This window comes from Asterias rubens, chromosome 7 (genome assembly GCF_902459465.1).
Source record: "Asterias rubens chromosome 7, eAstRub1.3, whole genome shotgun sequence".
In the NCBI taxonomy this organism is placed as follows: domain Eukaryota; kingdom Metazoa; phylum Echinodermata; class Asteroidea; order Forcipulatida; family Asteriidae; genus Asterias; species Asterias rubens.
This window is the reverse complement of record NC_047068.1, coordinates 21,123,935-21,268,113: the sequence shown is the minus strand read 5'-3', so window position 1 is coordinate 21,268,113 and position 144,179 is coordinate 21,123,935. Positions and strand designations below refer to the sequence as shown.

Here is a 144,179-nt window from a genome sequence, read left to right as displayed (position 1 = left end):
ACGTACACGATAAATTTAAACGTATGTAAATGTCCCTTCAAAACCCTCAAAAATCAACAAGTAGAAAAAAAAGAATTTCGGAAAAAATGCACAGTTTGTATAAGTCTAACAAGGAACGCAATGATGACTGCTCCTTTAAACTATGCTTGAAATTTAAAGTTAGTAGGCCTTAGTAGGTCTTGAAAAACTTTCAGAGAAACCTTCCACAATCTAGAGTTGTATCGTTGTACACAGTGACATCATCGGTGAATTGCCCAGCGGTGGTTTTGACCAGAAAGAAAAACTACACAAAACAAGAAAAACAACACTTAGTAAGTGTTTACTCATGGAGGAAAAAAAGTCTCATTTTTCCTCCGTGACTGACTCGATTGCCAGCTTTTATTGCAAGAAGGTCATACAACAAAAGCTGTCAAGTAAATCCCCATCCTCCCCAAATTCGCATGACATCACATGCTAAATATAGCAACAAGAAGTTACTGATAATGACGTCATCTTTTGTTGACAACCGGAGCGATGACTCTAAAGTCAGTCGGAGATTATGGCGAATTAACGAACGTTGCTCAGAGTTGTGCTTTGACGTTTCGTTCTAAATATAGCAACATGCTGTCATTATAGTGTGACGTCATCTTTTGTTAAGGGCCGGGGTCCGGGTTTCATGGATTGTTATGTTAGATAAATTTGTTTTGGTTTTCTGAGAGGGTCGGAACCAAAAATGACACTAATTTGTGAGGCAACCATAGAGGAAGACATCTAATTGTCTCCGTACTGATTGTGTTACCAAGAGGAAGTTTCAATTCTTTGCAATTCCTATACGGGCTATTAACGACGTAAATCTTACACCCATTTGCAATGACAGATTTGGGCTCCGTTTATGTCACTGTCTTCATCCAACATTAATCAGCTTTGCATGGGTCTATGTTTGGGTACGACACAGAGGTCCAGAATTAGTTTTCTTTTGTAAACGAAAACATGAGAGTAACGGAAAAAAAAACCAAGTGTTTTTCCAAAGGCTTACATAAGGGATGTTGAACCTCCCCTTTAGGCGTCTGTCTTTACACGCGGAGTGTTAAGCCCTACCTATTGTAGCTTAACTCGGACACAAATTTCCATGATGATACAACACTTAACATCATTGAGCCATGACTTTAAGAGCCATGCATGTTCAAATAAAGGTCAACCACAGTCAGATTAAGATATCTGGTCATTTCCACGAAAACTGAAAATAGCTGCCAAATTTGTTTCACCAATTTTTCCCAGTTTATTACTTTTTCATAGCATGATCGACTTTGTTGTCGGGTAAACACATTATGTTGTGTTTCGCAAATTTCATTGCGTTTTTGAGAGACTATGATAAGGTAGGTCTAGCAGCGTATGTAGTCCAGTTTGGCTCAAATCCAATGAGCAATCCAGGCACCAGACTCAATCCAGTCCAGAGATGAAAACATCTATTGTGGTTGGATGGGGCAGACATGCTAATTTGACATTTAAGCCGCGGTAGTGGGCGAGAAGTGAATCTGAAACAACCTGATTCAAAGTTAAAGGCACTGGACACTATTGGTAATTGTCAAAGACCAGTCTTCTCACTTGGTGTATCTCAACATACGCATGACACAACAAATTTGAACATTTAGACTCAATTGGTTATCGAATTCGCAAGAGAACATTGAAAGAAAAACACCCTTGTTGCATTACTCTATGTGTTCTCAGATGCATATGAAAGGCTTTAAACATTCTTCTTTTTCAAAAACTACGTTCAACTTCAAATAAAGGGAGCCGTTTCTCACAATATACGATCAACAGCTCTACGTTGCTCTTTACCAAGTAAGTTTTTATGCTAACAATTATTTCGAGTAATTACCAAAAGTGTTCATGCCTTTAATGATATAGAGTCTCTCCCGACACTAATATGCTGGATTTATTCGTTAAATTGTAGCTTTATTATCTGGGCACGAGGTATGTTGACTTGAACTCGATTTACAGCGTGCTAGGACTTTACGAAGGCTGCACGTGTGGGGGCGTCGAAGTTCAAAACATGGAGCAATATTGATAACATGTTCAGACGGTCAGATGTAGCCCTACTCCCAGGGGAATGGTTCAGAGCGAAGGTAGAAAGTTGTTTGAACTTTGAGTTATAACATTTAAAAACAGCGAATATCTTTGGTATTTGGAAACGTTTTGATTGTTTTAATCCTATTTATAGATGTATTCAACAGAATTAACATATCGACATTTAATTTAAAAAAGTGTTCGCGTTTCTGAGCGGTTATGGCCACGCAGGAAAAATAATCTCCAGTAGAAGAAAAACTTTGAGAAACGTTACCGCAGTGATGTTTCTCATTATTTAAATATTGGGGCATATCAACTGATATCCTTTTACATAGCCACACTACTTCGAAGTGATTTGTTTCTCAAAAATGCTTAATACTATCAAAAGCTGCTGTATTTTAACATAGGCTTCTGACTAAACAGTTTTTATTGTCGTTACTACCAAACGAATACATTCCCTTTACCATGCTTTAACATACAACGAAAAGGTGACGAAAGAAATGTTTTCTTCAATAAAAGTGGTGTTTAGAAGTCCCAACGGAGAAAGAAAGGGCGCGATTTGACAACCCCCCCCCCCCACTCAACTCAACTCACGCAATCAAAATGTGCACACGCAAACCTGGCAAAATGGCTTCAGAAACGAGAAAATTAAATAAAAAACAGGTCACCTTGGCGTGTTATGGTTGTTATTGTGCTAATGTTTATTTTCCCCAGATCCCCCCCACTCCCCACTGTTGTTGATTGCTTTGTTTTCGATCACAAAATAAAATTCAGTCTCAGGCGATTACTTTAATAAAGTCTAATACCTTTTTTTATTCCTTCATTATTGGTTTATTATTATTCAGAGATTTATTAAAACAGCACATTATACTTAGAATTTATGCATGTTTTTAAAGATCCCAAAAGGTCTAATGTTTGAAGAGTGTTAAGGGGGGGGGGTCAAAATTAGAAAGACCGAGGAATCAATTATCTTGACACCCGATGCGATCTAGTTCTACGCCGTGTCATGTCGCAACGCGTCGGCACAGCGCCCAAGGGAAAACGGGGCAAAAAGCTTTCCGGGAAATCCGAGCGGTAATTGCTACTACTCCTTTTTAATAACCATAAGCTCAAGTGCACCGTCTTTGTTGGATTTATTTGAAAAATAAATGTGAATAAACAAAAACAAACTGCATTTTCTGACTCCTGTGGGTACGTTTTCATGTAAGTGGTAGATCTAGGTCTTGTCACGACGATCAAAACATATTTTCCCCGGGGATGTTGAACAAAATAAAAAGCAATTGACAAAGTGACGTAAATCTAGCCGGAGGTGTATTTTGTTTTAATGAAGACTTCGGAGATGGACATAGCAGGAAACATAAATAACTTCATCGAGTCGGTTTGTCAATTTAATTTTATTAGATTTATTTTTAGGGGGAGGAGTGATTGTTTAACTTGAGGATAATTATTATCTATATTTGTTTGAGTCATTTCTCTGATTATTTTCATTTCGGGGGATTATTGGGGGGGGGGGGTTGATTGATAGGTAAAATTTGTTTAACTAATTTATTGTTTGTTAAAAAGAATTTTTTTCGTGTGGGTGTTTGTTTGGATTGGGCTAGTATTGACATTATTATTTATTTACTCATTTGTGTATTTACATATGTTATTATTTGTGTTGTCTTCCTTGTGTTTCCTTTGTTAGCATATAGGTGACCCAAGTTGAGTGTTCAGCCGAAGTGTTTTCGCTCGTGTAACTATCTTCACCACTCCTTGTCAATGCAACCAGTTGAATCATGAACTGGTAAGATTATAATAATCATCATGCATGAAATAAATGATGAGCATACGTGGGGGCGAATTGGTGGGGGCGAAATGTTCTTGGAACTATTGGCGAGTGATACATGATTGACCATATGGTTGGACCGTAAAGCCCCTTTCACACGAGTGCAATTTAGCAAGGGTTCCTTGCTAAAATGGTAGCAAGGTTGTGAAATATTATGTATCTTGTGTAGAGGAGAAATAGAATGTATCTTGTGTGAAAAGGCAGCAATTTTTGCAGTGTCCAAAGTCCCTAATAAAATCTTGTCCAGCATTGCTACATTTTGTTGGAGGTCCGGACCTACAACAAAATCTTAAAGGGGGAGGCATATTAAACAAAATCTAGTTGCTTTGCCCCTAAATTTAAATGTGAGAATCGTTACTACAGTAACTGCAGTAATGCTATGCTTCTCAGTTAGGTTTATTGTTTACGTCTTCATTTATATAGGCCTATGTTTTAAAAATGAATACAATGGTAAAAAATGATAGTCTGCCTTAACCACATTTTTAGCTCCACACTAAATGGCGCACCTTATTTGGTTTCGCTAGATGTATTTCCATAAAGATGGACACATTTCCCGGACACATTTGCATATGCAGTTGTGTCCGCCCCCTGCAAAACCGTCCTTGCAGTAAATTAAACGCCCTTGGTCGACGTGTATGGTCGACGGAACACAACACGTTCGCCATTTTTTTGGTACATGAATGACATGGGAAATGTTCGGCCGTCGGGTATTCGCTGCAATCATAAAATACGTGATTATCTAGCTGCATAAACGAAGGTTTAGTGCACGCACGCTCGCATACGCGCGCACATACGTGTACAGTCATGTACATGTCCACCGGACGGTTTTTGCATAGCCCCGGACACGATTGCATAATGCAAAAGTGTCCGGAGCAGACAGTATTGCATGGCGGACTTAATTGCATCTGACACCGGGATACACCAAGTGAGAATACTATAGTCTTTGACAATTACCAAATTTGTCCAGTGTCACAAATAGAAGAGGAACACAACTGCCATGATAATAACCATATTGTAAACAATGCCTGCTATCAGGCTATACAAAAGCTTGGATCATTTATAATGACATTGGATTCTCAATGCATCAGGCGAGGCGTGAAAAGCTGTGAAATACTCCGGGTCTCCAAGCAGCAATTACCGGGAAGATACGTGATGAAAAAACACGCTAAATATAGAAATGTTTCTCGGAGTTATACAAGCAGATTAGTTTTCGAGGCAAATGGATTATCAAGTGTGTTTTTATTATAATAAGATGAAATGGAATCATTGGAAAAGGAAATATTTGTATTCCAAAAAAGTGTCATCCCAGAAAATAACATAAGGAACACACAGTTTTCCTAAAACATTATAATGGTGAAATATTAAACTTAAAAAAAAGATTGGGTTTATTTGAAGCCAATGATAGCAATTTGTCACATTTTATTTAATTCATTGCTAAGGTCCTGATGATGTGGCATTTACGCAGAACGGGCTCCCCAACCCCAAGGCTTCTTGTAAAATCCCACCCCCCCCCCAAATGGGTTGCGGCTATAATTGTTTTTATATTTTTTTTGTTGGCAGCATTGTTATTGTGTAACTACAAAATGCTAAGTATGTAGTATACATGAACATCCAAAATGTTGCTATTTATGTAAATAATGATGTGGAATAGTTTTAGTTTTCAAAGCTGATTAGGTAGTACATTTAGAAAAACATATTCGATGTGAGGATTTCAACATGGAAGAGGACATTATTAGTGTCCCTTTAAATAATTGCCTTGCCGTCCTAACCAGCTCATGGTACAAGTTCCTGGGAGTGCAAGGTCGCTGAATTGCCTGAAAGTGATTTTGTGGTTTCCAAGTTTGACCTCAGTGAGGCTTTAACATGATTTAGGTTTTCTGGTGAGCGAGTTCAATTGTGGTGAGTAGGGTGGTTTAAATAGGATCATTGGAAAGTTATACTCCCATGTACCAGTCAGTGCATACACCAATCTGTTGCCAAGTGGTCGTGTAAAAGGGAAAACCTCTTAAAGGCACAGGACACTATTGGTAATTGTCAAAGACCAATATTCTCACTCGGTGTATCCCAACATATTATGCGTAAAATTACAAATCTGTGAAAATTTTGACTCATTTGTTATCGATGTAGAAAATGAATAATGACAGAAAAAAACATTTTTGTTGCATTACTTTGTGATTTCAGATGCGTCATAAAACGCTTCAAAGTGAGGAATTACTTCTTTCTCGAAAACTAAGTTACTTCAGAGGGAGGCATTTCTCACAATGTTGTATACCATGAGCAGCTCTCCGTTGCTCGTTACCAAGAAAGTCGTTATGCTACCATTTATTTTTAGTAATTTACCAAATAGTGTCCATGCCTTTATTCCATACTGGAATGGATGGGGCATGTACAAGTACGTCTGGCCTCTCAAGGAAGACCCCCCCCCCCTCGATGGTTAAATCTGCAATTTGGCGGTTTTCCGAGAAACCGCACTACGTACTCAACCGTCATTAACATGTGACTTTTCTCCAGTGCATGGAAAACAAGCTATCACGTGTGAATCGTGAATTTAAACCCTCGTAAAAGTTTAAAGGCATTGGACACTATTAGTAATGTACTCAAAATAAATACTAGCATTAAAAACTTACTTGGTTAACAGCAACCGAGTGCTGTCGATAGTGCTGAAGTATAGCGTTGAAGTATAGCGTTGTTTTTGTTAAAGAGGAAGCCTTTTTAAAGCATCTGTAAGTACACACATTCGTGCAACAAGGGTGGTTTTTTCAGTCATTATTCTCTGGCAACTCCGATGACCAATGAGTCAAAACTTTTACACATTATTTTGTTATTTTATGCATATACTGTCATACACCAAGTAAGACTAATGGTCTTTGAGAATACCAAAGGTGTCCAATGCCTTTAAACCCTCGTAAAAGTCAGGATTTATGTATGTCTGTCTCCTGTTTGCGCTATAAAAAAAAAACATCCATCCGTGTTGTCATACAATTCATGCAAGCATGCCAGAGGAAAATACATCCCATTTAAATTGTTAAATCTGTGTGTGAACGAAATAAACGAGAGATATAATGGTACATATCCTTCCTCTTGGAGGACATTGTGGTTACACGATTTAGTTTTGATTGTGTGGTATCATAGATCAGTCCCATTCCTTGGAAGTGATACAAGGTGAGGTGGCACATCATGATACTGACACCATATACCCGGGTAAACCCCTTCTCTTAACGGTAAAATGTACTGGGTTCGTTTTCGATCATTACACAACATACTGGACCGACGGTTTAACGTCCCATCTGAAGAACGACAAAAAAACGACGCCAAAGTTTCTCACAAGTGTCAATACAAGGACTCAAACTAACACTGCATGCTGATGAAATGAATAGAATGTGAGCTATTATAGAGACGTAGGACACAGATATGTGTGATACATATTATGTACTCGCATATTTGTACTAGCCCCCCCCCCCCCCCCAAAAAAAGAAAAAAAAAAGAAGCTTTTTTAGCTTGCTATTTATGAATGAAGGGATGAAGGGTCTACTTGATTTTGAAACTCCTTTCAAAAACCAAAGTCACTTCTATACAGATTGGACATTAACGTATCGTCTTGTCAATAACTACACAAACCGCCGCCATTGGCTTCACGTATACGTATCTATAGAGCCTTTCTAAGAATTGTACATTTTCACGGAGCGACTTTAACATCATTGGTATAACAACATTCCAAGCCAATTTAATATGATTTATGCTGATTTTAAATTACAAACAATATCTGAAATTTCCTATCAAGTTTTTTGGTTCAATTGTTTTTTTTTTAACTGAAAATCATTGCTTGAATATTTCGACTGCGGCCATAAAAATAAGCAACGACACAATTAATAAGAAGGCCTTCAAAATACAATTTTTTAGACTATGACAGCACTACATACAGTCCATGCTTTTAGATTGGAATTAGTCAATCCTCAAGTCTCAATTAAACCCTACTATAAAAATGTTGTCTTTAATCACGCCAATCCGATCGTGCGTTTACAAATTACAGCAACTTCATCAACAATCCCGGAAGCACAATTTTCATCCAAGGAAAAACGTGTTAATTAGACCCTGCTGACTCCCATGAAGAGGTCATCCAGTCTGGAAGGCCACTTTAAATAGTGTCCAGCAATTTCAGCTGTCTTAAAGGCACTGGATGGACACAATTGGTAATTACTCAAAATAATTGTTAATAATAACCAATTCTTATAAAGCGCATTTCACAATAACCGTATCAACATCCCTTTTTTTAATGTTAGCATAAAAACGTACTTGGTAACGAGCAATGGTACGGAAGCGTATTGCCGCAACATGAATAATTTTTCTACTCTCTCTTATCTTCTACATACACGATAACTTATCGTGTACGCACACTATAAATCCCAACTTATCGTGTACATACACAAAAATCCAAACTTATCATTTGGATTTATTGTGTACGTAGGCCTACATGATAATGTAAATTATCCGTAATTCCTTTTTTCTACTTGGTTGTAAGACACTTATATGATGGACTTTAGCGTGTACGTACACAATAATTTAACGTGTACGTACATGATAATTTATCGTGATGGACTTATCGTGTACGTACATGATAAGTAATCGTGTACATACACGAACATTTATCGTGTACGTACATATCGTACATAATAAGTTATCGTGTACGTACACGAAAATTTATTGTGTACGTACATGATAATTTATCGTGTACGTACTTGATAATTTATCGTGTACGTACATGATAATTTATCGTGTACGTACATGATAATTTATCGTGTATGTACACGATAAGTTTGGACTTATCGGGTACGTACATAATAATTGTGGATTTATCGTGTAAGTACATGATAAGTTATTTAGAGAGAATGTATCATGTACATACACGATAAATTATCGTGTACTTACACGATAAGAGAGAATTGTTTTATTCATATGGCGGCAACACGCTTCCGTACAATGGAGAGCTGTTGATAATTTTGTGAGAAACAGCTCCCTCTGAAAAACGTAGATTTTGAGAAAGAGGTAATTTCTCACCAAAATGGTTAAAGGACTTCAGGCCTTAAGCCTTTTATTAGGCGTCTGGCCTGAACACAAATCAAGTGCCACAATTGTGTTTTTCTTTCATTATTCTCTTGCAACTTCGATGACCAATTGAGTCAAAATATTCACAGGTTTGTTATTATGCATATGTTGGGATACACCAAGAGGGAATAAAGTTTTTACCAAAGGTGTCCAGCCGTCGATTTCACCAAACTCTTTTTTAACTTAGGATAAGTCTTAGGACTTAGGATGAGTTCAGTTCCGAAACCATAGACGTAAGGACGCATTGAACCCATCCTAAGTTGGAACCTAACTCGAGATAGGTTTAATCCTAGCCTTTCGTAAAGTCGGCTGCAGTGCCTTTAACTTTATAATTGGTCTATCCCCTTGAAATACACCTGACTCTAATTGAAGATAGCAGTTCCCCTTGGCTGACACCATAGCGCGGTGGGATCGTGCTTGTACGTGAATCATGCCATGGGCTGCCACGGGCTCACGGTCAAGTATGTTTTATTTCCAGGAACGGACGTCTTTGTGTTTGTCCCGCTGAGAGCTTGTGCAGACAGGGTAGCAATCAATAATAATACGGCTTAACAGTTTAAAGATAAACATGTGCACCTTTAAAGGTATTAAGCAAACGTTGTAGCAGCCTAAAGGGTTGTTGTTATTCTACGAAAAACACGCATGTTTTGAATGTCATGGGGTTTTAACCTGACCCGGGTCAGACTCAAGTTTGGGTCAGCTTTTCCGTATTACGAGAATTTTGGTAAAGACTGCCCTTGACTCGAATTCTTACCGGGGTGTGGGGGGGGGGGGGGTGGCAATACATTCTAAAGATACTTAAGTTGACAAAAGTTACTTGAAATGAAGTCACATTTTGGGCTATCATTTCGTAAAATTGGGGCCTATCATAAAGCGACAATGGTGTTATGATAATCTGCTCCAATAGCTGGTTCTATATCTCACACAGCTCTAAAGACTCACATTAAGTTGATGCATATTGTCAGTATCGCCATCGATGACATATTGTGACATTACACTGTGCTTATCATTTAAGATTGGTCAATATTTTAAAGTCAATATCTTAGCGAAATCGACGTGGTCGTTTGTTGTGCAGGAGCTATACTTTTATGCTTGGCTCACTCGATTTAATTAGAAGACTGATTTTGTTACTCTTCCCACAATTCCCCGTGAGGCAAATTACGTGTAACATTATTTCGGGTAACTTCAATCACTGTAAAAAAAAAAAAAAGAGGCTGACAGGGAACCAGTCATAATATTATGTAATGTTGGTTCAATCCAACGAAGAATACACGAATAAAAGCCTAAAATTGTGAAATAGAATAGCCTAGCAGAGTACAATACCGATGCTGCACCAGGTATCATAATCATTTTCTCAAAATTGTGGAACCTCCCTATTTCAGGAAAATACAACCTCAGAACAAGGATATAACTTCACATTACCTGAGCTGTGAAGCTCAGCGACTTTTACAGTAACAAGTGTCACTGCCGGTGCGGGGGGGGGGGGGGGCTCCCTCCACTTGTTTAGCAAAATGATTTACTCCATAAGAGTGTGTAGTTTTTCAATTAAAAAGCTCCAAAGGCATAATGTGTTTGTGTTTGTATAACATGTCCTATTTCGGCCTCTTTTTACACTAATGTATCCCTGCCTGTACTTGTTTTTCTCAAAATGTTTTAATTACGCTGTTCCAGGCATGGAATTACAATTCTTTAGGGCAAAGCCACTCTGCCCTTGAATTCCCTTGAAGAATGAATGCCAAACTGTTAAGGGCACCACGGCTAGGGCACCAAGGCCATCAATGTTAAAGTAGAAAAGGCAGAAGGTAACGAGTTGTACCCAAAATAAAGCCATAGTGTATGCCTTTTTCTATATTAAAAATAAAACGTCTCTATATCTTTATTAAACATGTTATGATACCGTTTTGGCTATGCTTCTTCTGCCTGAAATCAACGTGGTGTTCCCTTTTAGTATGTCGAGTGAAGAAGCATTTGGTTCAACGGTGTTTGTATTAGGTTGCACACATGATCCAAACACAATAACGGAAACCCGATCAGACAAACACAGGGTCGTTTTTCGCAGAAATGTTTTTGAAAACACCATGGTACGAATCGATTTGAAAACACCATGGTACGAATCGATGAGTTACAGAATACGCACTTTCCTGCAACATTGACGATAACTAATGTACATTATTTTTGTAAATTATATTGGTGTTTTTTTTGTAAAGTTAAATATATTAAATAGCCTTTGTTTAAATCTTGCTATTATGTTTATGCCACCTAAAGGGTTGTTCCATGCGGCTTTCTGTGGTAGAATCTGATGAAGTTCGAATAAATAGAGTCGTATAAATCCACATCAAAATAAAATAAAATAATTTGGGCTTGATAGTTGATTTTGTATAACTTGGTACGTTATTCCTGAGTCATTGGTTCATGTGCCGCTGGCCAGTCTTTTTTTCCCTGTACCCTGTAGTAAGTTAAATCTGACAATAGTAATAATATTTGAGTGTGCCGTCTGAAATGCCGTCCTAGAACTAACCTGCGGAAACGCCACAAGTACTTCAAGGCAAATCATATACCTATGTTTTTGAAATCATTTGATTGAATCGCATATAATTTGATAGTATACCATTAAACAGACCTGTGAAAATTTCATTTCGAAAAGGGTTAAGGTTTTTGAGATAATTGCCGAAAATCTGGAGCGGCAATGTCCACGCACGAATATCCGTGAAAACCATCCCTTTAAAAGGCACATTTAAAACAATACACAACCAGTTGTGCGCGCAAGCAACGCCCCCTCCCACCCTTGCTCAGAAACCTACCACATAAATCCATATAAACTTGTGGGCGTGACCCCCCTTCATCACAGCCACCGAGAAAACAACTCAATATTTTGACGTGGGCATACGTTGGTGGCGGTAAACCACATCATGTACAGTCAGACAACCCATTTATTTTTCATTGCCAGTGTTTTAGTTAATTGTGTACAGTTTTCGCGAGAATCTGGAATTCCGGGCACTTTGAATAGTGCTCAATGGATGGTCTTCACTCAGGACAAAATATATGGGAAACGGTTAACAGAAAGGACAAAGGAAAGAACACAGCAATTCGAGCTCTTTGTTACCGCGGTAAAGCTCTTTAATTTCAAATTTATTGGGATAAAAAGTGTTATATTTTTTCATAATCTTAGTGCTTCGAAGTGAGATGTTTCTATGAAAGAAAAAACATTTACATACCCAAAGCTGCTGTAATTTCGTAAAGTCATTAGTTGTCAGTGACATTACCGAACGTGCCATTACACTTTTTAGAGCCAACACTCACCATAAGAGATTTACACGTACCCGCAGTTTACTATTTACTGTTTATTTATAGTTTCTTCTTATTACCCTTTCAAGTTGCACCTGCGTTAATCTCCCAAAGCTAGTGGCTCTATTACCACAGTTTGGTCACGAGATGAGAAAGTACACGGTATATATATTGTGTTCTGCAAAACAATTTGAACTATGAGGGCGGTACAACACATTAGCGACAGCCGAAATCGTCAAATTATTACCATCATTCATGCTATGCCAACAACAACGAACAATAACATTTTCTGAAGAAATATTGCGTTATTAAAAAAAAAAAATGCTCTCTTAATGTAAAAGAGTGAAAAACCATTGTCCGGCATAGAGTCAGTCTTGCAAAGAGTCACATGACGGACAAATCTTTTATGAGTTATGTTCATCCCAATTTCATTCAAACAGAGTGAAAGCGTGAAACCGACACCACTCGGACAAGAAAGTGAAATGTTCAATCTTTATATTAGGCCGGTTGTATTGCCTTTGTCATGATGATGATGATACATTATTTGTGTTTTTACGTCATTGTCAAGAAAGTTGAACTCTATGAAAGGGAGGTGGTAATAGATCTCAGGCTGGCTGCCATGCTATAAAGCATACGGTTGAACTGTACACCAAATTTGAAAGAATGGGCAGCCAAGACATTGTATCTTCGACTTAAACTAATGTATGTACCTAATTATATGATTAAATTATACACTTTTCACTTTTTGTTCGGTTGATTATTGTTTAATAATCGTCGTTAATGAGGAGTCGAAATCGGGGATCCATCAGTTCGCGCGAGAGCAGTGAGTTCGCGCGAGAGCAGTGTTGTCGGGGGAGCACTATCTCAGCGCGTGGGGCCGATTTAACGACTTGTCCACAAGTCTACTATTTGTTGTGCATTAAAGGCAGTGGACACTACTGGTAATTGTCAAGACTAGCCTTCACAAGTGCTGTATCTCAACATATGCATAAAATAACAAACCTGTGAAAATTTGAGCTCAATCGGTCATCAAGTTGCGAGATAATAATGAAAGAAGAAAACACCCTTGTCACACGAAGTTGTGTGCGTTTAGAAGGTTGATTTCGAGACCTCAAGTTCTAAACTTGAGGTCTCGAAATCAAATTCGTGGAAAATTACTTCTTTCTCCAAAACTATGGCACTTCAGAGGGAGCTGTTTCTCACAATGTTTTATACCACCAACCTCTCCCCATTACTCGTCACCAAGAAAGGTTTTATGCTAATAATTATTTTGAGTAATTACCCAAAGTGTCCACTGCCTTTAACTTGGTTGATATTGATTTATTTAGTTTTAGTTGTTCATTAATTATGTAATCTTTATTTATTTGGTGGTCAATCATGTCTATACAATTTTTTTTTTTGGGGGGGGGGGGTGGAGGTAGGCCCACTTTGAGTTAACCTCAGCTTATAGAACACCATAAAATAACAGCAAGTCAAGCTTCACACCGATTTGGTAAACTAAATTGGTTCGCTTTTTATTAGATTTGAACAAACGATAGGCGAATTTCTGTTTCCATTTATAATAAGTAAGCATTTTAATATAACACGACAATGTCGTTATAGAACTATTATGTGACTTTATACACGTCAGCATTGTTTATCTGTTACATTATTATTATTATTATTATTATTATTATTATTATTATTATTATTATTATTATTATTATTATTATTATTATTATTATTATTATTATTATTATTATTATTATTATTATTATTATTATTATTATTATTATAAGTATGCATGTACATGAACATTTTTCTTAAGCTTTCTATGTTGTATACATTTTGAAAGGGGAAGATGATATTAACACTATACAGTTATTAAACATGACTACTTTCAAGACTTTAATGACGAGCACAGGAAAATGTGACCTGAAAAATGCCACGATTTAATAACAACCAAATGAGAGACGGGACGGTACAGTTAATATATAATAATGACGTAACAACCGATGCCAGAGTCAAAGCAAAAACCAGAGCAAAAACTGTAGCCAAAGCCAGGGCCAAAACCAAAGCCTAAATGAAGCCAGAACCTGAGCCAAAAAGCACCTAGGCAAAACATGAGCTGCTACGAGAAGCGAGACCCGAAGCCTCAGTCAGCGCTAAGACTTGGTGCCCAGAAAGAGCCGATATACACAAGGCAGCAGCCTAAGACGAGACCCGCAGCCACAGAATGACCCGGGACCTAGAGCCGCAGCCAGAGCTGGAATCAATGCTGAGACCGGAGCCGCAGCCGTAGCAAGACCCAGAGCGGCAGCACAAGATGAGACCCAGTGCCTAAGCCAGACCTGAAACCCAGAGTCGCAGCCTGAGCTGAGACCTGAAGACGTAGTAGCTGAGAACTATAGCTGCAGCCATAGCTAAGACCTGGAGCCACAGCCAAAGATGATACACAGAGCCGCAGCCAGAGCTGAGACTAGAAGCTGCAGCCAAAAATGAAACCCAGAGCTGCAAACAAAGCTGAGACCCAAAGCCACAGTCAGACCTGAGGCCAGGAGCCGCAGCCACATGAGACCAGAAGCTGCAGCAAAAAATGAAACCCAGAGCTGCAACCAAAGCTGAGACCCAAAGCCACAGCCAGAGCTGAGACCAAGAACCACAAAAAACCAGAGCCTCCAATAATACCGATACTTTGCCAAAAGATAATTATGACGTCAAAATCTACACGGATATGTTTAGCATCAACTTCTTCGATTACTTGTGAAATTGAAAGCTCTCATTCATTTTATGATCTCAGATCAAATAAATATCAGTACAATACATAAAATTGTGACAAATGGAATAAATAATCATGTTTATATATTCATGTCAAAGTAGAACTTGACAAGCGAATGCAAATCACGTCATACAGCTAACCGAATTATACAAAGCTCAAAATACCAAACAAAATGAGGAGTTTGGGTAAAACAATCGAATTTGTAACATAAGATTTAAAAAGTAAGATTTAAGTTGCGTAACCGGGCAAGCGCTCTGAGCACATAGAAGCTGTCGATGTAAAACTGTTTGAGAAACATTTCACTTGAAAAGATGAAAAGTTGAATCTGAGAAGCATTACTGTAGTTACGCCTCTCATATTCCCATTAGGGGTACGTACTACGGGAAAATGAACATTTAAAAAGGTTGGCCGAAAGAAGTTATCAAAAATAAAAATAAAACATTTTCGTAGGATTTGTATACCACTGAGCATCCATCTCATTTATTACTGTTGGGGGTAGATAACTAAATTATTGTATTTTCGATTGTTCATAATCGATAAACATCAAAATACTGCAACGGCAACTGGCATAATGATGGATACAAAATGTCAGTAAGCACCTTTAATAACATGCAAGATCGTGTATAAACTTGTTTCTTATGTAATTGTGCTTTTTCTCAGACATTTTGACTAAAATTAACAATTTGTTGCAAACTTAAAACTCATCTTTAAGGGCAGTGGACACCTTTGGTAATTGTCAAAGAACAATATTCATACTTGGTGTTTCTCAACAATTGCATCCAATTGCAAATTTGGGCTCAATTGGTCATCAAAGTTGCAAGAGACTAATGGAAGAAAAAACACCCTTGATGCACAAGTTTGTGTGCTTTTAGATGCCTGAGAAAGGCTTCAGGTCTCAAGTCTTTCTCAGATTTTAATATTTTTATGAGAAATTACCTCTCTCTCATGAGAAAGCCGTTTTATTACAGTGTTTTAAACTATGAACAGCTCTCCATCGCTTGTTACTGCAAGTTAGTTTGTAGGCTAATGTAAGTTTTTAGTAATTAAAAAACGTGGTCAGTGCCTAACAAAGAACTCGAAACCTAATCAGTGCTGTCTCTTTTGTTTTTAAATAAATAATATTTTATAATATATCAGTCAATCATAACAAATGCATGTAATAATGTACTCCTTCATTGATTATTTTATAACCAAGTCATGTATACCGAAGTAAGGTTATTCTGCTCTGTTCTATAAAGTCATTGATTAAAATTTCTATATCAGCAATAACCAAAAGGGTGAAACCAAAATCAATCTTCCTTCATCAATAAATTCTTTTCACAGAAATTTCAAAATATGCACAGTCCATGTGGAAACCAGGTTCAAACTAATGACCTTGTGGAATTCGGAATAATGCTCATCGTCTACTCATTACTAGTATTATATAGTTTCATTAAACGCAATCTCACTCGTAATGATAAAAAAGTCATTCAATGAAAAATTCGTACAATATTTGAAGATTTTTTTTATTTTATTTTTTATTTTTCTGAAACAAACACATGTGCTATTAAGACCACTCTTGCTCCATTTACCAGGAGCGCCGAACTATATGCAATTGAGCATTTCTTTGAACTCCACGAATTGCACTAATGACCCTAGAGTCCTGAGCAGAAATAACCGATTCGGTAAATGTCTAATTCCAATAATTAATAACAAAATATGATAGAGAAGAAAGCAAAGATGGGTTTCAGACTTCATAACTTCAATAATAACTTTTCTTTCCGAAAAATGTAAATACATAGGCACCTCGATCACTTGTTAGATACGTGCGATATAAGAGATCGGTATAGTATTATTATTATGTATATATAGACGATGTGACCTGCGACATCAGGGTTTTGGGTTGAACACTGAAACAATGGTCCAAACCTAAAAATAAAACTTAAAAATTCCCGACAAAGTTCTCAAATTATATCTATTTAAATACTGATTTTAACAGTAGAATATAAGTCCATGTAATGCAAAATGCATTAATTTATTTTATCATATCAATATCGTATTTAAATCTTGGTTCAAAGAAGACGTTTTGAAGATAAATGTTTTAATGTCGCGGAGCAATGCAGTGCATCAAAATGCTTGGCTACTTTGGACCGGTTGGTAAAACCAAAGACGAGAATATCTCCTAATTAGTTTTCATAAAGGTTTGTATTGGAGGGGGCAACATTGGATGAATAGTTAGTTAACATGTTGAACATTATACACTAAACGGTCGAACACTGTTATACCTTTTCATTTAAAGGCAGTGGACACTATTGGTAATTACTCAAAATAATTATTAGCATAAAACCTTTCTTGGTGACAAGTATAATGGGGAGAGGTTGATGGTATAAAACATTGTGAGAAACGGCTCCCTCTTAAGTGCCATAGTTTTCGAGAAAGAAGTAATTTTCCATGAATTTGATTTTGAGACCTCAGATTTAGAACTTGAGGTCTCGAAATCAACCATCTAAATGCACGCATCTTTGTGTGACAAGGGTGCTTTTTCGTTCATTAATAGCTCGCAAGTTCGATGACCGATTGAGCTCAAATGTTCACAGGCTTGTTATTTTATGCATATGTTGAGATACACCCACTGTGAAGGCTAGTCTTTGACAATTACCAATAGTGTCCACTTAAGTGTTCAACAATCATTTTCAAACAAATTCAATCAACAATACCTTCGGACCGGCTTTTAAAACGACAGCAAAAAGTCTTCTTCGAAAATTGTCATGAAGGTGGGTGTTGATGGACTCCAAAATTGTACAAATTGTTACAAACATGTTGAACATCGTACACTGAACGTTCAAACACTGTACTGTTGAAACAAAAACTTTCAAACAATTTCAACCGACATTACCTTATTACTATACCAAAAATGTTTTATAGCACGCAGGAAGATTACGTTTGGAAAATTTATTGTCATGCAGAATATAACACGAGATTAATGGTTGGAGAATATATTATTATTCACGATGATAAATTCGGTGTACTGACAAAAACACTTAGTGCCTAACTGTCATCATAAGCCCTATACTACAACATTAGTTGTGTTGAAATATTATTTTAAAGTTGTTGTACATTCCACGACAAACTGAGAAATATATATTATCTAGATTCATCTACTCGCGACAAAAACAGTAATTTCATTCATACATTTTCATTATAGATTTGGTACAGTTAGGACAAATTCTAGTCCGAGTTTTATAATTTCATAATTATATATCAACTGTAAATTGTTTTTAGTGACAATGAATGCAGTATGTGGTTATTTTAGTTGAATAATTTAAAATATAAATTGTTTCTTTTTTAGACACTCCCAAAGGTTCTCTGTGGGTGTATGGATTTAATTTTAACAATATTATTTTTTCTCACAAAAACGATATACATGTAGATAGAGTGACTCCAGAAGACGACTGGAGCATACTGATCGAAACGTCGAGTTGAAACCAACGGTTCTTCTTTAGAGATAATCTTTACATGGTGCTACAGCAATCCTTGCTAATTTGAGACTTGATGCGGCAAGACTGATATTTGTTGGTTCTTTCTTAGAAGCCACGCATCTCAAACAAGGACGGCCTTGTCCAAAATATCCCTTGGAAGTAGGCGACAAAAATAATAAAGACAGTCTACATTTCTGGAAGGCATGCGTGTTTCACGTTTTAAGTTCGCGTTTTTGTTTTTTAGTTTTTTACTGTGTTTTCGACACAAATGTTAAAATAATTGTAACAATGCTTTACAAATCATGCATTTTAAAATAACTTAATACTTGCAATTGCAAATTAAAAAACGAAAACACAACATAATATCCCTGCGCTTTTAAATGTTTTTCTAATAAGGCAAATCGTGTAAAAGCGAAATCTTCGTAATAGCGTTTAAACTGTTTTGTTTAAACCCATTCTTTGAGTTGCATCACAAAGCAACTAGGCTCCTTGTGTTAGTCATTTCCCGCCAAATGTGACAAAACACTCTTGTTATAGTTGTAACGGTGTCATTACAACAGCGTTACACACGTGTGTTGTTGTACTGAGTGACAATTGTCACAGTGACATTTGTAACGGCATTGTTACTATACGGTGTTATAAATGTTGCTAGAGTTGCAACAGCAATGTTACCGCACTATCGTTTGTTTTTGTAACAAGTTAAATTATAATTCGTAGTGTTACACCTTTAAAGCCACTGGACACTATTGGTAAATTTCAAGGACCAGTTTTCTCACCTGGGATGTACCCCCAACATATGCATATAGATTCGATTGGTCATCGAAGTTGCAAGAGAACTATAATGAAAGAACAAATACCCAGTACGTTGCACAAACTATCAACAGCTCTGCGTTTCTCGTTAGCAAATAAGTTTTTATGCTAATGTTGAGTTATTATCAATATAGTGTACAGTGCCTTTAAACAATCTTCAGGGTGTTATGTCAAACATGATATTAAATAACATTTTGATTCATCTTGTCCTACAAACAACTCATTTTTTCCTTTTCGTTACAGGCAACCCCTCTTCTCCTCCCTCTTGTTTGCCTTCCTTGGTGGGCTCCTTGAAGAAACCCTTCATGGACGTGCACTCCCGGACAGTCACAGTGACGTCTTGAGATGTTACATCCGTCACCAAAACCTCAGATGCGGGAAGATGGGATGGTTTCCAAGGCGATCTCTTCAACGTCTGCTGCTGGTACTTTCTGATGTTGGGCAAAATATCTTCTTTTTTAATGTGGACAACCACAGACTGTTGAGCCGAAGAAGTACCCTGGGGAATTGTCACTGATGGGGGAGATGGTGATGGGGTACTAACATTTACCACATCCACATCATCAGAGGGCGAAGATGGTTCCTCTAATTTTGATGCTTTGTCTGCGTCAAGAGAGGGTGTATCTGACTTGTTCGACGATTTCGCTTTCTTCTTCTTCTTGGGAGTTGGAGGAGCTGACGTGGTGACCGGTGACTTGACCTTGGCCTTTGGTGAGGTCACCGTGGTGACAGCGGGGATGGTGAGCAAACCATCCCGTATTAGACCGGGGCTCTTTTTGCCTCCACCTCCCCCCACTTTTCGTAACGAGTCCGGTGTATCACTCTTCCGTCTCACCTTGGTCTTTTTCTCTTTTGCTAATTTGGTCTCTAGTAAACCTTGAGGTTTCTCACCCAAGCTCACTTTTGTATTGAAGTTCTCATCAATTTCACCTTGGACCATACCATCCTTGTTTCCAGTTGCTGCTGATTTGCAAGCACGCCTGTTATCAACGCGTTCCTCGGGTGACTCCCGTTTGAGCTGCTTGGCTTGGCGGGGCGGAGGCTCTCCCAATTCAAGTTCAGATTTTCGTTTTAAGACGGACCCAGGTGCCGACTGTTGGAGGACAGAAAACCAACATATTACCCTCAACAACCATAAAACCTAAAACACTGAACACGACATCGCTTATTCAGAAACATAGAAAATGTATGCAAATCGCGCACTCGAATTTCAAGAAAAATCACTGGCTTACCTTCCTCCGTCCCCTTGGAGCGGGTTTTCGCCCACGGTGTCCCGGTGTGGAAGCCCCGGCCACGCCACCGCTCTGCCTGTAAGGTTGGAATAAACAACGGACAAAAATACAGGAAGTTTAGTAAACTGGCTGATAAGATATGATCAACAACATTTAATGGAATTTACGCAATCAAAACTTAGCTATTGGTGACATGAAAATGATGGAAAGAATGGAGTTACCTCTGGCTGATGAACATTTCGACAAGGCGTCGGTCTATAATGTTGTCTTCTGGCTCCCAAGTATTGTACCTGGTGAAATAAAATGTAGAACAAAACAATTTATTAAGGCATACTGTTGATATATCTATCGAGAATCAAGAATCAATTTCATACATTATTTCATTGAGGAAGATTATCATACACTCGATTTAAAACGTGTAAACTAAGAAATTCAAAACTCACTTGTTCGACCAGCCTTTCCATTTTACAAGATATTCCGGCTTGCCCTGGTGCGAGTAGAGAAAGAGAAAATGATTAGACTACACCGAGAAAAGGGGTGTGTATTTTAAGTAGACATAATGGTTATAAGAAAAATGTATCAAGACATTACCTTTCGTATTCGGCGTTCTTTAAGCTCTTCGGCAGCATAAACCTGCTCTCCCAGGTCTTTCAACTCCATGGTTTTGTGTACGGTGTTGTGTTTCGGAGATAGACTGTGTACTCTCTTGACGCTGCTCTGCACGGTGGGGTTACGTTGAAACTCGCCCGGCCCCTCAGCCTTTAACTACGAGTTTCGTGGTCAGTTACAAAGGCCAGTAAAACCAATAGTACATATGGATTATCACAATTCATGATGGAATATATCCATTCAACCAAAACAAACACAGTTAGCTACGGCGTATTAGTCTTCAACAGTATTGTCTCTCATGCGCTGCATGAGAACGTAGGCTACATAGCACCATGTACGAACCCGATGTATATGTACACATACATTCTTACTTCTGACCCCTCTGATTTTACACACAGTGAGGGTTACTATACAGTGTGTTGCATCCAGCCAGGCAGGCCTATCTCCATGTTCGTCAGGCTACCCAACCTACATACAGCCAACTAACACTTACTGATTACATCCCATAATAAACTACCATCAATGACGTGAAACTTCAGCTCGAGCAATGGCGACCAGCTGCTGCAATAACTAGCCGTGTGTGTGTACTGTATGGCGGTGTGTATGAATAAAGACTTACGGAAGCCCGCACAGACCATTGTCTGTGTGGTGTTGTTCTTTTTTATTATCACTGGCTATAATTTGTAATTATTTTCACTACGCTGGACGTTATTTTTAAAGACTTGCTGGTCGGTGAAGAACAGGTGACGTTGAAACTTGAAACTATGCACGAGTTGTGAATTTCAAGGGAAGATAGTCACTAATATGACCGTTTCAATAAACCTAACGGAGCCCACGGTCAGGTACTTACTTAGGGACCAGGAATATGATTCGTGCTTAAACAAAATCCGAGTTTAGTAGCGTATTATTATAGTGGACCATTAATCGAAAATAGTCCGCAGCCATATACCCGACTTTTGCGATAGGTTGTTAGTTCTTTTTGCCAACTGTAAGCCCCAACATTCGAGATGTCGTCGTTTCGGTATAAAATCATTTGTAAATAAAAGGTAAAACAAATTTTTCCTTTTAAAGGTTATTTTAACAATGAGAACCGATTCATAAGTTTATTGAACATTGTCTCTACAGTATTTGGTATAGTTTCGAAATCATAAAAACGAAACTTTATTCGGAACGAACTTTTGCTTTTGAGTTTTGAAGTCACTTAAAATCTGAAATTTGAAACTTTAGTTGAACAGGTAGGTCTGTATAAAATAAAATAAAATGTTGGTCCGTCAAAACATAAATGGTTGGAATTTTTTTTGAGAGCTGAGAGCGAAAAAGACAAACACGTAGAAGTTAGAAATATCAAATTATTGTTAACTCACTATACAAGTGAGTTTTATACAGTCCTGAAAGACCCGTCCGGCGATTCACTTAATTTGTTTATGCTGTACTCTTCATTCACTCATTTCATTCATTGGTGGACCATTACAAATATTCCATGACAGCCAAATGCTACTTAATTGCGAATGTTTTTTTTTTTTTACATCAAGCCAAAAGAAATAAAGGAAATCTAGTAACAAATGCAGGAAAAAAGTGCACAAGGCACACATTGAAGACAGACAATTTAAAAATGCTTTAATATAGTAAAAGTACACACATTACATAGCAATAAAAAATAATATGCAAAGTTCTTTGAACATGGCTGATTGACACAACTGGGATCCCCACAACTTGGTGTAAAAAGTTTTAAAGAACCACGGCTCATCTGATACGGCGAATTGTGGTGCACTACCATAATTATACATGAACGATATATAAATAGCTTTCTCATAAAACGAATAATTATCTCAATTTCCGGATAAACATCCAAAAATCGAATCGAACAATCTTAGTTAAAGTCGTGCGCTATACATTTTTTGCAGAGATCATAATGTATTCTTTTTATTTCGTCTTAAAATAATGGGCCTTAGTATCAAAAAATCTTCTAATACGGGAAATGACATACAGCGCGTAACTTGGTTTAATATAGCCGCGTGTGTATCGGTTACGTTTAGACGGCATACACGTACCGTGATCTTCGTATTGCGTTACGTTATTTTTTTTGTACGTGACACAATTTCAATTGACGTTATTCTAATGAACCTACGTGTTCACACCGTCGTACACTGTAAACACAGTGTTTAGAGTTATAAACACAATTCAATGTTTAAACATGTACCTGTCCACAAGGTTTGTTTAAGCACACACAAGAATCTTATAGCATGTTTTAGGACATTTTATTTTGTTTGGGGGGAATGGTGCAAAATTTATATTTGTTGGAATTCCTCACACTGTGGGATACAGTGAGATAAAAAAGTGAGCCGATATTGGTATGCCTACTCTAAAATAAATTTATTGTATCATACAATCTTCACATGGTTGTTAACTATAGTGCATCTGTTATTTTTAATGGAGTCCTAGAATGTTCTATGGGTATTGTATTGACACGATCTCAAGTGACATTTTTCTAACTCTGTTTGTTTACTGTTCACATGAATAGTGGAATAAAGAAGTAGGCCTAAAGGCTTATATTGTTGGTACATTTAAATAATTTTGTTGTACCATGAAATCTTCACACGGTGATTAACTACGAAGTGCCTATTACTGTTATTTATAGTAGAGTCACTCTAGATGGCAGAGCGTATTGATATAGCACTATTGTAATGACTGTTGCCACATCACGATTGTGTGCAACGTTGTAGGCATATTCAGCTTATAGCCGGATGACCTTTATTATGCACATGGCATTACTAGCCCTGCGTATTAACGCCCGCCTTATTATAATCACGTAGTCATACACACGGGTGTGTACTAACTACTGCTGTGTGTACAATGTATAGTCGTGGGTAGCATGACTCTAGTTAGTACATGGAGCAATAGTACAACCACGACCACTACAGAAAAAGATGGCCGCACGTGTACCAGCTCGCAGCTTTACAAATGTTGATTCTGAAGAAAATAGTGTTGGACGAGGGAGTGGGGACATGCAGAAGCAACCGGGTTCTAGTCGTGAACTTCAAGGGGCGTCATCGACCAGCTATCAGAAACGCGAACGCTCCCAGAATTGGGATCATTCGGATAAATGCCTGCTGGTGAAACTCGTGCAGAAACGACTGGCCGTCATCGAGAACAAGGCGGGGGACACCGTGTCCGTTCGCCAGCGCAAGCAGGCGTGGAAGGAGGTGTACAATGAGTTCTCGATTAAAGTCGGGGGCGTTCCGCGAGAGCTGCAACGCATCCGCGAACAATGGAGGAGGATCAAGCACTGGGCAAGACAGGAGATGAACTACTACCACGAATCAGAGGAGCAGGATTTGAATAAAGGGGGTGCTACTCCTACGACCAGGAAACCCAACGAGCTCGCCAAACACATCTGCGAGCTGATGAGCGGTTTCGAACACACGTACGCCCCCGGTGGTAGTACCGGCTTTGACAACGAACTCCAAGAAGTGCCGGCTTCATACCGCACCGCTGACGGAGAACAACTTCACCCACAATTCATTTCGTATCCGCTCATGGGCTCCTCGCAGCAAAGCGCTTCCGGTGCCCCACCCTCTAGTGTTTTATCTGATGATGACGCCATCCCAGTCACCTTGGAAACTGTTGTTGAAGTGAAACAGGAGCCAGTGAGCGTGGACCTGGTTGGTGATGAGGACCAGAGTGACTTTGAGTTGGTACCAGCAGCAGCGGGCACGTCAGGAGGAGGAGGGGGCACCCTCATGGTTACGGCTGCTACAACGATGGGCTCGGCCTCGTTGTCGGCGACTCAAATTCGTCGGAAACGTACTGGTGAAAATCTCCCGAGGTATCTGGCCCAGATTGATTGAAAGGGGTGTTTTTGTTAATCACTGGCGGGGGGGGGGGGGGGGCGGGGGAGGGCTAGTTCGGATCGGGTCGTACTTTTTTTCTGCACATGAGAATTGCCATCCTCATAAGTTTTCCAGATGTTTGTTTGTTTAGGATTCCATTTTTAACGAAATTTTTATCGATTTATAAAGAAAAAGAAATTATCCTTTGAACATACGACGGTGGCATTGTCGTAGAGGAGCAAACAAAAAACGCGATCGGATCCGTGCACCCCCGATGTGTGTTAAGTTTCCCAACAGGGCTGAAGAAAGTTCAATCAAAAGAGGGCGCTATGCAGACGGTACTTCAACATAAATCGTTGTATTGGGGAAAGGGTACATCAGCATCTCAACCTAGGCAATTTAAATTGGCGCTATAAAATATACCACAATAATATTGCAGTAAAGCATAATAACCGTTATCAAGAGAAATAGACGGATATAGATTCAGAACCTTTCAAAATACACATTTAAAATGTTGCTTGGAGACTTGACAGTTCGGTAAGATCATGTTCTCTCCCAAAACAGACATTGGCGAATTAGAGAGGGTGGGGTGGGGTTTGAATTTCCACCCCTTTTTGTTAAAGATCCCCCCCCCCCCCACCACCACCACCAGATATGATGGCGGCTCTGATACAAAATTATGACAGTTGCACTGCCGTTCGCCATTAACCAACACTCGTATACACACACACCAGAAGATTGCTGTGTAAAATATATTTCAAACACTGCATGATGCCATCACTCATCACTTTTTCAAGGAATAATTTCTTGACTTCACCTGCCAAGAGTCCCATTGTATTGTGCCGTACAAAATGCTCAACCTACTTTTACTTTTCACGATTATTATTATTCATCATTTTACTTTTGTTTTTATACAGCTGGACTAAGGACTTCCCAGGAATAATAGGCGAAGGGACAGCCCAACAACAACAACAACAGCGTCCCCGCGACGATGACGACGACGTCGATGACAACGACTCGGACTTCCTTGATGAAGATGACTCCGATGATGACATCGGGTCGTTGTCCGACTGGGGACAGGACAACCCCGTGGGTCTCAACCACACCTATGACGGCGGCCGTTCGTCCACAACCACACGGCATCGTCATCGAGGGACCAGGGAATCTGACGCCAAATTCGAGCGGCAGCGACTGGTGTTTGCTCGCCGGGAATTCAAACGGCGGATGCAGATGATGGAGTCACAGCATGCCCGCAAGATGCAGATCTTGGAATTAAAGAGGGAGACCGAACTGCTTAAAAAGAAGATTGTTTTCCGACAGTTGAAGCAGCACAGAGTAGTACCTCAGGCGAATACTTCTAACTCGTTTCATGGTAGACATGGAAACAGTCACAGATGAGGAAGGAACTGTGATGGGCTGTAATGACGTGGGATGCTTTTTTATATACAACTATTTCCATGGATAAGTTAATCTGGACGTTTAGAATGTCATCTTTTATTCATGATGAGCCAGTTATGACATGGTGTAGGCGTTTTCGATATTGTTTTGCACAGTGAAATTTTAAAGTGTGTTTTATAGAACGGAATACTAGTGACGTGGGATTTTTATTTACAACCTTTTTCCAGAAAGAGTTTGCCTGGACGTTTAGAAATGTTATCTTTCATTAAGATTGATCGTAACTGCGAATCAATCATAGTTGCTTAGTAAAGTGTGATGTCACAATACAAATCACCATGGTGATACTGACAATTTGTCTTTTATACAGTGGATTTTATTGCTTTTTGAAATTGAGCTTAGATGTGGGAATTTTTTGGTATTACGGTTTGCACAGTGTTTCGGATGTATTTAGAATGTATTAAATAAATTAATCCAGAAAGAAAAGGAAAAAATTGGAAATTAAAAGTGTCAATAATGGAAGCGAGTACTCTAATGACGTGGAATGTTCTACAACCCTTTCTAGGGATGGACGTTTACAATATCATCTTTCATTCATGATGGTCCATGACATGTTGTGGGAATTGTTGGTATGGTTTTTGCAGTGTTTCAGACGGTATAAAAACTATCAAATATAAACCACCGGGTAAACTGACCGGATAAAATAGTATTTAATGATTTGGGGTTGACAATTATAACAATTGACTTGAGGGGGGATTTGAACCAACGACCTCCGGATTAACAGGTTTTTTTTTTCTATGTTGTCATTACTCTTTGTTCGGGGTGCCCAGTCAGACGATAAAAACAGTAATTTTTGTTCTGCTCATCTCGCTAAGTTGAATTCCTGTGTTCTTTTTATGCCTCATTGTTTTAATGACAAACCCAATTTTGATATTGTCTGTAATTTTATTGTTTTATCTGTACATTTTGTAAATACAATGTTTTTTTGCCTGTGGCAACTAATTTGAATGTTTTTAATAAAGCATGAATAATAATAACAAAAAAAGTCAACAAATCAAAAAACAAGGAAATAAATAAATCCAAAATAAAAAGAGTAACACTGGAGTTAAAAGTATGGGTGATGAATCTAATTACTTCATAATTCGACATGTACGTGTTTGTAAGCAGCTGATCAATTATTATAATAAACGTGTTATAGATTAACAACGGCAACATTATTACAAACCCCATTTTGTTTCTGTATCACTTTTAGCTGGTCCATTCTCTTGCACTTGCCTTCCGTCCTTTTTTGTCGTAAATTCTGTTTATTTTCTGTATTATTCGCACCCAACGTTCGCCACCTATTTGCCTCTGTCGTTTCAGTTTTGAGTAGATTATTGCATAGAGACAAAAGCGGTCGTTACGTCAACAGAAAGATATGGAATGCGTGAATAAGATCATTAATGTTTATGCAAATAAAACAGAGGGTAATATGTAAATACATTTTTGCATTAAATGTCCGAACCGATTGCGTTGTTTGTTGAGGTATTTCCCGTATTGTGTTTGTCTTTTTATTTAAACATTTAGAGCCTTAAATTCAAAGCAGTTTAGGTCAATAAACATTAATCACAGGGCGCCATCCTGTGACATGACTTAAACGAACGAGAATGCGCAGTTTGAGCCAATACATAACTATTTGGGCTAAAAGACTCGCACATTACGAACAGAAAAGTCTCCTCTAGTACGGTAGATAAAAGCCAAATCACAAAGCGAGTAGGCTAATTGGCAGTGAATTACATTTTGAATTGAAGAAACTCGGGCATAAAGTTACACTTCAAAGGATATGACCTTGTTGCACGAGTCCACAAGAACGATGACCCCAAAACATTATATTTATTTTTAATTCACTCTATGAATGAGGAAAGTAATACTATGGGCCTCATAAAAGAGTTCAATAATAACAGCAACAGCACCAAAAATGACTAGTGATCAACGCAGTTTACCAATTGTACTTCACTTTTAAATCTCCCGGGTCAAATTTGACCCGGATCAATTTCCCTAGGGCCTGACAAATATCAGGGTCAGTTTGACCCGGAAATGGGTCAGTTAGACCCGGAATCCTTGTCAAGACAACAACCAAATTAATGGGTTAAACTGTCGTAGAATCCGAGTTGGAATTCAAACATTTAACCATTTTCTGGGTCAGCCTGCCCGTAAATATGTCAGGCCCATGGGACTTGGAATCTCGGTCAAGTCTGACCCGGGAGAGTTGAGAGTGTACTCGTGCAATGCAATCATACTGTAATCGTGAATTGATTGAACGTTAGGATTGTAGTGTGGTTTCGAGTATACAGTGCTTACACACATCGATGTAATATTCTTTATCCCCGATGCAATTTAACCTTTCTTATGTTATGTTGTGGTTTTTGCTGTACTACCGTTTTTAGGTTTACATAATAGACATATAGGCCAATACATAAAAAAAGAAATTAGGCCTTCCTCCCGGTCACAGCTATTCTGTTCATTTATTTGATTTAATGTCACTGGACATTATAATTAAAAAATTACTTGGTAGCATTACTAACGAGAAATGGAGAGCTGTTGAAAGTATCAAACATAGTCACGGGTGAGAAACGGCTCCCTCTGAAGTAACGTATACAGTATTGAGAAAGAGGTAATTTCTCTCTCTCTCTCAAAAAGACTTCAAGCATGAAGCCCCTTTATATATAGGCATTTGAAAGCACGCATTGTGCAACAAGGGTGTTTTTCGGTCACTGTTCTCTTGACTCTTCGATGACCAATTGAGTCCATAATGTTCACAGATTTGTTATTTTATGCATGTTGTTGGGATACACGAAGTGAGAAACTGGTCTTTGGTAACAATATTACCCAACAGGTCCAGTTCCTTTAGCAGATTGATAATTAATCATGCAATATTCTAAAGAAGGCCTCAAACCTGGAATAATTATTGAGTATTTGCACTGTATACGGTTGTTATTACGTTCCTATCTGTGTGAACCCTTTTTACCATTCAGTTCAAAGACCTGTTTGCATGCTCCAGTTACTCGTGATCTGACACTCTCGCCAAAAGCCAACCCGATAGGGTGCTTCTCAGCATTTGGCGCCTAGTTTGAAACGGGTTTTCCGATTGGTCGATCGTGGTTTGACGTCACTAATTATTACTCAGAAGGGGAATCCCCTGTAAGTTCCCACCGAGCTAGGGTCATGTTCGAGGTCAGCGTGACGTCAGGTGTCCATTCAACGTTATATACAATCCATTCATACTATTTTCTACATTACGTTGGGGAAAACCATTAAATGCTGTGTGCTCTTTACTGCGTCGCATCCATTGTAAAATTGGCGCTCTATTTGGCTCAAGTGGACAAAATTTGGGGAAAATTTCAGAAGACATGAAGATCAAAACGTACATGTAGGTTTTTTGCCCCAACAGTGTGAACGTGGAGTGTGAACAGGGATAGCAAGGCAGCCTGGAGATCCCCACCCGCATTTCGTTGAAACACTTTCTGCACAGTGGTTAAGGTGTGTTGTTTGCCCCCAAACACCATTTTAGTTGACTAGTTTCGTTTGTTTGTCTCCGTGGAGTTGAACCAGAACGACGATAAGGTCAGCATTTATTACATTTCATTTTTCATTTCGTATTTTCTTTTTGTTTCGTGTTTTGTTTTTTACCTTTAGGCTAAACGCACTGGACATAGTAGTTGTAATCACTCAAAATAATTATTAACACAAAAACTAACATGGTAACGAGCATTGTTGGTAGTATAGAAAACAATGTGAGAAACGGCTCCCTCTGAAGTTTTGTCATTTCTGTTGACATTATTTAAAACAAAAAAGGCTTCAGGCCTACATCCCCTCATTTTACATGTGAAAGCCCACAAGTTTGTTCAACGAAGATGTTTTTTCGTTCATTATGCTTGTGTTGGAATATTTGACAATTAATAACCAAAGTGTCCAGTGTCTTTAACGACAGGTTTCATCATACCGAACAGTTAATTTATGACTATCATCTAGTTTCTAATAAACACAAATCCAGAAATACCTGTAGAAATCAAAGTAGAACTACACAGGGTCACATTTCCAAGAAAACACCGAAGATGTTTCATGAGTTGTCGCATTTTTTTGTGCGCAGTTCACGCGGCTTTGTAATCGAATTTAGACAATGGTTATACTGCATCCTCAATTACTAATCTATTGTCTAAGACATTTTTTCAGACGGACTATTTTTCTCTAAATAATCAAAAAGCATTAACCTTTTCGCTACATTTCCCCCCCCCCTCCCTCATTTTATAAAAACTCTTAATCATCAACTATCAGACTGTGATATTTGCCTTCATGTGATCTTTCATTTTACAAACGAGTGGTCACAGATTGTAGAATGATTGCGGCAGTGGTTCATAGTCAAACGATTTTCACGGGGTCAAAAATATGCATGTGTTTTCCATTATTTTGCTTTATTTCTACAACGATAACCACAAAATGTCAGTGAATGATCTGCAGTGTGTCACCCCCCCCCCTCCCCACGTCCCATACTTGTTGCCATCAACACCTGACATTAATAACAATAATCCTATTTTTATCCATTCCCCTTTTTTTATTCAGGCACAGCCCTTATCTCCTTCTTTGTCTACCTTTTAATAAATTGAACTGATTATAGAAACCATAAATAACGTGAATGAATAATGCACAATTTTATAAATATTTTGTGTTGTTGTTTGTTGTGTTGTTTGTTATTAGTTTTTTTAAAACCTAAAAAACATTTCACTAAAAATAAAACAGGGGAAGCTCCCCAGCGACTTATTAGTTAACATTATTCATATAGAATTTTTGTTGTAGCATTCAATATTAATTTATGCTAATTGCTTTGTACTTTTATTGGACAAAGTATTCAGATTCATGTTTTTGTAAACTTTACGCTGATACTAAGGCACAATTAAAAAATAACAGTTATCTCTGAAAGTTTTATCTGAATACAGCAGCACAACTGTTGATGTAACAGCGGGAACCAACCTCATCTCTGCATGGCCGCAACATTTGCGAACGAACACCACGGAAATTTGAATTTTTAGTCGACCCATAATTAATCTGAAAAACGACTCTGCGTGAATTGTTTCTCAGATTTAAAAGTTTTGGCGTAGGTTAAAAAAAATATCCGACCAATACTACCTCGAACTGACTCCCTTTTAGGAGATATTAGGTTAATCTTGACCAACAGCTGAAGTACTGACTCCTTCGTAGGAGATATTAGTTTAATATTGACCAACAACTGAAATACTGACTCCTTCGTAGGAGATATTAGTTTAATCTTGACCAACAACTGAAATACTGACTCCTTCGTAGGAGATATTAGTTTAATCTTGACCAACAACTGAAATACTGACTCCTTCGTAGGAGATATTAGTTTAATCTTGACCAACAACTGAAGTACCGACTCCTTCGTAGGAGATATTAGTTTAATCTTGACCAACAACTGAAGTACTGACTCCTTCGTAGGAGATATTAGTTTAATCTTGACCAACAACTGAAGTACTGACTCCTTCGTAGGAGATATTAGTTTAATCTTGACCAACAACTGAAATACTGACTCCTTCGTAGGAGATATTAGTTTAATCTTGACCAACAACTGAAGTACTGACTCCTTCGTAGGAGATATTAGTTTAATCTTGACCAACAACTGAAATACTGACTCCTTCGTAGGAGATATTAGTTTAATCTTGACCAACAACTGAAGTACTGACTCCTTCGTAGGAGATATTAGTTTAATCTTGACCAACAACTGAAATACTGACTCCTTCGTAGGAGATATTAGTTTAATCTTGACCAACAACTGAAGTACTGACTCCTTCGTAGGAGATATTAGTTTAATCTTGACCAACAACTGAAATACTGACTCCTTCGTAGGAGATATTAGTTTAATCTTGACCAACAACTGAAGTACTGACTCCTTCGTAGGAGATATTAGTTTAATCTTGACCAACAACTGAAATACTGACTCCTTCGTAGGAGATATTAGTTTAATCTTGACCAACAACTGAAATACTGACTCCTTCGTAGGAGATATTAGTTTAATCTTGACCAACAACTGAAGTACTGACTCCTTCGTAGGAGATATTAGTTTAATCTTGACCAACAACTGAAATACTGACTCCTTCGTAGGAGATATTAATTTAATCTTGACCAACAACTGAAATACTGACTCCTTCGTAGGAGATATTAGTTTAATCTTGACCAACAACTGAAGTACCGACTCCTTCGTAGGAGATATTAGTTTAATCTTGACCAACAACTGAAGTACTGACTCCTTCGTAGGAGATATTAGTTTAATCTTGACCAACAACTGAAGTACTGACTCCTTCGTAGGAGATATTAGTTTAATCTTGACCAACAACTCAAGTACTGACTCCTTTGTAGGAGATATTAGTTTAATCTTGACCAACAACTGAAATACTGACTCCTTCGTAGGAGATATTAGTTTAATCTTGACCAACAACTGAAGTACTGACTCCTTCGTAGGAGATATTAGTTTAATCTTGACCAACAACTGAAATACTGACTCCTTCGTAGGAGATATTAGTTTAATCTTGACCAACAACTGAAGTACTGACTCCTTCGTAGGAGATATTAGTTTAATCTTGACCAACAACTGAAATACTGACTCCTTCGTAGGAGATATTAGTTTAATCTTGACCAACAACTGAAATACTGACTCCTTCGTAGGAGATATTAGTTTAATCTTGACCAACAACTGAAATACTGACTCCTTCGTAGGAGATATTAGTTTAATCTTGACCAACAACTGAAGTACTGACTCCTTCGTAGGAGATATTAGTTTAATCTTGACCAACAACTGAAATACTGACTCCTTCGTAGGAGATATTAGTTTAATCTTGACCAACAACTGAAATACTGACTCCTTCGTAGGAGATATTAGTTTAATCTTGACCAACAACTGAAATACTGACTCCTTCGTAGGAGATATTAGTTTAATCTTGACCAACAACTGAAATACTGACTCCTTCGTAGGAGATATTAGTTTAATCTTGACCAACAACTGAAATACTGACTCCTTCGTAGGAGATATTAGTTTAATCTTGACCAACAACTGAAATACTGACTCCTTCGTAGGAGATATTAGTTTAATCTTGACCAACAACTGAAGTGCTTCCTACCAAGTTGTTATGAACATTAACTTGTTTTTAGTATTTACGAAGCTATACTGAACAAAATTATTACTCCCACAAATTATTCTTTCTTTATCTGTATGGGAATGGTGCACCAATGACTTACAAAACATGTTCTGTTCATGTTTGCTGTTCTGTCGTTTAGCCTTCGCAAAAGACTCTGCTAGTCGAAATGGCAGGCCATTAACTATTTATTTGCATAAGTTAACAATGTTACCAGATCATTGGATTTTTGATGATGAGTAGATTGAGTTCGTTCTTTCTTTTAAATAAACACACCATCCTAATTTAGACTCAATTGGTCATCGAAGTTGCAACATGATAATGAAAGAAACATCGCATTATGTGCAACAAGTGCGATTTTTCAGATGCTTAATCAAAGGATTCAGGCCTGAAGTATTTTTATTTGAATGAGAAATTATACTTCTTTCTCAAAAAACTAAGTTAATTCAGAGGGATCCGTTTCTCACAAAGTTTATTGACAGCTCTCCATTGCTCGGTACCAAGTATTTGTTAAAACGCTTAAAGGAACGTTACAGACTTGGTAAGAAACAAAAATCGTGAAGATCACAGATTTACATAAAACTTACACGGTCTAATGATGATGATAGTAGAAAACATCCCTTGAAATATTTCTGTCTGAAATGTCATATTTATTTTGGCATCGATGCAATTCAAAATTTGTAATCGGTTTTCACTATTCCCTCGTGACTCAGATGGCCGATCGATCTCAAACTTCTACAGGTTTGTCAGTTTATGTATATGGTGGATTACATAAAGTGCTTACACTGCCAGCAACTGTTTTGTTAGCAAACCCAATTCTGCAATGTTCCTTTAAAGCATTGGACCCTTTCGGTTCAGAAAAAAAAAGTTCACAGATTTACAAATAACTTACAGGGTTTACAGAAGGCAATGGTGAAAGACTTCTCTTGAAATATTATTCCATGAAATGCTTTACTTTTTGAGAAAACAGCAAAACAATATAAATTCTCGTTAACGAGAATTACGGTTTTATTTTAAACACATGTCATGACACGGCGAAACGCGCGGAAACAAGGGTGGGTTTTTCCGTTGTTTTCTCCCGACTCCGATGACCGATTGAGCCTAAATTTTCACAGGTTTGTTATTTGATATAGAAGTTGTGGTACACAAAGTGTGGGCCTTGGACAACACTGTTTACCGAAAGGGTCCAATGGCTTTAACAATTGTTTTGAGTAATTACCAATAATGTCCGGTGCATTTTATAAGCTAATTGGTTTTACTCATCATCTGACGTCCCTTTGTCGTCATAACGACGTCAGTTGAAAATCCCTTAAAAACCAATTATTTTCAAAAGAGTACATACACAAAAATGGTTTCGTGGCGACATGGTACTAATTGAATAAATTATGATACGTGTATCCCTGCAATGGAGATCATTGTTTTTTACTATTGACAATCTAATGTAAATCAAGTTGGTTATATCAGCAGACATAATTGATGAGTGGGTTTTCCATCATTTATTTTCCTTCTTTGAGCTGAGGATAAATTTCAAAACTAAATAGCTCAAAGATAAAAACAAATTTAACGTGGCACCATTAACAATAATTATTATACGTGTCCTTGTAATGGAGATCATTATTTGTACCAAAGAAAATCTAATTTGTATCAAGTTGATGTTCTATAGGCAGACATATTTGATGGGTGGGCTTTTTATTACTTATTTGTCACTTTTTAGCTGATGTTTCATTTCCAAATGAAACGGCTCTAAGATTACAAAGATGCACAAATATAATAGAGATCATTTTGTAATTTTTAAAATCCAATTTATATCAAGTTGATGATACAAGCAGAACGTTGATGAGCGGGCTTCTTATGATTTGTTTTCTTCTTTTAGCTGAGGTTTCAATTCGAAATGAAACCATGCACTTATAGTAAAAGTAGCATTATTTTGAAGAGACTGTTTATGATAAAATTCATTCAAATAATAATCCTGGTCTACATTGATAGCATTACTGTAAAGAGAGGTTTGCGGTAACACTCTGTGAACATTTCTTTTGAGTAGTGTTGATTCTGAACAGAAACGGTGGTTAAGTAACGTCCGGTTCTTTTCAGAGCCACCACTACCCCAACACAAAAATTCACATGTGTTACCGCAAACCTGTCCTAGTTATACTTCTACCATGCAAAGTTTCAAACTATACTGATATCACTACTGTGTATAGCGGGTCTTGGGTTAAAAACTCAAAATGACTGCGGGTTTGCAAAAAAATATATATATATATTTCCTCGACATGGAATCATTAAAGCATTTTGCAGAAAGCCCTTTGTATGTTTTACTCATTGATACAGCCAGACTGGTGTTTTTTAACATAGAATTTACTTGCATCGGTTGCAATTGATTATGGTTTACTTATAGCTATTACTAAATTCAACAGCAATGGTCTAAACTCTGTACATGCAGTTGCTGTCAGGCTTTTAAATTAATGGTTATTGCATAAATAGAAATAAATTAGCGGCTTAATGGAATTGAGAGCTTACAAACCCTAAACTTGAATCTAACAAACCCGTACAAATTGGGGTTCAATCTGTTTAATGTATATATAATTAAGCCAGGAGAAATTAGTGAAAAACCATGCACAAATTTGTCCTGAATTTGGTTGTAACAGCCAAAATTCAGTTGTTGCTATTTGTTGTTGTTAGGATTTTAGATACAAATTTTCTCGACAATGACTCCATTTTAGAGAGAAATGTTTCACAGCAAAAGTGGTTCGTAGTATGAACTTCAAAATCAGTAAGCTTTCAGACTAAAATTGGGAAAAAAATATTTCCTTACCTATTCTGTATATTTTACCTTTAAAGCAACATAAATGTTACGAGTTTTATTTTAACAATTGTGGCTGTAACAGCCATAAATCAGCTGTTGCTGCTTGTTGATTTTAGATACAAAAATTTTCGACAATAACTCCATTTTAGAGAGAATTATTTCACAGCAAATATGGTTCTTTATATAGTATGAACTTCAAAATCAGTAGGCCTAAGCTTTATTTTTAAAGACAGTGGACACTATTGGTAATTGTCAAAGACTAGCCTTCACAGTTGCTGTATCTGATCATATGCATGAAATAACATACCTGTGAAAATTTGAGCTCAATCGGTCATCGAAGTGGCGAGATAATAATGAAAGAAAAATAACCATTGTCACACGAAGTTGTGTGCGTTTAGATGGTTGATTTCGAGACCTTAAGTTCTAAAACTGAGGTCTCGAAATCAAATTCGTGGAAAAGTACTTCTTTCTCGAAAACTACGTCACTTCAGAGGGAGCTGTTTCCCACAAAGTTTTATACCATCAACCTCTCCCCATTACTCGTCACGAAGAAAGGTTTTATGCCAATAATTATTTTGAGTAATTACCAATAGTGTCCAACACTACCTTTGTAGAACAAAATTTTTACCAGCTATATTTTCACAATTTGTTTTTTAACAAAATAGTAAATACTAAAAAATACCCCCAAATCCAGGCCATAAGCTACGCCGATCGTAAATTGTTGATATCAATATACTTGATTTACGAGGTGCCTTGACAAAAAAGCCACCTGGAAGTCTCCGGTTCATGGGGCGCAACGGTGCGTTATCCCCGACCAGCATGCAGTTCCGGTACGGTCCCAGATACCGGACACCTCGTACCCGTCGCGTTCATTTCACTCACCAAAAGCTCAGGGGATCGCTCTTCAATCATGTTATTTTGTCTGATCTGATTGAAATTTGTGTCCTTTGATAAAGGCCATACCTGAGAGTTATAATTTGTTTTAAATATAATTTGTTTAGACAAATGAGTACATGTGACAGACACAATACTATTCCTTTTGTTTCAAGTTTAATACTCTGCTCAGCAAAGACGCCCGAAGCACTGTATATAATCGATGGTAAAGTTTAAACACAATTTTAACCACAATCGGATTTATTTTTAATTTGAACATTAGTTCTCACAATATTGGTAACCATTGTTTAGCTTCCAATCACACACAGATTTGTGTCCGTCCTTTTTGCTTTTTGTGAATCTCTTGTGGAATTGTGATTTCACGTTGTATTAACAAATAATTTTTTCCCTCGACGTTATAAATTGGATGAAATCGCAAAGTGTTTAGTATTTTATATAAGGTGTTCTTATTAAAGCACTTGTAACTTCACATTTATGTATATAAAGTAATTTACTTGATCTAATCTAGTATACAGTGTTACGGTTTCAGTGAGAGTAACTTGCGCTCCCTTGCCTGGAGGTTGATTTATTTTGGGCCTAGACGTTTGGTCTGCGCACGCCCGGATGATCACACGATCACGTGGTCATATTTTTTCCATGTGCGCTGTCCTTCCTCATGTTTGAGCACATGGTGTGGATTCAAGCATCCGCTAACTTCTAGTGAAGAGAACTTTCCTCTTAAAGTCTTATCACCCTCGGATATATGGACATATCTCTCTTTGTATGAATACGGTAATACTTAGCCCACATCAGGAAATATTGGTAAGTTGGTTCATTTAATGCTAAAAATATAGGCTGATGATAAGCAGGTTGTTCATTAATGATCAGGGTTGGCTGCATGACTTGTATCGATACATAAAATCAGCTCATGTTTCTTCAATCATCGTTTTCTTTTGACGAAAACTGGGGAGGAAACGTTTGGTCTATGAGCAACGGTCTGTTTCCATAATTTTTCCTCAAAAGTGGAAAGAAGAAATCTGGTAAACCGCGAAAATGATAAGCCAAAACCTGGTTTAGAGACATCTTTACAAAGACGGGGTTGCACGAGCAAACCGCCAACACCACGGTGCGTCTAAACACCATCCGTGGTTCGACAAGACTAGTACCGGGTATTTTGGACACATTTCCCGGTAGGCTGTGGCAGCACGCATGCATTGCAGGTCTCATTTCACATTGTCCTCGTGCATGCATAAAAATAAATGGTTTACGATGCGATATTTTTAAATGTGTCTTTTGTGTCAAACCAATGGAACGAAAACATTTACCGATGAAAAGGAATCATGATGGCTATGTCTATTTGGAATGAAACATTATTATTGTGGTGGCTGCAGTAGTTATTTCATGGAAAGTGCATGCATTTAGGAATGTCGGTAAATCAAGCTGGATCCTGTGTAGGTCTTACGGTAGCACTGTCCCCTTATCGAACACGAGCATTATGGTTAAAATGTATCAGCAGTTACCCCATTACTTAACATCAAGGGAATGTTGATATTGATCAGTCAAAATAAAACATATAAACCCAGTAAATGGACGTGAAGTACAAATCCTCGATGGAACATGTTTTTGTTGTTTTCTCTTATATCACAAAAATTAATTTGTCACAGTTTGATTTGATTGAGAACTAGTTTTCAGAAAAAAAACAGAGTTTCTGGGATATAACGAATCGCTTAAAAATAAAAAAAATAAAAAGTGTTTTATTGGAAGGGAATGAGATACAACATTCAGACAGGGACACGCGGCATAATCATGTGAATCGAAATGTACAACTTTTGTAGGGGAACCATCACAAATGTCTAAGAACAATGTTTGCACTTTGTGTAACCTGTGTTACCAAATGATGAAATAACAAACATGTAAAAAATATAGGACCAATCGCTGATTGGAGTCAAGGGAAAGAATTAATTTAAAAATCTATTATGCCTAATTTTTGTTTAGTAATATATTTTAAAACATCAAGTTTTGTATCGCAAAATCAAAACTAACTGTTTTGATAATTTCTAAAAAAATTTCAAAATTAACTGTTTTTATAATTTCTCAAAAACTGAGAAGTTCAGGCTAGAACTATTTCAAGAAATTTTCCATTATGACCATATAGTTTATGTAAAAATGTGTGCACTCATACCAGTGTTGTGCACACTGATCATCACCTAGTTTAGTTATTGTTTTTCTTTTAAGAATTATTTAAAAAAAAATTGATAACATCGGTTCATCACACTTTGGCTGGAATCAATTTACTTCAACCAAAACCAATATTGTATAATCCCTCTACACTGGATTTGGTCAGGATAATGACCCAATTATAATCGCAAAACAAAGAGTGTGTTTCGAATTTCACAAACCGGTATGAGTAACCACAAGTATACTCAATTTCATACAGCTGCTTTTCACTGATTACTTTTTCGTGTCTGCCCCCCCCCAAAAAAAAAAAGAAATTGAAATAAATTCAATTCTTTGTGCACTATAGAGGAAGTAATAATTGCTGTTTGTCTTTTGTTTTTACTCCTTGACAGAGTAAGATTAACAACATTTGTATTTAAAAACAAAAATTATTGTCAGTGTTGGATTTATTATTTATTTATTTTAAATCTTCAGACATACACAATAGTTACACATTGTACAGGGGCTGTCAAGGTTAAAACAAAAGTATAAAAACTGTAATCAAAAGATGTGTAAAACCAGACCCCTGCCAACGATAAAAATGTAGAGTTCGGTTTGGGGCAACTGTCAGTATCTTGGCTTGCACTAAATATTATTGTGTCAGTTCGGTGTTTCATGCTTTTTTAATTTAATGTAGTGTGATGTGCCATAAAAATTTTTCATCTGAATTATTTTGTGTATACTCATTGTTTAATTTTCTACATGTTGTATACATTTACATGATGCCATTTGTTGGCAGGGTCATCTGGGAGGGCACATCACTTTGATAACGTTTTTTTTACCTTGGCCTTACCCTGAAGAACACTTACAATATTTGTAATTCATATTTTAGGGTTTTGTTGATTTTGTTATTAGTAGTAAAATTGATTGTTGTTGCTTATGTGTTTTGCCTGCTAAACAATTGTATTTTATTGTGTGTGACACTTTGTTTTAACAAAGTACCGGTCACACAATATCCAACACGGTATAATGGTTTAGACTTGTTTGCACTGAGCAATCTATATTCTGTGCGAAGAAAAGTTGTGTCATGACCACCTCTTTAAGACACCACCAAGTGTCACAATACGTAGATGTTCAGTGCCTGCTGCGTATCTAAGAATTAAAATATTTCTTTTGGCCTATTCATTTTAAGGATCAAAAATAGACACAATCAATCTTGGGAAAGTTATTTGGTCAAACCATACGGCGCAAACAATACCAGAAACTGCTAAAAAAAAACACTAAAAGCAGTGTTTACAGGTACTATGCTGACACGTTTGTTTATTGTCAAAGACCATTATTCTGAATTGGTGTATTCCAAACCTGTGAAAATTTTGGCTCAACTAGACATCAAATTCGTAAGAGAAAAATGAAAACAAAATCCTTATTGCACAATTTTGTGCACAAAGGCTTCAGCTGAAGTTTTGTTTATTAATTGAGTGAGAAATTACCTCTTTCTCAAAAACTACTTTAGAGGGATCTGTTTCTCACAATGTGTTACACTATTCAGCTCTCCATTGCTCGTTACCAAGCTTTGACACTAACGGTTATTTTGAGTAATTACCAATAGTGTCCACTGCCTTAAAGGGTTTTTCGTCCCTGGGAAGGGTTATTAAGGTAAACTGATCATTCCGGCTTTTTAAGAAAACTGTATTTTCAGTTTCTAACCAACTAAGAGAAACAGGAAAAAACAAATCTATCTTTGGACTCTTCCTAAGAAATGTTTGTACGCAACATGGAGTCCCTTAAGCAGAAATGTTTGTACGCAACATGGAGTCCCTTAAGCAGAATCTTCTAAGACGGTTCATCCAAGAACATAGGTCCAAAAGACGTCAACATTTAAAGGCACTGGACACTATTGGTAATTGTCAAGGACCAGTATTCTCACTTGGTGTATCCCAACATATGTATAAAATAACATACCTGTGGTCATTTTAACCCAGTTGGTAGTCGAAGTTGCAAACGAAATAATGAACAAGAAAAAGACCACCCTTGTGGCACAAGTTCGCGCAGATTCCCGAGAAATGGCTTCAGCTTAAGTCTTTAAATATTTGAGTGAGAATCAACTCCACAGAAACTACGTTACTTTAGAAGGAGCCATTTCTTAAAATGTTTTTCAACAGCTCTCCATTGCTTGTTATACCAAGTAAGTTTTAATGCTTACAATAGTTTTGAGTAATTACCAATAGTGCCTTTAACAATGAGTTTTGATAAAAGAGCATACTCCTTTCTGTATTATTTTTTCCCGCCGCTTAATTTTACATGTGACCCCATTTACTAAAAAGATGGAGAAGAATTGATTTTACACCTGCTTATAAAAGTTCTGTCACAGTATCATACGTGTAGGCCTATCAATCTTACACAAAAATATTTCAATCCGAGATAATCATCCGAATCACCATTGCCCATTGACTATTTCTATTAATCACAATCGAAAAGTCGTTAATGAACGTGTACAATATGATTCAAGTATTAAGTTTGCGATAAAACCAGGTTACATGTAAATATATTTGTACATGCTAAAAACTCCCAAGTCAGCATTGACTTATTCGAGGTCCCCCGTGGGGCTTGACCCAGTACTGAGTCAGTATAACCAGGAATCGGTGTCAAAATGACCAACAATGGGTCAACTGACAAAGATATGATATATTTTGCCACCGTCACATAACTTTGAAGTGAAACGTTTCTCAACAAGCTATATACTATCGGAAGCTGCTGTAGGCTTCTAACTCCGGAGTGGGTGTCCACGCAGGGAGAATAATCCACCCAGGAATACACAATTTCAGAAGGTTACAGCGGTAACAGGCTCCTTGTGTAGGGGGTGTAAAAAGTGGTATCTTTTTCCATAGCCGTTAAAGTGAAGTGTTTATCAAAATGCAATCTATATCCACAGCTGCAGCTGTGTTTTTTACCGAATATGCCCAAGTTTTTAGAGCGATGACCAAACGTATTACAGACTCTTTAAAGACAGTGGACACTATTGGTAATTGTCAAAGACTAGTCTTCACAGTTTGTGTATCTCAACATGTGCATAAAATAACAAACCTGTGAAAATTTAGCTCAATCGGTCGTCCAATTTGCGACATATTAATGAAAGAAAAAAAACACCCTTGTCACATGAAATTGTGTGCTTTCTGATGCTTGATTTCGAGACCGCAAATTCTAAACTTGAGGTCTCGAAATCAAATTCGTGGAAAATTACTTCTTTCTCCAAAACTATGGCACTTCAGAGGGAGCTGTTTATCACAATGTTTTATACCATCAACCTCTCCCCATTACTTGTAATCAAGAAAGGTTTTATGATGATAAATGTTTTGAGCTATACCAATAGTGTACACTGCCTTTAAACTGCACAGCTACTGCACCCATGCATATTATCAATCCATGATACCAGGCATGGCGCGGGCGGGAACGAGAACCAATCAACAAATCCCGGTTATTTCCCGTCATGTAATGAGACATATAACATTTCGCGGAAAGGTTATATTTTGGGAACTGGCCAGTGGCCAACAAGAATTGGGGACTTTCCGCGTTAATGTTGAACATTGTACAATTGGGGTGAACAATTAACATACCGAATGGCTCGTTCGTTGTCACGATTGACTGTGGTAAATTGAGTGTTGAGGTTGCGAGTTCATCTTCAGTTCCTGCACTGTATCGATCAGTGGGACTCTAGTATGTACAAATATTATCAACTGTTTTGAGAACCGAAAATGGGACTGTTCCTGATGTATTGGCATTAGACTAATGGACTTCTATAAGCTAGGAGGGCTAGCTTTTGAACAACGCGGTGTGGTTTTTTTTGGAATATTGTTTTGCACCACTGTGTTACTTAATAAACACACGGAGAATAAGGTAAGATTAAATTAGTTGCATTTCACATTAGTGGCCTAGTTGGTATGACACTGCTGTGGAGTTACGTCGTGGGTTCAAATCCCACCCGAGATAGACCTGGGTTTTTTTCTCCACATAACAGTGCCAAGTAATACTGTGCTAACTGCCAAGTATGCGGTGCTAACACACATCGGTGTATATGGGTGAAACCACCATTTCCTCTTTGTTGCACAGAAGCTACCCCCCCCCCCACATACTCTATATTCGGAGGCTCAACACACACAAAAAGGAATACACAATGGAAAAGAGTACCATCATACCCCTACTACCTAATTTATTCCTCCATGCTACTACCAATCACCAAATGTCTGATTTAAGTCATAAAGAAAAGATAATACCAACGTGTGAAGTCTTGTTAAAGGCATTTGAAGTAACAAGAGAATTCTTCAGGCTTCAGCTGAAGTCTTTTGTTATTTGAGTGAGAAATTACCTCTTCTCAAAAACTACATTACTTCAGAGGGAGCTGTTTCTCCCAACGTTTGATACTAATAGCTCTCATTGCTTGTTGCCAAGTACGTGTATACACTAACAATTACTTTGAGTAATTACCAAGAGTGTCCAGTGACTTTAACCTTTGTGGCCTGAACTTTATACCGTACAATCAGAATGTCTTAATCAGACCCATGAACAAATACAATGAAATAATGGAGGGAAACATACCATTGCGTTGTTCCAAGTGAACGTGGCTTTGGGATTACGTCACTTTCAGTTTCGCTGTACACGTCGTGTTGGAACGAATGTGGCGTCATGTACTGTGATAAGCCGATCGTGATTTGTCAAGACCGGAGCGGGCATGCGCAAATATCTCAGATGCAATTTGTTCTTGGAAAATGTTTATTATTAATTGTAGAGTCAATAACACCTTTTGTTTTCGTTTTGAGGCGGCTTTTTCGTTGACAAAAAAATTATAGCTTATTTGTAAGTTTAGTCGATTTTAAAACACCATATGAAAAATGAAAACTGAAGAAGAATGTACGTGATGCTCGAATTTGCAAAAAAGGGTTACAAGCGCGAAACGCACATGTCATGAACTTACATCCTACAAAAGGTGGACTCAAACAGTTGCAAGCTAACACTTTTGTCTCAAGCCTTTGTGATTTTGGCCAATGGGTTATTTTCTCGGTAATTGTTTTAAATCATGATCAAAAAAATTACTTTAGATTTTTTTACTACGTATAATGTTATCCCAGTCTAGAAAGGTAGGACTACAAAAGGAAGATATCTTTTGCGCTTTGACGCCCATCACGAAAAAAACAACAGCTTCCTGCATTGAGTGACAAATTGGTCACAAATACTTGGGATTATTACATTTTTTCTATTAACATTTATCCATTATTCATGCTTTTGAAATCCAATACCATTTTATAGCTACTTATGCAGAGAGGAAAGTGATCGTGTTCCCCCGGTACGCCCTGGTACACGATGTTACACCGGATGTTAACGGATAGCGGATACCACCTTCAAGCAGTGTGTGGTGTTTAAACATGGGCTATGCTTGGTTTTTCCCGACGATAGAAATGATTTTGTGTATGTTTAAAGTATTGGCTGTGGCGATTAAAGCGATTGTTTCAATTGTGGTTTTATGTGAAAGGATCAGATATAATTAACACTTTTGACACAACAAATATTCTATTTAGCCCTTCCAGCCTCGGACTCAAATCGAAGTTGCAAGAGAAAATAAAGAAAACACGTCCTTGTTGCACAACTTTATAGGCCTTCAGATGCATGTAAAAGGCTTCAAGGCTTCAGTGAGAAATTACCACTTTCTCAAAAACTACGTTACTTGAGAGGGAGCCGTTTCTCACAATGATTTAAAATAATTATTTACAACTCTCCATTGCTCACTGCAAAAACTGGGGTGTTAACGTGATTATTTGTGTAACTAGTGCCTATAAATTATGTGACAGCACCGAGAGGGTGTTAATTTCAACAACGATATAGTAATGATATTTATTTGGTTTGCGGTAACACCATGGGGACCATGTTGGTGTCGTCAAAAATAGGCCTAAATATACCAGGGAGAATCAATTTAACACGGGCCAAGTTTTTGCAGCATAAGTTTTATGCTAACACTTATTTTGAGTAATTACCAAAAGTTTCCAGTGCCTTTAACCCTCTAGTCCCTGCACCGCCCGAGTTTGCTGAAAACTAATACTTCAAGATTCTTGCAGTTAATTACTGGAATCGTAGTTCAAATTTTAAAAGATAGCCACAGCTTAATTTGTATGCACAATTTGAACCTTGATATTTGTATAAAAGCACAAGTTCGCATGAGAACAATAAATGTCTCTCGTTAAACGGCTATGGTAATTTTTATGGCGAATATTATTTGTTTGTAAGGATAAAATGGACACAATAGCTTTTCAAGGCTTTTATCATACTGATTAAATGCGAAGGCGTGAGTTTTCGACAATATTATCATGAATGATGAATAAATACAGTTTCCTTTGTGTTTACTAATGAGCGTCTTGTTGGGGTAAGAGCTAAATTATTTCACCATCATTAGCTTCATTAGCTTAATAATGACTATCGAGGATTCTTTTGATGTTCCTTTTTTTCTACAAACACAAGCTAGCAAGGTTTCCTCCTACCACATACAGTATATTGATAGGCGGCTGGGCGGTCCAGTGGCTAAATGGTTAAACAAAAATTTGTATTTTTAATCTACAACTTAATGTTTTTTCCCCGCTATAGTTACAGAAGGACAATGCACGAGGAACAAGCACGTGGTTATATCCAACGTCATGGAGGGCGCCATATTTCGGCCTAATGAGCACATTATTTGAGTCTGGCTCGGGTCGAGGGTTGTTCTGTGCCAGTATGTTGAATTACATAATGGAATCATACTGGCCAGCACAATCCCAGACCCTGGTACAGAGTATATCGTCACCACCAATGTGGAAAGGGCCAACAGGGAGGGGTGCCTAAGACATAATTTCTGTAAAAAATAAATATATGTTTTACTCCCAAAGATGGCCGACCGTGTTAGTTCGCAAAGTAAAAGGAAAACCACGCAATTTCGAGGCAAATTTGTGTGGATCATTGTATTCTACTTTTAAAACATCTTTCTAACCATAATATGCATTTTATAACAAACGGTTACAAACGCTTTTTTATAGAAAAGCTCGTCCGATCCAAGGCAACGTGTTCCTTTAAGGATTGTCTTTAATGATAGTTGTGAGACGACGTCTTTAATTAACTGCATTGCTCATGAGTTCGATATCCTAGGGGTTATAGTCCAGTGAACTATACCCCACATATTTTGGAACAGGGATCGAAGATCACCCTTCAGTGCTGACAGGCTGTATGTGTTTGTTATGTGAAATTGACTTTTCCACGAGTATGAGAGACATCTCTGCATAGCATTAAGACATAAACAAGAAGGCATACGGTCAATTAAGGGATCGATTCCATCGGCTGGGTGCCAGGTTGGCCCAAAATGACATCTTGCAGTTATGTTATCAATCATTGATACCGAGTATTTAAATTGTTAACATAACATACATTCGGTCAATTTCACAGCAGAATAGGAAGAAATAACACCACTCTCGCATCCAAACTTGTATAAAGGCTAGTACTATTGTATTGCGCATCAGAACTTATTTTTTGGAAACTTGCACATAATAAAATGAATATATTTTGAAATTCAAGACGGCCGCCATCTGTAACACTTCGGTTGTACCCTTTACTTGTTAATTTATTATAGTAAACGTAATTTTAGCCACAGATTTCAGGGTTACAACATTAACAGCCAAAGTTGTAGTAAAAATGCAACTTAAATGCCGGTCATTTTAAACCAAGATGACCGCCATCTGACACACTTTAAATGTTGCCAACATGTATTTTCTTGTTCCTAAGGTTCTAAAACAGGTATCTAGCCGTCAATCAACCTGCTCGACTAGCTGTCGATTGTCCTGGTATGTTAGTGGAGTTGGGATTTTATCGGGCTCATTACGATGGGTCTGAACTGTCACGTAATGCCCTGTGAAATCCCAAACTTGCCCTAACACAAATCTACATGAGAAAATGCCAACCCATCGGTCCTGTTCAGAACAAACACTGCTGCAAAGAGATTTGCGGAAACCTCACCAAACAAATCTACAAAATTACAAAAGGAGCTGCCATGGTAGCAACATACATGTACCGAGAGATCAAATTTGCAAATTTACAAGCAATTGTTTTTATTTTATTTTATTTTTTATAAATCAGACAGGTTTGGAGACTTAGTACAGGATTCATACATTTAGGTGTTCATGCAATGTGCACTAACACCTCTTTTTAATGTCTCGTTATTAACTTTAAAGAGAACTGTTAAACAATTTCCACTCAAGTTTGAAACCTATACCTTTACTAATAAGTACCGGGTTTCAGTGCTCAAGCAATATGTGCACAAACACCGGTTTTAATGGTTTATTGTTAACTTAAAAGAGAACTGGGGCCAATTTCATAGAGCTGCTTAGACAAAATATCTCGCTTATTTTACACAGGTTACTGGCACAAATTTCATGCCATATACATTACTTGTGACTGGTATTTAGCTGTTGTTTGCTTAGCATAACAATTCAGTTGAGTCTTGGCCGGTAGTCTGATTTTACCAAGCAAGGAATTTTTTTGCTTAAGTAAAATGTTGTGCTTAAGCAACTCTATTAAATTGGGCCCAGCTTTTAAGCAATTTCCACTCAAGTTTTAAACCTATACCTCTGGTATAGTAAAAGTCAAATTGTTCCACTTTTATTGTAGATTCTCTGTATATAACAAGCAGTTGATCATCACTGGTTCTCTATTTAATAGATGCCACTTTCGCAACTGAAGGCATGTATGATTCTTTCGGATAAGAAAAACTAATCTGATGAAACAATTTTAATCTCGATGTTTAAGCTATTTATACCTTTTTGTAAACGTGATAAAAGCATCAATTCTCCCGATGAATATTTCCAACTGAAGTACAACCACGTGCGCGGAACACGTTTCCTTAATTGGACATGCAAAATATGAATAACCACAAAAAGAAAACCGTTATCCAATGTTTTCACACAAAGTGACCACCAATTTGTATGAGGCCTTGGACACCCTTGGTATTTGTTAAAGACCAGTGTTCCCACTTGTATCCCAACATATACCTAAAATAACAAATCTGTAAAACTTTTGACACAATCGGTTATGATGCTTCAAGAGAAACAGTGAATTATTGTATTGTCCAAACAAGGTAAAACAAATGAATAACAAATAATAAATAAAAGAAGGATGCTCATTGACCAATCATTTGCACTGCGCGTACAAGTCAATACGCGTCCAATAAGTTCCATTGTTGGTTTAAATCCAATATGGCGCCTGATGACGTCAATGCATCAGATAGTTTTGCTCTCCCCAAAAAGTCCATGAATGCATTAAGGTAATTTGTACGCAATTCAGATTTGTGATTTAATCTCGCCGTAAGCCACATTTTCCAACCCTTTAGGCCGGCTCAAATGATGACAGTGTTAACTGACGGGTTAATAATTCTTGACGTAAGCACTATCGTATCAATAACATATCGATTATATCGAGACACGATAACGTTACTTCGCTGGTTTAAACGAACACCGAAATACTGAACTTGTTTATAACATAAATCTACGTTAAATGGCGCTCATCTGTGTATACTTTACCCCCTTTTAGACTGTACAGGGTAATTTGGCAATACAAAATATAAAACATGTCAAACAATATTCTGTGTTTCACACATTCCCGTTAAAAACAGTGTCTCGGGAAAGTCATTATATACACTATACAGCAGTATTTTGTTTCGTTTTAACTGTATGGAACAAGGCCTGCAGTGGTAACATTTTGGCAAAAAGTTAGTAGTCACCAACACACATCATATCGTGCACTATAGACAGGCATGATATTTGTTTCTTAGAAAAAGTAGGGAACATTTTCTCGAGTATAAAGACTGACCTACGTGTATACATATGGACTTGATTTCATAGCCTGAAATGTCTATTAAAATAGACATTTCAGGCTATGAAATCACAATTTTTCAGATTTTTCCAAGACCAACAAATTTGAAATCAGACTAAAGTAGGACAAATATCTTGGACAAAGACTCCTATAATGACCAACGGGAATGACTTTAGTGTTGATGACGTCAACTGAATTGAGTCAATGCATACACAAGGCCTGGATACGTGTCCTAGTTTGTTACGAACTTTACGGACAGTATTACAGGATTGGTATGTAAGGAAGGTTAGGAGTCTAAGAGAGCCATTCGATTATATAGGCTAATTCAAACCACTACCAATCCTCCAGAGAAATAACATCATCGAGAAAAAAAGTATTACAAAAAATAAGCAATCATTCATTACTTTTGTAACAGCACCCGAAATAAGCCTTTTGTGGGCGACTTTCCCGACTTAACACAACCCATTTTCATAAAATTCTTCTAGCCCGTTTAAAATCGATTTTGACCCTAGGCCTAATCTTCTTTGAATAAGTCTGTCTTTTTTATGCAAGTCATAACTACTTCTCAAACTTTTCGAAATGTCAAGCGTTTGATAATATATTAAAAAAGTCGATGAAGAATGGAAACAGGTATTGCATTGGTCACGCGAGAAGATTTAAAATTTTAAAGTCTAATTTTGATGACCACGGGCAAATTTTCACTTTTTGTGAAGGATGTTTGATTATCCTATTTTGTGTGATTTAAATGTCTTAAATTCTTTTAACAGCAATGTTTTGAATGTTTTTGAATAAACCATAAACCATAAACCAAGATTCTGAAACCGATGCTAAAGGCCACAACCCCTTCTCTGGCTATATCTCTCTGTTACTTCTACACATGGGGACGACACGAAATGCTTTCACAAAAATCTTAATTTATGCACTCTCTAGTGTTTACTGCTAGTAAATTCTAGGAAACATGTAGCTTTCAATAATTATTGTCTTTTCCAATAATTTGGTTTTACCACACACCACTATGTACAGTGTGCATCAAGCACTGTACACTAATGCTTTCCCAAGTCCTTCAGACATGCACACTGCTCGGGCGGGATTGGAACCCAAGGGCCCGCATTCTTCAACAACAACCACTACTAGACTGATGAGCATTCTGGTGACTAGAGGCAGTTCTTTGTTTTAATCACTTTGTTATACTATAAATTGGTGTAACTATTCTGATTCAATTTTAGATCATAACTTTATGATCCATTGGTTAGGATTTAGTTACAGGCATGATTTATTTGTTCCTAGGAAATATTAAAGTAGAACAGTTTTGAAGGGCTGACCAACATGTAATCTGTATTTGGAGAAAAACACAACATGTATTGTTTGCCAACACTGTACAAAAAAGTCTGAACGTCTCATTCCTGTATTTTAGACACCCGTTAGTTATTTGTTGTTTCTTCTAAGAAGACAAAGATGGTGGTCATAAAAAAGCTACATTCAAATTTCCAGGACCAAATTATAACTGGGTTTTTTATATTATAAATCGTTGCTGTCTTCTACTCCACCATTTAATTTCGAGCAGAGAACTTCACTATGACACCAGTGGTGGATTTCAAAAGAGAGTTAAGACTAGTCTTATCTCGAGTTAGGACAGGTTACTCGTCCTAACTAAGGACTAGCCTAAATCCTGAAGAGTCCTAGGACTAGTCCTAAGTTAGGACTATCTCAGTGAAATTGTCTTCCACTTCTAGGACGCTGGTTCGAATCCCGCCAGGGGCACTATGTTGATTGGGTTTCTGTCCCTACTTGACTGCGTAGGTTTTCCCTGAAATAATTTGTTAACCAGTTTTCAAGACACATCCTTGCTATTATTTGGCTTTGATGCAATGTATGTGTAGTTTTATGTTAAGGAACTTGAAGAACATGTGGTTGTTTTTTAGTCTGATTTGCAGAATGGTTGCCTTCTGAAGTGATTAAAAAAGACTACCAACTTGTTGGCTCATCAAATAACTTCTTTCCATCTTTCATTTCAGTTCCTGCAAATATATGTGAGAAAGAGAGTTTCTTGTTAAATAGGAATCAATTGGTTGGTTCATTGCTATAAGTTTGTAAATCCATATTCATAATACGTGTAAAATGAAAATTGTCGAAAAATTTGAAAAAAATTAATCAAAATCCACAAATTAATGACTTCCTTAGTTTTTCTCAACATGACCTTTAGATGCAATAATAAGTCAAGAAACGATTATATTTTGACATCAAAGAACCCAAGCTATCAACCTAAACCCCTAGCATAATCCTGACGTCTCCTAGTCTAAAGGTGCCCTGACTCAATCACGCAGTCTCCAACGATGACTAAAGCAGGCTAGTTGAAAGTTGAGACCCAACTATACAAGGGATGGTTCTAGTGAATGATTTAGCTGGGTGTGATACATAAATTATTTGATAGCACAGACTGTATACTCCCAACGGAGCCGAGATGGTTCAAGGAAGGAAATATATGGCCCAGTGACCACTTTCATAGAGCTGTTTAGGTAGAGAAAGTTGCTAAGCGCGACAACATTTTGCTTACAAGAACAAGGTTACCAGCCAAACTACTATGTCACATGTATAATTAGTGACTGGTATCCTGCTCATTCCTGCTTAAAAATTGTTAAGCAATATTTTTTGAACCAAACCCACACTCTGCTGAGTAGAACACCAGAGCTTGAGTTCGGTGCTCTTATCCGCTCGGCCATGAGCCTCTCCTCCCACACTGACCCTATGCCTGGTCCTACAAAAGATATTCCCATTCCACTTTGCCTCCCTTTTCCAAATTGACTATAGAAGGGTGTCGTGGCCGAGCAGATAAGAGCACCGAACTCAAGCTTTGTTGATTCTATTCAGCAGAGTGTGGGTTCGAATCCCGGTTGTGACACTTGTGTCCCCGAGCAAGACACTTCACTATAATTGCTTCTCTCCACCCAGGGGTAAATTGGTACCTGTGGGGGCAGAGATGTTTCTTGTGATTTAGCCGAGTAGCACATATTAATGTTGCACAGGCTGTATACTCACCAGGGAGCTGAGATGGTTTAAGGAATGAATAAAGGCCAGTGACCAGGCAGAAATAATGTTGAAAGCGCTTTCAGACACTGTTCGGGTGTGAAAAGCGCTTTATAAAAACTGGTGTTTATTATTCTTAGCTATAGCTACTGCAGCTCTGTATTTCATACCTGCTGAGTCTTTGTCAGCTTCTAGAGATTTGATTGTCTGTTGGTCGGCTTCTTTGACTGTCTGTGGACTGGTGCTTGACACTTCTACAGGAGAGACACTCCTACGTGAAACAAACACTGGAGCGCTGCAGGTGGGTAAAAGGAAGGTACAAATGGTAATCAATCTTAAAATTATTGGCATTCAAAAACTTATGTTTAGACGTACAGCAGCCTGATTCATGTGGTTGCTTAAAAATACATAAGTTTTTAAAACCAAAAATTTGAATTTCAGAAGCGTTACTGCAGTTTCATACTGTGTATTTCTATTTCCATTTTGCTATGAATTTTCGACGATAACCCAAAAATGCGGCAGCCTTTTGATTTGAAAATTTCACAGGTAAGTTTTATTGTATAGGCCAACATCTACATATATAAAGGATTAATACAAATTTTCATTAAACTTTAAAGCCATTATACACTTGCGGAACAGAAAAAAAAAAAAAGTTCACAGATTTACTAACAACTTACAGGGTTTACAGAAGGTAATGGTGAAAGACTTCTCTTGAAATATTATTCCATGAAATGCTTTACTTTTTGGGAAAAAACTAAAACAATTATCAAATCTCGATAACGAGAACTACGGATTTATTTTAAACACATGTTTAAAAAGGTTTCTTATTTTATATATAAGTTGTGATACACGAAGTATGGCCTTTGGACAATACTATTTACCGAAAGTGTCCAATGGCTTTAAATTTTAATGTTTGGGTGACCAAGTCAAATATAAATTAAACATTTCAATTAATGTACATCAACAGTTGTAAATTGAATAAAAACACTTGGTCAATAACATTTTCATTTTAACAATCAACAAACAACATGAAATCATTAATAAAATGAATATTTATTCTAGGAATAACAAAAACATGAGTATCTATGGAATAATTAACACATTTAAAAACAACAATGCAAGAAAAAAATATATATATATTATAGTATTTCTTGTTGCAAGAACTCTTCTAAAATCAAAACCTTTAAACATTTTTGTGGTTTCACCTTTGGCGCCAAAGAAAGGTTCAACACAAGATCAACCCGGAAATAATCCCACGGTGCACAAAGAAGTAGAGGGTAGTTATTATATTTAAAGGCATTGGACACCTTTAGTAATCGTCAAAGACCAGTAATTGCACTTGGTGTATCACAACATATGCATACAATATTAACAAACCAGTGAAAATTTTAGCTCAATTGGTCATCGAAGTTGCGAGAGAATAATGGAAGAAAAAACACCCTTGTCGCACAAGTTGTGTGCTTTCAGATACTTGAATTCGAGACCTCAGCTGAGGTGTCGAGTTCAATTCAAATATTTTAATGGGAAATTACTTTACTTCATCAAAGGGAGCCGTTTCTCACAATGTTTTATACAATCAACAGCTCTTCATTGGTCGTTATCAAGTTAGTTTTTATGCTAACAATTATTTTTAGTAATTGCCAATAGTGTCCATTCCGTGTATAACAATGCTGTGATGGAGCATTATGCATGTCCCAATGAACTTTACAAACAAGAAGAACTATTAGTCCATGTGAAATCGACTGATATAGATTTTGAGGAGAGCGCTTCAGAGTTTTAGCGGCCTGGATAATTTGAGGTTGGGAAGTAAGGACAGTGTGGGCACCTGATCCATGAGAAAAGAGAAGGAAATTGAATTGGAGGATGGGGATTGGACTCAGACATGGGGAGGGGTTTGTGAGATGGGGAGATGTTTGGACGTGGAGTGGGGGAAGGGAATGGGAGATGGTGGATGGATTGTTTCTATATCACTTTATCACACCAAAGGGCATCTCGGTTTTTCCACATGGTACGCAGAGCTAAGTTTGAAATGTAGGACCAATTATGTAAGACCAATTATACATTAAAAACTTCCACAACATTCCTTGTTTTAAACAACTAATGTGTAAGTATAATAAACTGTTTATGAGACAACATGGAGCTCCAAGAGACTCCCAAATAAACTCACTTTGGATCCATGGACTTTTGTTTCTTTGCTGCAGCTGCTGTGAGTTCAGCGACCTCAGGGTCATGACCTCTGACCTCTGATGAGTCGTGTGTTCGCTTTAACCCCCGCGGTGTCCGAAACGGGGCTGCCTCGCTGGGTGTGACTACTCCAGTATCGCTCGTGCTTGGCTGTGCAGCTACCATCGGTGATGAATCAGGTGTTGCATTGTGCAGTGATCTTCGGTAGTCTTTGTAGGTTTGCACTCTGTGGTCAGGACCTTGTTCAATGTTTTTCATAACTGGTGGAAGAAAAAAAACCCAATAATACCATTACTTTACTTGTAAGAGCTCTAATTTCTACACTTGACCGCAGTTCCAAGACCAGCAGTTTTAGTGTCGGCCAGTAAACTTTTGATCATACCTATGTTTTACAATTAAATAACAATACCTCAGTGTTTAATATCTTAGATATTGAAACAAGCTGTCTGTTTAATAATAATAATAATAATTCTTGGGTTTTTTCTGTACAATAATCTGAAAACATGGAGAAATGTTACTGCTCCCAGATTCAAAATTTTGGGGATAAAAACTGATTTATTCAAATATTGGTATAACATTTAATATTGGTATATACATGTAAGCAAACAAAATGACCAGCAGCAGGAGGTGAAAGGGTTAAAGTACATCTAATAATATCGACAACCAATATATTAAAAGGCAATATAGTGTAAAAAGTACAAATATTATTTTTACATAACCACCCCACTCCAAGTGAAATCTTACTCAAAATGCTTTATACTATCGAAAGCAGCTGCAGACTTCTAACCAAAGATTCTTATTACCATTTATTTTGAAAATGATTACAAAAATGAAAACATTCCATTTAACAAATACCTTCTACAATACAAGATGAACTATATGCCTACTTGGCAAGACGCCAAGTAAGAAAAAATGCCAATATGCAAATTAGCAGGTGCATGCCACTTGGCTTTACATATGACAATGGGATTGGGAACAGACAGGGGAATCCCAACTTCCATGTTTGTTCAGCGGTGACTTGTGTATGTAAATATAAGCTGCACAAATAGTCTGCGGAGAAGGTACAGTACAAATTGTTTGGTTACTATCAGAACATGTGCAACTTTCAGCACGTAAACGAATCGAGACAATGTGTTGAGAACAAGGCTCAACATAGAGACTGTAAGGACAAAAACTTGTTAAACACAGAAAAGTATTGCTTATCTGAAACAGGTTACCAGCCAAAATAATGGTAAGTTTACCATGATGTGACTGGTACCCCACTCAACTATGCTTAGCAAAGAAATTTGTCAAGCAATATTTTATGCTTGAAACAGCTTTATAAAACTGGGCCCAGGGATAGTAGCTTGATTAATGAATGAAATCCATGGCAAATTCATTGGCACTCAAAAAACACTTTACTTTATAAACATAAAGTTCAGGGTTCTCTCCTCAGGTTTTTGTCAATGCTGTGGGGCCTTCTGGACCAAGTTAGTTGATGTTTGGCTCAAACATGCCGAGTTGAAACAAGTTTTCTACTTGCAGTCTATCTTGTATTCATAAATACCTTTGAGACAGTTTCGCTATTCCTATTGGTGAAAAGCACGTCATGTGGGGGGTGTTTAAACCTTTGATATTGAGCAGTAAAAGTGTTGGAACATGGGCGTGACATGCGACTTGCAACTGTGCTTATAGGACAGTTTCTTCATTCCTATTGGTCGAGAGCAATGGTTGGGACAGTTGAGTCACATCGCGCAATACGCGCGGCGCGCACAGCAATCTCTTTATAAGGAGTTGTTTACCCAAGGGCCTTACCATTTCATAGCTGAAAAGGTATTAATGAAAGGGAATCAAAGTGTGTTGAATAGGTTTTCAACTAGTGGTTTAAACCCGCCAAGGCCTGGTTCTTGATAATTTACCTTGACTTCATCTCGGTAAAATTATCAAGAACCAGGCCTCGGCGGGTTTAAACCACTAGTTGAAAACCTCTTCAACACACATTGATTCCCTTATTTAAAACCCCTGCTGTACAACTAGGAGAATTGTATGTGGGTTTTTTTGTGAAGGAAACCTTAAAAATGTAAGTGTAGTTTGACACAGGTTAGGTCTGTGTTCTCAGTTTTTAAACTACATGTATGTAGATAGTGGTATAAAGTGACCAGAAAAAACAGCGTAACTATTAGTTCAGTAATGAAGTCAGCACTAGGTTTTCACAAGGGGTGTTTCCCCACAAAAATACATATTAAGGTTTGCATGATACCATTAATTATCGAGCGACAAAAGTCAAGTACACTATGTTTGTGCACATGTATAGAATCACCAGATCGTTATCTTGTGCTCGACTCCAAAGAGTTTCCAGGAAGAAAAAAAAAAGGGATTCAGAAGGGGAATTTTTGGACTATTGTCTAATCAGCTTTCAATAGAGGAATAGAAAAGGACCGAATTAGATAACGATTGTGAATTGTATATCCTAATATCTTGATACTTGGTGCAAAGTCTGTACTGCTGTCAATGGTCATCCTGAGAAATACCTATGATCTTATTTCAATTTCCGGATGATAAAGTGAATTAAAATTAAAAAAATTAACAAGGAAAGGGTATAATAGAATGTTCTTCAGTATCCCATGTGCACATCTCTTTTGAATTAGATGCACTGCCTTCGATTTCACCAAACTCTTCCTAACTTAGGATTAATCTTAGGACTTAGGACGAGTTCAATCCGTATCCGAAGACGTTGGGATGAATTGAACCCATCTTAAGTTAGGACGGGTTACTCGTCCTAACTCGAGAAATCGACTGCAGGACACCTTTGATAATTGTCAAAGACCAGTATTCACACTTGGTGTATCTCAACATGCAAAAATTACAAACCTGTGAAAATTTGGATTCAATTGCTTATCAAAGTTGCACGAAAATAATGAAAGAAAAAAACATTGTGGCAAAAGTTAGTGTGCTTTCAGATGCCCAATAAAAGCCTCCAGGCCTGAGTGTTTTAATATTTGAGTGAGAAATTACCTCTTTCTCAAAAACTTGCTATCAACAGCTCTCCATTGCTTGTTACCAAGTACGATGTTATACTAACAATTATTTTGAGTAGTTACCAATAGTGTCCAGTGCCTTTAAGTTGAATTTAAATGAAGGTGAACTTCATTTATGTACATTTCTAAAAAACTACAAGGATTAAAATTCACTTACAAAAGTAATGAGGTACCATCTTTAAAATGAATGTGTTGAAGGGAAGGTACTATTCTTTTATCACTCTTAAAACTAATGGTTAGAAGCCTATAGTGAGCTTCTAGTAATATAAAGCATTTTGAGAAACATTTCTTTTCAAGGGGCAAAATAGGAAAGGGGGAAGCTGGGAAGGGAGAATTGAGAATGGGCAAACTGGGAAGGGAATAGATGGGAATTGGAGAACTGGCAATGGGCAAACTGGGAAGGGGCAAATAGGGAAGGGGAAAACTGGGATGGGGAACTTAAAGCTGGGATGGGGAGAATTGGCAATGGGCAAACTGGGAAGGGGCAAAATAGGAAAGGGGGAAGCTGGGAAGGGAGAATTGAGAATGGGCAAACTGGGAAGGGAATAGATGGGAATTGGAGAACTGGCAATGGGCAAACTGGGAAGGGGCAAATAGGGAAGGGGAAAACTGGGATGGGGAACTTAAAGCTGCGAAGGGGAGAATTGGCAATTGGCAAACTGGGAATGAGCGAATAGAAGGGAGAAGCTTGAATGGGAGAATTGAGAATGGGCACTGGGAAGGGAAAAGCTGGGAAGGGGAAAATTGGCAATGGGCAAACTGGGAAGGGGCAAATAAGGAAGGGGAAAACTGGGAACCGGGAAAACCAGGAAGGGGCAATTTTGTCATGAGGGGGGAGGGGTGGATGCCTTTCTTTCCCCCCTGAAGCATCATCACTGTCAGTATTTATTATTGCAGACAGGGGTGAGGACAAAGATGTAAACAGCATGATAGCAAGTTTGATTGTGGCTGGTCTTCCTACTCACTCAGTTTGGATTCATCCCTGTTGTTCAGACACACAAAAGCTGATGAGTTGTCAATCCAGTTGATAAACACAGTGCTGAATGGTGCAAAGAGATTCTGAATGTCATGCGTACGCCATTCTGATGGGAATGTTATGTGGAAAACGTGGTCTCTTGATGGAGTCACTGAGAAAGCAAACACCAAGACATTGTATCAATCAAAGCAAATGTAACTTCAACATGCACAATTCTTTTTTTCCAGGATGTATTTGTCATGTGCAAAAGGAAATTTTTATCTCAGAGTTTTAATTTTTTTTTCTTCATACCATTATTGTAAACTTTTTATTGTATTGTTATCACAGCCCCGCAAAAGAAAGATCCCAACTTCGTGCGACAAGGTTGATTTTTTCTTTCAATAATTTCGCGCAACTTCGACGACCAATTGAGCTCAAACTTTCACAGGTTTGTTATCTTATTTATATGTTGAGATACACCAAGTGGGAAGACTTGTCTTTGACAATTACCAAACGTGTCCAGTGTCTTTAAAGCGTAATTTTACAATAACGTATCTATGCGCTTTGCATTAGTAGTGCCCCGGTCAATGGGCCAATAGTAATCTTTATCAGCTTCTAAGGGAGTATACAGTCCGAGCTGCCGTGGCACTCGGAAGGCTTTGCATACACAATATCAACCTCTACCCTTGCAGGTACCCATTTATACCCCTGGGTGAAGAGAAGCAATCATAGTAAAGTATCTTGCTCAAGGACACAAGTGTCATGACCGAGATTCGAACCCACACTCAGATGACTTACCAACCAGAACTTGAATTTGATGCTCTAAACCACTCAGCCATGACATCCTATGTTCACATGCTGTAGGCTTTAAAGCCATTGGACACATTCGGTTAACAGTATTGTCCAAAGGCCCACACTTCGTGTATCACAACTGATTTCAAAAATAACAAACCTGTGAAAATTTAGGCTCAATCGGTCATCGGAGTCGGAGAAAATAACGGGGAAAACCCACCCTTGTTTCCGCACGTTTCGCCGTGTCATGACATGTGTTTAAAATAAATACGTAATTCTCGACAACAAGAATTGATAATTGTTTTAATGTTTTCTCGAAAAGTAAAGCATTTAATTGAATAATTTTTCAAGAGAAGTCTTTCACCATTACCTTCTGTAAACCCTGTAAGTTATTTGTAAATCTGTGAACTTTTTTTTTTTTTCTGTGCCGAAAGCGGCTAATGGATTTAATAGACTTTTCAGGCTATTTAATCTGATTTTTCTCAAGGGCAAATAAATCGGAAGTCAGACTAAATTAGAAAGAATATCCAGCCAATTATATTTAAAACACAGACTGTTGTACTTACAGTCAGGGCCAGTTAGGTTGATATATGGGAGATCCTGAACCCGGAACAAACTCATTCTAGGTAGAAAATGAAAAAGAAAACAGATCATGGTGGTGATTAGATCGTAGTTTTTTCCTAATCAGTACCCAAATTCATAGAGCTGCTTAAAAACACTGGACACCTTTGGTAATTGTCAAAGACCATTCCTCTCACTTGTTGTAACTTAACATATGCATAAAACAACAATCCTGCAAATTTGAACTCAATTGGCCATCGAAGTTGTGAGATAATAATGGAAGAAAAAAATATCTTTGTCGCACAAGTTGTGTGCTTTCAGCTGAGGCCCCGAAATCAATTCAATAATTTCAGTGAGAAATCTTTTCTTTCTCCAAAAATATGTTACTTCAGAGGGAGCCATTTCTCACAATGTTTAATACTATCAACAGCTCTCCCTTACTCATTACCAAGGAAGTTTTCATGCAAACAATTAGTTTGAGTAATTAACAATACTGTCCAGCGCCTTTAAGCAGAAAAACAAATTGGGACCAGTCTAAAATTGTACTCGTGACAAAGTCATTCTCTGGAAACCAACTCATGGACACAGGAGACGAGGAAGATCAAAAATGTCTTACATCGGGGTGCTGCAAAAGGACACCGGTGTAGAATCAACAGAGGAACTTGCCAACTTCTTTACGCAAGGCACAATTTCTTGGAAAAGCTATACACAAGCCCGCCTGTGGGCAACCCAGTGAGTGATTGGGTGAATGACATCCGGCTGGTAACATGTATTCTGGTAAGCACAATTTTGTTGTGCTTAGCTACTAGCTTTATGAAATTGAAAACAACTTTCATTTTTGTTGTACGCCCCAAAACAGGGCTAAAAACATCTCCTGGTAATGGGCTACAAGGTGAGGTTTGCAGTAGCACCATGACCATATCTCTTTTGAGTAGTGTTGGTTCTGAAAAGAATCAGTGGTTGACAACCCAATGTTTCAATAGGTATGCTGCGGTTCATCTTCAGGAGAATCCTGATCTATGTTGCTAGATGCTTCCAAAGTACTGCCTGGGAGATTAACTGGGGGTTGGGCTTGGCTCGATGGTTCATCTCCAAGGCAGTACTGCTAGCAACAGAGTCCAGCATTCTCCTGAAGACGATCAGAGTATACTGATCGAAATGTTGAGTTGTCAACCACCCATTCTTCACAGAACCAACACTACTCAAAAGAGATTTACACATGGTGTTACATGTACCACAAACCCCACCTAATGTAAAAGGAGTAGGTCTCATAATTCAAAGAAAAATACTGTATTAAAGCGCCTTGAGCATCACTGATTGACGGATACGCGTGCTTTATAAGAAGCCACTAATATTATTATTTACTATACTCAATTTTAACTAATAACCAATAACTAATTAAGTTTTAAATCCCACTCACTTGTTATGAAACGGCTCGATAAGGTTACACGTTGGCGTCACTCTACCCCTGGGTGGGTCCAGGAATGTACCCAGGTAGTTAGCCATGGTAGCAAAGCACGTTCCTGTGATGAACGCATCGTATCCAGCTTCATGTGATTTATCAGTCTCCGAGCTGTAGGTAGGGTAGCCAGGTGCGGTAACTGACAAACACCAGAAGAACAATTTAATACATGTTTAATGGACATCGGAAATAAAGAATATTCATTTTTGGTTTTACCAACATATACATGTAGATGGGTTGCAATACGCGTCATTGACCGCTGTATTTTACTCGTGAAAGTGCACGAGAGTCAAACGCAGCGTGAACACGCGTGCACTTTTAACGTGTACATCAAAAATGGTGGTCAATGATGCGTATTGCAACCCATCTATACATGTACATCGATTTAAGGCATTCCGTTTATAAGCTTCGGCTTCCTGGGTAATGCCTACACGTATTAGTTTTATTGTATCTATTGTTTTGTTTTCTTATTAAGTGATTACCCTTTGTGGAAATAAATGTTCGTTGAATTGAAAAAAATTGAATTGATGAGTGTTGTCTCGGGCAATTTAAGTGGTCTAGTTGGTAAGACACTGCTCACGAATTGCAAAGGTCGTGGGTTCGAATCACACCCGAGTAATATGCCTGTGGGTTGTTTTTTTGCAGAGCTCGGGAAAGTACCAAGTACACATTGGTGTATAATTGTTGTTTCGGATATGGGAATGGCCAATAACTTTTGTATTGTTTTTTTTTCAAAAGACATCAAACGAAAACAGTTCAGATTGATGGCAGAATTTTTATAGAATTGTATTCCTCTGATATTGGAACAGCCAATAATGACAAAGAATATTATGAAGTTCTCTGTTTGACAATCATCAATTAGATGAACATACTGAAATTACTTAGAGGATCTGAGAATGAATTTATGAATAACAGAAGTAAACAACTGTAATTTGACATTGATGCCAAAAGACACTCCTGGCTTATGGAAGATGCAAACATGTTTATGGAATCACAGGTTGTAATGGTAAAAGATGCAAAATTACACAAATAAATGAGCTTTCAAAAGAGTTTTGAATCTGATAAATGTTGTGTAGTATATTAAGAAAAGTGAAGGGTTTGTTCTTACCACATTCAGGCTGGGTGAATGGCGCACATTTAAGGGTTCGCTCAAGTTCACACAGGCCGGTAAATGGGATTTGATCCTACAAATACAATTTTAAAACAAACAATTAAGTAACTCCTAAGGGTATGCAGAGTATTCTAATCGAAAAAATCGAAACAACATTGGCTCTTTTCAGAGCTAACACTCATCCCAAAAGAGATACATGGATGTTCACATAGTTGTTTTGCTAATTATAATTAGTTCAATATTACCAGGCCATACAAAGCTTCAAACATCACTTAACGAGTAACCACAAATTACTGGGAAAGACCTTTTAATCTATAAATTGTATACTCAAACTTCATTGGTAAACAACAATCATTTCAATCAAATTTAACAGCCCTGGAATTTCATATTTGATAGGGCAATGACCTAGAAACTTTTGAAGGGGCACCAAGGCCAAGACCAGGGGCAACAGAGCTCAATGCCTCTGTAGCCTTTGTATTAGTCCAGGCCTGATTTAATGTGCATTCAATCCATTTTGGTAAATTTGAATTGCATACATGAAGCCTATGTGTACAGATTCATCAAAATCAACTACATGTGGGCATTTAATTAAAAACAGGTGAAATATGGCAACATGTGTAACAAATAGAAAAAGGTGAATGAAGCAAAGTAATTCATGCTATCCCTAGGAAAGACAAAAGGTAAGACACAACCTTGTTCCCCCGGGTTGATATGATCTCGCCAAGCCATTAACCTATGGATATGAGGATGCATTACTACGCGCATGAATGCGTATCCAAAAACTGTCTAATAAAAATGCACCACACGTACCGAGCTCAGACGTCAGAAAACAGAGAAGTTGATACAGAGTTTCCTACTTTATCATGCCTATTAACCAAAATGGCATTTATGAATGGGAATAAAAGAGTAGTGACTCGTTCTTAAACTACCGATTAAGACCTGGTTGCTATCCTTTTATTCCCTTATTTAAACATATCGGCACTTAATTTTTCTACACATTCAAATCAAACAGGTATTGTTAAATTTACAAAAACAATTTAGTCAGAATTCTAAGACCCTACCTTAAATTGTTCCGGAACCAAGTACCCCAAGAGGCAGCGTGTTTTCTGAATAACAGTAATAGATTTAATTTGATGTAGAAATTGCAGACTCAACATTCACCTACCTTAAATGGTTGTGTTCCAGCCATGACCTTGGTGTCAAGAAGTTTAGGAAAGACACAAGAGACCAGCTCCTTGAATTCACTTAATGTCTGAGAAAAGAATTCAAACACATAATAGTATGGAATGAAAAACCTTTGGATAATTAAAATTGTTTCTTTATTATTTCGAGAAAAAAAAAGGAAAAAAATCAATCTGAGAAAGTTACAGGGAAAGGCAGGACAAAAAGCCTTTACAAGCTTTGTACATTTGTGAATTACAGACCGGCACAGTTGCCATAGGAATGTAAAGAAACCACAGCACTCCTAAACATACTTTGTAACAGACAATTGATAGCAGCAATAACACAATCAAAGGGAGTTAGGTTTGTACTACACTTTATCTATCCCAGGTATGTAAAATCAACTCTAATAAGGAACAAAAGTACTTGGTGCTGTGGGATAAAAAGACACATTGTTTTCATTGGTAATGAGCTTGTAATTTCACATGGTCCTCAGATATACAAGCATTTTACAAGCAAAATGCTGCTGATCTTTCAAGCCTTGGGCTCCATTTCACAAAAAGCCAAGATAGATCTTAATACTGCAACTCAATCTTAAAAACAATATAAGTTATCACACAAGCGCGAGGGGATACGGAAAAATATAGCGCGTCTGCATCCCATATCTTAGAGGCCAAAGGCCGAGTTGGATATGGGACGCAGACGCGCTATATTTTCCGTATTTCCACAAGCGCGCATGTGATAACGTATTTATCTTCAAGCAAACTTGGCGCGTGACATAGAACACACAATACGCATGGTAGTGATATTAGCCGTGCAATATAGGTTTGATCACCACTCCAATCTGATTGGAGGATTAGCGCGTACTTGAAGATAAATTCTTATATAGCGCATTTCACAATAACCGTATCAATGCACTTTACATTAGTGCCCTGGTCATAGGGCCATTGACATCCCTTTAATGTTTCTCAGCTCCCTGGGGAGTATACCCAGCATCTTTAGATGGATACCGGCGCATTATAAATGCCCATTATTGTTATTTTACAGCCCGAGCTGCCTTGGCGATTTCATACACAATATCAACCTCTACCCTCGCAGGTACCCAGTTTTCCCCCTAGGTGAACAGAATCAATTATATTTAAGTATCTTGCTCAAGGACCAAGTGTCACGACCGGGTTTCTAACCCATACTCCGGTGACTTACATGTAGCACCAGAACTTGGATTCGATGCTCTTAAAGGCAGTGGATACTATTGGTAATTACTCAAAATAATTATTAGCATAAAACCTTACTTGGTAACCAGGTAATGGGGAGAGGTTGGTAGTATAAAAAAATTGTGATAAATGGCTCCCTCTGAGGTAACATAGTTTATGAGAAAGAAGTAATTTTCCACGAATTTGATTGATCAGATTTAGAACTTGAGGTCTCGAAATCAAGCATCTGAAAGCACACAACTCTGTGTGACAAGGGTGTTTTTTCTTTCATTATTATCTCGCAACTTCGATGACCAATTGAGCTCTAAAATATTTGCACAGGTTTGATATTTTATGCATATGTTGAGATACAGCAAGTGGGAAGACTGTTCTTTGACAATTACCAATAGTGTCCAGTATCTTTAATCGCAAATGAAAGTGTGATGTCCCAATACAACATTTTGTTGGTAATAATGAGAAGAAAGACTGCTTAAGAGAATTGGAAAATAGTTGTTACCTCTGGCAGTTGACAGCTGAACTGATGTAAGACGTGCATGACATCTAACATGATGTTATGACCAACCACCGGTTTACCAGTGCTGCTGATAAGGTCAATGACCTTTGAAAAGCCTGCGGCATCTTCCACGTCATCCTGAGGTCAAGGGTCAAAGCATAAACACAAACTATTACGTTGGTCACAAAACATTAAGGCCCAATTCATGGCTCTGCTTCAGAAACAAAGAATCAGCGCTTACATAGGCAGGGAATTCCACACTTACGTCAAGCGTATTTCATGGTTAGCAAGGAATTTTTTACTAGACATTCTTTACTTACACAACTAGCGCAAAAGTTGGCGCCTGCACAATAAGCAGATAGTGGTGATCGTAAGCGAAGGGTTCAGCTAGAAGCAGAGCCATGAAATTGGGCTCAGGTATGATTTTAAGTTACAGAACTGCATTATGTGTAAACGTTGATCACAGAAAAAAGGAACAAGCAGACAGCACAAATCATCACATACAAGTAATGGTTTGCAGAGGACCAGTCACAAACAGTGTACATTACATCTATTCGTGTACGGTAACCCGTCTCTGCAAAATCAGTCTTTGCTGAGCATATTTCTGTGATGAACAAATTTAAAAATGCACACCCTTTGAAGTTAAAAAATGAATCTTACCAAATCTGACTCTAACTTTTTCTTCAACATGTTTCTCTTGTCTTCGTCTGTTGCCTTGGCAACTTCGATGTATCGGTCGCCCTATCGATAAATGAAACTTGGTAAATTGTAAAGAGCATGAGTGATTCACGAAAATACTACGTACATTTTTTTAGGGCCAAGACTATTTTTATTTAGCAAAGGACAATTTCATTGTAAAATCTTAAAGTCTATGGGAATCTATTGTAGGGGCACCAAGGCCAAGACAAGGGCAACAGAGGGCATGGCGTCCGTGTAATTCTAGGCCTGGTAATTAATAGTAATTCTAGGCCTGGTAGAATAACCACGCAAATAGTTATATCAGAAACATGAATGAATGAATGAATTAACATGAAGGTAACAAAATAAGCCTGAGTAGTGATGGGAGACATTTCTAGGACCAAACGTCCCCCAACCCCGTTTTAAACTAAAATTATTTGTTATATTTAATTTATTAATAAAAACCCTCACAGGCATTGGTAAAGCTCGAGTCAACTACTACCCTAACTCTACAGCTACATTTAATCTACCCCTTGCAATGTCTGGAGACATTTAATTCAGTTCAGTTCAATAATGCGTTCATTCCATACTCTTGTTGGAGAAAAAGAACAATTTTTGAGAATTAAACAGTACATACAAATGTCACAAAATCAAAGCGCATAAAATTGTACAAAAACAAGACACTGAAGTCAATCCTGGTCCTGTTCAGGACCCCTGTAGATGAAACATTATCAATATGCATTCAGATAATACAATATATAATATAGATTTTGGTTGTAAATAACAGTTATCACAATAGAAAATATGGTCAACAATGATATCAATATTGAAGACAATTGAATTTTAACTGAAATTCCTCATCCAAAAAAAATCAACACATATAAATATCAATGCATTCAAAATACAATATCAGCACAATATCAATACATTCAGAATTCAAAATTCAAAAGTGTTAGCACATTAAAGTATCACTATCAATGCATTCAAAATACAATACACAAAATATCAGCACATATATCAGCACATACATCATTACAATCAAAATTCAAAATTCAAAAGTGTCACCACATTAAAGTATCAATGCATTCAAAATTCAATATGCAAAAATATCAATTCAACACATTCAAAAATATCAATATATTTGAAATTCAATATACACAAATATCAACACATTCAAAATATCAATATCACATACAAAAATATTAATACCGTCCATACTATACAGTAAATTGTATATATTGACTGGAATGAAATATATTAGTAAGGGCGAATGGAGATACATGTACTCCAGCCCTTATCAATAAACAAAATAACACATGAGTGGGGAGGGGGGAGATTGGCAAAATAAATATCACATGAAAGAGATTTGTGTACTCATTCAAACGATATACATTTTTCTGGGGTATGCTTTTTTGCAAAGTAGTAAATAATGACAGTTCAATAAATTGTAATGGCAATCAAATAAGCTTAAGAAGCGTTTATGTATTGCGAGTTTGGTTTACACAATTATCGTGGTCAAGTGACAGGGCCTTGTCACAAGAGGCAACTTACAGGCAACCAGTTCCAGGCAATATTTAAGAAGAAAGGGCATTCACACTTGAATATTCACATATTATTCTTGGGTTTAAAGTTACTCATTTTCTAGCAAAGCGATCCTGTAGCATGCACTACAGTTGGTTGCTGCAAAATTTGCCTCAGGTGACAAGGACCTAGCCTACCTTGTTTTCACCGGCTTTGGTAGTCAACATTAAACCAGATGCATGCCTATAAATACAAAAAAACAAAAACAGCAACAATAACATCAATATTCACAGTGTCACTAAATTGCAGGGATGGAATTAATTTTGGGTTGGACAAAAACAATCAGATGTCCTGATTTTATACACAAAAAAATTTCTTGCTGTAGGTGTTTTAGTTTTTTTAAGATTTTCATAATTTTCAAAAGATTGCATAGTAGTAACCCAATGTTTACTTATCAACAATGGAAAGAATCGGCGCTAAAGGAAGCAGGGAATTCCGTGCTTACGTCAAGCATATTTAACTGGTTAGCAGGAAATTTGTGCTTGTGCGTGTAGATACATTGTACTCCAAATTACTAGGAATTCTTCACTTACAGAGCTAGCAATTCGGCGGTAAGCAGAGCCATGAAATTGGGTCCTGAAACCTGTTCTTTCCAATCATTGTAAACTTGGATATTGAACAATGAACTAGGACAAAGGTACTGCTTTATAATAAACACCAGTTGTGTTTTTGTGCTGGTTTGGGTGCTTTTCTGATTTTCAAAAGGCAGACATAAAAATGTCTGAATTCAGATAAAATTTCTCATCCCTGGTTTATGGAATGTGTTTGTAGGGTGAATTTAATGTGCTGTTAGGAACTCACCTTGCCTTCACTGACTGGAATGTTAACTTCCTCTGGAATCTGAATGTAAGCGGACAATACAGAAAACCAAATTAAATTAAAAAATACAAACAACTTTATTCATGCCCTCCAAATTCCTCTGAAGTGTCCCCATCAATTAGTAATCAGTAAAAGTCATCTCTTTTAACATCCAGAGATTCAAATTTCTGTTGTGTTGATTTGTGAATGCTGCGGCCAGAGAGGCGGTTGGCACCCACTATACTGTCACTATTTTCTTGATGAAAAAAACATGACAGCTTTATGATGTTTGCTTAGCAAGTAGAAACTTTATTTAGCTGACTTTTAGTATATCTTTCTTGATAATTTGGCATAATACATTTGTAAATCAGCATTGCGTTGAAAAAAAAATTCCCTCAAAGAAATCTGCTTTGCCCTGTCACTAACGAAATTCAAGGCCAGCATGTAATGTAAACTCACCCTGTGCATGGCTCTAGTTTCAAAGTTGCCTCCTCAGAGTTATTTACAAAGTCATCAACTTTCTTACTGTAAAAGAAATCACATAAAATAACAGTTATCTTCAAAACACCAGGCTTTTCTTTTTAGTCAATTAGGAGTGAATGTATGTAAAGAACTAAACTTATCAGGGCTACATTCCATTAAGCCGTCAAGCAGAAAATACTAATTAGCAAATTTCTTTGCTTAGCAAAAGATGAGTACTTAGCAACAATGTGCACTTTATTGGATGTTGGCAAGGTAACCAGTTTCTGTTTTAAAGCAAGATTTGTCTGTGCTCAGCATGTTGTTATGCTTACAGGCTTTATGAAATCAAGCCCTGCATTAAGTAGGCCTACATGTAAGTGCCTTATTTCTGAGCTAGTTGTAGTAACATGAAGAACGCACCCGCTAATAAATATGTTAACTGCGGATTTTCCTGTTTTGGTAAGCACCATTTCTTGTCGTTACAGTAAACAGAGACATGAAAGTGTTCCTTGGTATTAGACACCTACATTTATGTCTTGCTGTTAAAGATATTACACAGTGAGTTATTATTATTCAACTGAAAAACACAAGACTGTCATGACTTGTCAGGTCACCAGTTTGCTAGCCCAAGGCTATAATCGCTAAGCTTCGGGCCTGCGGTTCAGTGTCAAATTGGAGCCCTGTTCATCTGTTCAATTCAAGTCAACATTTATTTTACTGCTCTTCTCAAGATAATGTATACAAAATATTAGATCTATAGATAAGCAAAATAATGAGCACAGAGGATGGAGGGAAAATAGTTAGTCCATGTAAACCAAAATAAATAGAGTATGAGGCTTGTCACATTAAGCCAAGGCTTGTAGAAGACAGCATAGACAGACAAACTACAAACAAGGAGATAAATCAAACAGGTAGCAAGAAAACATTTAATAGATGGAAATTTTCATCAGGGATAAAGAATTTAACCCAACTACACTGATGTGCGTTAGCACTGTAACCCCCCCCCATGTATTATCAGTACCTACCCCAGCTCTGTGAACAAAATCACAGGTATATTGCAAAGGTCATGGGTTCGAATTCCACCCGAATAATATGCCTTACTGTAGTGCTAACACACATCGTTGTAATGGGTTAAACCAACATTAAGAAAACCCTTGCAAAAAACAGGCTGGGTTGCTTTGAGAGAAATATGTCTTAAAGACACTGGACACATATGCACAAAATAACAAACCAGTGAAAATTTGAACTCAATTGGTTGTCGAGAGAATAACGGAAAAAAAAACACCCTTGTCGCACAAAATCAAATTTTTAGGTCTCAAAACCATTCAAATATTTAATTGAGAAAATAACTTCTTTTTCGAAACCGAGAGAAATATGTAATAATCTATTGTTTTATTTCTCACCAGACAGCATCGATAAAGTCTTTCTGCTCAGCAGGGATCTCAACGGGCTTCTTTGCCATTGGAGATATGAATCCTGGGCTCTGCTCCGAATTCATGGCTTGTTGCTCAAAGAGGACGTGCTTCTCACGGACGTGTTCTTTCATGGATTCCTTCTCGGCGTGAGTAAGATAAGGAATTCCTAGAATGATAAATAAAGACAATAAGACATCAAAACAAATGCAGCCTTCGAAATAACCCAATGCACACAAAGCAATTGCATGATGCCCTTGTGCGCATGCATACTCTACGTTACTAGACATTCTGTGCTTCGGCGCTTGCACAGAAGCGAAAAATGGTAATAGTAAGCGCAGAATTTGGCGTTAAACAGAGCCATGAAATCGGTCCGCCAGGCTGAAAATCCAATCCGCATGCATGGTCCAGTCTGAGGGTGTGATTTGAACCAGGGTCCACAAAGATGAAAGGCAAAGAACGAAACCACTCAGCCAAACTTAACCCCCCTGCACATTTGTGCTTGTTGTCAAAAAAGATTGCTCTACATCTATAACCATGCAGAGAAGCAGCTTGTACATTGTATAATGCCAAATGCCAAAAATACCCAGACAATTTAATCTTCTTAAATCTGAAGGGCGGAGAATTCGTTGACAATTTTGTTGTAGAGGTGCTGGTCACTTATTCATTCTTGCCACTCACTGTTTGGTATTTAATAGGCCTACAATTTTGAATTTTTTGTTTTTTCAGTCACAGTCCCAGTGTGTAACAAAATAAACAATAAGTAAGATAACTTACCATCTCTAAAAACTTTGTTGAAATCAAAGTTGAAAGACGTCAGGAAGTCAATGCTTGAGCTCTTTAAAGAAAAAGTAGATGGAAAAGAGAATAATAGAACAGACGATTTCAAGTGTTTGGAATTTGTTGAGCACTAGAATGATAAATAGGTCAGCCCTCTGAGAAAAATACTTTAAAACTACTCTATTCAAAATAAAAGTATTTGGGATTGAGCAAAGAAAAATTTGCTAGAGCGGGATTTGAACCAATAACCTCTAAATTAACGTGCAGGTGCATTTACCAACTGAACTATCTAGCACTATGTTGGCGGCCTGCCTATTTTGCCAATAGCTTTTTTTGGAGGGTGCCAGTCAGAAGCCAAAATAAAAGGAACAACATGCCCCTTCAAACTGGCTTGTAATTTGGTGGGGGTGTTAGGTTCGTATCCATTACTCTGGCAACATTACCCTGGATGCCCAATATTTTTGACCGCGCGAGTGCGCTCTCAATCACTTCGGGGGTATATTTATTCATACCCAAAACAATTGTTAAAGACTGGAACGCATAACCATCACAGACATCTAATCCATCACGGACAACCCACCTCTAAAGCAACTTAAAACTACGGCACAACAAAAGGGACAGATTGCCTATTAAAACTGTGCAGGACGAATTGCGTATACCCCCAGAAGTAATAAAAATACTTTTGAGAACGCCTTCACGTGATCAAAAAGACGGCGCATTTGTTTACTTTTGCCATACTTATTGCTGTCTGACTTATTATCACTTTTAATGAAATTGGAAACTCCTTCATCGACCCTCATTACACTTCACAAGTGTTTCATCATACCTGGCATAGAAACCTGTGATCTGGCTTTCTATTGCTCACCGGGTGCGGGAACACGTAAAAGTTGAATGGATGAACAACATACCTACGGATTAAATAAGAAATGAAAAATTAATAAATGATAAAATGAAAGAAATATTATCCAATTACATCTAGGTAATCAAGTATAGTCTTCAGATACAACTTCAGATGCTATTGTGTTTTACAATGGCACAGATCTTAAAGAAGGGAAAACAATGATTAAATCATCTCAACAAATATGGCGAACAATTTCACTGTTTATCTTTTCAAGAAAACAATGTCTTCTATTCTACACACTGAATTATTTATTTTGAAAAGTGGTTTTGGAGTACATTGTACATGTTCTGCAATTCTAAAATGACAACATTTATTAAAATTCAATGCAATTGAGCAATTTCAAATGACTCCAATACTACAATTATTGTGCCATTTTTGGAAGTCAATTGTCTGTAAAGGCAAAGTCCCACTGCAGCGATAACGAAAACGATAACGATAAAGATGAAAGAAAACGCATTCTATTGGTCGAATTGCTCCACGCATAATACGCACACGCTCATTCAACTATTGAATTGTTTTCTTTGCGTGTTATCGTTATCGTTATCGTTATCGCTGCAGTGGGACCGGGCCTTTAGTGTTACACGATGAGTGCAGATTTTAGGTGACTTGTTGGTTTCATGGCCAAGTGGTTGAGAGCATCAAATTCAAGTTCTAGTGGTTAGGTCATCGAAGTGTGTCGCATCCCGGTCATGACACTTGTGTCCTAGAGCAAAATACTTTACTATAATTTCTTCTCTTCACCCAGGGGTATAAATGGGTACCTGCGAGGGTACAGGTTGATATTGTGTATGAAAAAGCCACTGGAGAGCCACAGCAGCCTGGGGCTGTACTACACAGGGAGCTGAGACTGACCCAATTACTAGCACTAATGTAAAGCGCATTGATTTGGTTATGTAAAATGTGCTAATCACTTGTAACTATTAGTCACTCCATACAAGGGAAATCATCCACTGAAGTTGCGCGCATCGAGTTTTGTTCGATGGGAGGTCGACATAATGCTAACTGCACTTTCAGGTCACAGGTCTGGGCATTGGCTGCAAGAATGCAGCAGCTTGGAAACAGCTGCCTAGTTGCCATTGCCGATGTCTCATACAGATGAGCCCACTTGGGTTAAAACTGACTTGTTGTTATTCAACAAGTTTCAGCATTATTTTGACCAAAAGTGCCAGCTGATCACAAACGCAACAAAAAACGAGGACGATGTAAGATTCAAAGAGCTTCAGAACGCGTTAGAGGCACAACAACTGACAAAACAAGGAAACATATATTGTAGCACATTTTTCTTTCTGCGGACAGTTGGAAAAATTTCAAAGTAGCGATCCTACAGAAAGATGATAAGCAAAAAGCTATCAACCAAGAAATGGAAGATTTGTTCACACTAACAAAGCAAACAATTCAAATCACAAACACAAGCAAATCCGGTTGGATAACCATCCAACATCTCGAGCAAGGTGAGAAAACCAGCCTTTCCTCAGACGACAGAAAGAAGGTTGCAGCAGCAGAGGAGGCATCCAAGAAAGAAATAGAGCTCAGAAAGAAGCAGAAACGAGCAGCAACAGACCATAGACACCAAGTTGATCTTTTTCGAGTCAATGTTTAAGCGGTCAAGGCAGCCGCAACCCGTGCTTTGAATATTACATACTTAGGGAATCAAATTGATGTCGGGAGATAGAGTAAAACTATTTTTTCATGCGTATAAGCAAGCGAAGGAGCATGAAGTTTACATTCTCTCATTGTCACTTGTATTGAATACTATTTTTTCTTCTTTAAATATTCAAGAATATGAGGGGATTACCTTGACTTTTGCTTCTCATACTTGAAGACACACATACCAAACTGCATCAGCAAGAAATCCATTGAGCCCTGGATATTGTTGAGGAGCAAGAAAGCACAAAGACAGAATAATTATAACAGTAATAATAGTGCTCAAACAATGTCCTTCTTCTTCCTATACGAGTAAGCCTCACATGTGAGTAATATCGTACTATGAAGTGCAAAAGTAAGCAGGCCGCGGGAACATGTCGGTAACAAAAATCACGGAAATACGTGAAATAAGGTGTATTTATACAGATGCAGGTGGGCTGCTACTGTAGTGCAAGTAAAAGAAAAACTGGTGGCTTAACGGAGCCGCAGGGTGGACAGCCGGCTCCGGCACTGGTCCAGTGATGGAGCTGTCACAATGTGTCCTCACTTAGTGACACTCAAGGCTCTTTAAGGTTCAATGTTTTCCTGCACAGTACTGTGGAGCTATGTTTTTGAAGTACATATCAGACCAATTCCTTAACATAAAGCACCATGTAGTGGTTTACAAGGTGATGTGGCACAATATGCAGCCAATCAAACCAGGAACACCAGGACAAACCCCTTAAGTGCACCCTTGGTCTATTTTAGGTGCATTACCCAACACATCGTTGGATTAACTGCTTTACATCCAATCTGAAGGATGCAGCAAAAAGTGTCGTACTTTTAAAAGGACACTGTAAGTGTCACGACCGGGACTCAAACGAACCCACTCTGCTAAACAAAACTGATGCAAAGGAACATACAACAAAATATTTAGGGCCATTTATCTTCAAACTGTACATTTTTGGAGCAGTATGTATTAAGCACGCGGTGGAAAAACAGACAGTGCCTGGAGCCGGTCAAAGCCCGAGGCCGAGGTTTAAGAAAGGGCCCTGGCTGGATGAGAAGAACCCTTAGGACTTACCTTTCTGAGTTTGTCATATCTCTCTTCAGGTGTATCATAAGGAGAGGGTCTGACTTCATGATGCAATCCTGTGAACTCCCCATCAATGGCAATAAACGAAGCACCGTTAAGAATGCTAGGAAGTTTCTTCAATACCTCCTTGAAATCTGTGGATAAATATATTAATAGTAATAATAATAATAATGGTTTGTTATATGTAGTGCTAAGACACACCCGAACATGCCGAAGTGCATCTCAAAGCGCTTCCAACATTATTACTACTGGTCACTGGGCCATTTAAATAATTCCTTAAATCACGTCAGCACCCCGGGGAGTACTTGGATAACTTTCCGTATAGCGCCACCACTTGTTCCCTCATTCTTACAAACAGGGATATCTCATTGAGGTTAATTAGGTACTGTATTTTCTTATCGAATGAAAAAGTGGTGGCGCCATACGGAAACTTTTCCGAGTACTTCACCCTTGAATTTATAGAAGTACCCAGGAAGTATACAGCCTGTGTGCAACAATGCACTTAGTACTATGGTACTAAGGAAAATCAGACACAAGAACCACTCTGCCATTGCAGGTACCTATGTATATTTACCCCTGCCCTGGGACCCTGGTTGGAGAGAAGCAATTATGCTCAGGAGGGACACAAGTGTCATGACCGGGACTAGAATACACACTCTGCTGAACAGAAACACCAGAGCTTGAGTTCCGTGCCCGATCCGTTCGACCACACCACACTTACTGTTTTTAGTTGCTTAGGGTGAGACTGTTTAAGGATACTATTTTGAAATGATATGTATTGTATGGCCTATCACCTAACACTTGAATTTACAGAAAAAGACCCTTGCCTTTAGTGCTACAAAAGTGTAATGGAAAAGGAAGGATTTAAATTAATAATTTGGATAACTTTCCGTATGGCGCCACCACTTGTTCACTTATTTTTACAAAAAGGGATATTTCAATCATGTAAATAAGTTCCTATATTATTTCACATCGAATGAAAAAGTGGTGGCGCCATACGGAAACTTTTCCAATAATTTCTTAACATCATGAACAGAGTAGCTTCATTATTATTTTTTTTTTTTACCACAATTTTTTTTATTAATGTTTCCTGCTGGGAATTGGATGAACAAAATCCCAGGACCCAAAAATAATAAAACCGTTTGCAGTGGGGAAAATGCTTGTTGTAGAAGTACAAAGATCTTTTTTTATATGAGGGTTCAGGCCTGTATGCTTCGTTTTTGAAAGGGCAAGGGCACCAAGGCATTTTCTTCTTGGTAAAGGGCACCCTATGATGAAATTGCAAATTTGTACTGTGAGCATTTCAAGGGCACCAAGGCAATGACCAGGGGACACGGAGGCAATCGCCTTCGTTGCCTCCGTGAAGTATCAGGCCTGAGGGTTTAGGAATTCAAACTTAGAAAGCCCCGCCCGCCCCCATCTCACTCCAGCCACTGTCGGAAATACCCTCTTTTTGGCTTTACCCAATGACAAAGAACTGAAGCTATGGATTTATTTACATACGAAAAAAGAAAATTCCGATTGTTGACATGATTAAATAAGTATTAATTAATAACTCATTGAGCCTTAAAAGTATTATTCGTACATAAGTGTTTCTTATTTACAATACACGTCTGTGTCAGTGTCACTGTTTTGTTATTTGAGTCAACAAAGCACGTGCGTGCATGGACTTGGAAAGCAAATGTTGTCAACTTCGATTGAAATGACGAATGAAATGGATTTTCCCTTGCTTGACCTGTTTGATTTTCGCGCCAGCAACGTTAGCTGCCAGGGCAGACTTGCAGTACGTTTGACGTGAATATATAAATCCACACAAAGTGATGATTGTACTTTTGAACAAGAACTTACTCTTTTTGGTTACTTCCATTGCTGCAGGGCAAGAGTTGACGCCTTCAAATTTTATGGGGAGAGATGTTTCTCCTGCATGCAGTAGACTCGACTTGATGTTTACTACTCGTTAAATAAATAAACATGAACTGCACGTTTTGTACGCAATATGTACACAACGGAAGCCTACGGTGGCCTGTTGGTGCCATGTTGATTGAACCACAGTTGTTACTTCCATGATCATCTTTCCACCCGCCTCCACAAACTAAGGGTGGGCCTACATCCATTTGTCTCATACAATATGGTAGGTTTGACGATTTTCCGTATTTGAGATTAATTGAATAGAATGTTGACTCTCAAAATAGTGTCACTTGTGGCAACAGTCTTAATTGCAGTTCGCCCATGGGTTCAGGAACGTCAGCATTGCCAGATTTTCGATGAAATATCATAATAGTGTTTTTCAGTGACATTTTTATTTGACAGTCACGCTGCATTGATATTGAACCCATGGCCTATTCGATATGCCTACATGTTGGTACCCAAAGCCCATAACGACAGTGATATGTCAACACTCGTATTATAGCAACGGAAGCAATTAAGACGCCTTGAGAAACTTAAAGGCGGGCGACACTGTTGGTAAATACTTAGTCTAGGTTCCTAGACCATTGGTGTTGCGTGGTCACACACTGTAATGAACGAACGCTAGCGGGCGCTCTGTTTCTCTGATTTCCGGTGCTGACATGGGGAGATCCGGAAATTAGAGAAACAGAGCGCCCGCCAGCGTTCGTTCATTACAAGCGTGTACAGTTTTTGCCGTGCATAATCGGAACGTTCGTTGTGTGTGACCACGCAACACCAATGGTCTAGGAACCTAGACTAGTAAATACTCAACATAAGTGTTAGCAGAAAACTTACTTGGTAACAAGCAATGTAGAGAGGCTGTATAAAACATTGTGAGAAACGGCTTCATCTGAAGTAACGTAGTTTTTGAGAAAGAAGTAATTTCTCAGTAAAGTATTATTTGAACTGATTTCGAGACGTATACATGTGAGGTCTCGAAATCAAGCATCTGAAAAAGCACACAACTTCGTGACAATTAAGTGCTTTTTCTTCCTTTGTTATCTTGCAACGACGACCAATTGAGTGATGGGGTTTTATTACTATTTTATGGCCCTTTTGGGGTAAGTTTCTCCATTTCGATGACATGGGCAAGATATGTTCACGAACGGGGGAGCGAACGTAAGTAGACACAGTATATTATTTATTTATTTATTTATTTCAGGATCTTTATTTATATCAGGATACAAATATAAGCTCAATGGCTGTTAAACATTATGAGAATTTGTCTTACAAATGAGAACAACAGAAAACATTATCGATTATGTTTATCGAAAAATATATTTATCAGTTTAAACTTGAAAGCTTACGGATTACACACAAAAAATCCTGGTAAGAATGATTGACCCGCACCCCGTGTCTAAGGAAGCCCAACCCGTGTCTTGGTCAGGCTGACCCATCCCAGAAGCTGCTCAAACAAGGAGAATATGCGTTTGTTTGACCCATTTCCGATGGGTCATTACACAGATTCTTTGTCATATTTTTGAACATGGGTTAGGCACCATTATGACATAGAGCCAGTGGTCATTTTTGACCGGGAACTTATATAGAGTGCATGGTGAGCCAATTCTGCATATTTTGTTCTGTGATAAACAACAATATGATTTAACACGGCAGCTCTATAACTGTTTGTATAACTTTACCAAACCAATAACTTAAGAGACGAAGAGAAAACGGAAGAGTACAATGACTTCGTAATATCAAATCAACTGGTTCCTCCAGGACTGGACCATCCCATCGTCCAAAGAGAGATGAGTATGACTTGCACGAGTTAAATTAACAATCAATAGTCAAACGATACGAAAACACCAATATTGAACAGTAAATATATAACTCTTATTTCATGACAAAAGAAAAATTAAAAACGAATATTATATATACAGGTTATCAGCTCACATAGAAAAGGCAATAGTTTTTTCACGCATGCTCCAAACTCAAATGGTTCAATAAGAATACTTTTCTTACAAACGGAAGAAAGTGAACGTTTCATATCCAACATATTCAGGGCAAATCTTTCCACAACTTAGAAAGTTGCCGTGGGAAAAGGCCTCGACAGTGTAGGATTGTGTCTGCCATGCAATACTGCCCGCTCCGGACACTTTTGCATATGGACACTTTTGCATATGCAATCGTGTCCGGGGCTATGCAAAAAACCGTCCGGCAGACATGTATATATAGGGGGCCTACATGATTGTACACGTATGTGCGCGCGTAGCGAGCGTGCATGCACTGAACCTACGTATGCTGCATGAATATTCACGATGATTTCAGCGATTACCCATCCCCAATGGCCGAACATTTCCCATGTCATTCATGGCATGCACTTAGCTTGTAAAAAAAAATGGCCAACGTGTTCCGTCTATCAAGGGCGTTTAAAATACTGCAAGGACGGTTTTGAACGGGGCGGACACAACTGCATATGCAAACCGTCCGGCGGACATTATTGCGTATGCGATAATGTCCTCCGGGTAGTTTTGCATCGAGAACATATAATTGCATGCTACAAAGTCATTGAATGGGACAGCGCCATCATTGGTATCTATCACAAATTACAAAATGTGACCAATACAACATAATTATGAAAGTTTAAAGGCTCTGGACACAATTGTACTCATAAAGTAATTGTTCGGATAAAAACGTCCTTGGTAAAACAAGCAATGGAGATCTGTGTAATAGTATAAAATAATGTGAAAAACGGCTCCTTCTGAAGTAATTAACGTAGTTTTCGAGAAAGAAGTAATTTTCCACTACAATAATTTAGTTTGATTTCGAGACCTCATTAGATTTTGAGGTCCCGAAATCAAGCATCTGAAAGCACATACCTTCGTGTGACAAGGGTGTTTTCCCCATTATTAATCAAATTGTCACAGGTTTGTTATACGCATAAAAAAGTATAATTCCTTATCTGAATCTAGAATCATGTCATAATTAAATCTAAGTCCAACTAATACTATTAAATGTATCCAAATTACAACTATTTGTGTGTGGTGAGTGTGGTGATAATAGAACGATTCGGAGATCAGGTAAATGAAAGGCCGGTCCCGTCAAAACACTCCTTGCAAAGTGTTTCTAAAGTATCGCATTGAGATTGCGACAGCTCCCCCTTCCAGCCACCAACGGTACCTATAGATGAAACAAAAACCAGTTTAAAACAACCAAATATAATATGGAGGTACAATGGGGAATTGTGGGACTCTACCTCTAGGTGACAGCAGACTTACTCAATTTCATAGAGATGCTTAAGCAGAAAATATTGCTGAAGAATTTCCTGCTTAGCAAAAATGCGCAGGATACAGTCACTCACAAAGTGACATGGTATTTTGGGTGTCCTTATTCTGGTAACCTTATATTTAGTTGTGTTTAGCTCCTTTTTGTGCTCAAGCAGAACTATGAAAACGGGCCTATGAGTGTAAGAACAATGTACATTTTACCCCATATTTGCGCTAACAGAACATTACCTTAAAGACAGGGGACACTTGTGGTATCTGTCAAAGACTAGCCTTCACAGTTGGTGTATCTCAACATATGCATAAAATAACTAACCTGTGAAAATTTGAGCTCAGTCGGTCATCAAAGTTGCGAGATAATAATGAAAGAAAAAAAAACCCTTGTCACACGAAGTTGTGTGCGTTTAAATGGTCGATTTCGAGACCTCAAGTTCTAAATCTGAGGTCTCGAAATCAAATTCGTGGAAAATTACTTCTTTCTCGAAAACTGTTGCACTTTAGAGGGAACCGTTTCTCACAATGTTGTATCAACCTCTCCCTATTACTCGTCACCAAGAAAAGTTTTATGCCAATAATTATTTTGAGTAATTACCAATAGTGGCCACTGCCTTTAACAAAAGTTCTCTTTTTTATTTCAAAAATTCGGTTCGAAATTCCTTACTGCAACTTAAGCAAACCACCAGTGCGCGGAATTTTCAATACAAAAAACGGCCTGAAAAACGTACTTTTGTAAGTTTTTTAACGATAACTCTTCAACCCAATACCCTGCGAATTGTCCATCGAGGTTAACATGAGCATTCAATGCTAACACATTTGCAATACTGTACATTTTGGCATATTTGTATGCAAATTATAATTCGCTAATTATAACTCATGAAGTTATCTCATTTGCATAGTTCCCTGAATCCTTCACCACACCACGGCCCTCAAACGAAAGTGGCACTATGTGTTAAAGACACTGGACACTATTGGTTACTGTCAAAGACCAGTTTTCTCACTTGGTGTATCTCATCTCAATATACGCATAAAATAACAAACTTGTGAAAAATTTAGCTCAATAATTGGTCGTCAAAGTTGCGAGAGAACTATGAAAGAAAAACGTCCTCGCCACCCGAAGTTGTGTGTTTTCATATGCTTGATTTCAAGACCTCAAATTCTAATTCTACGGTCTTGAAACCAAATTCCTGGAAAATTAGTTCTTTCTCGAAAACTACGTACTTCAAAGGGAGCTATTTCTCACAACTCGGCCTTTTCATTGGTTTAAAGCAGGTCACATGATATGTCTTAGTTTTACTAGAAACGGCGGCTGTGTAAATAGTGCATCGTTTGCCGTGTGATAGTCCGACAACTATCACACGGCGTGCAGTACCCAAACTCGAACCCAATCAGTTGTGCGTCTGTGTATCTGAAACGCGTACGAATTACATGTACGAGGATGATAAATAGTCTGTTTGGGTGTCATAAAACAAATATCAACGGTTTTTACTCGGTGCTATTGTTAAAACTCTGATTCCCTCGGTGATCCCCGGACCGTTCCATTTTCACTCGGCTGCGCTTCGGGAAAATAGAATGCTCTGTGATCACCTCGTGAGTCTACTTTTAACAATAGCACTCGAAGCAGTCTATATTTGCATACTATCAACAGCTCTCCATTGCTTGCTACCAAGTAAGGTTTTATGCAAACAATTATTTTGAGTAATTACCAATAGTGTCCATTGCCTTTAACAAGAGTTTCCATAACGGTATGCTGAGATGTGAAAAGGCTCATTAGAACATGTTTAATAAAGACATGTCCAATAAAGACACAAACTACCACCTCAAAATTAATGGCAAAAACTGCAGTTCAAAAATATTGACACCAACTACACGTTCGAGAATATTTTGGTCATTTAAAGTTTCGGACGTATAGTTGATGCGTGGACATCAACTACACGTTCGAAAATATTTTGACCATTTAAATTTTCGAACGTGTACTTGAACTCGTTGACATCAACTACACTTTCGAAAATATTTTGGTGATTTAAATTTTCAAACGTGTAGTTTGTGTCAACGACATCAACTACACGTTCGAAAATTTAAATCACCAAAATATTTTCGAACGTGTAGTTGGTGTCAACGGCATCACTTGCACGTTCGAAAATCTAAATGACCCAAATATTTTCGAACGTGTAGTTGGTGTCAATATTTTCTAAAGTATTGCCCAAAGTTACTTTTCAAAACAAACATCAACAACCAGGTTTCTTGATTAAGCCAGCGTCAACTACCTTTCTTTTGGGTGTAGGAGAATAATTTTTCACAGCAAAAAGCCTTACCAGGGGTGTATTCAACTCACGCAAACGAATCGCAACTGTTTGCGCAACCATTGTTTGTCTTTGCAACGATTGGTGCATATTACGCGATGACAATATGGCGGCGCCTTGAAATGAAGATTTTTTTTAATAGTCCTCTTTAATTTTGACATCATAACATCAACTAATTAAATTTCTTATTTCAAATCTGCATTATCATCCACCGAAAATACAAAATTATTATGTTTGTGGCAAAGAAATAGTACCGTATGCTTGTCCGCCATTTTAAAAACCACTCGCCAACACCTCAGAAGTATATTCAAGTAATAGTGCAAATATTCGCCAATAGTGGCAGCCCACAACTCGTTCCACTTCAAATTGTTGATGAACGTGCGCAACTGTTGGCAACGTTTGCGTGAGTGGAACGCACCCCAGGTGGTTCTGGCGAACGTAACTCTGTGAGCACTCTATCGACATATGACTGGGAAAAGGAAATGAAGCCGGACGCGCTTCATGCAGGCATAGTGCGCCTGCGTAGAGAATTTACAAGTTGTATAAACCTTGACTCATGGAAAACCCAATCTTTATCCTAATATAACCCCAGCTGCCGTTTCAAGTTATAGGTAACTAACCTTTTCTCATGAACGATTCACCTTCGTTGATATCAATGATCGCTTTCAAAAGGGTGTCCGGATTGGTCATGGGGTTCTTCTTCATGTTCTCGAAGGTGCAGTGATCGGTGATGGCGTCTAGGATTTCATCGGAGAAGGATTTCTCAAGAAACTCGCTGATTCGTTTTACCGTCCCGCGAAGATCCTACAATCAGAAGAGGTTTCAAAATCAATTTTATATAAACTGTATGCAGGAACAGTACTTAGCGAGTGAACGCTGAATAAATATCCTATCTGTCTCTGCCAATACAAAGTTATCCAGGACAAATTATTATCTGGCTGCTGAAGTCTGGGTTTTGAGGGACAGTCGACAACTGACGAGCATTCGGATCTCTCCGTAGATTGTCGAGTAAAATAGTTTTGTGGCGGCTACGACGGCCATGTCCCGATCTAACTACAGCCGGATTTGTGCGCTTTATAAGTTTTCATTATTAACATGAGAGCGTTCTAGGCGGTTAAGTGGGGATTCGAAACACATGTCTCAGCATGCACCACACGTTTCCGGCTTCACTGAACTACTTATGAGTCAAGAAAAGCATCCTAATGAAAACAGATCAGACCAACTTTTTGTGTACAAGACAACGAAGAAATTTCAGTTGTAGACGGGGCGAAAACACGCAGTCATATTTAAGGGATTGAAAATGTGCAATGCTCCGGTGTCGCGTGCAATTATGTCCTACTATCCGGATGACATTTTAGCATATGCAATAATGTCTGCCGGACGGTTTTGCATATGCAATCGTGTCCACCCGGACGATGCTGCATAATGCAGTTGTGTCCGCCCGGACACATTTGCATATGTAGTTATGTCCGCCCCCGTGAAAAACCGTTCTTGCAGTAAATTAAACGCCCTCGGTCGACGGAACACGTTCGCCATTTGTTTAACAAGCTACGTGCATGTCATGAATGACATGAAAAATTAATGTTCGGCCGTTGGATGTTCGCTGCAATCTCAATACGTGAATACGTGTTCAGTGCATGCACGCTCGCTTACGCGCGCAGATACATGTACAGCTAGTTATGTACATGTCACCACCGGACGGTTTTGTATAGCCCCGGACACGATTGCATTATGCAAAGGTGTCCTGAGCGGACAGTATTGCATGGCGGACACAATTGCATCTGACACCGGTCTGGGCTCGAACCGGGGTCCACAGAGGTGAAAGGCAGTGCGGGAAACCACAAGCCAACCTGGCTGCCAAACCTGACTGAATCTACAGTCGAAAATTATCATCAGTACGCATCTGATGTCCTTTTAAAGGCACATTTTCACCTCCCTTAATTGCCAAAGGCCAGTTTGCTCACGTGGTGTTTATCCCAAGATATGCATAAATAACAAAAACTAGTCTGTGAAATTTAGACTCCTGGTCATCAAAGTTAAAACAAGTATAATGAAATAAAAAACATTGCTGCTCACATTGTGTGCTTTCAGATGCCTAATTAAAGGTTTCAGACCCGAGGTCTTTTATTACTTTGAGTTGAGAAATTACATCTTTCTCAAAAAACTACGTCAGAACAAGCATTGTATCACAAAGTTTTCTACTATCAACAGCTCTCCTTTGTTCGTTACTAAGTAAGTTTTCACGCTAACATTGATTTTGGTTATTACCATTAGTAAAAGCTAATAGTATTCCTGAGTGATTGTATGCTTTGTTTTGTATAAGAAATCACTTTCACGCGCAGCACAAACTCCCCCACCACCGTAACAAATTATTGAATAAAATGAAGAAAAAAATCCTTCTATCACAAAGTTCCATTATACTTGCCTTCTTCATGTCTTCAAACCGAATAAATAAGACATGGTCTTCGTTTCGTCTCTGCCAAAAGTATAGATAGTGCTCCCACCACTTGCCGTAAGGATCTATAAGATATTGAGGAGAAAAAAATAATTTTCAGGTAACATGCGTCCTTGTATCACATCACGAGATTGGTTCCCGACCAATAATAGTTCACAACCTGTTACCTTGGTATAACAAACTTACTTGGTCCGTCCACACACTTCTCGATTGTCCCGTAAAGGTCAATATTGTTCCCGGGAAGAAAGTTTACTCAAAATGTGATTTAAAAGCCGGTTGAGCCTCAAAATATGTGCCTAAACAACTCAAATGAATATATGACTCGAAAGCCTGTTCATCAAATCCAAGGTTAGTATAGTAAACCAATCATACTTACTTGTGCCATCCATACACTTCTCGAATGTGACATCAAGATCAATATTCTTCCTCGGACTAAGCATTTTGGCGAACTTGAAATAGGACACAATCATGTCTTTGGGATTCCTGATGACGTAGATAATCTTGGCCTTCTTCTCCCACACTTGAGGAGGCAAGAGTTGACCCGGGAGGTGGGACTTGATAAGACGAGGTGAATTCATCAGCTCTATTATTTTATGTGTTTTGGGACTCTGGAAATAATCAAATCAAATAAATAAACTTCTTAAAAAAAAAAACAGTATGCCTATACGCATAACAACATCAGCAGTGGTGACAACGGACTTGAGATATAACATAACATTACAATTAAAATTCCATCGAGATCATAGCACACTTGAAAGCGCTTGACATGGAAAAAAGGCGAGTTTTTTAGAACTTCACGTATTGCAGATAGAGTATAAACAGATTCCCCAGTAGGCAATAATTGATTTCCAATATATTTGCCCTGTAACTAAGTATGCTTATAAACTCACATTTTCAAGATCAATGCCGAAGCTCATTTCCAGAAATGGCACCCTTATCATCGTATGGAGTTGGTTTACTCGCTCTATATCACCGTCATGTAGTACAGCAGAAACAATCTCTTGCGTCCACGTCGTTCCTTTTTACAAAATAAAACGGTACCAGTCACAAGCTTTGTACAATAAAACTGAGCTCGTGCTTTTTAGCTTTTAAGATTGCCCCAATTTCCACTTCTCGGCACAAAATGTTGGATGAGCCAACTTGGCCTACCAGATATTATGAACACAACCCGGTCAGGGCCCAATTTCATTAAGCTGTTTACCGGTAATTTTTTTGTGTGCTTAGTGTAGCAGAAAAATGTGCTTACAAATTAAAGTGTAGTTCACCCCGATTTTTCAAGCAAGCAGACAAATTCTCGACCTGCATGCACGTTCACCATGGAATCGCATTATAACGTAACTCGTGTGCTTACCACGGCTCATATGAAATAAAATTCTGCTAAAGTAGCTTAAGTGTGCATTCCTACCTGTTTTAGGAAATGATACGACGAAGACATCGTCCTCTCTGATGTGCAGCGTCTTCAAATCCTCCATAGTACTTTTCAAAATGTCTGTGTGCAGGTAAACATTCTCGTACTCATACGAGTCAAACTCGTTATTATCTGGTTTCATTGGCACTGAAACTACCTCAGTTACTAAAACAAGGACAAAGTAAAAACAAGTTATCACAAACATCAAAATGGGATTTTTTTTAAACACAAATTGATTCACAGTGTCCATGAAACGCATAGGGTTAAAGGGTGTATGTACTTTTTGTAGGACAAAAAACATAATGTCCACAGATTTACACTAAACGTACACAGTTTGAAGATAATGATAGTAGAAAGCTTCCCTGAAAATACTACGTGCTGAGGTGTTGTAGTTTTGGGGAAATTAGTAAAACAATGTCATGAAAATAATTTTGATCTCATGAGACCAAAATTATTTTAAGCATTGACAAACGTTTTTTCATGACATTGTTTTACTCATTTCTCAAAAACTACAGCACCTCAGTAAGTAATATTTGAAGGGAAGCTTTTCACATATCATTATCTTAAAAGTTAAGTTAAATGTAAATCTATGGACATTTTGAAAAAGTACCCAAATCCTTTAATAGGATGGGTTCAATGCGCCCTAACGTCTTGGTTACAGAACTTAACCCGTCTTAAGTCCAAAGATTAATCCTAAGTTGTGAAGAGTTTGGTGAAATCGACGTCTGGACATATTTTAAAACAAAGCCTGTTATAAAAACGAAAAGGACCATCTGTAACAGACCACTCAACGTTTGGGCTAAAGAAAGAGAGAGGGTATCAAAAGGAGAGGACTAACTGTTATGGAAACATAACTGAGATGAGTAAAGGTAGCTGTTTAGAGCAGTCAATGCATGATAAGACTGTGTAGGTCTACTAACAAACGCAGTGGTCCCCAGCAACTTTCACAGGAAGTCTCATGACTATTAACCTACAATCAGGGCATGGTACCCACGGGACACAAAGTGCATACCGCCATTAATTACAAGAGAAAACGGAGCGTCACGGTCTCATGCATATTTTGTAGGACCTCGAAGTATGCTATGTCAGAGAGATTGGGACCCCGGGGTTGTTGACTTACAACTTGTGTTATTGTGGATGACATAGGCGTCGAAGAAAGTGTCATTATTTGCAGGTAAACATTGATGCTCGGACGTTTTAAAAATTACACCCGTGTAGGGGTGTATTTATTAGAAGCTTGCAAAAAAAAAGTCAGACAGACAATAGAAAAAACAAAAAAACAGACATGCAAACAAGCAAACAAGCACAGATGATCATAAGATGATCATAAGGTGATTGCATCATAACATGATCATACAACATCCATAGGAAGTTTAACCTTGTTTTCTTAAAACATGCATTGATTATAAAAATGATAATTCCTCAAAAATGAATAAGTATGATTGCATCATACCACCATACCATGATCAATGCACTATAAAAACTAGTTTAAAACTATCTTTAAATGGCTCACATTGATTATAACAAGACTCATTCCTCAACATTAAAAAAGGACACTATTTTGTCGTGTAAGGCCTATTATAATGAACGATTGGCTTTGGATAATAAAGAAAAATGCAAGAGAAAATTACAAAAGATTTCCTATAAATTTACATTATTCAACAAAAACGCATAATTATGTAAAGTTGCTATATATTTAAAACCATCGTCATTATTAATAAATTTGCATCTTATGCACATCATTCAAAGCACGTAGCCAGCATTTACATATCATTACCATTAAACAATGTGCCATTCAGACCCACCACTACGCCATTGACATACACCATAAGGGCGTTGGATTTTACTATTCAAATCGCACTAATTGCGATACAAAATTGAGTTACCTTACAAACACCAACCAACAACACCACACCATTCTCATTACACATTATGGACACACCAATACGTCATTGACCTACAAACAAGTTTATTCGATTATTCACCGACCATTCAAAATATCATCACTAATCCCAATGAACCAAATAAGTTTTAAATATGAAGTAGCTTTCGTTAATATTAATAAATTTGCATATTATGCACATCATTCAAAGCACGTAGCCAGCATTTACATATCATTACCATTAAACAAACACCCATTATGTGCCATTCAGACCCACCACTACGCCATTAAACAATGTGCCATTCAGACCCACCACTACGCTATTGACATACACTATAAGGGCGTTGGATTTTACTATTCAAATCGCACTAATTGCGATACAAAATTGAGTTACCTTACAAACACCAACCAACAACACCACACCATTCCCATTACACATATATGGACACACCAATACGTCAAATAAGTTTTAAATATGAAGTAGCTTTTACCATTCACATACCATATGATCACACCACGACAAGTGTACTCTTTCAAATTACTGACCACTTGCAAATATAAGCACCGTTAAACACCATTGAACCAACCACACACCCATTAAAAATCACTAAAGTACCATTCATTTACCAATTGGACATACCAAAACACCAAAGACCTACATTTTTTTAATTGGATTATACGATAGAAACCACAATCTACCATAATCCAATATCATTATAACGTTACGCTACAACACAAGTATATTCTTGTAGTACAATTTGCCGTAGATGAAAACACCATTGGTCACTAGTGGTAAAACATTTATTCAGTACAATACTATAGGCCTACCATGGTTACACCACGGCGTTCGTTACCTTTTGGTAAAACTGTACTACAAATTGAATATCGTATTGGCTTTTTACGCCGGGTACTTACTCTGCTTCACATATTCTGGATCCATGTCTACGTTCTTAAGTCAACACAACTTATCCCTGGTTTGTTGGCTCATGAGTTCATATACGGGCGCATTGTGTGTCAGTAAAAATTACATGGTTCGGAGTTATTTGCACGAACCACAACCCCACCCAGCGAGGCACTATGGGAACTTTATAATCATAAAGCAGTATGTGGGGTCAAAGTTTGTTTTTCTATTGTAAGGTCAAAGCCCGAGTTTTTGCCAACCGACGGTTGGAAAACTCGGAGAAGTCATAAATTATGCTAAACAAAAACATATAGCATACTATTTGTATTAACCCTTGTAACAATATGGTTACTGCTGCTGTAGTTATTGTAGTCGCTCAAAAATTGTTCATGCACAGCAATCCCGAATTGCACGACTAAAGTCAAATTATGTAGTAGTTTGTTTGTGCATTATAAAATCAACGGGCTGGTTTGTTTAGTTCCGACGCGTTTCTTTGAACAGCGCACTGTTTATTCTTTCCAATTCTTATACACATAGCTTTCTGTACATATTTTTTTATTTTTTTTATTTTTTTTTTGGGGGGGGTCTCGTGCAAAGAACCCTGAACATTGTACTTTTGCTGGTACGTTGTGATTGAACAAAAAATGCGCATTCAAAACTTTAATTATAATAATGAGAGCAATAATGCAATTTGAATAGTATCAACAATGCTCCAAAAGCAATTAATTTCATCTCAACACCAACTAGTTTGTTTTTAAATATTGTATTGTTGTTTCTAAGTTCAACTCTTATCACTTCACAAATCATTTTGTAGGCTTTCCAACTGCCAAAGTGAAACATAGGAACTCTGATGGCCAGTATGCCTCATTACAATTGCTTATCACGGGGTTAAGTCACGGGAATAAGTCACAATTTTATGTTAAGTCCAAACAATTAATTTGGTGTGATTAATATCGGAGGACTACAGAGGTCACCGTCAAACCCGGACAAAATTTGTTCGAATATAGTTTGCCTGAAGCTTACACATGTTACTGGCAAAAATGTCATGCCATATACATTGCTTGGAACGGGTATTTAGCTGTTTTTTACAGTCATCTGATTTAACTAAGCAACAAATATGCTTATATAGCGACTTTCTGATCAGCAAAAATAAGCAGGATGCCATGTTACAGGTTGTACATGGGTCATTCCATGTCAGACCAACGCACTTTTTTACCTCATGTCTTCCGATTTTGATAAAAATTGCTGTGCTTGTAGGTCCTAATGAGAAATGAATGCACACATTTTTAGCTCGATCGGACTTACCGTGTGAACAGAAACCAATAAAATCTGACGTTTTTAGGGTAAAATACCACCTTTTTGGTAAAAATATGTCATAACCATGTCAATTTTTATAACATATGCAAATTTGGTATCAAAATGATGAGAATTGCATGCTCAAATAAATTCTTTTGTTAAAAATAAATTTTCAGAAATGTGGGTTACTGTAATCTTTAGTATGTTATCGTGACCTTTGACCCAGTTTTTAAAATAACGATCATTCCAAAAATCAACGAAATAAAAATCACTTAATAGAGCATGTCTTCCTCTATCAGAATCCACTTGAAGCCTTTTCCGGTGTTAGGGTAATACACTGTGTACACACTATACACCCAACACGGGGGATTCACTGTTGCATAAATGGACTCTAAGCATCCCCACCACCTTTGAGGTGGGGGGGAGGGGGTTGGAAGGAGGATGGCAAGTAAAAAGATCTTCTTACTCAAGGCCCATTACTTTCTGAACACATTTATGCCCGACTCAAAAAGAGGATAAACACAATTGACCTTTCTCTTCAGACACTCCATTCAAAAAGTCAAACAAAATCCCTCCCGCATCCCAACCCAGACCACCATAGTAAACAACTCTAAGGAAGCTTTGGTGAAGCTTGCCAGCTGGCACAGTCAAGTCTGTACTACCTGTTGACAGACAAGCTTGTTGCCTGCCATTTTCAATTTTTCCAGCAGTTGATATGGACGTAGAAGATAAACCCGATAACCTAGGCCACTCAAATTCTCCATTATGTTTTACAAACGTATAATGGAGGAAGTCATGAAAGGAAGGCTTTCTACTCCATTCACGAGAGGAGTAATTAACAAAAACGCTAACTGTGCCATAAAAAACATGGCTAACTCACTTGACAGGGTTAAGTTGAGTCACAAGGTAATAGAGGGTAGAAAATGAAACCTATCATTGTCCATTGTTTGGGAACATCAAGTTTTGGTTTTGGGACATCAAGTTTTGGTTTTGGGACATCAAGTTTGGGTCTCGGAGATCTAAATCTCTCACTCTGTTATACTTGTAGTCATTTTAAGTTGAGTAATGATCCTTTTCTGCCTTCATGTATGTATTGTTGGTGGCTGGAAGACAAGCCTGTCTAAAGCTCAAAGTAAAGCTCTTGGTGATGTGTGAGAGAGAGAAGCTTAAAGGAACTGGACTGTCGTTCGATGACATTTAAGTGACAGAGAAATATTTTTACGAGAAATATCTTTAAAATTATTACGGATCTTTTCGGGCTTTAAAAAGATCAGGTAAAATTGATACGTAGCATAACAAAATTGGTACAAAACGTCTAAATTAGGAGCAAAAGACAACGATGACACTTCATGTTAATCAATCGGTGAACAGAACTTCAGATATTGCAATGAAAATATTAAATAAAGAAACAACTTTAAAGGTACATCAATGTTATTGTTTCTCATGATTTCTTAAGCATCCCCGGGTAGCGAGTCCATAATGGGGCCGTATTACAACAAAAGACAAATTTGGGGGAGGGGTATTCTGTTTATTGTTTTAAAATTTATAAAATTGGCATAATGTGATCAACACATTGTAGAACGTTTTAACTTAAAAGAACCAAAAACAAGATATGCTTGATGTACTTTCATGGTATGAAAGGGAGCTGAAGTTTAACTTAAAGTTCGTTCATTTCCCGATAATATCACGAACGTTGTTTTGTGTCCACATTTTGTGTGGGTTTATCACTGTCCCAAGTGCGCATGAATTGTATTGCACGACACGGAAATAATCGATACTGGAAAATAGATCATGAAAAAATCGATACTGAAAAATCGACACGTTAATAATCGATACCGGAATCATCGATACTGAAAGAAACGATACTAAGAGAATCGATACCGAAAGAATCGATACCGAAAGAATCGATACCGAAAGAATCGATACCGAAAGAATCGATACCAAAAGAATCGATACCAAAAGAATCTATACCGAAAGAATCGATACCGAAAGAATCGATACCGAAAGAATCGATACCGAAAGAATCGATACCGAAAGAATCGATACTTAAATAATTGATACCGAAGTAATCGATACCGAAAGAATCGATACCGAAAGAATCGATACTTAAATAATTGATACCGAAATAATCGATACCGAAAGAATCGATACCGAACCAGCATACTTTTAAGTAAAAAGCATCACCGCGGTTCGGAAGAGTTTCCAATTACATCTATATATTTTTCGTAATTCAGCATTGTAAAATTCCTCAAGAATAAATAATAATAATATTAATAATTTATTGGCCGTCTGCTTATTTGTAATTGTTTCTTTCACTGATTGTTTATTATGCGCTTAGAGATGTTTTTCGGCATTAAGGCACTTGACCAATTTTTTGTATTATTTAATATTAATTTTATTATTATTATTTTGTAGGCCAACTCTAAACTATGTAGAGATTGGGAAAAAGTGTGCACCTTTAGAAAAGTGGGTACAGTGTTCTGCCTTAACAGGTTTTGTTTTCAATTTTGATTGGGAATATAACGGTCAAAAGCAGCTGCACTACAAAATGAAACTGGGCCCTCTGGTAAATATCCCCTTTATGTTCAGGTACACTATTGGTAGTTACTTCAAATAATTGTTAGCAAAAAAACTTACTTGGTAACGAGCAATGGAGAGATGTAGATAGTAACGTATTTTTTTTTTTTTGGGCGGGGAAGAGATAACCTTTCACTCAAATAGTAAAAGACCTCAGCTGAAACCTTGTACATGCTTTGAAAGCACACAAAGTATGTAAGTTTTTTCTCAATGCAAATACGGTGACCTATTGAGCCCAAATTTTCGCAGATTGTTATTTTATGCGTATTGTTGGGATACACCAAAAGAGAATACTGGTCTTTTACAATTTCCAAACGTGTCCAGTGCCTTTAACACACTGTGAATACGACGTTCGTCAGTCTACCCGCAGGTCACTAATCTCCTTTGTGATTTGTCTGCAGAATATGCATCTTTTTTTTTCGTGCGTGACCTCTATGTGAATATTAATTAGTCAAAAGGGCTTCTGGAATGCGGTCATTTTCAGCCTTTTCTGAAAAGTCTCAACCAAAATAATGTACCAGTAAATTGAAACGAAGAGCATATCTGTCGGTATGTACAAAAACAATCGGTGCAACTCAAATTGTAAAAAGAGAAATTTGTACGTAAGAAATGGCTTAAAAAAACCCAGAGAAAAACAAGTCACAAAAACACGGCAAATTTTCCCGTTATGAATGTCGGCAACAGTCCCCAATGTATTGTATGGATAAATTATTTCATATTCTACCTGGAAATGTTAAAAGCGAGACCGGATCGGTACCTAGTCCAGTCAGGATACAGCGATTTCCACCTTTAATCCAAATCTCACCTTACGAACAAATCATCTATTAGACAGAATGGTTTTCCTGATCGGGTGATTGGCTGACGATGACATCATCGACGAATATGGCAGCAAGCTGTTTTTCGTTGGTATGGTAAAAGCGCCTGTCTAAACTATGAGCTGAGTGATGATCAGCTCATTCATCCCGTGGTATAGACGGGCTCTTTCGTTATTGACTAAAGCTGCCTTTGAGGTCGGGGTGGAACTCGCTGTATCCTGACTGGACTAGGTACGATCCGGTCTCGCTTTTAACATTTTCGGGAAGAATATGAAATAATCTATCCATAATTGGGGACTGCTGCTGACATTCGTTACGGGAAAATTTGCAGTGTTTTTGTGACTTGTTTTCTTCCTTTTTGAAGCCATTTTTACGTACAAATTTCTCTTTTTAAACTTTGAGTTGCAACGCTTTTTTTCATACAAAACGACAGATGCTCTTCATTTCAAAGTACTTCTACATTATTTTTGTCATCACTTTTCAATTAAAGCCGAAAAAGACTGAATTTCAGAAGCCCTTTGGACTAATTATATATTCAAACCGAGGTCACGCATAAAAAATCACGCCAACTCGCCCAGATAAATCACAAAGGAAAATTATTATATCGAGTGACCTGCGGGTAGACTGTCGTTTACCTGAGCCACTGCTGAAAGATAGTTTCCTCTGTATGAACACGAATAATAGCCCTAGAATCAATCACCCAATGTCTGCGATTGACCTCCACTGTTTGTCAATGGAGTTGTGCATCGTACAGCATCACACAACATAAAGTATAACAAAATTTAGACCAATAAATATTGACCACCGTGCACCAGTTGGAACTCTGGTTGGAATTAAGGTAAGTTCAGGTAATTAAGTTCATTAAAACAGTCATCGACTAAACATTAAAGGCAATGTTGTGGGCTCATGATATACCCCGAACTTTGAGGTTTTCGTGTCCATGATGGTTTGTTTGCAAAGTTGGCCTCAAAGTACAGTACATTATTATGAGTGTTCAAGTGGTGTTCCGGGTCGCGCGCTTCCGGGTCGGTCGTTCTGATCACACACACACATGTTATGTGCCATAAGTCGTGTTGAATTTTTGATTCAAGTGCACCATATCGGGATTTAGCTGGAGTGGCCTTTTACTTGCATATTATACATCCATGAACAGCACAGAGAGAGAGTTATGTCAGGGCTTATTGGGAAAAATCATGTTTAATTGTATGTATTCAAGGCACTGGACACAATGGCACTTTTGTGAGCAATGCAATTTCTTCTTATGGAGGTCAATAACGTTTTCTTAATTCTTTGTCCGATCTTATTGGTAACTTTGTCAAAGACTAGTCTTCTCACTTGGTTTTTCTCAACACTATGCATAACATAAACCTGTTAAAATCTGCTCTCAATTGGTCGTCGAAGTTGCGAGAGGATAATGGAAGAAAAGGCGCATTTGTTGCACAAGTTGTGTGTCGTTCAGATGCTTGATTTCGAGACGACCTCAAAATCAAATTTTGAGGTCTCCAAATCTAATACAAATATTTCAGTGAGAAATTGCTTCTTTCTCGAAAACCCGACGTTACTTCAGAGGGGGCTGTTTCTCACAATGTTTCGTACTATCAACAGCTCTCCATTACTCGTTACCAGGAAAGGTTTTATGCGAATAATTCTTTTCGACGGTCCAATGCCTTTAAAGGCGCTGTTGTTACTCCGAATAATGGTTAGCAAAAAGGTGCCAGGTGCCTTTAATGTCGGTCGTACCCAAATTTGTCCTCTATTATACATTTCCTAATAATTATTTGTTTATTTCAGATAAAAACTCATCTGGTTTTGTTCTTAACAAACAAATCAAAGCTGGAATGGAAAATAGTTTAACCCTTAGACTATACGCGGTCCTTCGACTCGACTCTCATATTATCATGAAATTAAACAGTATGGTTTACTTCACCAAAACGCTAAATGACACAAAGTACAACAAATATTCTGGAACATAGAATTGATTAATTAAATACCATTCTGACAGCATAGGTATGTGCAAGCTGAAATAATAAAGTAGAATAAAATGGGTAGGCCTACCTGTACATCGAAAAAGACGACGCTTAACACGAGATGAAGTGTCTGAGCCATTGGAGACACGTCTCTTCCGTTTTCGGGACTTAAGTTTCTTCACAGCCTCATGTTCAGCTATCTTAACAATCTTCTGCCGGTGCCGATAGCTGCGCTTTGCCCTTGTTTTCAAGCTTGTAGTTGCAGCTAGCACTGGTAGACTGCAATCCACCAACTTGCTTCCATCGGCAATTCTGATCTTCCTTTTCCGATTGGCCAATAACTCGTCGGCTTCTATGAGCGCTTCAACAGCAGAAACTTGATCAGCTTTGCTGATCAAGACCGCTGCAAGGCCAACTTTGCCTTCTCCAAGCATGGAGGTTTAGAAGGCAATTTCGATTTTCCAACATAATTCGGTTTGTTTGATGTTGCCCAGCTTCTCAGCTCGTTGGCCTCCAATATATATATTAGTTCTTTTTATGGAAGTTGATTCTTATTTCGGAGTAGAAATTGCGTCAAATCGCTGGTTTTAACGTTTTAAATACCAAAAGCTGTTTCAGAAGGACGTGCGTCTTCGTTCGACATCATATCAGAAAGGTTATGTTACGGGACCTATAAGAACCGAGAATATTGTGCAGCAATCCAGCATGAGCATGAAATGGGGGCATGGTGACTCAAACGTAGCAAGGAATGAACAAGGGGCCCATGGTGAAGGTTGCGTAACGGAGGAATTTAGGTCCTTTATGTGCGAAACAAAACTACATTTATTTTGGATTGGCACTTTTTAGTTGGCGTATGTTAAAATAAAACACAACCAGACGAGAGCATCATTTCAAGTTCCCTTGATTTTCTTATTAACTTGGTGCATGCCTTAACCCATCCTTACAACTTATTAAAGGCATTGGACTGACAATTTGGTAAGTGTTAAAGACCAGTACTCTCACTTGGTGTATCAAATGTGCATCAATAAGCAAATCTGTGAAAATTTGGACTCCATTGGTCATCGCATTTGAAAGAGAATAACTTTGTGTGCTTTCAAGAAGCATTTTAATAAAAGGGTTCGGCTGAAGTATTATTTATTATTTTGTGAGAAATTACCTCTTTTCTACTTCAGAATGATCCGTTTTTCACACTGTTTCATATTATCAACAGCTCTTCATTGCTCGTTACCAAGTAAGTTTGTTATGCTTTTGAGAAATTACCAGTAGTGTCCAATGCCTTTAACTCATGTTGGGGCAACAACATTTTTCTCAGCCTTTTTTTGTGATAGCTTTGTACAAGTATACTCGATACCAATTTGAGATAGTGTAGATAGTATTGAGAGGGTTATTTTTCACTAGCAGTATGTAAGAATAAATCACAGGAACTTTTCGGGAAGTTTCTGATCCTACATTTATTTGTTGTGTTGCCTGCCGCTTTTTTACAAAATACATTGTCTTTCTTTCTCCTTTTATATAGACGTCGCCTTTATTTTTAATTTCCAAAGTTGAGAAGTTGCCACCATGGAGAAGTATGTCACTTTCGAAGAATGTAAGTATCACTTTAACTTTGATAACAAAATGATCGACACAAAATAAACTCTTATGCCTATTAACTTTTCCTGAGAAAAGGGTTGCGAACATTTTGATGTGAATGGCTAAATTTTCTTTATTGAGATTGCCTGGATATGGCTACCTGTAAATTGTATCATGTGACTTGGCCTTAAAAATTCACGAAATATAAACATAAACCGCGTCTCAGTGACGTCACGAAAAACGTAGGCATCGAATTCAACGTTGGGCTTGGTGCTCATTAGTATCTTAGGCCTACATAAGACCAAGGACAAACAAAAGAACTTAAGAAGAAAATAAAAGGACTCCATAGGGAAATTAAGAAAGAACGGGGTGCTCCAAAATAACCTGCGAACAGAGTCTATATGGAAAACTCTAAAAGTATTACAGTGGAAGAACAAAATAAATAATAATAATAATAATATGTATTCCATGACAGGGATACATATTTGAGAATGCGTGTTTTATGGTGTGTGGAGAATATTATTTGTACGATTGTGAACGTAATAATTTTGACTCTAGATACGGAACTGGTATGACACTGCTCTAGATTTCTAAAGGTCGTGGGTTCGAACCCCACCCGAGTAATATGCCTGTGATTTTATTCACAGAACTCGGGAAAGTACTATGTATACAGTGCTAACACACGTCGGTGTCTATAGTGGGTAAATCCAAAATGAATATTCATTATCCCCGATGCAAATTTAACATCTATTAGATACGGAACTCTTTGCAATGTTTGGCCCTTCGATGAGTGAGGTTACGGCTGATGCTATACAGGCCGGTCGTTTCGAGGGTATACCTTTGCCGCCGGGCTCGAACAATGTCGCCGAAGACTTTAAGACCTACGAGGTGCGAGATGATGACGTATGGATCGTGACGTACCCAAAAGCAGGTCAGTACTTTAAAGCAAGACCCAACTATTTCATAGGCCCTTTTCGAAACCACGGCTTCGGCTGTGGATTCGGCTTCGGCCGTGGTTTCGAAAAGGGCCATAAAGCATGTATAAGCACAACAACTCGCTAAGAACAGAGCCGTATTGCTTAGCAGAATCAGTTTACCAGCCCAAATTACATCATTTGTTACAGACTTTGACTCTAGTTTTTGTACCAGCTTCTGCTTATCAAAACAACCCCATCTCTATTATATTTTATCCTGATTACTACTACTCAATTTTACCTTAAAGGTAGTGGACACTATTGGTAATTATTCAAAATAATCATTAGCATAAAACCTTTCTTGGTGACGAGTAATAGGGAGAGGTTGATAGTATAAAACATTGTGAGAAACGGCTCCCTCTGAAGTGCCATAGTTTTTGAGAAAGAATGAATTTGATTTCGAGACCTCAGATTTAGAACTTGAGGTCTCGAAATCAACCATCTAAACGCACACAACTTCGTGTGACAAGGGTGTTTTTTCCTTTCATTATTATCTCGCAAGTTCGATGACCGATTGAGCTCAAATTTCCACAGATTTGTTATTTTATGCATATGTTCAGATACACCAACTGTGAAGGCTAGTCTTTGACAATTACCGATAGTGTCCACTGCCTTTAAATTACTCCCTAGTTACGTAATACTTGTCGTTGTTTTTCATGTAATTTGTTTGTATAGCAGTATGGGAATGTGTATCTAAGTTGAATTGCAAAAAAACCCAGTAAGTAGCCTGACGTTTCGAACCTAGCCGAGTCTTTCTCAAAGGCTAAATGACCCCGTTTCGACCCTAGCAGAGTCTTTCTCAAAAGCTAAATGACCCCGTTTCGACCTTAGCAGAGTCTTTCTCAAAGGCTAAATGACCACTTTTCGACCCTAGCAGAGTCTTTCTCAAAGGCTAAATGACCCCGTTTCGACCCTAGCAGAGTCTTTCTCAAAGGCTAAATGACCCCGTTTCGACCCTAGCAGAGTCTTTCTCAAAGGCTAAATGACCCCGTTTCGACCCTAGCAGAGTCTTTCTCAAAGGCTAAATGACCCCTTTTCGACCCTAGCAGAGTCTTTCTCAAAGGCTAAATGACCCCGTTTCGAACCTAGCAGAGTCTTTCTCAAAGGCTAAATGACCACTTTTCGACCCTAGCAGAGTCTTTCACTATGGTAATTTTGTCCTTTGAGAAAGACTCTGCTAGGGTCGCAACCTCAGGCAATTATCTATGTTTTACATTTACACCGGGGCCCAATTACACGGAGCTGCTTAAGCACAAAAATGAGCTAAGCAAAACAAAATTATGCATCACCAGAATAAGGTTACCAGCCAAAATACAATATTTTGTGACTGGTCATTATTAAGCAGGGATTGTTTAAGCAGTGTTTTCTGCTGAAGCATCTCTATGAAATTTGCCCCAGATCCTTTTGATTGGTAAGCAGTTTGCGACAGCTATTTCTATTTTCTGAAATTGATATAATAGGGACCACATGGACTCAAGAGATAGCCTCTGCCGTGATGCACGATGGTGACTTGGAAGCATTGCGGAAGAGACACACTGCTTTCAGAGTTCTACACATGGACTTGAGTCTCCCACCTCCAATAAGAAAACTGAAAAACGTGAGATTCATTCCTTATTGTTACATCCTTTTCTTTAAGACGAGCAGAGTATACTGTTCGAAACGTCGAGACCACACCGGCTCTTTTCAGCGCCAACACTCCCACAAAAGAGTTTTACACATGGTTGTACCCGCAAGCTTTATTATTTATTTTATTTAAAGTTTCTTCCTATCCATTCCTTGAGTTTATTTGTTATTTTAGACAAAGTTAGAACCGATAATATCTTTGAGGAACCGCGTTATAGTAATAATTCTGTTTACTAATTTGTTAAACACTAGATTTTTTTAATTCTGAGTTGATTCAATGTTGTATTGAATACATTTTTCAAAACAAAAGGTTCCTGAAACGCACAGAGTTGCTGAGGAAATCCCATCTCCCCGCGTCCTCAAGTGCCACTTCCCTGGTCAACTCCTGCCTCCTCAGATCTGGGAGAAGAAGCCCAAGATCATCTACGTTATGCGCAACCCCAAGGATCTGATAGTGTCCTACTTCTACTTCATGAAGATGGTCCTCCCTTTGCCTGCAGTTCTAAATCAAACATTTGCTGAATTCTTTGAGGAAGTGCTCAATGACCAAGGTACGTTATTTTGTCTACCACACAAAACACAAACGTCCGCCGATTTACATTAACCTTTGAGGTTTAAAGATAACAGAAAGCTTCCCATTCAAATATTACTTGCCGAGGTGCTATAGTTTTAAGAAATGAACAAAACGAAAATAGTTTAAGCATGTACATTAATTTTGATTACCAAAGTAAATGACACCCCATCCCCCAATCTGGCTACTCATACACTCTTTCACGATTTTCAAATCAACAGGTTTTATTCGCCCACAAACCAGACCTACTTTATCTCTCTTCACTGTCTACTCATTTTATTGTACAGCTTATGATGCTAGATCTGTCCAATCACGACGGACTGCCTGTTTGTCTTGTCTCCTTGTTTGTAGTTAGTCTGTCTGTCTGTCACTTTCTTCTACAAGCCTTGGCTCATTCTGACAGCCTCATACTCTATTTATTTTGGTTTACATGGACTAACTATTTTCCCTCCATCCTCTGTGCTCATTATTTTGTTTATCCATTTAATATTTTTCATACATTATACCTTGAGAAGAGTAATATCAAATAAATGTTAAATGTAATTGAATTGAATTGAATACAAAACCAGGGTTCTTATTTGACACTGGGCTGCATGCCCGAGGCCAGCCGAGGCCAGCTGATGCCAGCTGATCAGACGCCAGTGAAATAATGTAGACTTGAATTGAGTTGAATAACGATTTCGTATTATTTTTGTCTGATTTAAATTTGCATGGAACGTCATCTTCATCCTTCAGTTGGCTTCGGACCCTGGTGGGATCATTTCTTGTACTTTTGGAAGAAGCGACATGATGAGAACATCCTTTTGCTTCGATTTGAAGACATGAAGAGGGTTAGTATCTAAGATGAATGAACATTATTGACGAGTCTTTTGTGGAAAAAAACAGAAGCACACACCGCTTTTTTTGCCATTCTAGGCCAATTTGGGGGTCTAAAAAACCTTTTATATTACTACAAAGTATCATCCTTGGCCTTCCTTGAGAAAACAAATTATTTCTTATAATTTCACCCTTGTGCTATTTCGCATCATGCATTAGAGTATGTTAGGTATGCTCTTTGAAAGTTGAAACATTTATTGTAAATCATTTTATTCTAGTAGGATTTGCGAGGCAATGTGGAGAAGATCAGCAAGTTTCTTGGTAAAGATTTCTCTAATGAGACGCTGGATGCAATAACGGACCACTGTACATTTGCCAACATGAAGAAAAACCCTATGACCCAACTGGATTCCTTGTTTGCGAAGCTGAACTTACCAGACTCAATGTCATTCATGAGAAAAGGTAATGCATTTAGTTTTGAAAGGCAAAGTATACCAATAATTGTTGGAAGCGTTGGATTGTTTAAACTATATATAATTGTAAGTGTTTACCCTAACATGTGAAAGTTTCATTACAAAAGGTGATCACGTTTGTGAGATATCGCCGAAAATCCGGAGCGAATATGTCAAAGCAGGAAGAATAATCACTAAAAAAAGGAATACACAAAAATATGAGAAACATTACTGCAGTAACGCTTCTCATACTCAACTTTATCTTTTTACATAACCACATTACTTCGAAGTGAAACGATTCTAAAAATGTGTTATACTATTGGAAGCTGCTATACGTTTCTACGTTTCTAGCCAAAGGTTTGACAACAAAATAATTGGGAAAATAGAATTAGCCGTTGCAAACTGCTAAGCGACCAAAATGGTATAATGCAAAAAATAGTTAATGGCCTGACGTTTTGACCCTAGCAGAGTCTGTCTCGAAGGCTAAAATAATTGGCACCACTGCCTTTTTTGTTAGAAAACAGCTTTCAATCAAGAGGCTTGTGTAGTGTTTAACTTTCCATGATCCTTCTCATTTGTACCTCCAGGTAAAGTAGGAGATTGGAAGGCTCACTTCACTGTGGCACAGAATGAAGTCATGGACGCCCTTATAAGAGACAAACTCGCTGGAACTGGATTGACCTTCGACTACGAATAAATGGTTTTCTTTTGATGTCTGTAGAGCCCTGTTCACACGAGGGGAAAACATAAACAGTCCCTGTGGAGTTTCTTAATGCTTGTGAAATATTACAAAATGAGATTTGTGTGAAGGACAGCAATTTTTTACATGTACTTACATTCCTTGTGAAATTTTCTCAAATAATGTGAAATTTTGTAGCAAGTACATGGACCGACCTTTGACGAAAAAATTACGATAGCGGACATTTTTTTGCAAGGAACCTTGTGTGCTCCTTCGTGTGAAACATCAGACTTATTTAGCTTGATCAAATTATCACTAATATCTTTGACAAATGCAATCACTGGTTTATGAAAAATGTTGTCATAAATGATTGGTACACAATTTATTTTTCCAATAATTACATCCCTTTTAATTTGTAATTTGGGAAGGGTTCAATGACTTCACAGAGAGTTAGACTTAGATTATTATTTACATCCAAAGACCAACTTGAAATATATATGAGTGAATAATAGGCCTTTGTGTAAAATTATGTAGAAACAGGCAGTAACATCCTATTGAAATGTAGTAACATTATGCAACTTTTTGTGTAATTAATTATATTTTGAAGAACTAAAATCACTTTTAACTTACCAAAACTAATCTAAGAAGTACGGTAATCATAGTAACAAATGAAACCATACGCTCTACAGAAATATTATGAACAAGTAGTTTAATCTTTATAAGTCAAATAAAATATATATTTCTCTATCATTGCACCCTGTAAAAAAGTCATTGCTTTATAATTACTAGTGGCACTACAGATTTACACAGCTTTAACTGGTAGATTTGTGTACTTTTGTCATATAGCATCTAGTATTTCTACAAGATGAACTGATGAATAAACCAATTTGTAAGTCACTTGAATGAAATTATCAAACACTGAAAAAAATTCACTTAGAGGAAATTAACACCATGGTCTAGCCCAAACTTGAGTGAGCCAACTCGACATGAGTTGGTTTGTCCCCGTTGAGGTTTGAATCGGCCTGTCGTTAATTGGGATAGGTCTATAGTTGGGATGATTATCAGTGTTGTGGATAGACCATTTTTAGTTATGATATTGCTAGGAGCTGTGTCCAGTTCTGGCTGAAGCACAACATCTAGTGTGTGGACACGATAAGAAGAAGAAGTGGTCGGCTCTAAATCCAATTCAGTCCACCAAGGGCGAGAATGTTTCATGTTTAGATATGGGGCCATCATTGCTGATTTGCAATCAGGAGGAAATCTGTGCTGGGCAGCAGAGTATATTTTGCTCAGAGGGTTGGACGAACTAATAGTTCTTGGCAGACCCGCCTGGCACCGCCCATCGTGGCAACGACACTGATGATTATCAATTCTGCAACTCAATTTTGCACTTTTTGTTGAGCATTAAATAGTACCCTATCAAAAAAGTGAATATATGTACAACCAGTGGGGCACAAAAGGGGAACAAAGAGAGGGGGTAGAGACTTGAGCCCCACCCCTAACCTTCTACCCATTACCTTCTGACTATCGTCGATCATCTTCCCTCTGCATTTGGGCAAAGTAAAAGAAGCCCAAACTTGAGGGACCTGACTCGACATGAGTTGATCTGTCCCAGTTGTAGTTTGAATAGGCCTGACAATAATTGGGACAATATTTGGGATGATTGGCTACCAATTCTGACCATAACAAAACAAATGGAGAAAAACAAGTCACAAAAACACGGCAAATTTTCCCGTTATGAATGTCGGCAACAGTCCCCATACAATATATTGTTTGGATAAATTATTTCATATTCTACCTGGAAATGTTAAAAGCGAGACCGGATCGGTACCCAGTCCAGTCAGGATACAGCGATTTCCACCGTTAATCCAAATCTCACCTTACGAACAAATCATCTATTATATAGAATGGTTTTCCTGATCGGGTGATTGGCTGACGATGACATCATCGACGAATATGGCACAAGCTGTTTTTCGTTGGTATGGTAAAAGCGCCTGTCTAAACTATGAGCTGAATGAGGATCAGCTCATTCATCCCGTGGTATAGACGGGAATGGAGCTTTATCAAATTATGATAAAATGAAATCTTAAACTGTACGCACGGCACAGTGACTTGTCACAGTATATGAAGCAATTTTAGGGGGACTCTCGGTCTTAAATATTTAAAAATCTGAAATAAATACCAGACAGCTTCATAAAAATATAATAAAATCAGCAGAACTAGATGAATCTCTTGTGTACTGAAAGGGAATAGACCAGTCTTTAATTGGCCTTAACTTGAATGATAACGTACGTTCGTGTTGAGAAGTTTTGCAACGTGGAGAGTGATACGTATGTACCCCCGCAGTGGGTCCCATCGACTCGCAACAAGAGAAATTCTGGACGGACTTGGTCAAGTCTAAAAGCGTTCTTACCAGTGTGGTTATTTCGGATCCTTTTCACGTGTAACGATCGACTCCTGGCGTTTGGAAACTAACATTATACCTTTGTGGTCGGGGTGGACATCGCTGTATCCTGACTGGACTAGGTACGATCCGGGAAGAATATGAAATAATCTATCCATAATTGGGGACTGCTGCTGACATTCGTTACGGGAAAATTTGCGTAATTTTTTACTTACAAATTTCTCTTTTTAAACTTTGAGTTGCAACGATTCATACAAAACGACAGATGCTCTTCATTTCAACATTATTTTTGTCATCACTTTTCAAATAAAGCCGAAGAAGACTGAATTTCAGAAGCCCTTTGGACTAATTATATATTCAAACCGAGGTCACGCATGAAAAATCACGCCAACTCGCCCAGATAAATCACAAAGGAAAATTATTATATCGAGTGACCTGCGGGTAGACTGTCGTTTACCTGAGCCACAGCTTAAAAGTAGTTTCCTCTGTATGAACACGAATAATAGCCCTAGAATCAATCACCCAAGGTCTGCGATTGACCTCCACTGTTTGTCAATGGAGTTGTGCATCGTACAGCATCACACAACATAAAGTATAACAAAATTTAGACCAAGAAATATTTACCACCGTGCACCAGTTGGAACTCTGGTTGGAATTAAGGTAAGTTCAGGTAATTAAGTTCATTAAAACAGTCATCCACTAAACATTAAAGGCAATGTTGTGGGCTCATGATATACCCCGAACTTTGAGGTTTTCGTGTCAGTGATGGTTTGTTTGCAAAGTTGGCCTCAGAGTACAGTACATTACGAGTGTTCAAGTGGTGTTCCGGGTCGCGCGCTTCCGGGTCGGTCGTTCTGATCACACACACACATGTTATGTGCCATAAGTCGTGTTGAATTTTTGATTCAAGTGCACCATATCGGGATTTAGCTGGAGTGGCCTTTTACTTGCATATTATACATCCATGAACAGCACAGAGAGAGAGTTATGTCAGGGCTTATTGGGAAAAATCATGTTTAATTGTATGTATTCAAGGCACTGGACACTATTGCACTTTTAGATTTATATGTATAAACATTGTCAAGACATATTAAAAACAGTGTTAAAAAATAATAATAAATGTACGTCGACGCGATACGGGCGGCGAAAGAGCTACCCCTTACCCTAACACTGGAAAAGGCTTCAGTTGTTAGTTTTTCTGGGATAAAATACAATGTACAAAGCCCCATATCATAGAACCTATGGTATGGCTCTTTTATCATCGGCCTTATCATGGTCATCAAAAGACCAACACGCCATTTTGAGATAATGGTAAATTGCACATTGGTAAATTTGTCTGTTTACATCCAAACCAAACAGGGTTCACTCCTAGTGTAACCGCGATGTCTGAAAAGGAGTAATAATATACCAGTCGCTACTGTAAGTCACATTAGTAGACAGAGAAATAAATGCTACTTCTTTATGTGAACACATTGCCTCGTTTTAGAAGTATCTCAAGCTGATGGGGCAAAACTGCCAAGATGAATGCCGATGATGTGCAACTTCACGAGTCCTACGAGTATGAAGGGGTTTGCCTACCGAATGATGTACTTAGATCAACCATGGATGATCTGAAAACGTTTCATGTCAGACAAGATGACGTCTTCGTGGATAGTTTCCCTAAATCAGGTAGGCCTACAGCATCATGCAGAACAAAAGTAGCAAGACTCTACAAGAGTTTGCTGACCGGATTAAGGTTATCAGTGGAACTACCATATCATATATACAATCATTGTGTGACTGATATTCAGCTCATTTCTGCTCCATGGCAGAAAATTGTTAAGCAATATTGTGTGCTTAAGCAGCTCTATAAAATGGGGCACAGACACAGCCCAAACCTAAATGCTTCACAATCACACGGTTCAGTGAGGTTTAGCAGATTTTTGTAGCATTGCTGAACATGTTTGTAGAGATCAAGAAAATCGCCTGAGGGACTTTAGCCTCCAACCCTTCACCCTAACTTTGGCCTTGGTCTAAAATGTAAGCTGTTCTAGAAATAAACACAATGTACGAATGCCCTTATCATCCGCATCAAATGAATGTCGCAAATTATTACACACTGTATTGTCCTAATTGATATGACAACTTTTAAAGAGTATCAGAATAAAGAGAACGGACTGGAGACCAAATGTAAACTCTCTGCTTCACCTTCACTGTATATATTCTGTGTATACCATTCACATGTGCTTTTACCCATGATGCACCTGAGGGGTGCGGGTGCACAAAATCATATTGCACGTAGGCCATTACACACACAACAGAAAGCCTTATACCGTACTCAAGGGCGCTACAAGTTCATTATTTGTTTCGTGTCTGTGGCATAAGTCTACGCGAGAAGAGCTACCCACCCTAGCTCCGGCCAAGGATTCAAATGTTGGTGTAAACCTTTCATATGCAATGTAGGTCTAAAATTATCGGGGAGCCACAAATAGATCTTACCAAGTTCTGTGAGCAACAGGTGCTTAGAAAGCTCAATCAATCTCAACCAAGTATAGTCATATACTAAAACGATTGTTTCGATTCATTCCCTCTGGACGACGATTTAGAAAAGTTTTGACTTCACAAAATGGCCGACCGTGTTTCTTCGCGACGTAAAATGAAAACTTTTGAGGCATGTTTGTGTGGATCATCTAAACATTTGAATTTCATAACAAACGGTTTCAAACGCTTTTTAAAGACCAACTCGCCCGATCCGAGGCAACATGTGTCTTTAAGGATGTTTATTTATTTATTTTTTATTTATTTTTTATTAATTGAATGAATTGAAAATGTACCTCTAGTACCCGGATTACCTCTCTTTCAGGTACTACGTGGACCCTAGAGATTGCCTCTGCTGTTTTACATGACGGCGACATAGATGCGTTGAACACAACCCATAATTTCGAGAGGGGTCCATTCTTGGAGATGACTGTTGGAGGACATCAAAACAGAGATGTAAGTTGAGTGTTTACGCTTCACTGGTAAATCACGGGTGTGACTACTTCAAAGTTACTCTCTGTGAGCATGTTTACCCAAACAGTTGGAGAACAAAAAGAAATCTTCGGTTAGCGGGATACATGTGTGTTTGAGCCAGTGGTTGATCTGGAGGTTGTATACTTGGCATCAAAACTACAATGTGCAGGTGGAATCATATTTTAGATTTGTGCACGATCACAACTAACAGGGATAACAACTCTTATAATTATATCGCGCAATACCAAAATATGATCAACGCGCTTCGCAAACAAACAAAAAACAACACAAGCAATTAAAACTAGACATTGAGTTTTTGTCAACTACAAAAACCGGGGGTACAAGCATGGTAAAAAAGTAACAATAGTATGTATTTAATTTGCTTTGTTCTCAAGATATTGCCGAACTTACAAAATTGTCATCACAAACAACATGATGACGTCACTACAATTTCAAGCAGGTATTGTACTTGACTAACACTACACCAAGTTGCAACTCAGTCTAACTTTTCGCTTCACAAACAAAAAACAACAAAAGCAATTATAACAAAATATAACACGTAGGTTTTAAGATTGCGTTTGGAAGCATCTACTGTTGATGATGATTTTATGGTCTGTGGTTACTGGTTCCAGGGAGTTGACCCGAACTCACCGTGACCATCCATCGCCCTCCCGTTGTTTACTCTCTGTGCTGGTAAGACGAGTAACGTCCCGGGTCAGGCCTTGATGATAGGGTGGCAATGCAATCGTAATGTATCTTTCCTTTAACACAGCTCCCAAGAACACACAAGATGTTAGCAGAAGCTCCAATGAGTTCCCCTCGGTTGATTAAGTCACATCTTCCGGTTCAACTCCTGCCTCCTCAAGTGTGGAAGAAGAAGGTCAAGGTTATCTATGTCATCAGGAATCCAAAGGATGTTGTTGTCTCATACTTTCACCATTATAGATTGTTTGCGCCTCGCGATAATCTACAATTCGACGACCACTTCGAGATGTTCATGGAGGGTACAAGTAAGTATTGGTATCACATTTTCTGGATAGTTTAGAACACTAGGTGGCAGCAGATTACCAGGGTTTGATTTCGCAAGACTATAACAAGACGAGTTACTCGTCCTATTATCTCATAGGACTCGTCCTATATAACTCTTTGTGAATTCGACCCATGAAAATGTCCATTGTTTATGTAGTTCTAAGGCCGTGTCCAAATGCGTCCTACGGCTATACGGCTGTTGGCAAGGGTTTTGCTAAGGATGTTCTACACCGCAATGCATGATGACATCGTGATCTACCTGTAGCCGCCAATCTGGACATAAGCATGTGCACAATAATTATTGATTTTACCTGGTAAGTCTGCTACCCCCGTTGAGAGCTATATGATTTTTTGTATGTAAAAAAAAAATACTTATGTCGTTGACAACAATTACTGTTTAAGTTTAAGCTTTACACTTTGAAATACAGCTCCCTTTGTTTTGTTTTTCTTTAGATCATTACGGCAAATGGTGGGATCACGACATAAAGTTCTATCAGAGACGACACCTAGATCACATTTTATTTCTACGGTTCGAAGAAATGAAGAATGTAGGTTCTCACTCAATTCAAATTTCAAGACCAATCCGACGCGCACCGGGCGCACAAGTGTTGAGCACTGCGCTCGACTGCTGCGGTGTACATGTGCCTAGTTTTGTGCACAAAGACATAATGTCATCATGTTCCTTAACAAGACATCATGATATACCAATGTAGATCACTGACCACAAATATTTGCAACAGAATAGAAACCGAATAGTCTTGAAAGAGATGCATGTCTTAGGCGAGTTTAGGGGTCAAAGACGCGGAAACTGCAAAATAGTTGCTAAAATGCGTTACGTCGGCATGATATTTTGTCAGAATTTCAGTATTTTACCTTCTGCTTAATTAACAAAGTTAAAAATTGCCCAACACAAATTGTATTCACTGTCATTGACTGGAAACAATTTGCAGAGGCGAACACAATCTGTTTTCTAAAAACCGATTTAAAAACAGATTCTGACTCTAAATCTCATTTTTATACTTTGGTTCTTGTGAAGGATCTTCGCGGGACGGTGAAACAAATCAGCGAGTTTCTTGGGAAATCCTTCTCCGATGAAATCCTAGACGCCATCACCGATCACTGCACCTTCGAGAACATGAAGAAGAACCCCATGGCAAATCCAGATACAATGATTAAGGAGTTTCTCGGCAAAGATATCCCCGACGGGCAATCCTTCATGAGAAAGGGTTAGTTTTAACTTCAGTAGTCCACATTTTATACGCACAATAATAATACAATTCTATATTACAAGTCTATATTATAGACTTGTAATGCACACATATCCACCCTGAAAAGGTGCATTTAAACCAAAAACTTAACGAAAGACAACAGACACAATAAAATTATTCCTTGAAAATCTCTGATGTAAGATTAGTTCTGAGAAGAGATTTGAATTTTGTGGTACAGAGACAAGATCTAAATTTAAGTGGTAGAGAGTTCCAGTGCGTGGCGCAGCTAAAGAAAAAGAACCTGTCACCCAGGAGTAATCAATTAGGAGAAGAAGCATGGAACTAAATCGAAGATTTACCGACGGAGTGTAAACTTAACGAGTACAAACTGACGTTTCCTGCTGTTCAGGCTGCCCTTGGCAGTTTCAAGTCTTATCGCTTGCAATCGCAAAGCATAAGGTGTATAAAAAGATTCGTAAGCAGATCTTGAAGGCGAAATGGTATTGGAAAAAAAATCAAGTGTGAGCACACATAGCCAAAACACATACCTATAAATGTAGACTAGACAGCATTTAGTACTGGGCCTTTAAGCTTAAAGGACCACAAGAAAATTAATGTGCCGGGCATACTTTTCTGTCAGATAAGACCATTTTTTATACAAAACCCATTAAAAATATTTACCGTGACCGAGCTCAAAAATTTCCCCAGTACATTCCTCTATAACAAAGGCAATTGTTAAAGACCAGTGTCCGCTGTCTGCACTTCATGTGACTAAATATACAAATAACAAGCGGTGAATATTTATTAGGCTCATTAATCGATCATTAAGTTGAGTCACAAGGTAATAGATGGTAGAAAATTAAACCTACCATTGTCCATTGTTTGGGAACATCAAGTTTTGGTTTTGGGACATCAAGTTTTGGTTTTGGGACATCAAGTTTGGGTCTCGGAGATCTAAATCTCTCACTCTTTTATACTTGTAGTCATTTTAAGTTGAGTAATGATCCTTTTCTGCCTTCATGTAGGTATTGTTGGTGGCTGGAAGACAAGCCTATCTAAAGCTCAAAGTAAAGCCCTGGGTGATGTGTGCAGAGAGAAGCTTAAAGGAACTGGACTGTCGTTCGATGACATTTAAGTGACAGAGAAATATTTTTACGAGAAATATCTTTAAAACTATTACAGATCTTTTCGGGCTTTTAAAATATCAGGAAAAATTGATACGTAGCATAAAAAAAATGGTACAAAACGTCTAAATTAGGAGCAAAAGACAACGATGACATTTCATGTTAATCAATCGGTGAACAGAACTTCAGATATTGCAATGAAAATATTAAATAAAGAAACAACTTTAAAGGTACCTCAATGTTATTGTTTCTCATGATTTCTTAAGCATCCCCGGGTAGCGAGTCCATAATGGGGCCGTATTACAAAATAATCGATACTGCGGGAATCGGTACCGAAAGAATCGATACCGAACCAGCATACTTTTAAGTAAAAAGCATCACCCTGGTTCGGAAGAGTTTCCCATTACATCTATATATTTTTCATAATTCAGCATTGTAAAATTCCTCAAGAATAAATAATAATAATATTAATAATTTATTGGTCGTCTGCTTATTTGTAATTGTTTCTTTCACTGATTGTATGCCTACATTTATTGTTCATTATGCGCTTAGAGATGTTTTTCGGCATCAAGGCACTTAACCAATTTTTTGTATTATTTAATATTAATTTTATTGTTATTATTTTGTAGGCCAACTCTAAACTATGTAGAGATTGGGAAAAGTCTAACATCACCCCCAAAGTGTGCAACTTTAGAAAAGTGGGTACAGTGTTCTGCCTTAACAGGTTTTGTTTTTATTATTATTATTCATGGTTTATTTATTAAAACACTGCAATACAGCGGCTTAAAAGCCGAAATGCACAGTTTACAAAAAAGTAATTGAAAAACATTACTATTAAAAATATTAATGTATAAACTTAAAAAGAGCACAAAAACAATTTGATAAGATTAGAAAACCAACCATCGCTCACTTAGAAAAACCAATATAATTGTCATTAAAGTTACAGCAATGATTACTTATGAGACTAGGAGTCGCTACATGGCAAAAAAATAAAGAAATGGCAAATCACAGTTGGCAAGAACTCATATTTTGGTAATAACAATTTAAAAAAAAAAAAAAAAAAAAAAAAGGCAATTTACAATTAAACCATCCATTACTATAAAAAAAGAAGATAGATATTTTTAAGCTGAGGGGATTTGGCCAGAAGTTCACAAAATGCGGGCAAGAGCAGGAATAGTGGATCGTTTGTACCTTTCAGTACGACACTTGGGAATGTGAAGCCCGGTTACTGTGCTGGCTCGAAGTACCCTATCACGTGTAGTAGTTTTTTCCGGGGGGAGCATGTTCCTAAACTTAGAGGATCCAAGTAAGTTCTTACCAAACTTTATAAAAAGGTCTTCTCTTCTAGACTTGAGTGATGAGATGCCCAGTAATTCAAGTGCCATGGTATAGGATTGATATTGAAGGCCAAGAATAATGCGGGCGGCACGTTTCTGAACATTTTCAACAGCAATAACCTGGCGCTCAGTAATAGAGCTGTGCCAAACTTGACTAGCGTATTCCAGAACAGGTCTAATATAACAAGTATAAACTGCCACCATGTCTGTAGTAGGTACTTTGGATTTACATAGTACGCACAAAGTGTACAACCTACGGGATGCCTTAGAAACAACTTCCGCAATGTGTATGTCCCATTTTAAGTTGTTTTGAACAGTCACACCAAGCAATTTAATTGAAGTTTCACACCTGAGATTTATCGAATTGAGAGAAACCGAAGTTTGAGTTAAATCGCGCTTCAAAAAATTGGGAATATAACGGTCAAAAGCAGCTGCACTATAAATTGAAACTGTGCCCTCTGGTCAATATCCCCTTTATGTTCAGGTACACTATTGGTAGTTACTTAAAATAATTGTTAGCAAAAAAACTTACTTGGTAACGAGCAATGGAGAGATGTAAAGAGATAACCTTTCACTCAAATAGTAAAAGACCTCAGCTGAAACCTTGTACATGCTATGAAAGCACACAAAGTATGTAAGTTTTTTCTCAATGCAAATACGGTGACCTAATGAGCCCAAATTTTCGCAGATTGTTATTTTCTGCGTATTGTTGGGATACACCAAAAAAGAATACTGGTCTTTTACAATTTCCAAACGTGTCCAGTGCCTTTAACACACTGTGAATACGACGTTCGTCAGTCTACCCGCAGGTCACTAATCTCCTTTGTGATTTGTCTGCAGAATATGCATCGTTTTTTTTCGTGCGTGACCTCTATGTGAATATTAATTAGTCAAAAGGGCTTCTGGAATGCGGTCATTTTCAGCCTTTTCTGAAAAGTCTCAACCAAAATAATGTACCAGTAAATTGAAACGAAGAGCATATCTGTCGTTATGTACCAAAAAAATCGGTGCAACTCAAATTGTAAAAAGAGAAATTTGTACGTAAAAAATGGCTTAAAAAAAACAGAGAAAAACAAGTCACAAAAACACGGCAAGTTTTCCCGTTATGATTGTCGGCAACAGTCTCCAATGTATTGTATGGATAAATTATTTCATACTCTACCTGGAAATGTTAAAAGCGAGACCGGATCGGTACCTAGTCCAGTCAGGATACAGCGATTTCCACCGTTAATCCAAATCTCACCTTACGAACAAATCATCTATTAGACAGAATGGTTTTCCTGATCGGGTGATTGGCTGACGATGACATCATCGACGAATATGGCAGCAAGCTGTTTTTCGTTGGTATGGTAAAAGCGCCTGTCTAAACTATGAGCTGAGTGATGATCAGCTCATTCATCCCGTGGTATAGACGGGCTCTTTCGTTATTGACTAACGCTGCCTTTGAGGTCGGGGTGGAACTCGCTGTATCCTGACTGGAATAGGTACGATCCGGTCTCGCTTTTAACATTTTCGGGAAGAATATGAAATAATCTATCCATAATTGGGGACTGCTGCTGACATTCGTTACGGGAAAATTTGCAGTGTTTTTGTGACTTGTTTTCTTCCTTTTTGAAGCCATTTTTACGTACAAATTTCTCTTTTTAAACTTTGAGTTGCAACGATTTTTTTTTGCGGGTAGACTGTCGTTTACCTGAGCCACTGCTGAAAGATAGTTTCCTCTGTATGAACACGAATAATAGCCCTATAATCAAACACTCAAGGTATGCGATTGAGATCCACTGTTTGTCAATGGAGTTGTGCATCTTACAGCATCACACAACATAAAGTATAACAAAATTTAGACCAAGAAATATTTACCACCGTGCACCAGTTGGAACTCTGGTTGGAATTAAGGTGAGTTCAGTTAATTAAGTTCATTAAACAGTCGTCCACTAAACATGAAAGGCAATGTTGTGGGCTCATGATATACCCCGAACTTTGAGGTTTTCGTGTCCATGATGGTTTGTTTGCAAAGTTGGTCTCGGAGTACAGTACATTATGAGTGTTCAAGTGGTGTTCCGGGTCGTGCGCTTCCGGGTCGGTCGTTCTGATCACACACACATGTTATGTGCCATAAGTCGTGTTGAATTTTTGATTCAAGTGCACCATATGGGGATTTAGCTCGAGTGGCCTTTTACTTGCATATTATACATCCATGAACAGCACAGAGAGAGAGTTATGTCAGTGCTTATTGGGGGATAATATACACATAATGAATGTTTATGAGTGCAATGGTGCGAATATGTTCATGAGTTGAAAGATGGAATGTTCTATTCAACGAGGCGGAGCCGAGTTGAATGGAACATTCCTGCTTTCAACGAATAAACAAATTCGCACCATTGTACGAATGAAAAACATTCATTATTTGTTTTATATAACATCCAAGTAGAACTTTGTAATTTTGATTGAAAGATACAACTTTCAAAACAAACAATTTCAACTGTAGAAGCCGAATGCTAGTAATTTTATTATGCCTTCTTGCAGTAACACCTGCTGCGTTACCAAAGACACGCGCACGCAGTGATGTTTTTACTCAGCTGTTTCGTTCCATCCGAAAAGTACCATTTCACGCTGCCAGCGTGCCAGCGTGCAATGGTACTTTTCGGATGGAACGAAAAAGCACGGTGACTCGGCGTGCAATGGTACTTTTATTTGCTATCACGTGACGGACAATCCTCCAATCAAATGGCAAGGATCTGCTTGGGTGTTATATAATAATGTTTATTGTCTGTATTCAAGGCACTGGACACTATTGCACTTTTGTGAGCAATGCAATTTCTTCTTATGGAGGTCAATAACGTTTTCTTAATTCTTTGTCCGATCTTATTGGTAACTTTGTCAAAGACTAGTCTTCTCACTTGGTTTTTCTCAACACTATGCATAACATAAACCTGTTAAAATCTGCTCTCAATTGGTCGTCGAAGTTGCGAGAGGATAATGGAAGAAAAGGCGCATTTGTTGCACAAGTTGTGCGCCGTTCAGATGCTTGATTTCGAGACCTCAAAATCAAATTTTGAGGTCTCAAAATCTAATACAAATATTTTAGTGAGAAATTGCTTCTTTCTCGAAAACCCGACGTTACTTCAGAGGGGGCTGTTTCTCACAATGTTTCGTACTATCAACAGCTCTCCATTACTCTTTACCAGGTAAGGTTTTATGCGAATAATTATTTTCGACGGTCCAATGCCTTTAAAGGCGCTGTTGTTACTCCGAATAATGGTTAGCAAAAAGGTGCCAGGTGCCTTTAATGTCGGTCGTACCCAAATTTGTCCTCTATTATACATTTCCTAATAATTATTTGTTTATTTCAGATAAAAACTCATCTGGTTTTGTTCTTAACAAACAAATCAAAGCTGGAATGGAAAATGGTTAAACCCTTAGACTATACGCGGTCCTTCGACTCGACTCTCATATTATCATGAAATTAAACAGTATGGTTGACTTCACCAAAACGCTAAATGACACAAAGTACAACAAATATTCTGGAACATAGAATTGATTAATTAAATACCATTCTGACAGCATAGGTATGTGCAAGCTGAAATAATAAAGTAGAATAAAATGGGTAGGCCTACCTGTACATCGAAAAAGACGACGCTTAACACGAGATGAAGTGTCTGAGCCATTGGAGACACGTCTCTTCCGTTTTCGGGACTTAAGTTTCTTCACAGCCTCATGTTCAGGTATCTTAACAACCTTCTGCCGGTGCCGATAGCTGCGCTTTGCCCTTGTTTTCAAGCTTGTAGTTGCAGCTAGCACTGGTAGACTGCAATCCACCAACTTGCTTCCATCGGCAATTCTGATCTTCCTTTTCCGATTGGCCAGTAACTCGTCGGCTTCTATGAGCGCTTCAACAGCAGAAACTTGATCAGCTTTGCTTATCAAGACCGCTGCAAGGCCAACTTTGCCTTCTCCAAGCATGGAGGTTTAGAAGGCAATTTCGATTTTGCAACATAATTTTGGTTTGTTTGATGTTGCCCAGATTCTCAGCTCGTTGGCCTCCAGTATATATAGTTCTTTTTATGGAAGTTGATTCTTATTTCGGAGTTTTAACGTTTTAAATACCAAAAGCTGTTTCAGAAGGACGTGCGTCTTCGTTCGACATCATATCAGAAAGGTTATGTTACGGGACCTATAAGAACCGAGAACATTGTGCAGCAATCCAGCATGAGCATGAAATGGGGGCATGGTGACTCAAGCGTAGCAAGGAATGAACAAGGGGCCCATGGTGAAGGTTGCGTAACGGAGGAATTTAGGTCCTTTATGTGCGAAACAAAACTACATTTATTTTGGATTGGCACTTTTTAGTTGGCGTATGTTAAAATAAAACACAACCAGACGAGAGCATCATTTCAAGTTCCCTTGATTTTCTTATTAACTTGGTGCATGCCTAAACCCATCCTTACAACTTAAAAGGCATTGGACTGACATTTTGGTAAGTGTCAAAGACCAGTACTCTCACTTGGTGTATCAAATGTGCATCAATAAGCAAATCTGTGAAAATTTGGACTCCATTGGTCATCGCATTTGAAAGAGAATAACTTCAAGAAGCATTTTAATAAAAGGGTTCGGCTGAAGTATTTTATTATTTTGTGAGAAATTACCTCTTTTCTACTTCAGAATGATCCGTTTTTCACACTGTTTCATATTATCAACAGCTCTCCATTGCTCGTTACCAAGTAAGTTTGTTATGCTTTTGAGAAATTACCAGTAGTGTCCAATGCCTTTAACTCATATTGGGGCAACAACATTTCTCAGCCTTTTTTGTGATAGCTTTGTACAAGTATACTCGATACCAATTTGAGATAGTGTAGATAGTATTGAGAGGGTTATTTTCCACTGGCAGTATGTAAGAATAAATCACAGGAACTTTTCGGGAAGTTTCTGATCCTACATTTATTTGTTTTGTTGCCTGCCGCTTTTTTACAAAATACATTGTCTTTCTTTCTCCTTTTATATAGACGTCGCCTTTATTTTTAATTTCCAAAGTTGAGAAGTTGCCACCATGGAGAAGTATGTCACTTTCGAAGAATGTAAGTATCACTTTAACTTTGATAACAAATGTTCGACACAAAATAAACTCTTATGCCTATTAACTTTTCCTGAGAAAAGGGTTGCGAACATTTTGACGTGAATTCTTTATTGAGATTGCCTGGATATGGCTACCTGTAAATTGTATCATGTGACTTGGCCTTAAAAATTCACGAAATATAAACATAAACCGCGTCTCAGTGACGTCACGAAAAACGTAGGCATCGAATTCAACGTTGGGCTTGGTGCTCATTGGTATCTTAGGCCTACATAAGACCAAGGACAAACAAAAGAACTTAAGAAGAAAATAAAAGGACTCCATAGGGAAATTAAGAAAGAACGGGGTGCTCCAAAATAACCTGCGAACAGAGTCTATATGGAAAACTCTTAAAGTATTACAGTGGAAGAACAAAATAAATAATAATAATAATAATATGTATTCCATGACAGGGATACATATTTGAGAATGCGTGTTTTATGGTGTGTGGAGAATATTATTTGTACGATTGTGAACGTAATAATTTTGACTCTAGATACGGAACTGGTATGACACTGCTCTAGATTTCTAAAGGTCGTGGGTTCGAACCCCACCCGAGTAATATGCCTGTCATTGTATTCACAGAACTCGGGAAAGTACTATGTATACAGTGCTAACACACGTCGGTGTCTATAGTGGGTAAATCCAAAATGAATATTCATTATCCCCGATGCAAATTTAACATCTATTAGATACGGAACTCTTTGCAATGTTTGGCCCTTCGATGAGTGAGGTTACGGCTGATGCTATACAGGCCGGTCGTTTCGAGGGTATACCTTTGCCGCCGGGCTCGAACAATGTCGCCGAAGACTTTAAGACCTACGAGGTGCGAGATGATGACGTATGGATCGTGACGTACCCAAAAGCAGGTCAGTACTTTAAAGCAAGACCCAACTATTTCATAGGCCCTTTTCGAAACCACGGCTTCGGCTGTGGATTCGGCTTCGGCCGTGGTTTCGAAAAGGGCCATAAAGCATGTATAAGCACAACAACTCGCTAAGAACTGAGCCGTATTGCTTAGCAGAATCAGTTTACCAGCCCAAATTACATCATTTGTTACAGACTTTGACTCTAGTTTTTGTACCAGCTTCTGCTTATCAAAACAACCCCATCTCTATTATATTTTATCCTGATTACTACTACTCAATTTTACCTTAAAGGTAGTGGACACTATTGGTAATTATTCAAAATAATCATTAGCATAAAACCTTTCTTGGTGACGAGTAATGGGGAGAGGTTGATAGTATAAAACATTGTGAGAAACGGCTCCCTCTGAAGTGCCACAGTTTTCGAGAAAGAAGTAATTTCCATGAATTTGATTTCGAGACCTCAGATTTAGAACTTCTCGAAATCAACCATCTAAAAGCACACAACTTCGTGTGACAAGGGTGTTTTTTCCTTTCATTATTATCTCGCAAGTTCGATGACCGATTGAGCTCAAATTTCCACAGATTTGTTATTTTATGCATATGTTCAGATACACCAACTGTGAAGGCTAGTCTTTGACAATTACCGATAGTGTCCACTGCCTTTAAATTACTCCCTAGTTACGTATACTTGTCGTTGTTTTTCATGTAATTTGTTTGTATAGCAGTATGGGAATGTGTATCTAAGTTGAATTGCAAAAAAACCCAGTAAGTAGCCTGACGTTTCGAACCTAGCCGAGTCTTTCTCAAAGGCTAAATGACCCCGTTTCGACCCTAGCAGAGTCTTTCTCAAAGGCTAAATGACCCCGTTTCGACCCTAGCAGAGTCTTTCTCAAAGGCTAAATGACCCCGTTTCGACCCTAGCAGAGTCTTTCTCAAAGGCTAAATGACCCCGTTTCGACCCTAGCAGAGTCTTTTTCAAAGGCTAAATGACCCCGTTTCGACCCTAGCAGAGTCTTTCTCAAAGGCTAAATGACCCCGTTTCGACCCTAGCAGAGTCTTTCTCAAAGGCTAAATGACCCCGTTTCGACCCTAGCAGAGTCTTTCTCAAAGGCTAAATGACCCCTTTTCGACCCTAGCAGAGTCTTTCTCAAAGGCTAAATGACCCCGTTTCGAACCTAGCAGAGTCTTTCTCAAAGGCTAAATGACCACTTTTCGACCCTATGGCAGAGTCTTTCACTATGGTAATTTTGTCCTTTGAGAAAGACTCTGCTAGGGTCGCAACCTCAGGCCATTATCTATGTTTTACATTTACACCGGGGCCCAATTACACGGAGCTGCTTAAGCACAAAAATGAGCTAAGCAAAACAAAATTATGCATCACCAGAATAAGGTTACCAGCCAAAATACAATATTTTGTGACTGGTCATTATTAAGCAGGGATTGTTTAAGCAGTGTTTTCTGCTGAAGCATCTCGATGAAATTTGCCCCAGATCCTTTTGATTGGTAAGCAGTTTGCGACAGCTATTTCTATTTTCTGAAATTGATATAATAGGGACCACATGGACTCAAGAGATAGCCTCTGCCGTGATGCACGATGGTGACTTGGAAGCATTGCGGAAGAGACACACTGCTTTCAGAGTTCTACACATGGACTTGAGTCTCCCACCTCCAATAAGAAAACTGAAAAACGTGAGATTCATTCCTTATTGTTTACATCCTTTTCTTTAAGACGAGCAGAGTATACTGTTCGAAACGTCGAGACCACACCGGCTCTTTTCAGCGCCAACACTCCCACAAAAGAGTTTTACACATGGTTGTACCCGCAAGCTTTATTATTTATTTTATTTAAAGTTTCTTCCTATCCATTCCTTGAGTTTATTTGTTATTTTAGACAAAGTTAGAACCGATAATATCTTTGAGGAACCGCGTTATAGTAATAATTCTGTTTACTAATTTGTTAAACACTAGATTTTTTTAATTCTGAGTTGATTCAATGTTGTATTGAATACATTTTTCAAAACAAAAGGTTCCTGAAACGCACAGAGTTGCTGAGGAAATCCCATCTCCCCGCGTCCTCAAGTGCCACTTCCCTGGTCAACTCCTGCCTCCTCAGATCTGGGAGAAGAAGCCCAAGATCATCTACGTTATGCGCAACCCCAAGGATCTGATAGTGTCCTACTTCTACTTCATGAAGATGGTCCTCCCTTTGCCTGCAATTCTAAATCAAACATTTGCTGAATTCTTTGAGGAAGTGCTCAATGACCAAGGTACGTTATTTTGTCTACCACACAAAACACAAACGTCCGCCGATTTACATTAACCTTTGAGGTTTAAAGATAACAGAAAGCTTCCCATTCAAATATTACTTGCCGAGGTGCTATAGTTTTAAGAAATGAACAAAACGAAAATAGTTTAAGCATGTACATTAATTTTGATTACCAAAGTAAATGACACCCCATCCCCCAATCTGGCTACGCATACACTCTTTCACGATTTTCAAATCAACAGGTTTTATTCGCCCACAAACCAGACCTACTTTATCTCTCTTCACTGTCTACTCATTTTATTGTACAGCTGATGATGCTAGATCTGTCCAATCACGACGGACTGCCTGTTTGTCTTGTCTCCTTGTTTGTAGTTAGTCTGTCTGTCTGTCACTTTCTTCTACAAGCCTTGGCTCATTCTGACAGCCTCATACTCTATTTATTTTGGTTTACATGGACTAACTATTTTCCCTCCATCCTCTGTGCTCATTATTTTGCTTATCCATTTAATATTTTTCATACATTATACCTTGAGAAGAGTAATATCAAATAAATGTTAAATGTAATTGAATTGAATTGAATACAAAACCAGGGTTCTTATTTGACACTGGGCTGCATGCCCGAGGCCAGCCGAGGCCAGCTGATGCCAGCTGATCAGACGCCAGTGAAATAATGTAGACTTGAATTGAGTTGAATAACGATTTCGTATTATTTTTGTCTGATTTAAATTTGCATGGAATGTCATCTTCATCGTTCAGTTGGCTTCGGACCCTGGTGGGATCATTTCTTGTACTTTTGGAAGAAGCGACATGATGAGAACATCCTTTTGCTTCGATTTGAAGACATGAAGAGGGTTAGTATCTAAGATGAATGAACATTATTGACGAGTCTTTTGTGAAAAAAAACAGAAGCACAGCACCGCTTTTTTGCCATTCTAGGCCAATTTGGGGGTCTAAAAAACCTTTTATATTACTACAAAGTATCATCCTTGGCCTTCCTTGAGAAAACAAATTATTGCTTATAATTTCACCCTTGTGCTATTTCACATCATGCATTAGAGTATGTTAGGTATGCTCTTTGAAAGTTGAAACATTTATTGTAAATCATTTTATTTTACCAGGATTTGCGAGGCAATGTGGAGAAGATCAGCAAGTTTCTTGGTAAAGATTTCTCTAATGAGACGCTGGATGCAATAACGGACCACTGTACATTTGCCAACATGAAGAAAAACCCTATGACCCAACTGGATTCCTTGTTTGCGAAGCTGAACTTACCAGACTCAATGTCATTCATGAGAAAAGGTAATGCATTTAGTTTTGAAAGGCAAAGTATACCAATAATTGTTGGAAGCGTTGGATTGTTTAAACTATATGTAATTGTAAGTGTTTACCCTAACATGTGAAAGTTTCATTACAAAAGGTGATCACGTTTGTGAGATATCGCCGAAAATCCGGAGCGAATATGTCAAAGCAGGAAGAATAATCCCTAAAAAAAGGAATACACAATAATATGAGAAACATTACTGCAGTAACGCTTCTCATACTCAACTTTATCTTTTTACATAACCACATTACTTCGAAGTGAAACAATTATAAAAATGTGTTATACTATTGGAAGCTGCTATACGTTTCTACGTTTCTAGCCAAAGGTTTGACAAAAAAATAATTGGGAAAATAGAATTAGCCGTTGCAAACTGCTAAGCGACCAAAATGGTATAATGCAAAAAATAGTTAATGGCCTGACGTTTTGACCCGAGCAGAGTCTTTCTCGAAGGCTAAAATAATTGGCACCACTACCTTTTTTGTCAGAAAACAGCTTTCAATCAACAGGCTTGTGTAGTGTTTAACTTTCCATGATCCTTCTCATTTATACCTCCAGGTAAAGTAGGAGATTGGAAGGCTCACTTCACTGTGGCACAGAATGAAGTCATGGACGCCCTTATAAGAGACAAACTCGCTGGAACTGGATTGACCTTCGACTACGAATAAATGGTTTTCTTTTGATGTATGTAGAGCCCTGTTCACACGAGGGGAAAACATAAACAGTCCCTGTAGAGTTTCTTAATGTTTGTGAAATATTATAAAATGAGATTTGTGTGAAAGGACAGCATTTTTTACATGTACTTACATTCCTTGTGAAATTTTCTCAAATAATGTGAAATTTTGTAGCAAGTACATGGACCGTCCTTTGACGAAAAACTTACGATAGCGGACATTTGTTTGCAAGGAACCTTGTGTGCTCCTTCGTGTGAAACATCAGACTTATTTAGCTTGATCAAATCACTAATATCTTTGACAAATGCAATCACAGGTTTATGAAAAATGTTGTCATAAATGATTGGTACACAATTTATTTTTCCAATAATTACATCCCTTTTAATTTGTAATTTGGGAAGGGTTCAATGACTTCACAGGGAGTTAGACTTAGATTATTATTTACATCCAAAGACCAACTTGAAATATATATATTAGTGAATAATAGGCCTTTGTGTAAAATTATTGTTTATTATGTAGAAACAGGCAGTAACATCCTATTGAAATGTAGTAACATTATGCAACTTTTTGTGCAATTAATTATATTTTGAAGACCTAAAATCACTTTTAACTTACCAAAACTAATCTAAGAAGTACGGTAATCATAGTAACAAATGATACCATACGCTCTACAGAAATATTATGAACAAGTAGTTTAATCTTTATAAGTCAAATAAAATATCTATTTCTCTATCATTGCACCCTGTAAAAAAGTCATTGCTTTATAATTACTAGTGGCACTACAGATTTACACAGCTTTAACTGGTAGGTTTGTGTACTTTTGTCATATAGCATCTAGTATTTCTACAAGATGAACTGTTGAATAAACCAATTTGTAAGTCACTTGAATGAAATTATCAAACACTGAAAAAAATTCACTTAGAGGAAATTAACACCATGGTCTAGCCTAAACTTGAGTGACCCAACTCGACATGAGTTGGTTTGTCCCCGTTGAGGTTTGAATCGGCCTGTCGTTAATTGGGATAGGTCTATAGTTGGGATGATTATCAGTGTTGTGGATAGACCATTTTTAGTTATGATATTGCTAGGAGCTGTGTCCAGTTCTGGCTGAAGCACAACATCTAGTGTGTGGACACGATAAGAAGAAGAAGTGGTCGGCTCTAAATCCAATTCAGTCCACCAAGGGCGAGAATGTTTCATGTTTAGATATGGGGCCATCATTGCTGATTTGCAATCAGGAGGAAATCTGTGCTGGGCAGCAGAGTGTATTTTGCTCAGAGGGTTGGACGAACTAACAGTTCTTGGCAGACCCGCCTGGCACCGCCCATCGTGGCAACGACACTGATGATTATCAATTCTGCAACTCAATTTTGCACTTTTTGTTGAACATTAAATAGTACCCTATCAAAAAAGTGAATATATGTACAACCAGTGGGGCACAAAAGGGGAACAAAGAGAGGGGGTAGAGACTGGACCCCCACCCCTAACCTTCTACCCATTACCTTCTGACTATCGTCGATCATCTTCCCTCGGCAAAGTAAAAGAAGCCCAAACTTGAGGGACCTGACTCGACATGAGTTGATCTGTCCCAGTTGTAGTTTGAATAGGCCTGACAATAATTGGGACAATATTTGGGATGATTGGCTACCAATTCTGACCATAACAAAATAACAAAAATTTGCACAATTTTTAAGCATTGAATAGTACCCATTATAAAAGTGAATATATGTACAACAAGTGAGACAGGTGCACCCATTACCTTCTGGCTACCGTCGACTATCTTCCCTTTGCATTCGGGCAAAGTTAAGGAAGACCTGCTCAAGAGTGGTCTGGCTGACGGAGTAGTCTTTGATGCCGCAGCTAGTCTTGGCCCGCTCCATGGCCCCAAAGACCTGGGCCCATGTGAGCTGTGTGTTGGTGATGTGGTAGTGGACCATGCCTTGATGTTCGTCTTTCAATTTGCTTCCTGCAATTTTAGCAACAACAAAAATGTTATTAATATATAGAAAACAGTGTGAAAAGAAGCTCATAAATGTGGTGTTTTTTGGCGGAGAGATACTGTCAAGGACATCACTTTAGTGTCTGAGTCATTGGAGTGTGGGATCGAATCCCAGTCAAGACACTCGCAAGGCACAATAACTATCAATGCTGTGGCCTGATGTGGCCTAGCAGTTAACAGCATCAGACTCAAGCTCTGTTGTGGGTTCTATTTAAGCTCAGAGTGTGGGTTCGAATCCCAGTTGTGACACCTGTATCCTTAAGCAAGACACTTAACCATGACGCTTCGTCCTTTGGATGGGATGTAAAGCCGTGTTTTCCCTTGTGTTGTGTAAAGCATGTAAAAGAACCCAGCGTCCCAGTGGCTTGATTGGTAGCATATTGCGCCACAGCACCTTGTAAAGCATTACATGGTGCTTTAAAAGAATAGGTCTCATATTTCAAACGTAGTCCCAGCTTGCAGGAAAATACTGAATGTAGAAGTGCGTTGAGCTTCACTGAGTGACGGATATGCTCGCTATATAAGAAGCCACTATTATTATTATCATTGCTTCTCATCACCCAGGAGTAAATGGGTACCTGAGAGGGTAGAGAATCTTGAAGTCAAATAATTAGCAACCTGGCGCCCATTTGGCTGCTGGCGCTGCATACCCCAAAAGTGTGCCTTCAATCGAACCCAACAGCATTCAAAATCATCAGTGAATTGTTTTTGAATTTTGACTTACCAGGAAACATCTCTTCCATGAGTAATTTGAAGTTACTGAGTGTCTCACCATGCTGAGCCTTGGCTAGTACAGTGTAGCCCTGACCAAAGCGATACTTAAGATGCTGGACGCTGCCTAGACATTTAAACTGACCATTGACCATGATTGCCAGCCGTGTACATAGAGCTTCACATTCTTCCATGCTGCAAATGTGGAACATCAAAATTCAAGTTTTATTCAATCACATTTAAAACTCAGTTAATATTAACTAAATTCTGTTCAGAGTGGATTTTATAAAAACGTTAACAAATTACACATGAACTCTAACAAAACATTACAAACACTATTACACCAAGAAAGTTCAAGACACGTCATCTATCAAAACTAAGCAGTGTAAATGAAAGGATAAGATACATGTAGACAGTGTAATGTACATATAGACAGCAAACAAATGAAAGAAGGGGTATAATTTTATCAGTTAGTTTGTTTGCTAAATCCTGTCAGTATTAACAATGACTTACAATGGAAAATCATTCATAAATCTATTGATTAAAGGCAGTGGACACTATTGGTAATTACTCAAAACAATTATTATCAAAAAACCTTTCTTGGTTACGAGTAATGGGGAGAGGTTGATGGTATAAAACATTGTGAGAAACGGCTCCCTCTGAAGTGCCATAGTTTTCGAGAAAGAAGTAATTTTCCATGAATTTGATTTCGAGACCTCAAGTTTAGAACTTGAGGTCTTGAAATCAACTATCTAAATGCACACAACTTCGTGTGACAAGGGTATTTTTTCTTTCATTATTATTTCGCAAGTTCGATGACCGATTGAGTTTAAATTTTCACAGGTTTGCTATTTTATGCTTATCTTGAGATACACCAACTGTGAAGACTAGTCTTTGACAATTACCAATAGTGTCCGCTGCCTTTAACCCTTGTCACATGTGGCTACTGTCTACCACGCTTGATGTTTTTAGAGTCAAATTGCAAAAATTGCAATGATGGCATGGATGGAGTCACAATGACCTCCTATTCGTATATTAATTATGGATAGAGTTTCTTTTACCCCTCTCTTAGATCATAATGTCTACACCTTTACATACCTGTGTGATGTGAGGATAATGCACTTCCCGCTGGCGCGAATCTGAGACAGGGTGTCCCACAGTAGTCTTCTTGCTACTGGGTCCATTCCCGTTGTTGGCTCATCCAGGAAGATAATTGGTGGATCACCCATCAGTGCGATGGCCGTGCTCAACTTACGCTTATTGCCTCCACTAAAACAGCAGAGAAATAATAACAGACCAAATGAATAAGCTCTGCCTGCCTCTTGAATCAAAGTTTTAGCAAGGATTTAAAAGGGTGTCCGTGTTTGCTAGGAGTTTAGAAACTTGGGTGTCCAAATTGTTTACTTACATTACATTAACTTGTAAATGACAGATAAAACAGGGTGTCAACAATTTTAAACAGGGTGTACAAATAACACCTAGACACCCCTCTGGCTAACACTGTGCCTTGAATACACTGGGTTAATTTCACAAAGAGCTAAGATGGTTCTTAATTGCAAATTGCTTTTAACTGCCTTAAAGCAAAAGATCTGGCCCTTCACTCTTCAACAGACTCCCTGCAGAACTCAGAAAGGAAACCTCACATGCAAAATTCAAAGTTCAATTAAAGACCCACTTCTTCTGTAGCTCCTAAATTTTAATGTTTGTCTTCATTCCAACTATTTTTAGCCTGTATTTCATACACACCAGGAGTGTCAAGTCTAACAGACATGGCACATTATAAATATTCGCTATTATTATTATGCCACATTACAAATCACTTTGGCATTATTGGCAGCTCATTGCAAAATGAATCTTAGCAAATTGTGAATTACAAACTGTGAAGCAGGGTTCCACTTCACAAAGTGTGGCATAAAACTCTGCTTAGCAGTTAAGAAAGAGTTGCACTTAAGATCACTCTCAGCTCCTACAAGTCTGACACAGTAAATGCCATTATGAGTTAAGTCCATCGAACAATTTCTTGATTGTATAGCACTGCAGTTAGAACATGAGTGACCCTTGAACTCTGACCCTCATCATCATTACCTGTACGTCTTGGTGAGTTTATCTGCATGAGGATCAATAGTGAGTATCTTGAGTAGTCGGTTGACCTCATCTGGGATGTATGCCTCGGGTACACCCCTTAATCTACCATACATGGTGAGGGTTTCCCTACCTGTCATCTGGTCAATCAGGGCATCAAACTGGGGGCAGTAACCCATCCGTTGCTGGACCTGTATCAGTAAAGCAGATGGGAATCCCTTACAATGGACACATTTGACAACATAGTAGTACTTTTGACAACATAATGTAGTATTACATTTGACAACATGTAGTACTTTAGTTCCAAAAGTAAGGCAGGTGGTATTCCTTTACAATGGACATGATTGACATACTAGCACTTTTGACAACATAGTGGTACATTTAAAAACATGGTAGTACTTTTGACAACACGTAGTACATGTACGTTAGTTCCAAAAGTAAAGCAGGTGGTATTCCTTTACAATGGACACATTTAAACCATAGTAGTACATTACTTCTAAAAGGTATACCCCTCAGATTTGCCCTTGAACAAAACAAAAGTGTGTGCCTGAACATGTACATGTATGTGTAACGCACAATAGAACTGCTTAGGCACAACAATTAACTAAGCCCACCAAAATGATGCTAATCAGAATAAGGTTAACAGCCAAAAAATCACATCAGATCAGCTGTACCATCTTTGACTGTTATCCTGTTCATTTTTGCCAAGTAGAGAATTGATAAGCAATGTTTTTCTCAGGCATGATATTTGGTCCTTGAAAAAAGTAGGAGCATTTTATCGAATGAAGATCATGTCTGTTTTTTGCTGAAGTTGCTCAATATTATTGGGCCTAGAATAGAGAATAAAAAGCAAAATATTTACCCTTTTGATATCTGACTTAATGCTATAGCCATCAAGGTAAGCTGTACCAGCTGTTAGTGTCTCATCACCAGTCAGCATCTTAAATGTTGTGGTTTTCCCTGCTCCATTCACACCTTGTGTAAGGATAAACAAAAAAATAAGAAAATAGAACCAACCAAAAGGGCCTAATAAGGTACATGTATAAATGCAAAACATACCTAGCAATCTCTCTCAAAGGATTATTTCTTTAATTAGCTTTGATCCCTGCCACCAAACATGCCAAATGATTCATTTCAGTAAATAGTCTCAGAACTAACTTTTCCACTAAATTCTACGGTCAAAGAGCCTTTAATAACAAAATAATAATACAAATAACTCTTATATAGCGCATTTCACAATAACCGTATCAATGCGCTTTACATTAGCGCCCTGGTCATAGGGCCAATAACATCCCTTTTAATGTTTCTCAGCTCCCTTGGGAGTATACAACCTGGGCAACAGTTTATATCGCTCCAAAGGCTTTTTCATTCACAATATCAACCTCTACCCTCCCAGGTACCCTGGGTGAAGAGAAGCAATTATAGTAAAGTATCTTGCTCAAGGACACAAGTGTTTAACTTCATTACACCTTCGTTATGGAATGACTTACCCTATCCATATTCGCCAAGATGACTCTTCAGATTTCCAAGGGACTTTTACAGACTCATTTGTTTGAATCTTTCTTTTGTAACAATTGCTTTTAGTATTTTTGTCATTGTTGTATGCTTTGTGTTAGGCATAGTGGCTCCTGCATCATGTGCCATATAAAAGTCTCTGTTATTATTATGTTATTTATATTATTATTATATTGCCCATAACCAATCATTCTTACCAAGGAGACCAAAGCATTCTCCAAGAGGAACTCCCACTGAGATACCATCCACAGCCACCAGCCCTTGGCCTCCTCTCAAGGAGTAAACCTTCTTCAGATCCTTGATGAGAAGAGCATCCGTCTGATTCAACTCCTGGAGGGGTGTGTCTAGGATGCGGGACCTCTCACTGGCAACATCCTCATCAGCCTAGAATCAGGGTTATGAGAGAGAGAAAGTTATTTTGAAGTTTGCATATTCTTAATTACTCGGAAGAAGAAGGGGGGTTTATTATGGTCTTGGGCCTAGATATAAGCTGGCAAGAGAGAGAGACTTATTCTGATGTTTGAACTTTCAGAATTTACAGAAGAAGTGCTTTGCAGTTACGAGCCTAGACTAAAGCCTTGTTCAAACTTCCTGCGCATGCAAAGCCAATTTTGGTGATGCTATAGTTGGTGCGCACTCTTATTCAAGTAGTGATGCAAAACACGTTTGCTTTGCAGGAAGCAATTTACAGTATTTTTAACTGGGCTTGATGTTTAAACTTTCAGAATTTCTCAATCGAAGAGCTTTTCAGTGTAGAGCTTAGATTCAGAACTGTAAGAATTGTAACTAAGAGGAAAATATTATCAAGTTTAAATTTTCTGAATTTCTTGGGGTGAAGTGCTTTTACTAAGTTTGCAAGAGAGAGAGACTTGTTCTGATAACTAAGCTTCTACAATTTCTCAGGAGAAATTCTTTTCAGTGTGGGCCATAGATTTAAAAATTGTAAGAGACTTGTTCTGATGTTTGAACTTTCAGAATTTCTTGGGAGCAGTGCTTGGAGCCAAGATTCAGAACTGTAAGAACTTGGGCCAGGTATGAGTACTCAAGGTGAGAGGGTCACAAATTAATCTTAATAATACACAACACACAGGACCAATGTCTTTACGTCCCATCGAAGGATGAAGCAAAGTGTAATTGTCTTGCTTAAGGACACAAGTGTCTCGACTGAGACTCAAACCCACACTTTGCTGAACAGAAACACCAGAGTTGGAATTCGGTTCTCTTAACTGCTCAGCCACGACACTTGCAAAGGCCACAACACTTTCTAATCTTAGTAAGCCTCACCTCCACATTAATTGCTTTATCAGTTTCACTATACACCAGTCTCTTCTTCCTGCAACATAACACCTTCCTGATGCCTTGTATCATCTTCTTGAAGAGGTCTGAATCCACGACGAATACAAGCGCAAAGTATAGGACACCCTCAATGGCAAAAAATACCAGGTAGCGACCGATACCCTCCCCACTCCACGTCAGATACTCTGGGTTGTAGGAGATACCTGAAGGTGCAGGAAGCACAAAATAATATTCACTAGTTCTTATATAACGCAATTTACAAAATGTATCAATGCGCTTCACAATTGGCTATCAAGAAGGTTAATAAATGTTTACCTTATACAAGTTATAGCTTCTGAGTGTTAACCCGATAGAGACCAAAGGAGCCAGAAACAGCTTGTGCCAAAATGCTCATATCAGCTGCAAATAGCTGCAAGATCTGACCTATATGTACCAGTGTCTCAAAAAAAACTATACACTTTTGAAATGGCTGCCAAATAAAAATAAACGATTCTGGGGAAAAGGGTTTTTGTTTATGGATAGCTTAGGGTCTCAACTTTCATATCACACCAAAAAATCTGAAAATAATTCATGGCTGGGTGAGCACTGTTCACTTTTTGTGAAGTGTTTAAAATAAGGCTGTGCAGAAATTAGCCTTCCAATTTGAGAGCTTACAAAATCGAGGGTGATGTAATAAATTCATGCTCAAATACAATAAGTTTTGGTTTGCTGAGTGAAGTTTATGGTTTATTAAACCATTTTTTATATATTCATAAGTGAACAGGGAATGCATTTTTGTTCTTGTAGCATTGTAACTTTCCCTGGTAGACTCAGTGGTGTCTTCATATGAATCGCAATGGTGTGATGGCACATGTAGCAATTTCCATGTTACAAACTGTGTTTGTTTTTTAACATCTGTGACTTTTCATAAAAACCTTCATCCCGCATTTCAGTTATTATAAGACGAGTTGAACATTTCATTGGTTTTCTTAATAATCAGATGGGGATTATGTACAAAGATTGTTCAATAATACGTTTTTTTGAAAACAGGAATGTCAAAGATGTTGGCTACTTATTCTTCAGGTTACCCATTAACCTGAAGTAGCCGAAATCTTGGATTGAATTGTGTAAGGACTTACCTCTCACAAAGGGAAGGCTAATTCCTGCGCAGCCTTATTTTCAACCCTTCACAAAAGAGAGCATTGCTCACACAATCATGAATTATTTTCGGACTTTATGGTGTCAAATGAAAGTTGAGACCATTAGCTATCCATACATCTAAACCTTTTCCTCCAGAATCATATACTTTTCATTCTGCAGCCATTTCAAAAGTGTATAGATTTTTTTGAGACACACGGTATAACCACTCAAACCAAATGGTCAAAGTAAAGCTCAAAACCTGAGTTGTCATTGTCCATTGATTTCCACGATAACAAAGTATCAATGTTTTCTAAAAACAGTCATTTTTCAGACACTTTACTAACAGACAATTGTGTTGATAGCTAAACAATATAAGCCACGTCTGGGCCTATGGTTATGGTTACACATAACTGAAATTATCTCTAAAGGGTTGATAAGTACAGCCTGAATAATCCTTACCTTCAATGTCACAGTACTGCTGGCTGTATGGAACGAATGACAGGCAGATGCTAATGTGAGTGTAGTGTATATAGTAGACCTCCAGGGCAGCACCAAGACTATACAAAGGCATCAACATAAAGATCCAGTCCAGGAGCTGAGCTACATTAGTCAGCCCAAGCTCCTCGATCGACAACACTTTATAGGTAAAGTACATCAACATCGAAAGGGCAATGTTAATGATGAGGATACGGACATAGCCCGATGCAGGCTCCTTGAAGAAGAATGCTAGGAGGTAGCTGAAAGGGATGACTGCCCAACCGTGGAGAAACAGAAGGAGGTAGAGATCCCAGATGCGGCCATCCAGGGCGTAAGCATCCACTCTGCATGCCAGCATAAGGAGTCCGATCAGCACGCATGGTATCATGTAGTTGATGAGATCCCAGATGAACTTGGAGAACCAGAAGGCGACAGCGTGGACACCGCTGACGATCTGGAGGTGCTTGGCGTTGGTGTTGGCCTCCATGATGAGGAACACCCCAAAGGAGGAAGCCAAAAATGACATACCGAATACCATGGTGAATGCAATCATACTGCCCAGGCCGAAGCTTTCGGACTGCTCGGAAAATTGTTCTTCCACGGTCGCCGGGAGAGGATCGTTGATGACATTGAAGTTGTGTTGGTCGCCTAGGTAATACCTGGCATAAGCGTTGTTGATTGCGTTCAGTGAGAGAGGTGACGTGTGGTATGGTTGGTTATTATAGAATGCCATTCCAACAATCAGAGATACATTTCCCAAAGATATGTTACCGATGATAGGTGCGTCGTCGTAATATTCAAACGCTGCCGAGACAAGGTTCTTAGAATTGTACATGCCAACGCCATCCTGGCCCTGTGAGACTAAATAATCACGCATATTATGAGGAACTGATGTAACCTCATCAATGTCCACAACTTGCGTTCCTGTACCATCAAACTGTCGCAGGTACGACTGGCCTAAACTTTTCGTCACCTGGGAGGAAAAGTTTAATCCCTTTGAGAATTGAGCGATGCCTTCTTTGTACGGAGTAGCGCTTATGATTAGGGGTGGTGAGATGTACCACTGGGGTGACACAAGGAGTAAGACAACAGCGATGGCGGTGTTTAAGAGAGGTACGCAGAGTTGGACGGACGCTAGAATCACGTTGCGTCTGCTGTGCAGAATGTGCTTGACAAGCATGGCTCTGAACTGCTGCAGGTAGAGTTTAAGGCCGGTGTTCCGACGCTGCTTTGTTGTCAGCTGGGTCTTGCTGGAATACTGGCCACCTAGAGATAATAATGACAAGTAAGCAAGTGAATGAAAAACATGAAAAATGCATCTACATGTAGGGGCATCAATCCGTCTTGAAAGATGGGGGGGGGGGGAGACATAACATTTACGGCGTGGGGTCTGGGGCCCGCTTTTTTTAGCCGGTAGATGCTCTCTGATGCAATCTAGGAAGTCTGAGGGGTGATGTGCCCCCCTCCCAGATGTCTATTTCAATCTATAACGACCCTATTTTCTATGGTTATTGTACCTAAAAAACAACTCAATTATAGCTTTGTAATATCCCCCCCCCTGACTGACGCCAATGTCTACATGTAGCTTCAACTTATAAACAGTACAAAATGAAAAGGGTAGGGGATTCTTTGTATTCGGTTATTCTTTCACTATTTATAAAGAATTGCAATCTACTGCAACAAAGAGTGTACAACTCAAAACTCTGTACGTATTTTATTTTACAAGGGGGGGGGGGTTCTTGACATTTCCATTTACAAAAGCAAAAGAAGCAGAAAAAAAACAACTTTCAGAAAATGTCTGTAAATCCATATTTCCTTCTTTCAGTTTAGGTTTGATCCCTAAGGTCAAGGTTTAGGTCAAGTCTCCAAGCTTCACTGACAATTTGTATAAATTAAGGTTGAGCAATTTTTTTTAATAGAGCAGGTCTTGAAACTGTGACCTTCGGATTTTTCTAGGAAATTTATGTCCTGTGGATATTCTGTCCCCCATATGGGAAATTAACATGCGCTAAAGGAAGATGATTCAATAGAGGGTGCTATCAGAAGAAGGTTTGTACACAGTTTGTGCCACATGGGGGACATAACGGCACTCTACCAACTGAGACAAAGATGTGCATATTAACAATACCTTGTTTGCCATCATAATCATTCGACATGGCCATGTCCACAAACGCCATATCAGTGGTCTGAACTTCCTTGTGTATGTCATCCATTGATCCATAGCGCGCTGGCTTTGTGGTGGAGCCCGGGGTGGACTGTATCCCAATAGTTTGCCCATTCTGCCTGATATGTTCCTTGGATGGTAGCAGGCCATTGGTTAATCGTTGGCTCGGTACTGAGTTGTGGTGTAGCTTCCCCGACAAGGTGCTGTCAGAATTTTCACCAACTCTGAAATTCAAGCAAAATAATAATACATGGTTCTTATAAAGCACTTGATCAAACCCCTAGGGGCGTATCAAATCCCTCAGTAGTTTTCCTGCAAGGTATTGTGAAGTGGAGCTATGTTTTTAAGTATGGGACCTAAAGCACCAATATCACCAAGGTGGTGCTGTGGCGCAATATGCTCCCGATCAGATTACAAACACCAGGGCGAACCCGTTCTCTTAACGATAAATGCACTGGGTTCTTTTACGTGCTTTACATAACACATGGGAGCTACAGAAAGCATGACAATTATGTCTTTTGTGGGAGGGCATGCTGATTAGTCAATAATGAACTTGATGGAGTATGATGACTTCCAAAATTAGGGCTCTGCCGTTACCTCAATATAATAAAATTTGGACACAAACATGTGTTTGGCAATGAAAAAGAAAGTCGCAAGGCAGGCAGGTCACTGGTAGTGGTGGGTCACAACATAATCCAAAACACCAAGCCTTGGACACCAGCGAAATAGCCAGGGGAAAAACATAGACTGTATCCTGGCCCCGGCCGCGCGACTCCCCGTGCAATTCGCTGGGGCATCGTGGCCGGTGGCCGCTGTAGAAGGCGAGGCCTGTACTAAATGGCACTCAACATAATGATGATGATGGTAATCAGATTTTTTAGTTTTTTACCCCAAAGCAAAATTTTAATTGTTTTCTTAATACTCACTTGATGAAGACTTCTTCCATGGTGGTGATGGATGCACCATAGCTACTGATACCCAATACTTTCTTGTTCTCCTCAAGATGTGTGAAGAGAGCCTCAAAGGTGTCAGAGGCCTCATTGGGCAGGATGAAGGACAGCTCAGCGCCGACGTTACTCTCCATGGACGCCGTGGGGATGTAGGAATGGATCAAGTCAGCCACTTGATTGACGTTACACTGAGGGGACTTGACCATCACCATGTGGTAGCCAACACCTGGAAGTGGACAAGACACACAAGTCAGGTTGTGGCGTGTGGTGGCCTAGCTCACCAGACCTCACCAGACCCAAGCTTTGATGTTGTCAACAGAAGAGTGTGGGTTGGAATCCCAGTCACAGTTGTGCCCTTGAGCAAGGAACTGAACCATAATTGCTCCATAAAAAGTTGGGAAGGTAGTGCATGCTGCCATGCTCCTAGTGGATGATACCTATGCTTACATGTACATCCTTGTATTAAACCCAGAGGTAAGTGGCATCCTGTCCCTGGTGACAGTTGATTTGGGTTGATGGCCAAATTCAGTCAAGTGTAGCCTTCACCTTGAAGTGGCTGTTTGGCCTTGTGATATTAGACGATATCTCATTAAAACTTTTGTTGAGTAGCCAGGCTTACAACTTGGTCAAGTTTGATCAATTATTAACCTTCCTATTATAAATGGTAAATTGTGGAGCCCACTCTTGTACCATCCAAACACTTTACCCATTTCCACTAATCCTGTACACTTTGATCAAATGGTATTAGCTATACACCAATCCAGGCGCCCAATGAGCGCGCAAGTGTTGAGCACCGCGCACCATTTGCTGCGCTTTCTTCAGTGCCTAGATTATGCACAAAAAGACACCGCAGTTGTTAGTTTTTTCAATAGAGGGCGCTACCAATTTTGCCAAAAAGTCTACCGCAACCTCTTTGCACAAGGTCTTTTGCAGCTTGACTTCTTCCCTTGGTCTCAGAATATTTTTACAAGAATCACTCACCGTATTTCTTCTTAAGGAAGAGCGAAGTCCCAAAACACTGGAGTTCTCCTTCAGCCATGATGGCAATGCGATCACCCAGTAGGTCAGCCTCATCCATGTGGTGAGTGGTCAGGAGTATGGTACGGCCATCCCGGTGGTTCTCTAGAAGGTCCCAGGTTGACCGCCGGGCATCAGGATCCATGCCCGAGGTGGGCTCATCTAACATTACAACCTGATCAAGAAAAAGTTCAGCATTGTTTATTGTATTTGTTTAGTGGGCATTTTAAAACAATGTCTTGTTGGGTATTGTAAATGCCCCCATATTGGTTCGCTCTGTATCCATTACATTGTATTATTTTTATTTCATTATTAATTTTTATTTCTTTAATTATTTTTCTCAACCAGTTCTTGATTGTCTTTGACTTATATTTTTTGTCCAATTATGTTTACTATTCTCCTTTTGTTCAACACTATGGAAATAAATATCGATTTAAATTGATGATTAAAATTATTGACCACACAGTTAATGATTCTTACTTCAGGCAGCTAACCCCTCCCATTGAGACTGGGACCCCACCATGCAAAGATTCAAAACCTAGTTACCTTTGAGTCAGCGATCAGGGCAATAGCCACCGACAGCTTACGTTTCATTCCGCCAGACAGTGACTTGGAATATTGTTTCCTTTTATCCTGTAGACCTGTAGCTTCAATGTAGTGCTCAGTCTCTTTCTTTACTTCTGCTGTAGAAAGTCCTTTAAGCTAGTAGCAGGCAGAGTACAATAAAAAAGAAACAGAACAATTGTGAATAAGTGATTGAAAGCTTTGATTGTGGTAGGTTCGAGTTCATGCAAAGTTGTCTAGATAAGGGGCTAGGCTCGCCTTTAATCAAGGCGCACGCGGCGGCAGCACCCCCAGATGTCATGCACAAAAAAATACCAGTGCGAGTGGCGAAGCGCCTTTACGTGTAGAGACTCGTTTATGTAATCAGTTATTCATATATGCACCATATATTATTATGTTACCCTCAGCTTGTGACTTTTTAGCGCACCATTTGTGTGTGTGGGTGATAAGGCGTGTACTGCGGTGTGTGATTTACAGTATGGTGTTATTATTCTTATTGGCCAACAACTAATCACGCTCATGCATTACATTTCTCCCACCAAAATCTGTGGCAAAAAAGTAAAGAAAAAGATAAGGCCCCAAAACGAGTTGCTCAAGGCGCTTTGCGTCTTCACAGCTCGCGCTGATCTTGTTTGTGTGTTGAGCTTGACATCTGCGAGTGCCGCGTGCGCCTTGACTAAAGGCTAGGACTAGGCTGGTTATATTCCTCAATTTGAAAGTGCCTTTTGGATATAAGCATAAGTTTAGTCCTGTTTATATGTGTAAAATCAATGCAATATACCAGACATTTGTTAACCCTATTGGTTTTCTTTTCAGTAAAATGTCTGAAAAAATGTTCAAAGCTCTTTCACCATCTTATCATTTTACATGTACGTAAATACCCAATTTCTGGGGTTTGGGTTTTTTTTTTTTTGGGTGGGGGGAGAGAGAGTATGATTTACCTTCCCAAAGAAATACAAGTGCTCCTCTACAGTCAGATCATCATAGAGTACATCGTGTTGAGGGCAGAGTCCAAGACTAGACCTGACCCCCTCCAGATTGCCCCTGATGCTACATCCATTCAGGAAGGCTGTGCCGCTAGTGGGTGGGATGAATCCAGTCAGCATGGACATCGTGGTGGTCTTACCTGCGCCGTTGTGACCCAGCAGGACAGTGATCTGACCCTTGTACATGTTCATGGAGACATTGTTGACTGCGGATTTGTTCTTGAACACCTGCGTTGATAAAAGGAATAAGTAGTTTGTGGAGTATATATTTGGTTTGCGGTAACACCATGTCTGTATCTACTTGCCAGGTAGTGTTTTCTCTTAACAGAACTGTCTTGCTTTATATTCTACTACTGCAGAGTAGTATCGGATTGTTCGGGAGACTTCTCAGTTCTGAAAAACACTGTACTGCTTGTTAACTGGGAAGGTATAGCAAATTAGTTTATGGAGTTTAATCACTTTTTAGAATTAAACAACAAACTGAGATTGATGAAACTATTGCAAGTTTTAATGTTGAGACCATTCAAGAACTCACTTTCGGCAGTAAATTAAATAACAAGAAGTTCCTTGATCTATGTATAACGATATTATTATTTGTGTTACTCTTAAACTGACAAAACCCAGCATAAATGCCTGGGGTGATTATTATATTGATACCTTGCTGAGATTCCTGATTTGTATTCCAGCCTTGATGTTGGTTGGTTCCTCCTCAAAGAACCCTGAGTTAGCACCTGGCAGCTGCATGGAGAAACCATCTCCTTCCAAGACCTCCACAATGATGGGGGAACCACACCAGTAAGATGGCTACATAAACAAACAGCAAGAATTAGGAATTGAGTTTGAAGCATATGTTTTACCACACTTTTACAATCTGATCTTTAAGTCTTTTAGAAAAAGATTTTTTTTTTTTAAAGCAATCGCACAACATCGGTAAACAGTATTGTCCAAAGGCCCACACTTCATGTATCACAACTTATATATAAAATAACAAACCTGTGAAAATTTAGGCTCAATCGGTCATCGGAGTCGGGAGAAAATAACGGGAAAACCCACCCTTGTTTCCGCACATTTCGCCGTGTCATGACATGTGTTTACATGTATATCGAGAATTGATATTGTTTTAATGTTTTCTCAAAAAGTAAAGCATTTCATGGAATAATATTTCAAGGGAAGTCTTTCACCATTACCTTCTGTAAACCCTGTAAGTTATTTGTAAATCTGTGAACTTTAAATTTTTGTTCTGTTCGGAAAGTGTCCAATGGCTTTAAATACCTTTATCTGGAGGGTAACAGTAAACAAGTCAAACTTTCCCAAAGTCAAGTCACTTCTGAAGTTACACACATGTATTTTTTACTCAAGTCAATTCAAGTCACGAGTAATTTTTGTCCAATTCAAGTCAAGTAAAAAGTCAATTAGTTCAAGTCATGTCAAGCATTTCTTTAAAATGGCACTGGACACCTTTGGTAATTGTTAATATTTGAAGTATTCTCACTTGGTGTATGCTAACATGTGCATAAAATAAAAAACCTATGAAAATTATGACTCAATTGTTCATCGACGTTGTAAAAGAATAACAAAAGTTGGGATACCTCAAGTGAGAATACTGGTCTAAGCGTAACAAACGAATTGTAACTTGATTCCACCCTGACCTTTAAGAAGAAATTCCATCCTAGTGGTACTCCAAACTCTCCAGGGAAGACCGCCTCCACGTACCAGGTGAAAACGCCATAGAGGATGATGTCTAAGACCATCATCATCATAACCTGCAGTAACGTGAAGTCATCATCCACGGAGAAAGGCTTGTTGATTGTATCCCATTGGATACCTTCACCTACAACAACAAGGAGCGGAAACCATAACGAAAAAAGGTGAAAATATTCAGTAGGGCTAATACAATAGAAATAGAACCCGGAGAATGCCAAGTGCGACTTTCTGTGTGATTTCTCCATGAACATTGACCAATGGAAACACGTAAAGACAGTCTACATGTATGAGCGTTCACGTGATGATCCATACACACTAAAAACACATCTGTGCAATAAGGGTGTTTTATCTTTCATTGTTTTCATGCAACTTTGATGACGGATTGAGCCCAAATTTACTCAGGTTTGATATTTTATATGCATAATGTCGGGATACACCATGTGAGAACACTGGTCTTTGACAATTACCAAAGGTGTCCAGTGTCGTCAAAGAATGTTGCAGATTTCTCCTTTATGGAATACAATAATGAAACAATGATCAAGCAAACTCGAACTTGCTTTAACTTAGTCCTAAATACCATAACAGTTTTCATGGTGTATGTTTGAGTATTAGTTTATCTAGTGTGTACAAACTTATTATTTAACTATGTTGTGGCCCAATTGTAGAAATGGCCTAATTATAGTTTGGCCCTGGCCAACTGCAAATGGCTCTGATCAACTCCAAATGGGTCTGACCAACTCCAAATGGGCCAGCCCAACTGCAAATGGGTAGCCCAACTACAAATGGGTAGCCCAATTGCAAATGGGTAGCCCAACTGCAAATGGGTAGCCCAACTGTAAATGGGCATGCCCAACTACAAATGGGTCGGACCAACTACAAATGGGCCTGGCCAACTGAGCATGGGCCTGCCCAACTGTGGCACAGTTGTTGTTTGTGTTAAAAGGGCCTGCCCAACTGCCCATGGTCCTGCCCAACTGCGGCACAGTTGTTGTTGGTGTTACATTGGGCATAGTGTTTGCCTTGTCCTTCTGTGTGTGTGTGCAGGTGTGTGCAAATGTCATCTTTGTCCGAGTGATTATTCAAGAAGAAATAGAAATAGAACCCGGAGAATGCTGAGTGCGACATTCTGTGTTTGATTTCATCATGAACATTGACCAATGAAAACACGTAGAAACAGTCTACAAATGTATGTGCGTTCACATGATGATCATATTACCATACACGCGTGTCACATAGTGCGATAAGCCGCGTCCACAGACGATTTTATATTTAGCGCTAATAAAGTACAGTGCTGTTATTATTATATTAATAATAACTGAAGTAGTTGGTGGGGATAGTGACTGGGCCACATTGGGTAATATACTTTGTGGGGTGTTGATGCCGAGCGGTCTAGCACACCAGGCTGTGGTGTTGTCAGCAGCAGATTGGGTGTTCCATTCCCAGACATAACACTTGTGGGAATTTTTAATTTTATTTTAAACAATTTGTGAGTTTTTGTACAGATTTTGCCTGGTTATTGTTTTTTAACTCCATTTTTCTTAACTCTGTAACAACTTTGTAAATTTCAATGTTGTCAACCTTTTAGTTGTTTTTTATTCAGATTAAATAAACCATTGTTAAAAGTCAACAGATGCAAATTGGGATGTGAAAAGTGCATATTAAAAACTTATTATTACTATTATCAAAAAAATATATACAATTATAAAAAGACACTTTACCTGTGCCTTCAAAGAGTGCAATAATCTGAGCTCCAAGACCCATGGCTGTATTTGAGATGAGACAGGAGGCAATCTTGCCTGGTAATGACAGACCCTGGTAGAAGAGAAGCAGGAAGTAATAGGGCATGTAGGAGATGAACCAAAACACACCGGCTGCTACTGCTGCAGAGTTTGCTGAAGAAGCAGAAATAAAATAGTATTAATACATCATTCTTGCAAAGCGCATTCCGTCAAAGGCAAGACCACAACGTGCTGTCAGGCATGAAATTACCTACACAAGAAACCCTTTACAAGCAGCTTGTACCAAAATGTCCAAAGCCACAAATGGCCGCACGGTTTGACCCACTTTCATTCACACAAAGAGGCCTAATTAACGCTCATGTTTGAATATGAAATTTTTCCAGTGTATAGTATGTTTAGTATCTCAATCTAAACACAACATTTAATTTTGCAGTGCCCTTTTTCATCGTTTGGGTCAATTCACAGGGTGATGCATGATACTTGATTGTGTAACCAACCAAACATTGCCTGTGTAGAAACACAGGTTAATGCATGATTTGGTTCCCACCACTCATTAAATGTTTATGCAGTGCATTTATAATGGGTGAAGGAGAAACTTTACATTTTTGTATACACTTACACATAATATCGTTTGAATATTTTATACCACTTACTATTTTTATAATGTGGGTTACTGCTGGACACCTTTGAAAAACAGTGTTATGCACTAACTTTGAGTTATTATTTGAGTGAGAAATCACCTCTTTCTCAAAAACTATGTTACTTCAAATTTGAGGAAAATTGCTTTCTTTCTCAAAAAACACATTACTTCAGAGGGAGCCGTTTCTCACAATGTTTTACATTATCAACCTCTCCCCATTACTCGTTGCCAAGTAAGGTTTTATGCTAAGAATTATTATGAGTAATTACAATAGTCCCCTCCCCATTGCCTTTAAGTGAACTATTGATGAAGTCAAACGACATTACTCGCACTCACCTTTACTGAACAGTGAACTTATAGCAAAGCTGTACATGATGCTGAGAACAGCGTACAGCATCAAGAAGACAAATATGATAGAGGGGTCACTGTTGGTGACTACGGCCGCATTGAGGTCACCAACCTTGATGCAAAACATCATCGTCATCAGAGAAACGGTGATAATCAGATAGATGAAGTATTTGATGAACCATGCTGACCAGTGAACCCAGTTGGACAGACCCATCATTTTCATAGATTCCTGAATGGGTGGTGGGTAGGGGGGGGGGAAGGATGACATGTTTACTGTTAGCAATCAGAATCTGGTTCTGGATAAATATTCTCAACGCTCTAATTGTAGCCAAACAAGAAGAGAGGATGATGAAGAAATGTCAGTTTAAGATGTGGGAAGAAAACTCAAGAAAATTATTCCAAGTTGACCACCAGCGTGGCATCAGTCACTGCGTGTGACACGCGTGCAAGGGGTCAATAGTGCCCCCGGTGGGATTCAGGTCCCAGAGGTGGAAGGGAGGCAAGATATCACTACACCAATCTAAGGTAGACAAATCAGTTTTGGGATAGGGCTGGTCTCAACATACAAGTCACAAGTAGTCCAGTGGTTAGACTGCAGGACTTGCAATTACAAGGTTGTGGGTTCGAATCCCTAAAGCTAACCACTGATTTCACAATGACTAGAGTAAATATTATCGTCTAGTTTGAATCACAATTTCTTGATTAGAAACTAAAACAACTGTTCAGTTTAAGATGTGGGGGAAAAACCCCAATAAGGAAAACCCACGCAATTAGGTAGGGACTGAAAACCCAAGCCACATGCAAAGCTATGATCTGAGGTGGGATTTAAACTGAGTCTACAGAGGTGGGAAAGAAACCACTGAGGCCTTCTGATCCCTTTATGGTTAGTTGAGCCATAAAATTGGAGACTATTAGACGGGGCTATTAGACAGAGAATAATTTGCTTAGCAGGAAAAAAAGTCACAGCCTCTTTGGCTTATGATCCACTTACAGATTTCTTCTTGCTTAGCAACTTTGTGTGCTGACTAGCTTTTGAAATGATATTGAGATATTGGACACACAATTGTATTCATTGTTGTATTGGCCATTTTAAGATATTTAGATTCTTTGGGTTTCTGTTCATTTTGTATTTTATTTATTCATTTTTTGCTTTCTTGCTCCTTTTATCCTGTTTAATATTATGTGAATTTCATTATTTATTATCCAGTCAGTTTCCCTTGTGGTTTATATTAATTATTTATTGTACATTTTGCCTTGTTTTTGTCAAATAAATAATAATAACTGTAATCATTCAACAAGATAAATAGAAAGCTGTCTTGTACCTTGAGTCTCTTCTCCTTCTCATAGGTAACACTCTTGGCGATGTTGAGGGCTACGAGCACCAGACTGACCATAATGAGATCAGGAAAAGATGACTGAAGTACAATGACGTAGAGGTCTTCAAAATACGGAGGGTACGGGTACCGCTGCATCAATGTAGCATGGTTGAGACTGGCGCCCTGAAACTGGAGAACAGCCATGTCTATAGCATTCTGTAGAGTCAGGAAACCCTCACGATAGTAGGCTGTTAAGATAATACAAAAACAAATTCAATTTAAAATAGCATTTCATTTAGTTCAGAAGGCTTTTTCAAACACAATATCAAGCTCTCCATTTTTACCCCTGGATGAAGAGAAGCAATTAGTAAAGCATCTTGCTCAAGGACACGTGTCATGACCAGGATTCAAACCCACATGCTGATGACTAAACCATCAGAGATTGACTTTGATGCTCCAAACCGCTCGGCCATGACACCCTAATAAATAAAAAATACAAATCCTGTTCATATTACTTGATTCCCCTGTGGCTGCCCCGGGAAATAATGATAGGCCTTTTCACACAAAAGCGGTAAAATCCCAGGGTATACTTGAAACATGCAACCAGAACCCAGTGGAATAGGGACACAGTGTGAAAGTGCACTGGGATAAAACAAATACATGTGGTCTCCCCAGGGCTACATGTAGATTCCAAGCAGATGTGTGAAAGGGGCTATAGAAATAAAAGGAGAGTGCTAGAATCCCCTACCTGGTACCCCTCCATACAAATCATCCTTGTTTCTGGGTCCAGGCACCTGGTAGAATGGAAACAGATCCTCTGTCTGCCACTGGGACATGCTGTTCTCATTCTCCACATTCCTCATGGAGTTACTTAGGCGGATGCTGTAGGTCATGTTGGGCGGGGCCGTTTGTCCGTCATCTGTGAAGTCGTTCTTGAAGATGATGCCACCGAGGATGTTATTTGAGGAGGAGAGTGTCATCGCCTCAAGGAGTTCCTCTTCGGAATCGAAACCTACAGCTGTGGGGAACAAAAAAGGGGGAAAGTTGAGAATCACATTCTTGCAAGGCCCACTTCCATAAAGCTATCAAGCAGAAAGCAAATTTCTTGGCTAAGCAAAAAATGACAGAGGGACCAGTCTGAGCAATTGTAACTGTATGGTGTTCTGATGACCTATTTTTTCTGAGCAAAAGTTGTTTGTGCTAAGCAACTGATTGCGCTT

General features: G+C 38.3%; 8 protein-coding genes and 1 pseudogene across 12 annotated transcripts; 5 read left to right on the top strand and 4 right to left on the bottom strand.

The window, feature by feature from the left end:
* Positions 1-19,366: 19,366 nt before the first annotated feature.
* Positions 19,367-21,720, bottom strand: LOC117292621 (chromobox protein homolog 2-like). Its single transcript, XM_033774744.1, has 5 exons — positions 21,109-21,720; positions 20,961-21,004; positions 20,739-20,807; positions 20,518-20,593; positions 19,367-20,378 (listed from the first exon to the last, which is right to left on the bottom strand). The coding sequence occupies exons 1-5, from the start codon at positions 21,175-21,177 to the stop codon at positions 19,506-19,508; spliced, it is 1,131 nt and encodes a 376-aa protein (XP_033630635.1). The 5' UTR covers positions 21,178-21,720; the 3' UTR covers positions 19,367-19,505.
* A 2,305-nt stretch (positions 21,721-24,025) lies between these two features.
* Positions 24,026-27,340, top strand: LOC117292657. Its single transcript, XM_033774792.1, has 2 exons — positions 24,026-24,952; positions 25,874-27,340. The coding sequence occupies exons 1-2, from the start codon at positions 24,054-24,056 to the stop codon at positions 26,352-26,354; spliced, it is 1,380 nt and encodes a 459-aa protein (XP_033630683.1). The 5' UTR covers positions 24,026-24,053; the 3' UTR covers positions 26,355-27,340.
* A 20,473-nt stretch (positions 27,341-47,813) lies between these two features.
* LOC117292525 (poly(A)-specific ribonuclease PARN-like) lies at positions 47,814-76,482 on the bottom strand. The gene is made up of 19 exons (XM_033774601.1): positions 76,392-76,482; positions 74,532-74,677; positions 73,620-73,687; positions 71,750-71,831; positions 70,921-70,981; positions 70,135-70,312; positions 68,729-68,794; positions 68,273-68,311; positions 67,609-67,654; positions 65,873-65,953; positions 65,216-65,350; positions 63,510-63,596; positions 62,342-62,417; positions 61,192-61,372; positions 59,777-59,832; positions 58,429-58,590; positions 54,430-54,706; positions 52,433-52,557; positions 47,814-51,256 (listed from the first exon to the last, which is right to left on the bottom strand). Exons 1-19 carry the CDS (start codon positions 76,408-76,410, stop codon positions 51,204-51,206), a joined length of 1,938 nt encoding a protein of 645 aa, XP_033630492.1. The 5' UTR covers positions 76,411-76,482; the 3' UTR covers positions 47,814-51,203.
* A 2,812-nt stretch (positions 76,483-79,294) lies between these two features.
* On the bottom strand, positions 79,295-88,825 carry LOC117292612 (estrogen sulfotransferase-like). Its single transcript, XM_033774725.1, has 7 exons — positions 88,675-88,825; positions 85,875-86,042; positions 85,360-85,487; positions 84,846-85,077; positions 84,440-84,534; positions 82,635-82,818; positions 79,295-79,610 (listed from the first exon to the last, which is right to left on the bottom strand). The coding sequence occupies exons 1-7, from the start codon at positions 88,697-88,699 to the stop codon at positions 79,507-79,509; spliced, it is 936 nt and encodes a 311-aa protein (XP_033630616.1). The 5' UTR covers positions 88,700-88,825; the 3' UTR covers positions 79,295-79,506.
* A 2,610-nt stretch (positions 88,826-91,435) lies between these two features.
* Positions 91,436-92,126, top strand: LOC117292876 (annotated as a pseudogene).
* A 1,416-nt stretch (positions 92,127-93,542) lies between these two features.
* On the top strand, positions 93,543-102,910 carry LOC117292993 (sulfotransferase 1C2-like). 2 transcript variants are annotated; one of them, XM_033775189.1, is made up of 8 exons: positions 93,543-93,579; positions 96,832-96,903; positions 97,642-97,818; positions 99,322-99,458; positions 99,795-100,035; positions 100,791-100,885; positions 101,153-101,333; positions 101,911-102,910. In XM_033775189.1, the coding sequence occupies exons 2-8, from the start codon at positions 96,876-96,878 to the stop codon at positions 102,018-102,020; spliced, it is 969 nt and encodes a 322-aa protein (XP_033631080.1). In that variant the 5' UTR covers positions 93,543-93,579; positions 96,832-96,875; the 3' UTR covers positions 102,021-102,910. The 2 variants fall into 2 exon arrangements, with proteins under 2 accessions (XP_033631080.1, XP_033631079.1); XM_033775188.1 differs by lacking the exon at positions 93,543-93,579 and adding an exon at positions 93,983-94,186.
* Positions 102,911-104,443: 1,533 nt separating this feature from the next.
* On the top strand, positions 104,444-111,236 carry LOC117292995 (sulfotransferase 1A1-like). 3 transcript variants are annotated; one of them, XM_033775194.1, is made up of 7 exons: positions 104,444-104,528; positions 105,893-106,074; positions 107,249-107,379; positions 108,170-108,407; positions 108,880-108,974; positions 109,463-109,652; positions 110,660-111,236. In XM_033775194.1, exons 2-7 carry the CDS (start codon positions 105,927-105,929, stop codon positions 110,767-110,769), a joined length of 912 nt encoding a protein of 303 aa, XP_033631085.1. In that variant the 5' UTR covers positions 104,444-104,528; positions 105,893-105,926; the 3' UTR covers positions 110,770-111,236. The 3 variants fall into 3 exon arrangements, with proteins under 3 accessions (XP_033631085.1, XP_033631084.1, XP_033631086.1); XM_033775193.1 differs by lacking the exon at positions 104,444-104,528 and adding an exon at positions 104,535-105,066; XM_033775195.1 differs by lacking the exon at positions 104,444-104,528 and adding an exon at positions 105,360-105,428.
* Positions 111,237-113,430: 2,194 nt separating this feature from the next.
* LOC117292994 (sulfotransferase 1C2-like) lies at positions 113,431-123,470 on the top strand. Of its 2 annotated transcripts, none has more exons than XM_033775191.1 (8): positions 113,431-113,579; positions 117,099-117,170; positions 117,898-118,074; positions 119,627-119,763; positions 120,101-120,341; positions 121,097-121,191; positions 121,459-121,639; positions 122,217-123,470. In XM_033775191.1, the coding sequence occupies exons 2-8, from the start codon at positions 117,143-117,145 to the stop codon at positions 122,324-122,326; spliced, it is 969 nt and encodes a 322-aa protein (XP_033631082.1). In that variant the 5' UTR covers positions 113,431-113,579; positions 117,099-117,142; the 3' UTR covers positions 122,327-123,470. The 2 variants fall into 2 exon arrangements, with proteins under 2 accessions (XP_033631082.1, XP_033631081.1); XM_033775190.1 differs by lacking the exon at positions 113,431-113,579 and adding an exon at positions 113,590-113,991.
* Positions 123,471-123,738: 268 nt separating this feature from the next.
* Positions 123,739-143,867, bottom strand: LOC117292875 (ATP-binding cassette sub-family A member 3-like). Its single transcript, XM_033775044.1, has 19 exons — positions 143,708-143,867; positions 142,966-143,207; positions 141,632-141,872; positions 140,635-140,808; positions 138,862-139,043; positions 137,870-138,016; positions 137,168-137,440; positions 136,209-136,364; positions 135,627-135,837; positions 134,622-134,871; positions 133,660-133,919; positions 131,514-132,797; positions 129,924-130,138; positions 128,837-129,023; positions 127,987-128,099; positions 127,128-127,315; positions 126,141-126,311; positions 125,056-125,237; positions 123,739-124,298 (listed from the first exon to the last, which is right to left on the bottom strand). Exons 1-19 carry the CDS (start codon positions 143,850-143,852, stop codon positions 124,099-124,101), a joined length of 4,821 nt encoding a protein of 1,606 aa, XP_033630935.1. The 5' UTR covers positions 143,853-143,867; the 3' UTR covers positions 123,739-124,098.
* Positions 143,868-144,179: the final 312 nt, after the last annotated feature.

Coding starts and splice junctions, on each gene's coding strand:
- LOC117292875 (XM_033775044.1), bottom strand. CDS start 143,852: ATGACCTACAGCATCCGCCTAAGTAACTCCATGAGGAATGTGGAGAAT. Junction 141,873..142,965: donor AGAAGGAGAAGAGACTCAAG/GTACAAGACAGC, acceptor CCACCCATTCAG/GAATCTATGAAAATGATGGG. Junction 132,798..133,659: donor TGATTATGATGGCAAACAAG/GTATTGTTAATA, acceptor TATTATCTCTAG/GTGGCCAGTATTCCAGCAAG.
- LOC117292621 (XM_033774744.1), bottom strand. CDS start 21,177: ATGGAGTTGAAAGACCTGGGAGAGCAGGTTTATGCTGCCGAAGAGCTT. Junction 21,005..21,108: donor AAGAACGCCGAATACGAAAG/GTAATGTCTTGA, acceptor TACTCGCACCAG/GGCAAGCCGGAATATCTTGT. Junction 20,379..20,517: donor CTCCAAGGGGACGGAGGAAG/GTAAGCCAGTGA, acceptor GTCCTCCAACAG/TCGGCACCTGGGTCCGTCTT.
- LOC117292525 (XM_033774601.1), bottom strand. Junction 62,418..63,509: donor CTGGAACACAACCATTTAAG/GTAGGTGAATGT, acceptor TTGTATTTGTAG/GATCAAATCCCATTTACCGG. Junction 51,257..52,432: donor AGCTGACAAAGACTCAGCAG/GTATGAAATACA, acceptor ATATATTTGCAG/GAACTGAAATGAAAGATGGA.
- LOC117292612 (XM_033774725.1), bottom strand. CDS start 88,699: ATGGATCCAGAATATGTGAAGCAGA. Junction 85,488..85,874: donor CGTATCATTTCCTAAAACAG/GTAGGAATGCAC, acceptor TTTTGTAAAAAG/GAACGACGTGGACGCAAGAG. Junction 79,611..82,634: donor TGAATCGTTCATGAGAAAAG/GTTAGTTACCTA, acceptor TTTCATCTATAG/GTACCGTTGGTGGCTGGAAG.
- LOC117292994 (XM_033775191.1), top strand. CDS start 117,143: ATGGAGAAGTATGTCACTTTCGAAGAAT. Junction 118,075..119,626: donor CGTGACGTACCCAAAAGCAG/GTCAGTACTTTA, acceptor TTGATATAATAG/GGACCACATGGACTCAAGAG. Junction 121,192..121,458: donor GATTTGAAGACATGAAGAGG/GTTAGTATCTAA, acceptor TTATTTTACCAG/GATTTGCGAGGCAATGTGGA.
- LOC117292995 (XM_033775194.1), top strand. CDS start 105,927: ATGAATGCCGATGATGTGCAACTTCACGAGTCCTACGAGTATGAAGGG. Junction 108,408..108,879: donor GATGTTCATGGAGGGTACAA/GTAAGTATTGGT, acceptor GTTTTTCTTTAG/ATCATTACGGCAAATGGTGG. Junction 108,975..109,462: donor GGTTCGAAGAAATGAAGAAT/GTAGGTTCTCAC, acceptor GTTCTTGTGAAG/GATCTTCGCGGGACGGTGAA.
- LOC117292657 (XM_033774792.1), top strand. CDS start 24,054: ATGGCCGCACGTGTACCAGCTCGCAGCTTTACAAATGTTGATTCTGAA. Junction 24,953..25,873: donor ACTGGTGAAAATCTCCCGAG/GTATCTGGCCCA, acceptor GTTTTTATACAG/CTGGACTAAGGACTTCCCAG.
- LOC117292993 (XM_033775189.1), top strand. CDS start 96,876: ATGGAGAAGTATGTCACTTTCGAAGAAT. Junction 97,819..99,321: donor CGTGACGTACCCAAAAGCAG/GTCAGTACTTTA, acceptor TTGATATAATAG/GGACCACATGGACTCAAGAG. Junction 101,334..101,910: donor AATGTCATTCATGAGAAAAG/GTAATGCATTTA, acceptor TTGTACCTCCAG/GTAAAGTAGGAGATTGGAAG.